This window comes from Rhineura floridana, chromosome 7 (assembly GCF_030035675.1).
Source record: "Rhineura floridana isolate rRhiFlo1 chromosome 7, rRhiFlo1.hap2, whole genome shotgun sequence".
NCBI lineage: Eukaryota > Metazoa > Chordata > Lepidosauria > Squamata > Rhineuridae > Rhineura > Rhineura floridana.
This window is the reverse complement of record NC_084486.1, coordinates 101,762,485-101,896,770: the sequence shown is the minus strand read 5'-3', so window position 1 is coordinate 101,896,770 and position 134,286 is coordinate 101,762,485. Positions and strand designations below refer to the sequence as shown.

The 134,286-nt window shown below is 41.2% G+C and overlaps 3 protein-coding genes across 5 annotated transcripts; 1 reads left to right on the top strand and 2 right to left on the bottom strand.

Moving 5' to 3' along the window:
* Window positions 1-18,421: 18,421 nt before the first annotated feature.
* MRI1 (methylthioribose-1-phosphate isomerase 1) lies at window positions 18,422-30,429 on the bottom strand. 2 transcript variants are annotated; one of them, XM_061636747.1, is made up of 7 exons: window positions 29,573-29,638; window positions 29,213-29,245; window positions 27,481-27,722; window positions 27,225-27,394; window positions 26,781-26,957; window positions 24,994-25,218; window positions 18,422-22,922 (listed from the first exon to the last, which is right to left on the bottom strand). In XM_061636747.1, the coding sequence occupies exons 1-7, from the start codon at window positions 29,627-29,629 to the stop codon at window positions 22,789-22,791; spliced, it is 1,038 nt and encodes a 345-aa protein (XP_061492731.1). In that variant the 5' UTR covers window positions 29,630-29,638; the 3' UTR covers window positions 18,422-22,788. The 2 variants fall into 2 exon arrangements, with proteins under 2 accessions (XP_061492731.1, XP_061492730.1); XM_061636746.1 differs by lacking the exons at window positions 29,213-29,245; window positions 29,573-29,638 and adding an exon at window positions 29,992-30,429.
* Window positions 30,430-46,585: 16,156 nt separating this feature from the next.
* COPB2 (COPI coat complex subunit beta 2) lies at window positions 46,586-68,054 on the top strand. Its single transcript, XM_061636743.1, has 22 exons — window positions 46,586-46,746; window positions 48,461-48,598; window positions 49,070-49,156; window positions 50,409-50,535; window positions 51,795-51,943; window positions 52,747-52,893; window positions 53,140-53,239; window positions 54,637-54,779; window positions 55,101-55,300; window positions 55,472-55,582; window positions 56,320-56,408; window positions 56,604-56,710; window positions 57,043-57,186; window positions 58,003-58,133; window positions 59,221-59,428; window positions 59,697-59,807; window positions 60,561-60,775; window positions 63,699-63,791; window positions 63,872-64,052; window positions 64,161-64,229; window positions 65,519-65,608; window positions 67,724-68,054. The coding sequence occupies exons 1-22, from the start codon at window positions 46,744-46,746 to the stop codon at window positions 67,814-67,816; spliced, it is 2,736 nt and encodes a 911-aa protein (XP_061492727.1). The 5' UTR covers window positions 46,586-46,743; the 3' UTR covers window positions 67,817-68,054.
* Window positions 68,055-68,102: 48 nt separating this feature from the next.
* MRPS22 (mitochondrial ribosomal protein S22) lies at window positions 68,103-79,092 on the bottom strand. 2 transcript variants are annotated; one of them, XM_061636744.1, is made up of 9 exons: window positions 78,713-79,092; window positions 76,416-76,451; window positions 74,659-74,822; window positions 73,682-73,846; window positions 72,496-72,639; window positions 70,421-70,504; window positions 69,979-70,124; window positions 68,826-68,934; window positions 68,103-68,359 (listed from the first exon to the last, which is right to left on the bottom strand). In XM_061636744.1, the coding sequence occupies exons 1-9, from the start codon at window positions 78,840-78,842 to the stop codon at window positions 68,267-68,269; spliced, it is 1,071 nt and encodes a 356-aa protein (XP_061492728.1). In that variant the 5' UTR covers window positions 78,843-79,092; the 3' UTR covers window positions 68,103-68,266. The 2 variants fall into 2 exon arrangements, with proteins under 2 accessions (XP_061492728.1, XP_061492729.1); XM_061636745.1 differs by lacking the exon at window positions 76,416-76,451 and having other exon boundaries at window positions 78,713-79,085.
* Between the last annotated feature and the right edge of the window lie 55,194 nt (window positions 79,093-134,286).

Sequence of the window (134,286 nt, the reverse complement as noted above, 5' to 3'; positions counted from 1 at the left end):
GCTCCATTGCCTCCTTGGCAACCTTTCAGGGGCTGCATACCAGTAGCGGCCTTGAAGGTCATAGACCCTTTTCTGGGAGAAGACTGACCCAAGATCTCTAGTTTGTTTGTTTGTTTTACACAAATTGCCAGCATTGAGGGGAGCAATCCAGATCAGGACGCTGTCATTAGAAAGCTTTAATTCTTTGTCCTCTGCTGTAGTTCTGATCTGAATTTTTGGGGGGGGGGGTTGCCTGTAATTTGCATAGGAAAATATGGTCCCATTTAAATGAATAGGAGGTACTTTCCAATGCAAATTGCAGGTGCAGGCGGGCTGATTGGGACCACCAGGGTGGGAGGGGGTTAAAGCCCCTTGAACCTTGCACATGCTAGGGACTCAGTCCAAATCAGCACCCCCCACACTGGCACATTGCGTAAAAGAAAAATCCCTGTACAATGGCACAGATACATAGCTAACATATTATTTGTGAACAAAATGTCTGTTCCAACCCTTTGCATGTGCTGCAGTGTACGCAGGAGATGATCTACGAGGACTCAGTGAAGCCCTCTTTGTACCCTGTTCTTCCATAACCTGAGTGCATACAATGGCTCTTACCAACAATAGAAAATACATCTCTTGTCTCACATTCATCCAACTGCCTCCATCTTCTCTTTAGAGGCTTGAACACAAGCAATATAGAAATTTGAGAGAAGGCGGGAAGACCTGTACCCCAGAGCAGGAATAACATGTGAATGGGGTTCTGGGGTGAAGGATATAAGGTTGTAAATACACTAGTCAACAGAACAAAGCATTTCCATTAGCCACACCTGGAGGGGGGATGAGTTGATCTGCCTATCAGTTGCAAAATCTCTTTGAAGCTGAATATTTTAAAAAATGCACTCAAGCTGCTCCCACCAGGTTTTACAGTAAAAAGGGGCAGGGTTTGACTAGTGTCATGTGCCCCCATTTTCAGTAGACAGGTGAAGATGCACTGGAACTGGCAGAACTGTTAGTGAGTTTCTACCCTAAGATGTGAACACAGGCCTTCCTAAAAGATGAAGTAAAAGCCGCCCTGAAGCCACATGTGGATGGCCAAGCAGCCATCAGAATGGAAGTAAGAAAAGGGCTATGTTGAACTTTACACCAGTCTGTTCCACATGGGAGTAACAGGATGGGTCAACCTTCATTGGTCAATATACTCCTTTTCTATGCTTTTCAAAGCTGAAACTTTTCTGTTTGATGAGCACTGTAAGAGATGTTCCCCTTCCTTTAATAGCCTAGCAGGAAACTTTCAAACTACTGGACAAACTGACCAGACGTCAACTTGTCTTCCATCCATTACTGATTTTCCAGCAATGCACCACAGAGGAGGAAAGAGCATGTTATAAGACTGGGAACACTTCCAGACTGCTGCTGTTTTCAGGTAGGATTCAATCATATCCTGGCAAATTCAGGCTGCACAATTAGAACTGATTTTGAGATCTTGTACCACCTGCTTCCCCAAAAGAACAAACCTTTTCCAATTAGATGACAGGAAAATGCACTGGAAAATGAGGGATGATGCTTGATGTAATACCATCTAATCTCCCTGCAAACAAATCAGGCTGAATACTCATTAAACAGGCCATCTGGAAGTGACCACACTCTCACTTTCTAAAGAGGTATTGGCCAGACCAAACAAACCTCATCTGTTGTGCCCATTTGAACTGAAAGTGACCCCTAGAATGCACCCTAGAGCCTTCAGCAACAGGTGGGATTTCTTCAGCAGATGGCATGACCAGATGGAGGGAAGAAACAAGTCCTGTATTTTAAAGGGTATTCATGAGAGGTCACCAACATTTTTGGACCAGGGGGTACATTTTGAATTTTAAGAGTATGCTGAGGGCTCAAGTCACAAAATGGCTGCTGTGGTGGGCATGGCATAACACACCATGGCTGCTGTGGAGGGCATGGCATGATTTTTCAACCTCTACCCCTGGACAACCTCATGTTTACCATGTTCTGCTGGTCCTAATTGTGGAGATACAGCAGTGAAAGGCACAAGAACCCAGTTTTTCCCAGTGCCAATCCTAAAGTAAAGTCTAGGCTACCATCCAGTATCCGGGCTGCCTTCAAGTCGATCCCAACTTATGCAGTGACCCTATGAATAGGGTTTTCATGGTAAATGGTATTCAGAGGGGGGTTAACATTGCCTCCCTCTGAGGCTAGTCCTCCCCAACTGGCTAGGGCCTGCTCAGCTTGCCACAGCTGCACAAGCCAGCTCCTTCCTTGTCTGCAACTGCCAGCTAGGGGGCAACTGGGCTCCTTGGGACTATGCAGCTTGCCCACAGCTGCACAGGTGGGTGCTCTTTAGCTAGCCCTTGACACCCAGGAGACACAAGTGGGGATCTGAACTCACAGACTCTGGACTCCCAGCCAGACTCTCCTCCCCACTGTGCTATACCAGCTATTAGGAGGCAAAATATTTTTTTTCAAAGCAGGAGGGCAAAGAAAGGTAGAAAGTAGACAATAGACCCTCTTAACTGACATTATCATTGGCAGTTTTGTGGGCCAGGCTCTCCTCCCCACTGTGCTATCCTGTATCCATTTACCTGGGAGTAAGCTCTATTAGAGAGCCAGTGTGGCGTAGTGGTTAAGGTGTTGGACTATGACCTGGGAGACCAAGGTTTGAATCCCCACTTAGCCATGAAGCTCACTGGGTGACCTTTGGCCAGTCACTGTCTCTCAGCCTCATGAAAACCCTATTCATAGGGTCGCCATAATTCAGAATCGACTTGAAGGCAGTACACACACACAAAAAAGCTCCATTAAACACAAAGAGACTTACTTCTGACATGGACATGCTTACCATTGTAATGTAAGTGGACTATACAGTGAATGCTTAATGACTGCCTGGACATTAACTCCTGCACAAAAGGAGACATACCTAAGCTTCTTTGCAGAGTTTTCACATTTTGCATTTGCCATTTGGAGAAAGGATTCTTAACATATATATTATACCCACATTTATGGTGTAGTAGTATTTTCAGAAAATAACTTCCAGGGAGTACCTAATATCAAATGAACCCACCACACAAAAGATGCATCCTGATTGCTAGGGGGAAAAGGAAGGGCAAACTACAGAGTTTCCAAGAACTACCAGAAAATAAGACAGAAGCAGGAAAAGTATACTAAAAGGGAGGGGGAAACAACAGCTCATTGGGACCCTAGGGACTCCTATAGTCTGCTGTCCAAACAACTCACTTATCAATCATAGCTCTGACTTCACTCATTGGCTAAAAACCACTGACAGGCAAGAGCAGCCAGGCTGGCTCATTTCAGAGAAATTGCTTAGAACAGTTCCTGCACATTTTGTTTCATAACTTTCTGTCTAGGAGGGCTAAAGCAAGAAAGAAAAACAAAGCTCAAAGTCTAGGGTACCTGCTTGGGGGCACCAATGGAGGTCTTTGTGAGCACTATGCAGCAATCCCCAGTATCTGCATCTGTGCTGGAATTGCTTTTTAAGATGTTTTTAAAGTTGTTTTTTTTAAAATATGTTTTTATGAAGGTTTTAATATTTTTAAGATGTTTTGTTTTAATACGTTTAAAGTTTTTTGTTTTTAAGATGTTTTAAAGCACTTTTAGTGTTTTTTGTTTGCCATCCTGGGCTCCTTCTGGGAGGAAGGGTGGGATATAAATTAAATAAATAAATAAATGTATTATCTATCAATTTATATCAATTTTAAACTGCCATGACTGCCCTCTAAGAATCCTCAGAACTATACTTTGGAAAGAGTGCTAAAATTCTCTTTTACAAATCCTGAGATCAAAGTAATTAAAGTTTGGTAAGTGTAAGAGAGCAACTGGAATATCAAGAGGGAGAGGGGGAGAGGGTGAAAGCTGCCGCACTGTAGCCAATATTATGAAACATGATTTGTATTCTGCTCTCTGTGCATCACAGTGGTTTTGTTGTCCTTTGTGTATCAAGAATTGCTGTAAACCACCCAGACAGCTTCGGCTATGGGGCGGTATATAAATGTAATAAATAAGTAAATAAATAAATAAGAATCAGCAAATGGCTTGAGCAGTTAAAATGCAATTACTCTGACCCTACTAAACATGATGCACCCACTGACATGATGCACCCAATTCTGCATACCGCTTACCATGAAAGCCCTATTCATAGGGTCGCCATAAGTCGGAATCGACTTGAAGGCAGTCCCTTTCCATTTTCACCCACTTACTCTAGGGCAGCGGTTCTCAGATTGTGGGGTACCTCTGGCCAATCCACCTTGGGAGTATGGGAAACTTGTTCTGCAACAGGCACTCTGTTTTTGGACCAAGGGCCACATTCACCCTTGGCTAACTCTCTGGGGGCCACATGCCAGATGTGGGTTTATCCACCCCACACACTCTGACTGACACATAAACAAACTGAATACACACAGACACATGTCTCCCTTCCTCAACTGAGCCAAGCAGATCAGCTGAGGAGGAAAGAGTGTTTATCACCCAGCACTATGTCTAGTTTAATCTTTTTTTTTCTTTTTGCAGTTGCTACCAAAATTAGTGAGGTCTTGAAGGAAAAAAGAAAAAAATTGCATCAGAAGTCCCCAAACTGGGATTTAGTCACCCCTGTTCCATAGCGTTTAAAACTGTTTTAAGCTGGTTTTATGGTATATTTGTAAATCACATTGAGAGATACGTAGAAAGCAATTCATAAGTAATTAAATAACAGCAACAATAGCAGCAGCAGCATGGGCCACCATGCACCTTGCAGGAGCTTTCTTTTGTGTGCACTATGCCCCACCACTCCCTCTGCTAAAATTAGGGTACAGTAGTCAAGAAAATGTCTTTTTCAAGTCTAATTGTTAGGCTCAGCCGGCTCAGCCAGGGGTCTGCCATATCCAACTCCCCTCAGCCTGGAGTAAATGCGAATTGGATTGAGCCCTTAGTTTGGCTCCAATAGAAGTCTTTTTTCAAGCCTAAATATTGCGGTGACAGTGTATGCAAGATCTTCATGGAGACTGCAGCTAGGGATGGAAGGTCCCCAGCTTTACTCTCCAGAAAAAGCACCCCAACATTAGGAAGGGGGGGAGAAAAAGCCTAACTGCCGGGTGTGGGAGACTGTGGCTACTATGCATGTATATATGTTTGTAGTTGCAGTGTGTGCAGTATGCTCACAAGTTTCTCTGGTTTGCAAATGTGTGTCTATTCTGAAGCAGTGGGTGCCTTTCTTCCCCACCACCAGCAAGGTTTTGCTTGGATTGAATGACTTCTGGCAGAAGACCCTCACTGATCCATATCGTATTTGTGGTGGAGATGGCTTTCTTATGGTACATCCTTATGCAACAGGTTTAGGAGAATAATCAGAGAGAACAAGAACCTTTCCTCTCCTCAGGCCAATGTTAAGATCCTATTCTACAGATCCATACATGCAGCCACAGGTTCTATGCACACAACTCTGTGCCAGGATATCTGTATCTTCACATATGAAATACATGGGTGGGGCTTGGTTGTAGGGGCAAGAAGGTTGAGAAAGTTTTTAAGAGGGCCACAGTTCAAAAAGTTTGAGAAACACTGCTGTAATACACATTAAGACAGGAAGCAATTTAATTACAATATTTGTTTCTGCTCTAATTGGCAAGTTCACATTTAGCTGTAATGCAGAGAGATTAACAGGATGACAGATGCACTTAAGTTTTTAACGCAGAGTTGGGTCCTCTTCGTCCCTCCCCTGTTTTTACACACACACACACACACACACACACACACACACACACACACACACACACACACCACACACCACACACACAGAGTGACTCTTTTCACATTTAATTTGTGAGTGATTGGACAGGTAGCAATGAGGATGGTTTTTAATTTTGGTCTTCTTGATTACACTTGTTATGCAGATGTGAAGATTAGAAGATGAGGTGGAATCATTTTGTGAAAATGAGATTAAAGGAAAATTAACCAGACATGCATTCTGAGAGCTGCAAAAAAGTGTCAATTATTTCCCCAACTTCCTACTTGCTATAATTAGATCTTGTATTGCACCGCAACTGATTACACTAAGAGACCAACATATCAGGGTGAAGATGATGGAGTAATCAGAAAAGCCATAGAGCTGTATGATGCCACAAAATTATGCCGACTGTATAAGAACCAATTGCTTGCTCAAAGTCCCAGGTTCAACCCCTAGAAACTCCAGTTAAAAAAACAGGTTGCAAGTAATGGGAAAGATTTCCACCTGAGGCCTTGAAAAGCCACTACCAGTCCGAATACTTTTCTTATGTTCAAACACCATCATGATGCATGAGCGTCTGGATGAAACCGGCAAAGATGGAATAATACCATGCATTACAGCATCACCCAATTACTCCCACCTTTTTTTGGAATATGTTGTGCTGTTTATTATTGTTGTTGTTTGTTAGTAGAAGTAGTAACAAATATTTAATAATTTAATTTTAAAACTTTATCTGTAATTTGAACTTGAACCTGTGTTTGCTTATTTCCTCCTTCCTCCCAGTCCATTTTTCTTTTATGTCATGTCTTTTTAGTTTGTAAGCCTGAGGGCAGAGACTGTCTTTTTTCTCTGTGTTTTTTGTTTTTTTTTACTGATTTGTAAGCCACTCTGGGAGCCTGTTGGGAATGAACAGTGAAATAAACCTATTTAAATAATAAAATGTTTAGCTAGTGGCAATAGTACATTGGGTATCATTTGTCCTATTGAAGTGACATGGCCTTATCCAGCTGACTTTCAATCTATATGAACAAGACAAAAGGGAAGGTAGATCAAGGAGTCTGATGACGCTCACGGTAGCTCAGGAAAATGCTTATTTATTGGATAAGAAAGCTTGCTTGGTAGAAGATGGGAGGATAATCTCCAAGCTGTGAGAGACTTCGGGGTGCCAGATAGGGTTGCCAGGCTCAGGGCCTGAGACTGATTCTATATCTTTAGGAGAAGAGAAAGTCAGCCAAGTGCAGGTGTTCTTGCAACATTGTAATAGGAAAAACCACAAGGTGGAATTCTCCCTTTCCCCTGCACAACTTTTAAAGATATGGAAGACCTCTTGGAGGCCGGGCCTGGCAAACAAGAGGTCTTCTGTATCTTTAAAAGTTGTGCAGGGGGAAGGGAGAATCCCACCTTGTGGTTTTTCCCAGTACAGTGTTGCAAGAACCCCTGCACTTGGCTGACTTTCTCTTCTCCTAAAGATACAGGATCAGTCTCAGGCCCTGAACCTGGTAACCCTAGTGCCAGCACATATCTTGGGTTTGGTTCCCCTGGAATGAATGACTGGAGACTGTGATGACTTTGTGATGCATGGTTTTGTTTACATATATATACACTAATAGACAAAAAAACCCTTGCGGTTTCAGAACATACCTATAGCCTACAGTTATTTCTATCAAACTTTAAAAAGCAGGGAAATTGGGCAGCTGTAGTGAATGCACCAGGGAAGCAGGAGACCTGACCTCCTCTCTGAGATATTGTACTGCCCTACAGATTTGTCAAAATGCAATGAACACAAACCATCATGGATTTATAATAAAGAGGATATCTGTAGGGGCCATAATTTATAGTTAGCCATAGCTCTGTTTCACACATGATATGATGGCAAAGTCAGGTTTACAGATCATCTCAGCTCTCTGGCACATGTAAGTGTGTGCCACTACACACAGGTGTAAACAGGCATTTGTTGCATGGAATCTCACGTTTTAGGTAAATGCATACACTATTTCATGTGTACACCCAGGGGTGTAGTTGTCTGGGGTCTCAGAGGGGTCTTAGACCCTTTACTTTTTTGGGAGAAGAGTCCTAGTAGGGTCCCTATGTCTCCAGCATCCTATGAACCAATCAGCATGGAAGGGGAGTATGGTAGTCACTGAGAAGAGTCTTCCAATATGTTTCCTTGTCCTTTCCTGATGATTGGAGCCAGTCAGAGTGAAAGGAGGTGAGTTACCCACTGAGAAGACTTTTAAGTAGCTAGCTCTCTCCCCTTTTATGCTTATGGCTCCTAGGGATGCCTGTGGTTGTGGGAGAAGGTATTAAAGATCTCATTCTCAACCCAGCAGCAAAATAAGGGAGGTGTAGCTGTGAAGGGACCATGCACTTCTAGATTTGCCACTACACTACTGTGTACACCTTTAAATGTGACGCTTGAAGCAGCTTAGCTCTTGGCTGGATTGATTTGGCATCACAACTCCGCCCTGCCACATCTACTTTTCACCTCCTCTCTGCTTCCAAACTCTGCAATATTTCCTCCTAAATGAATTGCTATTGTCTCAAACTGAATGTGGTAAAGACAGAGCCTTTCATCTTCCTTGTTCTTTCTTCTCCTTCCCTCCCCAGTTACATCCACTAATGACATTATTTTCCTCTTTCAAGCACACAAGTATATCTGATTCTTCACATAAAACTCTTCCCTAATCCAGGTTGCTATAATCTTTTGCTGGCTCTTCCTCTTTAGAATCTCCAAAACATACCCGTTCCTTTCTATGTCTAATGCTTAAAATTTTGTTCATAGTTTTCATTCATGCCTATAGTAGTCTAGCTGGAATTCCGTTTCCCACCCATTCTCTCATTCAGAATGCTTCTGTGAGAGGTAAAGCTAGGACTGTGAAAGACCAGCCCAAATTGTAATGCTATTGGAGCACTCATGCACGTCTGCTTTCCATAGTGTTCTAGAGCGGTCATGCTGTTTCATGTTCATTTCTAATCAGTGCATATCCAGTAACTTCATACTGCAGTTCCATAACTTTTTATTTAATATTTATTTCTTTAACAAAGTGTATATGCCACTAGATTGTAAGAAAACCTCAAAGCAGTATACAAGAAACATTGAAATTATCAATAACAGTTAAAAGCAAGTAATTAAAAATATTAACTAGACAATTTAAACAGCAGTAAACTGTTTTTATATTACACATGTTCTAGTTTACTTTGTCCCATTTTTGTTATGCTTTTGTTCCTGTGTTGTGGCATTGGGAAAGAATTGCAGAACAAACTAAAGCAGAATAAACCTACCACTAATGCACTAGTATTGCGTCAAGAACATGTTACAGCATCCACCTGCAATAGAACACCAGTCTGGAGGGGTCCTTAGACTGGGTGAGAGGAATGGATATTCATTCCAACCTTCTTGTTGTTATGTCTGTAGCATTCATTACATCACCAGCTAAATCTCCCTATCAACAGTCTAGCGATACTATTAATAGGAAAGGCAAACAAAACTCCCAAGACAGTGTGTAAGGCAGAGGTAGGGAAAACATCTAGCCTTCTGCATTATTTTATGTAGGCCTCAGCCACCCTGGGCATTTCCTGTACTTTCCTTCTCACATGGCATCATCAGACACATCATCTCAGTGTCCTGTTCTTCCCCCCATTATTGCCTTTATTATCTCCTCCCTGGACCGCCCCAGGAATATAGGAACCTGCCTTATACTGAGTCAGACCCTTGGTCCATCTAGCTTATTATTGTCTACTCTGACTGGCAATGGCTGTCTAGGGTTTCAGGCTCTTGCAAGGATTCTCTTCCAGACCTCTTTGGAGTTGCCAGCGATTGAACCGGGGACCTTCTGATTGCAAGGCAGATGCTCTACCACTGACCTATGGCTGCAACTGCTTCCTCTTCTCACCTGCAAATCTTCCCCTTCATCTGCCTTTCCCATTGGGGTAAACAGGGGTGGGAGAACTGTGTTCCATTAGGAGTTGCTACCTCAAGAGCTCCAGAGCACCTTGAAGCTTCCCCCACCCCATTCTGCTCTTCCATCTGGAAAGACTTTAGGGATGAATAGATGTGTGTGTGTATCGCCACCCTGGGCTCCTACTGGGAGGAAGGCCGGAATAATAATAATAATAATAATAATAATAATGGATGTGTATGTGTGAATGGATGGATGTGTGTTTGTATGTGGATCAATGGATGCATGATGTGAAGGGGTTGCAAGAAAAAGATAAAAATTTAAGATCATCAGTAGCTCACACTCTTTCTTGATTTTTATGATACACAGAGGAAGGCAATGGTAAACCACCTCTGAATACTGCTTACCATGAAAACCCTATTCACAGGGTTGCCATAAGTCAGAATCGACTTGAAGGCAGTCCATTTTCCATGATACACACACAAATACACACACACACATACACACACATATATATACTGGGGAGAGAGAGAAAGAAGGAAGAATTGATGATAGGGATATGCTAGAATTCTGCCCAATTTGGATTTGCTACCGAATTCTTCATTAATTTGCTTATTCTCTATTGTTACAGATCGGATTTTTTGTAGTGATTTTCCACATCTGATTTTCAAAATGGATTTTTTTTAAAAATCCACCTCTAAAATATCAATTTTAGGAAGGATAATTTTATCAATATCTCATTTATCAACATTTCCTTTAAAATATTAATATTCATATCAACATTTTTTGCAAAGAAAAATGGATTAGTAAAAGCAGCAGCTAGTGGATAAAGAATGAACTCGACTCAATAACAACCTGTTAGGTCGACAGAATGCTTTTGAACTGACACCAGCCAACGGATCTTGGAACTGGCATTGGCCAACAGATCTCATCTCTAATTAGCGATGATGACCATAAGAGAGAAACAAAGAAAGCAAGAGTGTGGGGTGGTTCTGGCCCCACCCACTGCTGAGTAAAATATTACCCTGAAGGAATGCAACCCTCAGTGGAGAAAAGGTTCTCCAATCCTGGTATAAGGCTTTCTGACACTTATTTAGTCATTTCCATGTTGTTATATTTTATAGTCCTAATCCATCCTAAAAATTGCCCATTAAAAGACTTTATGAACAACCAGGGTAAACTCTGTCAAGCATGCTGTTCTCAGAAGCCCTGTTTTTGACTGAAGGCAATAAAAAACAAGACATGAAAGTTAAACAGGATCTTTACTGGTTAATCCCATAGTATTGCCTTAGGGGTACTTCTTTTAACCTATGATAGCAATTCAGTATAAAATGTCTTCAGCTGGCTTCAATTTTTTACAGCCAAGGGCTGGTATTTATCCTATCCTATCTATCCTTCTTTCTTAATTGCTCTTTTGTAGCCCGTTTCCATCTTTGTGAAACATGCTAAGGAAGGAGAACAAAATTTTAATCTTTAATCCCTTTGCACACCCTAACTCATCATAAATATTTTTCCTCTTTCACCTGTTTTTCTAAGCAAGTGTAATACTCAGATAAAGCAACTGTAATAACTAAAAGAAGTTTTTTCTTCCCAAGTATATATTATTTTCCCTGAAAAAGCAATAATGATAAAGATTTTCTGGCAATAAAATGCAATGAGAGGGTCGACCTAACATGGGGTTCCATCTCCAGGGCTTTCAGTGCAGTATTCATTTTTGTCTATTTGGATAATACATTAAACATGACTCTTCAGTACATTACCACAGGAAGAAAAGTACTTGGTATCATATTTTTTTCTGTCAGGAAATACAACTTCCTTGGCTGGTCTGGAGAAAAACTGATGCCTGAAAGCCTGAGAAAACTTCATTGTATTTCACTGAATAGTTAGCATGGCAACAAAACAGCCAGGAGTAGCTTTGTAAAAAAAGTGTCATTTCTTGGTTGCTTGGACACAACTCAATGTCAATCTTTAAATGTAAGCCCATATGAATGCAAGCTGAGCAGAAGTTTCTACAGCTTTTGTTGACACAACTAGCCCTTATAGTAACTGAAAATACTGTAAGGTTTAGGGTGGTCTTTGCCAACCTCATCCCTCCAGACGTTTTGGACTGCAACTCCCATCAGTCCCAGCCAGTATGGCTACATTGACTAGGGCTGGTGGGAGTTGTAGTCCAAATCCCTATCCACCCTGTGGTGCTGGCTGGAGGGCATTAGATTGTTAACAACTTGTTCAGGAATTTTCTAGATGTCAAAAAACTGTGAGCATTAAAAATAAGAGACAAAGAGAGCTGTTACTGGTCTGATCCAGAACAAAGAGTACAATAGCTTTTCCCATGCAAGGTATGGATGGTAGAACAGCTTTTCTGCATGAATAGCTTTTCTGCATGGACGATTGCTATGCTATTGGAGGCAGGGGAAGTATGGGATGTTAGTTACTTTATTTTATTTTTAAGGAATCTATCAGTGAAGGGGCCGGGACCAGCCAAATCTATTCCAACTCTGCCTCAGAATCCTCATTTTATGTCAGTAGAATAGGTACAGTCTTCCTCAACCTGATGCCCTCCACATGTTTTGAACTACAACTTCCATGATATTGTACATGGCTCAGTTTTATCTATGATATGCAGTTGTGTTTTGTTTTATCTAGTTTTTAGGGGGAAATAATGCTGTTTGTATTTTTATTGTTTTTATGTAAACCACATAAAGATTTTTATTATATTAAACAGTATAAAAATAAAAAATAAATAAAATAAATATTTGCCCATACCCATTAGTCATGCCAGCTAGGGCTGATGGGAATTGTAGTCCAAAACAGAAAAGGTCCTCAAATGCAAAGATGCATCACTGAACACTAATGTCAGGATCATTCAGACCATGATATTCCCGATCTCTGTGTATGGATGTGAAAGTTGGACAGTGAAAAAAACGATAAGAGAAAAATCAACTCATTGGAAATGTGGTGTTGGAGGAGAGCTTTGCGCATACCATGGACTGCGAAAAAGACTAATAACTGGATGTTAGACCAGAACTATCACTAGCAGCTAAAATGATGAAACTGAGGTTATCATATGTTGGGCACATAATGAGAAGATGTGATTCACTAGAAAAGACAATAATGTTGGGAAAAACAGAAGGGAGTAGAAAAAGAGGAAGGCCAAACAAAGATGGATTGATCCCATAAAGGAAGCCACAGACCTGAACTTACAAGATATGAACAGGGTGGCTTATAACAGATGCTACTGGTGGTCGCTGATTCATAGGGTCACCATAAGTCATAATCGACTTGAAGGCATATAACAACCACCACCAATGAGTAGGACACATGCTTTATATTATACCACATACACTAGTGGTGGGGAAACGTTGGCCCCCTAGATGTTGCTGAACTATAACTCCCATGAGTCCAAGCAAACACAGCCAATTGCCAGGGATGATGGGGGTTGTAGCTCAGTAACATCTGGGAGGGCCCAATGCTCCTCACACCAGACACACACCCAAACAAAATGATACTGGAACATAAGAAGCCGCCATCAGAACAATTATCCATCTAGCTCAGAATTGTCTATACTGACAGCAGCGGCTCTCCAGAGTTTGAGACAGGAAATCTTTCCCATTCCCATTTGAAGATGCCAGGGATTGATCCTGGGACCTTCTGCATGCAAAGCAGATACTCTGCCACTGAGCTACTGAAGTAGCATGGGCAAGTGGTCCTGGATCTCCTCTACATGTCCACACACAGTGAAATAAATAGATAACAGCTCTCGGCTTCAGGTAGTCACATCTCACAAGTTGGAAAGTGAAAAAAAAACAGACAATAGATGGAGGGTACAGAGCTACCCCCCCCGATTCACTTCCCAGGATTTGTAATACGTGCATAAGGCTTTAGTTGTGTCTCTTCCTGATTTTGCCTGCTTCCCATAAAGATGCCTACATCTGTTGTCCCCCTCAAGTAACACAGACATTAAAGACTGTACCCACAGACAAAGGCTTTTGTTCTCTTAGCTAATGATCTTGATTTAAAAAGGATAGAAGTTCTTGTCATTCAAAATGAAAGAAATACAGGTTAATGAACCCTGGCTCCTTCAATTCCTGATTACAGCATAGACTGTAGTTAACCTCTAAGCACTGATTACAGGTGCATCTCATGTGCAGAGAGGATTTTTTTCTTTAATTATTTGAAATTCACTCCTCTTATTAATCATGTTCGATTTAGAACAATTGAAGGCAAGATAATTTGGCATTCACCTACGCTACCCAGGAGATGAGATGGACAAGCCATCTTTAAAAAAGAAAAAGGAAAAAGGAAAAGAGGATAGTTGAACTTTCACTATAAATTATTAAAGTAATGTTATATTCTAAAAGATGTGCTAAATATTCATTAGCTTAACATCTTTGCTAATATGAGCATACAGTTGTCATCTACGCAATAAATGCCAGGAAATGCAAAGGTCAGCTAATTCAAGAGTGCTATTGCAGAGAAGATTCTAGAAGGTGTACAGAAAATTATTCAACCAAGCTAATATTCAAATGTCCCAAAGCATTTTGGGTTAACAAGCCTTACTTGGGGGGAATACGATACATCAGTTGTAGCTACATAAAAGAGCATTCAGGTAGGAATTACTGCCTCAGATTCAAACTGACTCTTTTAATTCAAGGGTGTACAACAGGGGTGAGGAGGTGGGTCTGCCCAGCCAGCCAGATCCTTATCTCCACCCCTTCCTCTCAGTGGGCCAACTCTAACAGGTGATGAGACCACCCCCACCTGTCAATTACAACCTGCAGTGCACAAGCTCTTGTTAAGATCCCAAGATTCTCTGGCTTTTTAAAAAATGAAGACAGTATCTTTATAAACATATGTCTATGAATTTTTTTAAATGGCCTGTTTCTAACACTGCAGCTTTATCTACACAAGACTTCCATGTACACGGCAGAACTCAGTCTGCCTCTCCTTTTCCCTCCAGCCCCGTGCATGGCTTCAAATCAGCTCCAGAGGCTTGGGGGAGCATCTGGAGCAGATACCATGGTTGTGTGACAGAAGAAGAGGAACTGAAAATTCCATTGTGTACGTGGAGTTACACTGAATACAACCGTTATGATGGCAGAAGTTTGGAATGTAATTTGAAGGGCTTCATCTCTCCTGCCACTTAAGGTGTTGAAAGAAAAAACATGTGGCTAGTTTAGGATTATTAGGAATCTAATATACGTTTTCCCACTTTGTATTTCGATGGTGGGGTATAATTGATTGAATTTGATACATAGCTTCATGTCTCAGATGTTTTGAAGATGGATTTACATAGACAAGAGAGAAAGATCTAGACATTTTAGAACTGAAAGATACAATGTTGTTTAGGATCATAGTTATTAGCAAGCACATGCAGTTTTAAGTTTCTGAAAGCTGAGGCTTAGGAAGTATCCACTCTAAGTAGCTAATAAGATACAATATATTATATAAAAATGCAGCCTTTATTCTAATTAACTGTAAATGTGATCACTGATAAAGTTCCTTTTTAAAAGAAAAGAAAAATAAGAAGTGGCATTAATATAATGCATTCTGGCCGCATGGTTTTAAAACTCCATGTTAAATGTTTAAAAAAGGTTTTTGTAGACAAAGTACAATAAGAAAAATGAATAGTATATTTGGACTTGCTGAATTAATTAGAAGGCTTACAAGTGAATACAATAAAATTAAAGCTTGCTGAGGTTTTCAGCCTGCTCCTGATGAAATCATTTTAAAATAGTGTACACAGAGTATATCTGCCATCTAGTGCTAGAATGCATGTATTTTTAGTGTATAGACAAAAAGTGCAAAACAGGTACTATATCTCTAAAATGGTGCCTTGGTTGTGTGACTCTGATCACACAAATACAAAAAATGTGGTTTCTTTGGCCACACACTGTATCACAAATTGAGGTTACACTAAAATACTTTAATGCTTAATTATAGTGCAGGGGCAACAATTTAAAATTTAGTTTGTATGCATGCACAGAAGCACACCAATATTTGAGTCTTTACTTTCAAATGCTTTCAGCAATGTATGAGAAGTCTATGATACATGAATGCTTGGTACAATACAAGTAACCACTGGGGTTAAGGTTTGGGTGTGAAAATTCTGCCCACCATTGAATTGAGTCACACTCGTTATACCCATGAAGGCAGACAGAACAAATAAAATGCTGAAGACCAAGGTTGTAATAGAGGACATTGAGAAAATGCCTCTCTTTAAGTAAGGAATTGGACATCTGTAACCCTGCAGATGTTGTTGGACTACAATCCCATCACTCTTGACTATTGATTATGCTGGCTGGGGCTGATGGGAACTGGAGTGCAATGACTTCTGTGGAGCCACGGGTTCCCCATCTCTGCTTTAAATTATCATGACTCCATCCCAGTAAAGTACAACTTGTCTCGGATTCTTTCCACCCTCCTATGCTTTTAACTTGATCCTATATGCATCTTTAAGAGCTCTTATTAAATTCAACTTGATTGACTTTTGAGTAAGTTGGCACAGGATTTGTAGCCTTAGTTTTAGCTCTGAATGGAACTGAATTAGTATTTTTTTAAAGTGTCATTGACCTATATATTTTTATCTATTGACTAGTATTTACTCATTCCCTCTCGACCCTTGCCCTTCTTAGCTTATTAAAGCTTGCTGAGGGGGTTTGACCGAGTGGATCCAGAGTGTGGTCAATGGCTCATTGCAGGAGGGAGCGGTTCCAACCGCCTTGAATGAGGTGGTGATCTAACCACTCCTGAAAAAGCCCACCCTGGACCCATTGGTTTGTGACAACTACCAACAGGTTGCAAATACCTTTTTTTAGGGAAGATGATTAAGAGGGTTGTGGCACAGCAATTGCAAGTACTTTTGGGTGAAACAGATTATCTTGTCCCATCCCAGTCTGGATTCAGGCCTGGTTATGGGACTGAATCGGCCATGGTTGCCCTGATGGATGACCTTTATCGAGAGAAGGACAGGGGGAGTGCAACCATGTTATTATTATTTGATCTCTCAGCGGCTTTTGATACCATTGACCATGGTAACCCTCTGGGCCGACTTGGTGAGCTGGGTATTGGAGGCACTGTTTTACAGTGGTTCCGATCCTATCTCCAGGGTCGCTCTCAGAGAATAGCATTGGGTGACTGTCTTTCAGCCCCCTGGCAGTTGTGCGGTGGGGTGCCTCAGGGTACCATCTTGTCCCCAATGCTGTTTAACATCTATATGAAGCCCTTGGGAGCGGTCATCAGGAGATTTGAGATGAGGTGTCAGCAGTATGCTGATGATACCCAGCTCTATTTCTCTGTAACATCTGAATCGGGAGAGGCCGTGCAAGCCCTGGACTGGTGCCTGGACTCGGTGGTGGGCTGGATGAGGGCCAATAAACTAAGTCTGAATCCTAGAAAGATGGAGGCACTGTGGGTTGGTGGTTCCCAAGTTCAGATGATTGGTTGGTTGCCTGCTTTGGATGGGGTCGTACTCCCTCTGAAAGAGCAGGTTCGTAGTCTGGGGTGCTGCTGGACCCATCTTTGTCGCTAGAGGCCCAAGTGACCTCCATGGCTAGGAGTGCCTTTTACCAGATTCAGCTGATAAGACAGCTGCGGCCGTTTCTGTACCGGGATAGCCTGACCACTGTTGTCCACGCACTGGTAACCTCCAGGCTGCATTACTGTAATGCGCTCTATGTGGGGTTGCCCTTGAGGTTGGTCCAGAAGTTGCAACTGGTGCAAAATGCGGCAGCGAGACTGCTCACTGGGGCAGGGTATCGCCAACATGTCACCCTACTGCTGAAAGAATTTCACTGGCTGCCCATTTACTACCGGGCCAAGTTCAAGGTTCAAGTTCTGGTGTACAAAGCTTAGGACCAGGATACCTGAAAGACCGTCTTATCCCTTATCCCCAGTCAATCACTGCGCTCTGCAGGTGAGGGCTTCCTGCAGATACCATCTTATCAGGAGGTCCGTTCTGCACAATATAGGAAACGGACCTTCCCTGTGGAATTTGCTCCCCTTACGTATTAGGCAGGCACCATCTCTGTTATCTTTGCGGTGCCTATTGAAGACTTTTCTCTTTCAACAAGACTTTTAAGTTAATTAATTAATTAATTAGCTTTGATTAGATTTATTATTCGCCCATCTGGCTGTCTCCCAACTGGCTGGTTGTCCAGCCACTCTGGGCGATGTACAGAATAAAAACATACAAATACATTAAAACATTAAAATCTCAACAATATAAAAAACCTAAACCTAAATTAAGACCTATCCCAGTCTGCGTCTGTGTTGGAATTGCTTTTAATATATTTTTTTAAAACATTTTTTCCCTAAACAATATGTTTTTTTAACCCTTTTTATTTAAGATGTTTTTAAAGCTTTTTTAGAGAATGTTTTTAAAGTTGTTTTGTTTTAATGTATTTTAAGATCTGTTTTTATAATGTTTTAAAGTGTTTTTACTGCTTTTTGTTTGCTGCCCTGGGCTCCTGTTGGGAGGAATGGTGGGATATAAATTAAATAATAAATAAAATAAATAATAACAGTGTTCCGGATTGTGGCTATATTCTATGAACATACAAAAAGATTGTCAGAGCTCAGGCCATTCAATGCCCATGCTCCCAGTCCCCATCATATCTCACCTTTTGCCGGAGCCTAGCTACTACTGTGGCCCTTATTTTCATGTACACCACCAAACAATAATTTCTTGATATGAGGCTTATTATTTATTTCTAAGTATTTATAAACTGCTCGTCATGGAGTATTTCAATCTTAGAGCAGGCAACAATGAAATAAAATAATAAAAATGTACAAAAATATACAAAAATTACAGAAGCCATCAAAACAAGTCTAGTAAATGACAAACAAATTAACACCTCCATTATAAAACAAACAAAGCTAAACTGTGGTAGGGACAACATTTAGAATTTGCAGGTTAATTAAATACCTGGCTAGAGGAAATGGGACATATAATCAACTAAAATAACCAAATGGCCTTAGCAACAGTTCCCACTCCATTTTTCACTTGGGGCAGCCCACTCAATCCCCCTCACTCTCACACACAAAGAAGACCCCACTCTGTGCCACCAAACTCTCACTCTGTGGTTTTTGGGCCACTTAACATCTTTCAACCCCATTGTCCAACAAGGGGATCTCTTGGTCACTTAACATGGTCTCTAGTTTCTCTGGATGAAATCTGTTTGTCACAAGTGAACACGCAACCCCAGCCCCCCCCCCTTTTGAAAAATACATTATTATTATTATTATTAAACAAAAATATAAAAACCATTACAGGTAATTACAAGTGTAAACAAATGCTGGGAATGACCATGTTACATCGTAAAAGCATGTCTCGATCAAAACTCATGTGCCATTTGCTTTTCTTTTGAAAAGAAAAATTGGGTTTTGTGAGCAATAGCTGGAATAAAATATCAATTTTTAAAAAATCATTTGCTTGTGAACTGGAAGGTACACATATAGCAGCATGCACATAACAAAGCAGTAACAATAGATTGAATGTAGGCTGTGCCATCATTCATTGCAGTGAGTAAATTACTTGTTAACCTGCTCTTGGCAAAGAGTCACACATGGTTATACCAACATCTGCACTGTGTAATGAAAATATTCTGTGATTGCTGGGTGATTGCTAATTGTTTGACCCACAATACAGTTGAAATGCCAGGTGTATTTAAAAAAAAGAAAGAACAATAACTGGTTTTAACCTTTCCAACAAGACCATTAAATAGGCATTACAACTTCTGGAGAAAGAAATTATTTTTAAAACACCCACTATTACCCTACACTGCTGACAGAGCTACTTTCCACCTGAAGGAACTGTGCCAAAATCGATGCTTAATATAAGGCATGCCTAATGAGAAATCTTGTGGATTATAGTCACACACTGGGTTTTCTAAAAGCTTCTCTTGACAGGCTATTTAAATTACCCTGACCTTAAAGCAAATTTTCACATTAGGACTTTTCATGAACACAGTGCATCAAGAGTCCATCTGTGAGTTGGTGAAACAAAAATCATTAGACTCAGTTGAATGCAACTCAGCTACACAGATCAGGTTGTTATAGCCGATTTGATCACTAGCTGTGTAACAGTCATAATACACATTCGTAAATCTTCAGATCCAGTTCATTTAATTGATGAAACAATTTTTAAAAAGTAAGGCCAGTTCCATAGCTGCTGCAAATGGTGGTCAATCAAGCCAACTTAACCTCATGGAGGCAATTTTCCCAGGGGATAAATGGTGATTCCTTTGACCCTTATTTTTGTGCTACTTTTTGTTATGAATTTAAAATATAGATTATAAAGTCCCGCCTGGCCAAGTGAAACATTTTAAAGAAATGGATTATGCCCAAAGGATAGGAAAAGACGCGGAGCCAAATTAGATGCGATGACATTCACACAATTAGCATTTCCATGAACAGCTTTTTAAAAAGTAAATTGCAGGGGTCCAGATCTGAATCAGGATGCTGGCATGGAGGGGGGGGATTTAACCCTTTGCACACAAACACCCACCCCACACCGGAGCTCCTGTTCTAGATTGGATCCTCCTTACTTGTTATTTGCATTGAGGTGGGGAGGGTTCCAATTGAGACTTTTTTCTCAGTGCAGACAGCAAGCAAGGGGGTCCCAATCCTGGAGGGACCACAGCAGGGGTAAAAGGATTAAAGCCCCTCCCCATTCTCCATGTCACAGTCTCTACCCAAACTGAACTCCATCATGCCTGCAATTTACTAATTGTTAACTGGGTGCGATACGGCATACCTAGTTTGGCCCTAAAATAGAGTTGCTATCCACACACAAATCCTTCTTTTCTGTCTGAAAGGTGTTGATATTTTTTCTGGCATAAAGCTGAGAGATGATGGCTTGAAACTAGCATGACAGAGGTGTGTTTTGGATCCCTCTTGCCACTGTACTATCCTAACTCCAGAACAAAGAATCTCCTGACAAGCAAATTTATTTATGCTGCTGTTTGTATGTCTGGATCCATTAAAAGTGAGCAGACCTATGGAACAGCATTCTCTAATCTTCCATGGAAAATTTTGGAATACGAAGAGCTAGCAGCTGAACAGTTATTAGATAGCTTTGTAGGAATTTACAATGTGTTTTATGGCATTTTATAGCTTTCCTGTATCATATATATTGGTCAAATATGCCTTATCTGAAAGTAAGTGCCACTGAAAGACTTTAAGGAAACATTTGTTAAATTAAGATCAGGAAGGAATTATCAAACATAGCCATTCTGAAGCCTTAGCAGTCAATAATACTAATACTAATACCCATTTAAATCAGTGTGTAATTTTGAGGGGAAGAAAATGTTTTGACATAGCAAAATTACTTGCAAAACTAAAAATAAAATAAATATTTAACCAAAGGATCATATGCCCTAGAAGGGATATACACTACAAAACACAAAACCTATTCTGAACAAATAATTCAAGACGTGCATGTTCCCTGTAGTTACTCTGTAGTGATTTCACTCCAATTAGCAAATGAGGGTGGACAGCTACCTTTCTCATGCCCTGCTTGTGAACTTTCCAGGGTTAGCTGCCTGGCTACGCTTGAAGGCAAAGTCTAGAGATTTAGTCTGATCCAGAAAAGCAAGTCTTATATTCTTACTATGTACTACAGAAGGTACTGGCAGACAATACAATTTTCAACCCACACTTTCATCTCTTCCTACTCCAGGCTTCTCCCATTATTTTATTGGCATTTATATGCTGCCTTCTAGGCCAAAGCCCTCCAGCAATAATTCTTATACATGATTAAAAACATAAAATGCAACTTAAATATTCTGTATTGCATTTTAAAAAAACAAAAAACTAAAGCATCAGTTTAAAAGCATTACATACCCCAGGCCAGAAAGCCAGATGAACAGTGCAATTCTATATGTCTACTCAGGAGTAAGCCCCATTAAGTTCAATAGAACTTTTTGCTATGTCTGTAGGACTGCAGCCAAAAAACGTTTTAAAAAGGATAGGGAATCTCAGGCCCGGGAGTCAAATGGAACCATCCAGGCCACTGTATCTGGCCCTTGGAACTTTCCCCAGGCCATAATCCTCACTGGCTTGCTTTGCACCCCAAGTGCTTTTGCCTGGCTGAAATGTGTCCTTGATCTTAGATACTATCACTTGGAGGATAGATACAAATGAACATCTGTAGAAACTAGCCTACTATACAAAGTTGCTCCATTCACTTTTGCATCTGGCGCCACCCACCACTGGCATGTGGCCCTCAGAAGGTTGCCCAGAAAGGAATGCGGCTCTTGAGCTGAAAAATGGTCCCCCAGCCTGGAGTTAAAATTACCACAACAGTTTTAACAATCAAATTCAAAGCCCAGCATCTTCACTCAAAGCAGATCCAAACAAAAAGATTTCCAAGGGCTGTTAAAAAGCCAGTAAAAGATGGAGCCAGGTCCAATTGTATCCCTGGGGAGGGAATTTTCACAAACATAAGGCTACTCCCCAAAACATCCTAGTGCCACCAATCTAACGGAACAATAGTAGAAAGCAGGATTCATACAAATTCACATTACGTCAAAGGAAGTCTATTTTAGTATGGCACATTGTGAAGCAAAAAAGGGAATATGTAAAAGCCAGAAAGCAGCTAGCTCCAATTCAAGAGACAAGCTCGCACAAGAATTAATTTGCTTTTGTGCAAGTAAGACCATCGCAGCTTTCTTTCAAAGGAGCTTAAGAATACTCAAGGATGTAAGTTCTGCCGTAAGGGTGCAGGGAGATGTGAAAGAAGACTCAAATTCTTCGCTGCTGCTCCTGAAGAACAGGAACATCCCTCTTGACTGCAGCAGAAGGGATCTAAAGAGCCACAAATTGCTAAGGAGCCAGATCATCATCGTATATTATTTATAAAGTACCTAAAGATCCATGCACTATACAGTGACTGAATAAAAACAAGAACAACATTCTCTGATCTAGATCTCAGTTCCACACCATAAGACACACAGAGTATGTTCTCATTGCAAACACACACACACACACACACACACACACACACACACACAGAGGTTTGAGGAAAAGGTAGAGTGTTTACTATGTAAAAATATAAAGGCAGAGAGTTGGGTTAGAAATATATCCCACCAAGCTCAAATGCTGATCTCTGTAATGTAAGAGATTCAAAGTCTGGCTGATTTGTATTCTTGTCCAGGAATCCAGAAACAGCTTAGCTCAACATGTTCATACTTTCTTCACTGCCTGTGTCAGCACTGCTTGAAGTTCAGCAGGAGCACAGACACCAAATTCAGTGACAATGCCACCAGTTATCAAATCATGAGGGGTGACATCAAAGGCTGGGTTCCAAACACCAATGGCTAGGAAGAAGAAAGAATACATAATCGGTCCAAAAATACTATAAATATCGCCCAACTCCTCCACTCTTTATTTCTGTGTTTCATGGTCTTACTTTTCCAAAGAGGAGACACATCTCAGGAAGACACACATATAACAGTTCTGGGAGTGCATGTGCTCCAACAATTGGACAGCAATTGCAAGTACTCTTGGATGAAACAGATTATCTTGACCCGTTCCAATCTCGGATCAGGCCTCGTTATGGGACTGAATTGGCCTTGGTCGCCCTGATGGATGACCTTTATCGGGAGAAGGACAGGGGAGTGCAACCCTGGCTTTTGATACCATTGACCATGGTATCCTTCTGGGCCACCTTGGTGAGATGGATATTGGAGGAACTGTTTTAGAGTGGTTCCGATCCTATCTCCAAGGTCGTTTTCAGAGAACAGCATTGGGTGATTGTCTTTTGGCCCCCTGGCAGTTGTGCTGTGGGGTGCCACAGGGTACCATCTTGTCCCCAATGCTGTTTAACATCTATATGAAGCCCTTTGGAGCGGTCATCAGGAGATTTAGGGCAAGGTGTCAGCAGTAGACTGACGATACTCAGCTCTATTTCTCTATAACATTTGAATTAAGAACATAAGAACATAAGAACATAAGAAGAGCCTGCTGGATCAGGCCAGTGGCCCATCTAGTCCAGCATCCTGTTCTCACAGTGGCCAACCAGGTGCCTGGGGGAAGCCCGCAAGCAGAATTGGGAGAGGCCGTGCAATCTCTGGACAGCTGCCTGGACTCGGTGGTGGGCTGAATGAGGACCAGTAAACTGAGTCTGAATCCTAGCACGATGGAGACACTGTGGGTTTGTGGTTCCCAAGTTCAGATAATTGGTCAGTTGCCTGCTTTGGATGGGGCTGTGCTCCCTCGCCAACATGTCACCCTGCTGCTGAAAGAATTGCACTGTCTACCAATTAGCTACCAGACTAAGTTCAAGGTTCTAGTCTTGGTGTACAAAGCCCTATACAGCTTGGGACCAGGATACCTGAAAGACTGTCTTATCCCTTATATACCCAGTCGATCACTGCACTCTGCAGGTGAGGGCCTCCTGCAGATACCATGGTATCAGGAGGTCCGTTCCACACCTTAGGAAACAGACCTTTAGTGTAGTGGCACCTACCCTTTGGAATTTCTTCCCCATAAATATTAGGCAGGTGCCATCTCTGTTATCTTTTCGGCACCTACTGAAGACCTTCCTCTTTCAACAAGGCTTTTAAGTAGAGACCTTATCCCAGTCTGCGTCTGTGTTGGAATTGCTTTTTAATATGTTTTAAACCTTTTTTAAAAAAGATGTTTTTAAAGCTTTTTTAAAAAATGTTTTTAAAGATTTTTTAAAATATATTTTAAAGTCTGTTTTAATGATGTTTTAAAGTGTTTTTAGTGCTTTTGTTTATCGCCCTGGGCTCTTACTGGGAGGAAGACGGGATATAAATCAAATAAACAAACAAACAAACAAACCACTTGGGAATATATCATCCCTAGATACTTAAAGGAAACTCGAAGCATTCTGGGGATATCAGATTGAAGGCAAGCAGTAAAAATCTTCAGAGCAGAGATGAAAAAGCTTATGCTTTCCTGCTCCTGGAGCAAAGGACTAGGGATAGTCTCAGTTAAAGTGAAGTATAGTGTTAGATACCTTTTCCCCAGAGTGGCATTACATCTCCCTAAGGCAGGGCTGGGGAACTTATGGCCTTCCCAGTGTTATTGGACTCCAATTCCCAACAGCCCCAGTCACTTTGGCTGACGGTCAAGAATGATGGGGGTTGTAGTCCAACCTCTGGAGGGCCACAGGTTGCCCATCATTGGCCTAAGATAAGTAGCTGACTGCTTCCATGCTATTCAACAACACTCGATTCTGAAATACCCAAAGATATTTAAATCTTTGAGACATGAAGTCTTATGCTTATGAAGGCTTACTGTAAATGCTGGAGACAAATGGACAATGGAGCCTAGTGTGTCAGCCTGTTAACTAGAATTGAAGGTGTTAATGTTTAATTTACAACCCATTTCTTTGCACACATCCTTGCCATGCTTTGGTACCTGGTGCTGCAACCCGCACACCATTGATGTCAGTCAGCTCCTGGCTTGGCCGCTCCTCAATAATTATTTGTCCACCATGTTCCAAGCTCAGGTCACATGAGGTGCTGGGTGCTGCCACATAGAAGGGAATCCCATGGTGCTTTGCAGCAATAGCCAGCTGATAGGTACCCACTTTGTTGGCAGTGTCTCCATTGGCAACAACTCTGTCTGCTCCCACAAAGACAGCTAGGGTAGAGGAGGAGGAGGAGAAGAATTACCGAAGCTAGGACACAGTTCTTGGGTCATACATCTGTCAAAGCCAGATTATCCATAATGCTGAGTAAACCACAAAGAGAGCCAAACAGAGAGCCCTGCTATGCTGTTAAGCATTTTGTAGAAATTTCCCAGGGTATGGGCACTCTTTCTTATGCTTGGTTCCTTTTGAAATTTCCCCAAAATTCAGAACATGGTACATGCACCCCCATCGCAGGATGTATGAAGCACTTCTGATATTCATAATTTGTGGCAAGTTTAGAATTGGAAGACAGGTGGCAGAGAAAGCATGACTTGTTGGATAGGTATGTTCAGTCAATGAATACAGTTCTGCTAAAGACCCCACGTTTTTTAATCCAACAGTGAATTGCAGAGGCAGACAAGCAGCAAGCTGTTAGTACTGGTGCAGCATTTATTTACTTATTACATTTATAACCTGCCTCTCCAGCAAGGAAGATGATTTCTCCTCCACTGTCCTCCCAATTTTATCCTCACAACAACCCTGTGAGGTAGGTTAAGCTGAGAAAGTGATTGGCCCAAGACCAACCAGAGAGCCAGTGTTGTGTAGTAGTTAAGGTGTTGAACTACGACCTGGGAGATCAGGGTTCGAATCTCCACATTGCCTTGAAGCTCACTGGGTGGCCTTGGGCCAGTCACTGCCTCTCAGCCTCAGAGAAAGGCAATAGTAACCCCCCTTTGAACACCGCTTACCATGAAAACCCTATTCATAGGGTTGCCCATAAGTCGGAATCGACTTGAAGGCAGTCCATTTCATTTTTTTCAAGACCAACCAGTGAACTTTATGGCAAAGTGAGTATTGGACCTGGGTCTCTGACTCAGACACTCTAACAGGTATACGACATTGGTTGCTGTTCATTTTGTGAAAAAAATTCTCCCAGTTTTTTCTTCGTGTTCAAGAGATGCTGAACTATGCTAGTGTTATCAACAGGAGTTCAGATGATGAAACAACCTGTAGCCCAATTGCTACATGTTTGTATATTAGGTCCCTTGCTAGACTAAAATGCAACACCAAGAGCCAAACTAGACACCATTCATGCAATTAATAACTACATCTTAAATGGTTTTTAAAAATAAATTGCAGGCGTGAGAGGGAGGGGGGATGATTAAGATCAGGTCTTAGTGTTGGAGGAGTGTAATAGGTAGGCTTTTTTATGCCTTTGTCCCCCTCACTGCAGTCCCAAACCAGATCAAGCTCCCAGTGCCTTATTTTTGCATCACGGGAAAGCTCCCATTTGCTCCAATGGGAGCTACCCCTACTAATGCAAACAGCAGGCAGTCCCTCCTCCAGATTCATATCAGGACACCAGCAGGGAGGCAGAACCCTCAATATGACGGTCCTGACCTATATTGGACCCCATGTGCCTGAAATTTACTTTTTAAAAGCAATTCACACAATTATTGCACCAATACTGTTGTGTCTAGTTTGGCCCTAAATTGTTAACATCAGACAGAAGTTAGACCAGTATGGGAACAGGTTAGCAGCCAAGCAGAAAGAGAAGCACACAAACACTCACCTGATATCTTTTTCTCTTTCATGGCCACAGCTGCCATGCTGTCAGTAATGAGCGTGGCAGGGATTTGCTCATACACTAATTCGTAAGCAGTCAGCCGGGCTCCCTGATTGTACGGCCTTGTCTCTGTGCAGTAGACACGCTCCAAACGACCCATGGTGTGCAAGGAGCGAATAACACCTGCCAAACAGCACCATAAATATTGACAATATTGAGTTAAAACACGGAGGAGCTCTCACGCCATATACAATCTTGTGTTTTCAGAAGCACAGCTAGGATTCTTAGCCCCTTCCTTTGTTTAAAAGGGGAGGAATACTGGGGCACCAGAGAAAAGTACGATAGGCTGGGGAGGGGGAGCAGAACTCCTGGGAAGGGTGCTCAGCGGTTGGAGATATTTTGTACTTCAGTTTGAGCATTGCGCCTTGAATACATGGAAATGTCACTTACCGAGTGCAGTACCATAGCCAGCGGTGGCCAGTGAGCCCGTGTTGCAGTGGGTCAAGACAGTCACGTTGCCTTGCCCTACTTGCTGCAGGAGATGGCACGCCCCATGTTCCCCGATACTTCTGTTGTCTTTCAGGTCTTTATCCAGCATGGCTTCTGCCCAGCTGATCACACTGCGATGAGAGGTTACACTGACTTGCATGTTCTTGACTATAAAGGTTGGGGGCAGGAAGAGAAGGGGAAGTTGTGGGGCCCTCACCTTTCTCGCAAACTCTCGGCAGTTGTCCCTTCGCGCTTGGCCTCCTGGCAGACAAAGTGGCCCAAGTCCTGAGCTGCCCGGGCCATGTTGACTGCAGTAGGCCGGGCGCTCACTAGGTAGCACAGGGAGTCTAACACAAACTTTTCAAGGTTGCTCACCGTCTGTTCTACGTTTCCTTTAGCATACAGCTCCACTGCCAAACTCAGGCAGCCTACAATGGCAATGGCTGGAGCACCCCGCACCTACGAGAAAGGAGACTTGTATAAGCACCACACTGCATAGGAAATGAGGAGCTGACCACCATTAAGGCAAATTCTACATATGTAGGGGTTTTTACTCAATGCACAATGGAAGAGATGTTAACCCTTTTCTGGTGCCTGCTTGTTTTGCATAGGAATCACCTTTGTGTCTAAAGCTTTAAGAGGATAAAAACTGCTATAGATATATATCCAACACAGATACTGTTGTGTGGAGAAGATACCTAGTAAGTAAGTGCTCCAGAAAGGACAAGCGTTGAGGGGCTGCAGGTCTGCTATGCAGCAGGTGAGACCAGCAGGTTTGTTTTTTGTTTTCTTTAAAGGCCGTGGTGCCATGGATGGCAAGAAAGATAGGGATTGCTGCCACAGAAATGGCAAGCTGGTACCATCAGAAATAAAATAGATACAATCTTATTCCATGCCGGAGGTCATACACAGGCTTCTGTTGGAGCTCTCTGGATTCTTCTGCTTTATATAAAAGTAGCTAACTTCTAAAGAGATGTGACAGAACTCAAGCCTTCAAGGCATAACAAGAGGGACAGTTTGCACTTAGTTAAGTGACAATGATGTGAAAATGTACACTACAAAAACCCAGATAATATTTCTCTCCTTGTGTTAGAGCAGTTCATAGAACAATCTGTAGATCAGGGGTACGGAACCTGTGTCCTCCAGATGTTGCTAGGCTATAATTCTTATTGTATCTGGCCATCGACCATTTTGGCTGGGACTGATGGGATATGGGAGTCCAACATCTGGAGGGCCACAAGTTTCCCATCACTGCTGTAGATCAAAGACTAGGTTTTGACATTCTAATCTGGCACCCAATGGCTGCATTTGATTGACATGAATAAAAGTGGAAAGTAGGTACAAAAGGTTACTCAGGGCAGCATGTCCTTCTTCTGCATTGTTCAGACACAAGTTAAAGATGAACCCTATTCCTGTCCATTCCTCACTGCAATTTGCCCCTCAGGGCTAATTATGGCCTGCCTCCTTACAGATGACTGAAAACCATTTCCTCTTGGAGGTGGTTCCATGTAGCATGTGTGAAGTTCAAAAGCTTTGCACCTCTGTTCTAAATACATATGGCTTCTCCACACCAGCACTTAAAAGAGGCATGGAATGCTGCATACATTTGAACCAATGCACTGAATTAGTGTGAGAATTTTTATGTTACTCAACACAGAATGTGCCATAGGGAAGTGGTTTTTAGTGGTGTCATATGGGAAATTGAGGAGTAAAGCGGTTAAAGAACACGGGTAATATTTAGCTGAGTTAAATCTTCTAAATCACATAGGGTCATTCTTTCTGAACTGTTTCACTTCAGACACTTGATGGGGGGAAATAACATGTTTTAAATGCTCTCCCTTGTATTTTCTTTCTTTCTTAACTGCTTGGCATGCTAGTTTTCCTATACACAAAGAATAAGTTATTAAACAAGAGCTACATTAGGCAATTTTGCTGATCTTGTTACTCACCTCTGTGCATTTGCTAAACTGATGGAACTCTTCCTGTGAGCAGGAATGACAAACACTAGTCTTCCTGTTGCTTTAAAAGTAAATACAGTTCTACCACATGATAAACCTCATTTATCTAAATAAACCTAAATAAATAAATAAAAATTCCCTCCTACCAGTAATGTTTTACCTTCCCCCCAATCCAGGTTATATGCTTTCTCTTCTACCCTTAGATCCTACGCCTGGCAGCCTTTTCTTTGTCAGGTATCCTTTAACAGCATAATTTAGACTAAGCACACAGCTGTACCACCCAGGCCCCAGCCTGACATTCAAAAGTGATTGCTTCCTTATCATTGCTTCTCCATGTTGTAAAGGCTTCACCTGTTGAATTGCTGCATATCGTGCAGCTGTTAAATGTACAGGACCGTTGCCAGACATTCACACCAGACATTTATTCCACTTTAAACAGTCATGGCTTCCCCCAAAGAATCATGGGAAGTATAGTTTGTTAAGGGTGCTGAGAGTTGTCAGGAGACCCCTATTCTCCCCACAGAGCTACAGTTTGCCATAGTGGTTTAACAGTCATTTCCTCTTCCCAGAAAACAGAGAACTGTAGCTCTGTGAGTGGAACACGAGTCTCCTAACAGCTTTCAGCACCCATTACAAACTACACTTCCCAGGATTCTTTGGGGGAAACCATGACTGTTTAAAGTGTAATAATAGTGGAATAAATGTCTGATGATTTTCCAGTCACTACATCGCTTTTATCCTGCAGCGCTTTCCCGTCGCCGTGACAGCACCTTCATGGCCCGGATAGCTTCCCCGCCCTGGTTAACGCTGCCGATTTCCTCGTAGAGGCTTTGGTGAGGCAGCAGAAGCTGGTTGAGGATTTGCAGGCATCCCCTGCTGTAGCGGATCGCTTCTAACTCCATTGCCACCTCCGAGATTGGAACGCACAAGGCGGAACAAGAAGGAAAGAAAGAACGGTCCACGTGGTTATATCTGCCATTTGCCAAGAAACTGTGCTGGGTCCTAGAAGAAGCTGTATTCAAGCCCCAACAAATAACGAGGACTGCCGAACCAAAAATCTCCACTAGGACGAAAGAAGTTCTTTCTTTTTGTGTCCCATTATTTGCAGTCGGAAATCCATCATTATCGGATACTTTGGAACAAAAATGATTCTTATACTAATATTTCAGAGTGATAACCCAAAAGTCACCCCACATCTATGAAAGGTGGCGATCTGCTAGGATTGCAGCAAGATTTCAGCTTTTGGCCAGATTTAATTCCAGGGTTGCTGCCCTCTGAATGCAACCCTGGGTGCTTCTAGGCGGGGGCTTTGTATTGCAAATGGTTCTTCAGATCCAGTTTTTGTGCGCATGACTGGCACCTTAGCTGTTCTACACATTCTTTTTTTCAGTCACCGATGTGGATTTGCTGTCCACACCAGTAGGCGGAACTTGATGGAATGTCACTGTGCTGCTAGCTCGATCATCCCCCCCCCGCCCCCTCCACTTTCTATTATCGTTTTCCAGTGTCGGTATGATGAGAACAGGTTTTTTTGTACCTGTGCTGTACACTTAATAAAAAAAATAATCGGAAGTGTGCAAGAGTAAATGTTACCAACCCTTACTACATCTTTCAAAATAGGCAAAATGGAGGGTTATGGGGGTGTTTTTTGAGGGGTGGGCAATATCCATTTCCGCTTGGCAGTTTGTTTGTTTTTAAAATTAATAGGGAGGTCTTGTGCAAAAGTGGTATTCAGCTATATCGATCTGCTGTTTAATTTGATGGGGGGGAAGAGTGGGTGGCAATGCATAAAATAATTAAAATTACACTGTAGGCAGGGCAGGATTTATGTACAAGCTCAACAAGCTACAGCTTAGGGCCTCACATTAGAAAGAAAGAAGGAAAGGGGAAAAGAAACATTTACAATATTGCCACCGGGAAACAATAAACGTCATACAAAATGAAGATAATTTTTGGTAGGTATTGAATATAATTGTTGCAGCTCGCTTGCTGACAACAGTAAACAGTAAACAATTGTATAGAATGTCATACACATGCAGCCTTTTGGATTCTTGCAGAAAACAGCCTGCATGTTATATATTATAACCTTATATTGTTTAATTGTGTTATGTGTTTGACAAACTCCTAAATAAAGAATGTGTACACATATAACTTGTATTTTTAATACCTATATTACATGACTATCAAATTCCGTTTAATTGTACAGCCTGTCTTTTGCATTTAACATTTTTATTATTTGTTGAAGAGGGAAGGGCCTCACTCATGTTATAGCTTAGGGCCACAACAAATTTAAATCCAGCCCTGACTGTAGGGCGTTGTAACCATTAATAGCACATGCATGCATTCTCCCCACCCAAAAAACTACAGCAGCAATGAAATACTGAAATCCTAATGTGCAAGGCTTCCTAATCATCATCAACATCATCATCATCATCTTGATTAATGTACTGTGACTACAATCTCTGAAGTAATCCCTCACATATATTGCATGGAGATACTGAGAGAACAGTTCTTCTGAACTTGGTTGTTGAGATTTGGACACTCCTTCAACATCTGGCAGTTGATGGAATTAGGTGTGGAAATAGGCATGCTTAATGCTGTTTGGGTTACTAGAAACAAAATGTCTAGGTTGTGCTGAGGTGACACGCAAATGGAAGTAGGAGTGTACCATCTCAGATGTTATTCAAAAGGAATGTCAAAGCACAGTACCTCTGCACATGCAGAAAGCCTTTCCACTGAGTGCAGCAAAGTTGTTAAAAAAATTAAAAAGATTTAAACACCAGAGCTTGGAAGATTACTTTTAAAAAGTAATACATTACAGTTACAGTTACATGGCCCCCAAAAGTAGTAATTACCGTTACAATTACAATTGCTCTGAAAGTAACTGATTACTTTACTTTTCCTCCAAAGTAATCACTACAATTACATTTCAATTACTTTTTTTAAAAAGCCTACAAGGTGCTGACTTTGGCTGCTGCACATCTAAGTAGCCTAAAACAACATTAAAAAAAATAAACAAACACATACAGAGGTAGTAGAATAATTATTTTTATTCATAAGATAGCAATGGTGGTCTCTCCGCTGGTAAGGGTGGTGGGGAGGGAGGCAGAGGCCACTACTCAGATCTTTGCCCGTCAAACCAAGTGCACACACCCCCCTCAGCCAGCAAGCATAATCTCTCTCACTTAACCACCTCCCGGACCCTGCCCTGCCACCAACTAAGGGATACTCACTCAAGCAAACATTTTCCCCTGAGATGCAAAAAAGTTAAAATATTGCAAATGCAGCACAGTAGCCAGAGAGGGTGGTGGAGGCCACTTTGTGTGCCAAGTGCAAACACAGTGTTCTCTCTCTGTCTCTCTGTCTCTCACACACAAACATGTTGTCATCTTTCACCTCCACAGTTCTTTATCTCCATTCTGCTGCTGCCTCCTTCTCCTCCTTTATCCATGTTCTTGACCTCCGGATCCTTTTTCCCTTCACCACCACTATCTGTTTTTTTAAATAATTGTTTTCTCCACTCCACCCTGTCTCACTCTCCGCCTCCTCCCTCGTCGCCTCCTACCCATCCACAGAGCATGAGGAAAAAGCAACACTGCACAGAAGCCCAGTTTGAGGCACATGATTTTCATCCACAAATCAGAGGAGCAGAAGACTTCCCTTGCTCCCCCCCCCCAAGTAATGCCCAAAAGTAATTCTGGAAATGTTACAATTACTCCATAAAAGTAGTAAAATTACTCAGAGTTCTATTACAATCAAAATGTAAAGGAATTACCCACTCGTTAATCAAAAAAGTAATGAATTACCAAGCTCTGTTAAACACACAATGTTTCTGAACATATTGCTAAGAACTAAACAAGATGGGGGGAATCAGTTATCCCATGCACAGCAGCAGTGTGGTATGACGGAATGACGACCAGACTACAATTAGGGAGAGTTGAGTTTGAAACCTGGCTCAGTCAGCCACCGTTTTTCAGCCTAACCTACCTCAGAAGATTGTTGTGACGATAAGATTGATGAGGAAAAACCACCAGTGGGGAAGAAGGGTGAGACTAAAATATAATAAGTTAATACAAATTGAGCATTCATGTTCATTAGTCTGTAATTTATTGAGATGTTGCAAACTGAGTGCCTTGTTAAGAGATGCATCATTTGCAGATATGCTGAAATAAAACTGCGTAAATAGTTTCTGCCAAAGAGAATGCAGACGTTTGGGACTCTGCAGAACATTTTATTGCTTCCAAAATAGCAGGTATATGCATCTTACAGTGTAGTCCTTTGCATGTTTACTTGGAAATACATCTCCACTGTGTTCAATGCGGCTTACTCCCTAGTACTGTATTATGTTTACAATTGCAGCCTTAACACAGGACATTGTTAGGTCAAAAATGTTTCCCAACAAGAGCATGCATGTGTCACACAAATCTGTCTAGTCAAGCTGAAAACTGCTGCACACACATATAATGGTGGCTCATGTGAAATTAATCACAGTGAGGCCAAGCAGACCCAGGCATTAATCATGGGTAACAGAATAGGAGTCTTGCAATGTGTATCTATTTTTTCTGTGGAATGTTGGATGTATGTGGCTGCATATTTCCCTGCCTTTCTGCTGATAACATTGCTTTGATACATCTCTAGACATTGCCAGAGGCTATTTTCCTACATAAATATGTTGTCTTGTAAATAATTCATAGTAAAATATGTGTCTTTTAACATGTGATGTTTTGCTTGTTTCAAGCATTGAAAGCAAAACATCATATGTTATTTGTTGTTGTTATGTGCCTTCAAGTCGATTACGACTTATGGCGACCCTATGAATCCATGACCTCCAAGAGCATTTGTCATGAACCAGATCTTGTAAGTTCACATCATCATATGTTAAAAGACACATACTTTACCATGAATTATTTACAAGACAACAATCCCAAAAGTAGAAGGATACAACTTCTGTTCAAATGAAGCAAGGGATAAAACCGATACAGTCAGTGACTTGTAGCACTGTTGTATACGTTTCTTCTTTCAGTTTCTCTCATTTTTTGTAAAAGATGCCTGTGGTCTAATTATACTTAACTTGTTAGCAGGACTCAGGAGTGGGGGAGGGAGGTTAGCAAGGCCAGCATCAGGGGTTGGTATGGTTGGGCAGCTGCTGTGGCCCACACGCTAGCAGGGGCCCCCACAACTAACCACCAGACTGCCAGCTGCTGTTCCTTTTGACATTGCTTTTTGCTTGTCTACCCTCTCGCTGTGGCCTAGAGGGAGAGTGATGGGAGCAAGGAAAAGGAGCAGTAGCTATCGCTGCCTACTCACGCACTTGCTTTTTCAACCCCAGGCACTGGAGGGAACTGCACCCAGAGACCGATATTTATTTATTATTATTTATTTATTACATTTATATACCGCCCCATAGCTGAAGCTCTCTGGGCGTGTAGTGTAGTGATGCCCACCAACTTGGATGGCTTTAAAAGAGAATTAGACAAATCCATGGAGGATAAGGCTGTCAATAACTACCAGCCATGATGGTTATGTTATATACCCAGTTGATTACTGCACTCTGCAGGTGAGGCTTCCTGCAGATAACATCTCATCAGGAGGTTCACTCCACACAACATAGGAAACAGACCTTTAGTGTAGTGGCACCTACCCTTTGGAATTCTCTCCCCAAATATTAGACAGGTCCCATCTCTGTTATCTTTTCGGCACTATTGAAGACCTTTCTCTTCCAACAAGCCTTTTAAGTAGAGGCCGTATCCCAGTCTGCATCTGTGCTGGAACTGATTTTTAAGATGTTATTTTTTAAAAAGATATTTTGTTTTAATATATTTTAAAGCCTTGTGTTTTTAAGATGTTTTAAAGCACTCTTAGTGTTTTTGTTTGCTGCCCTGGTCTTCTGGGAGGAAGGGCCGGATATGCATTTAATAAATAAATAAATAATGTTCTTCCTCCACTGCCAGAGGCAGTATACCTCTGAATTCCACTTGGCAGGAATCATAAGTGGAGAGAGTGTGGTTGCACTCAGTTCTTGTTTGTGGGCTTCCATGGACAACTGGTTGGCCACTGTGAGAACAGGATGGTGGACTAGATGGGCCTTTGGCCTGATCCGGCAGAGCTCTTTTATGTTCTCAGTGAGTGAGTGGTGGTGAGGAAAGAACTGGGGATTAGGACACCGCCCTGAGAGCTTTCTGCTATAGGGCGGTCTAGAAATGTAATTAAATAAATAAATAAATAAATAAGAGCCTGGCAAAAAGGAGGAAGAGGATTAATAAGGCTGATTCTTGTTTGTTCTGGGACCTATAAATTCTCTCAGGAGTCCTGTATTCTGCCCAGTGTTTGTAGCACTAAACTGGGGTGGGGGGAGGAGGAGTATCTCCTAGCAATAGGGTTCAAACTGTGTACCTCAGCAGAAGGCATGCTTGCTCACCTTTGTCAATTTTCCCTTTTGGTGTGCAGCCAGAGGGGTGTGTGCTTAGTTTGTGCGGGATGGTGTGGCCATATTTATAAGGGCTCCTGCTGGGAGGAAGGGCGGGGTATAAATCTAATACATAAATAAATTAAATAAATATAAACCCGGCTAGTACTCCACATGAAGGGGCATCCTAGAAAAAACACCAATCCCCTTTCTATTATTCAAGGCTTCCACAGCAGATGTGAAGGAGCACCTCAGCAGGCAAATTGGCTTTGAAAGATTCTAAAGGCACAGCCTAACCTCCCGTTCTCCACCTACAGGGCTTTGGAGAGTGGCAGAGCCGCCATTGCATCCACAGTGCTGCTGCTCAGGGAGACTGAGGACGAAGATGGTGGTGGAACAGTATGATCAGGTCCAGTTCAGTGAGACCAGCTTGGGATCCAATGGATCCCATGCTGGCTCATGTCCTCACCTTCTCCGCCTCTGAACGCCCCATTTTAGGGCCTTCCACTGACTACTGCTGGCAGGCACGCCTATCTGTCCTCATTTTTGGAGGCAGAAGGGGGAGTGCCGCACTGACAGAGTGATGCTTGTATCACTCCATAGGCAATGGCTGACGGGGAAGCTGACTTGGCCAGGAGAGCCGGGTAGAGGGACACCTCTGCCTAATCTATCCTCCACCTCAGCCTGGCATAAGGAGTGAGGGTTGGATTGCTCTGCAAGTTAGGATGTTTGGAAACCACTGTGCTAAAGTATCCCAGGCATTTAGCATTATAGTTACTTATCTGGAATGTGTCACGCATACTGATCCTGCTAGTTCTTATTTTTCCATATGGACCTTGTGGTACGTACACATGGTTTGGCACAAGTACACATGGTTTGGCACAAGATGAATCAGGCATCCTGAGTCAATGCTTGGTGTGATAGGGAATCATTCTGTTAGTTTCACTGAAATGATAAGGAGTTGTATCTAGGTATATAGATACATTTAGGGTCAATATTGTCAGTTATCTCTAAGCTAAGAAAACTGGGCAGATCCTGTGGAAGTGGTGCACAGATTCTCACTATAGCACAATTGCTATTGCCTTCTAGGTTTTTAAAACCTGCTCTTCCAAACTGTTTCCAATTTGCTTGTTGCTTCATTGCATCTACTAAATCACAGTATTATTGGTTAATAATAGAATATGCAAAGCCCTACCATTACGGAGCAGTTTCATATCATTTTTCATTTTTATACTTTCTAAAACTCAATTCAAGTGTCAAAATCTAATTACTGCAACTTGAAGCGTATACTGCTTGATTACAGATAAAATAAACTGCTCTTTTATTTTTTAATAACCAAAATTCTTATTAATACAGCAGCTCAGTTGGTTTGGTGGTGATTTTGATGGAAGCATATGTTACAATCCCCAAGTAACTTATTGAAGTATTTCTAGGATAGCGTCGTCTTGTTCAGTGTGATTTCATTTAGTCGTAATGGTCTCAAAGATCTAATGGATATCTGTCTTGGGAATGATTTTAGAAGTCTGTAGCCATAATTTCAAGCAAGCTTATTTTACAATTGTTTTCACATTAGCCCTTGTTCACAAGACCAAACAGGGGATACTGAATGCGTGTGCACATTTGGAGTTGTTAGACCGAGATGGCAGGATGGGGCTGTCTCAATTTTCTACCGGCCCAACGCATGTGTCGGGACATACTCTTGATTTGATCTTCGCCACTGGACATGGAGATGGTGATCTGGCGGTGGGGTGTTTTTCATCTACCCCATTGTCATGGACAGATCACCGCTTGCTGAGATTTAGACTTACAGCGGCTCTTTCCCTCTGCAAAGGTGGAGGATCTATTAAATTGATCCACTCCCGGAGCCGGATGGATCCCGCAGGTTTTCAGAGGGCTCTGGGAGATTTTCCGGCTGATAGGACTGGTGCTCCTGTCGAGGCCCTGGTCGCACTGTGGAATACGGAAATGACCCGGGCTATTGACACGATCGCTCCCGCACGCCCCCTCCACTGTAGAGCTCATACAGCTCCATGGTATACCCCGGAGCTGAGAGCGATGAAACATGAGAGGAGGAGGCTGGAGTGCAGATGGAGGAAAACTCCCAGTGGATACAATCATGCCTTGGTAAGTGCCACCAATAAGTTGTATACAAAAGCGGTAAGGACAGCAAAGAAGCTTTATTTTGCTGCCTCTATTAGATCATTCCTATGCCGCCCAGCGGAGCTTTTTAAAGTCGTGCGTGGGCTCTTACACTCTGGCCCCCACGATACTACGGAAACATCGGAAGCCCGCTGCAACGAAATTGCTGGACACTTTCAAAATAAGATCGCATGTATCCGCAGGGATCTTGACTCCGATGTTGCGACAGATGAATCCATTGAAGTGTCCGGAGCACGGCCTTGTCCTTCATTATTGGATGAGTTTCAGTTGGTGCAGCTCGAGGAAGTGGACAAGGTGCTTGGAATGGTTCGGGCAACCACGTCTGTTCTGGATCCTTGCCCATCTTGGCTAGTGAAAGCTAGCAGGGCTGGGACCACCGGTTGGGCCAAGGAAGTGGTTAATGCCTCCTTGAGGGAGGGAGTAGTCCCTGGTAGCCTCAAGGAGGCAGTAGTGAGACCTCTTTTAAAGAAACCCTCCTTGGACCCAGATAACTTGAACAACTATAGACCGGTGGCGAATGTCCCTTTCTTGGGCAAGGTTTTGGAACAGGTGGTTGCCGGCCAGCTCCAGGCGCTCTTGGATGAAACCGATTATCTAGATCCGTTTCAATCCGGTTTTAGGCCCGGTTTTGGCACCGAAACAGCCTTGGTCGCCCTGTATGATGACCTTTGTCGGGAGAGGGACAGGGGGAGTGTGACTCTGTTGATTCTCCTTGATCTCTCAGCGGCGTTTGATACCATCGACCATGGTATCCTTCTGGGGAGATTCGCGGAGTTGGGTGTCGGGGGCACTGCTTGGCAGTGGTTCCGCTCCTACTTCGCGGACCGTCACCAGAAGGTAGTGCTTGGGGAACATCACTCGACACCATGGACTCTCCATTGTGGAGTCCCTCAGGGGTCGGTTTTGTCCCCCATGCTTTTCAACATCTACATGCAGCCGCTGGGTGCGGTCATCAGGAGTTTTGGAGTGCGTTGCCATCAATATGCTGATGACACGCAGCTCTATTTCTCCTTTTCATCTTCTTCAGGTGAGTCTGTTGATGTGCTGAACCATTGCCTGACCGCGATAATGGACTGGATGAGAGCTAATAAACTGAGACTCAATCCAGACAAGACCGAGACACTGCTGGTGAACGCCTTCCCTGCTCAGATGGTGGATGTTCACCCTGTTCTGGATGGGGTTACACTCCCCCTGAAAGAACAGGTACGTAGTTTGGGGGTTCTTTTCGATTCTTCCTTGTCTCTCGAGGCCCAAGTGGCCTCGGTGGCACGGAATGCATTTTACCATCTTCGTCTGGTAGCCCAACTACGCCCCTATCTGGACAGGGACGACCTCGCCTCCGTTGTTCATGCTCTGGTAACTTCAAGATTGGATTACTGTAATGCGCTCTACATAGGGCTGCCCTTGAAGACAGTTCGGAAGCTTCAGCTGGTGCAGAACGCGGCTGCCAGACTATTGACGAGGACCAGTCGGTCTTCGCATATAACACCTATTCTGGCGCGTCTGCACTGGCTCCCTATTTGCTTCCGGGCGAGATTCAAGGTGCTGGTTTTGACCTATAAAGCCTTACACGGCGTGGGACCTCAATACCTTGTGGAACGCCTCTCTCGCTATGAACCTATCCGTTCACTTCGTTCAGAATCTAAGGCCCTCCTCCGGGTACCAGCTCATCGGGAAGCCCGGAGGGTGGTTACTAGATCTAGGGCCTTTTCTTTGGTGGCCCCTGAGTTGTGGAACAGCTCCCCGAAGAGGTACGCCTGGCGCCTACACTTCTATCTTTCCGGCACCAGGTAAAGACCTTTTTATGCTCCCAGGCATTTTAATCTTTTAATTTTCTTAATCTTTCTACTTTTAACATGTATCCTTCTTAATTTGTGTTGTATTTCGTTTTTGTTGTGCTTTCTGTTGTTTGTTTGTACATGTTTTTGTGATTTTTTACTATGATATATTGTATTTTATCTTGTTTGTTCACCGCCCTGAGAGCTATTCTGCTAAGGGCGGTATATAAATTGAAATAATAAATAAATAAAATAAAAGAGCACTTGAATGCATACACAGAGTATGTACATAGACTCTGTGCAGAAGAGGCAATGAATGGGTGGAGAAGAGGGCAGGTTCTGCTGCCATAATCCTGCTCACCCCTTCCACATGTCCCTTGTTTGGTTGTATGAAGACTTGGCAGGAAGATCAAATGTGCTCAAAATTCCACAAGGAAAGGGGTCATACCTCATGCAGAAGGTCACAGTTTCACTCTGGAGCAGGAAAAGTTTGGAAATTTGGAGAGTTACTGTCAGTCAGAATAGACTGTAAAGGCCTAAGTAGACCAATGGCTTCACTCAGTATAAGGCAGTTTGCTATGTAAAAATGGGTTTTCACGAACAAACATTTAAGCAGATACAAATCAACATATTAGAAACACTGGTTGTTTTTCTCTGGCGTTTGCTTTCTTTAATTCCCTGCTGTTCTGCAAGCTGCCATGCTGCCCTTTGGCAAATGATAATGACTGCCTTGATGTAACACATTGTCCATGCTATATTCCACCACCTCCCACACTTAAAGTCCAAATGCTTATCATCGAGTGTCATTAAGGACAGACAGCAGGAACCAACTCAGGAAAGTATATCAGTGATAACTAATTATTCTTTTGTTCTGGAATAACACAATGCATCTAACAATTCTAGACTTTATTGTTTCCTGGGCACTTGCTTCACAGGTTCAGCCAGGCAATGGGATAGCTTAGCAGATGGATAAGGCAATACATGGCCTGTCACATCTAGATCACTAGCTTAAATTCAGCGCAGATTTCGATGATCTGAAAGCAGTTACCATCTGTTCAATAAGGGTTAATGAAGTGGATTAATATCCTTTCAGACCAGGCCTCTTGAAGGACATATGCCACTGAACCCAACATCGCAGTTAGCTGAAAATCATGTCATGGAGGCCAATAACTAAACAGCTCTGTAAAATGAAGAAGGCATTCGGGTCAGACAATTATGACCGGAGCAAATGAAGTTGGCATGGCAAATACACATGTTGTATCTGAAACTGATTTATTTTTGGGGCAGTGGCAGAAAAGACAAATAAAAACAAAATGCTTATGTGTTCATCATGTGTATGAGCCAGCATAAAACATCTACCATGAGCCAATTCAAAGCCTCCAACAAGGACCAACTTAAAATCTGCTAAATCAGGGGTGGCAAACCTGTGGTGTTCTAGATGATGTTGAACTCCACCTCCCATCAGTCCAGCCAGCATGCCAATAGTCAGGGATGATGGGAGTTGTCACCCAGTAACATCTAGAAGGCCACAGGTTCCCAGTTCCTGCTTCTCTCTAGCGGCACAATATTTGAAATAGTCCCATTGAAGTAATTGGAATAAATCAGTTGCAACTAACTTAAGATTCATTGTTTTCACTGGGAATAGTATCACAACTATTTTTTAGCTAGAGTTCATTCACTATGGACACTTATTCCTGAGTAAACATGCAGAGGATTGGACTGCATCATTATTTGAAACAGTGGGCTATCTTGCAATTATTGTTAATACTCCTTCACTCATTGCCAACCCTGATCCTGAACATTTTATTGCTATTTCCCCCCCTGACATCTTCAACTTTCTATTGCCCAAATGCTCTCAACATTCTCTAGAAGTCACTCAGCATTGTTCCTTGATGGCTTGTTTTGGATTTTTAAAGAAGTTATACTTTCTAATGACAGTATTCTTGTTCAGGGTTCCAATCTGCCAACTCTTCCTTCAGCAGGCCATTCTACCTCCTACCTCACTTTCCTGTTTTTCTTTTCCAACTGACACTCAACATTCTGTAGTGACTGACTGACCAAGCTCAGTCCTCATCAGGCTGTATTTTTTTGGGGGGGAGGGGTTGGCTTAATTTGTGTCAGCACAGACCATCTGAGTTATCTATTATTGTATTGGTTTTAATAAAAGCTGCCCTGGAATATCGGTTGCACTCCTAAAATGAAATATCTTAAGTCACAGCTTCTGTACCTATAAAAGCACAATTATAGGCTGCACTCTGGCTTTATATAAACCAGATTGGGAGTGAAACGGCTGTCTATATTCAGACCAATATGGTACTTATTTCAATTTATGAAACACTTCCTCTTTACCAATACAAACATATATAAAACAATTTGATATATAAAAACAATTTCAAATCTAATACAGATAAAGACTAGGATGAAAACTCCCACTTAAAAGTTTGTTGAGAAAGGAAGGATTTCAACAGGTGCCAAAAAGACAATTACAGGGAGGGATGCTTTCTTATATTGCTATCTAAAAATCCCAACAGAGTGTTAATTTCATTGAAGTGAATGTACTACCAGTTATTAGCTAATCTGTACTTTGAATGATTGCCTTTTCCAACTATTCAAGTAAAGAGCTACTCTCCACCATGTAGAAAGTCTGTCTTGTGTTGGGCAGAGCAATCCTACATTGAGGAAGCTGGTGTAACTTAAGATGGCTGAAATTATGCCAGCTTAAAGTATGCCAGGTCCGAACGCCATTCAGGAGCCCTTGGAAGTGGAAAAGCTGGCTCAGCCGGCAGCCTTTTTCCTGGCTTAACTTATGCCAGGCCTGGTGGTCACATGACTGAGCTGAATGGATGTAGGATACCTTGGTCCTGCCCCTGCCACACCCCCAGAATGCCCCCTTTTTGGGGATTTATGCCAGCTGGTCTTGTCTGAGCCGGCTGAGCTAGGAGAAGTGGGGGTTTGCTGGCTGAGCTGCAGCTGAACCAGGATGAGAGATTTACACCAATGTAGCCTGGCTAAGCCAGGACCTAGCTGGCTCAGCCAAAGATCTACCATATCGTAACTCTCCTTGAAAATGAAATGGACTGCCTTCAAGTTGATTCCGACTTATGGTGACCCTATGAATAGGATTTCCATGGTAAGCAGTATTCAGAGGGGGTTTACCATTGCCTTCCTCTGAGGCGGAGAGGCAGTGACTGGCCAGCGTAAATACCTATAGGACTGCACCCTAATACAGTCCCAACATTTTTTATTAGAATGTGTAAATTATATTTATCCTACAGATTAAGATACCAAAAATACATAATTTTGCAATAGCTTTCTTTAAAGTTGATACAAGGGGAGGATGCTGAAGATGATAAAAAAATAGCTTCTTACAGGGATACCAGCACCATAACTTTTCATTTCACCATTAATTTACACAGTCTTCATTAACAGGAGTAGGGAACCACAGGCCTCTATTCACTCTCGGGGTTCTTTGTTCCCAGGCAACACACCTCAGTAGCCTTGCTCTGCACCTTCTTTTAGAGGTCGGGCAGAGAGTGAGAGAGTGAGAGAGAGAGTGTAGAAACCTCTAACTTTCACATGGATGAAATGTAGCCTATTATACAAAGACAAGAGTCACATCATTCCTCTGTCTGCTTTTGCCTCTGGTTCCTCTCACCACAGGTGTGTGGCCCTTGGAAGTTTCCTTATGAGGGAATGTAGCCTCGGGCTGTAAAAGATTCCCCACCCTTTTCTAGATCCCTTTGTTGTCTTAGTACGAATAATTGAAATATATTAATTTTACGTTTCTTAAATCAGTTAAAAGCAAGGTACAACTTGAGCTTTTCCTTTATTCATTTTAAGGCTTAATTTATTTTGACTCCAGTACCATCCACTGTATATCATGTTTTGGAATCTTATTACACCAGGGGTTGCCTGGCAGTTGCCTTCCTTGGTGCTGACAGTATCTCTCCCCCGCCCCCCTGAAATTAGGCTTGAAAGAAGCATTCTGTGGTAGCCAATAGAGTAGGTTTTTCTGTGTATATCTTGACCCTGATAGCTTCTTCAGTTTGTAAATGTGCCCACACGTCCAACAAGGTTGGTGATCTGTTGCACTGTACTTTTCCATCAGTCATGAAGCCACCCCCCACCTCCCCAGCAGTGGAAAAAAGGAAGAAACCTTTACCTTTTGCATATTAGATGTGAAAGCTTAAGGAGTTTTAACCATCTCTTGCCACCTTTCTGCCAGAGTGTGTGTGTGTGTGTGAGAGAGAGAGAGAGCCTGTTCACTTCTAGATGTCCTGTTTATTCATCCTGCTTTGTTTCCACAAAGTTTGAAGGTAGGACAGACATTTATTTATTGAGTAGTCATTCTGATTTGTTTGCAGGGAGGTTATACAATGTTGCATCAAACAAGTGTTATCCCACACTTTCCAGTTCATTTTTGCGTCACTTTTCTTATCGCAAAATATCTTTTTTCTGGGTGGTGGTGTGGGAACAGGTTTGTTGCAGAAGAGTGCCAAATCAACAGTAACCTGAATCTGCTAATATGTGATTGAATCTCACCTGAAAATAGTGAATCTGGAAGTGCCCTGCATGTGTGTCAGAAGAACATAAATGAAACTTTGGTGGGCTGGGATCAGAAGACACCCTTGAGAAAGAGAAACTAACACCCTGGGGTTTCTGAAGAAATTTAAACCATTTGTTTCCATTTCTTCAAACTTTTGTTCATACAAAACTGCAACTGAAAATTACAAATTATAACTGTAGCAAAATTGTTACAAAAAAAGAATGAAGATATTAAGGACAGTACAGTGCACACCGAGATGTTTTATTCAGAAGATTCTTCCTCACAAAGACTGATTCTTTATAAGAACTCTAAGAAGTACTGTATAATATGTGCCTGTGTTCTGTTTCTATTCAATTTTATTAACTGTTTTTTGCCTCCAGTTGAATACCATATGTCCAACATGTACCCACTAGCTATGTTTGGATTACCATTTAGACAGACAACTATTACTTTAAAAATACTCTGCTCATTACTGTTTTCAGGCATGCTTGTTTCTGCAGAGTCCTTTGTGAATTATCCCAAATTCAAGGTCATTTAGATGACTGGAACTAACTTAAGTTGCAAAGTAATCATACAACTATACCCTAAGACTTTCCAAAGACATACTTGAAATATATCTCTTCAGCCAAGCTCAGAATTTGGGTACTATTATTCTCCTTCTCCTTCTCCTCCTCCTCTTCCAGTGAAGATGGCCCAACTTCACAACAACCCTTTGAGGTGGGTCAAGCTGAGGGAAAATGAATGCCCAAAGTCACACAGTGATGGCTAAGCAAAAGGAGACAAGGATTGTTTTTACTATTCTTCTTTATGATTTCTGCAGCTCCTAGGAAACAGAATGTTACACCAAGCTAAGGCTGCAATCCAATACATAGTTACCTGGGAGTAAGTCCCATTGAACCCAATAAAGCTTACATATGAGTAGACATGTATTGCATTGCAGCCTATGTCTTCTAAGGTTGCAATCCCATACCCACCACCCCTTACCTGGGAATAAGCCCCAGTGAGCTCAGTGAAGCTTACTTCTGAACAGAAGCATACAGGATTGCGATATAAGCAGTTAGAATTGTAACAGGGTGTGTGATTTCCCCCTCCCCCATAGCTTTGTATTTACAAAAACTACAAATCCCAGCCGTCATAGACTCCACTTTTTCCAAATCAAACATTTGACTACATATCCCAACATGCCCTGCGGTTTTTAAAAAAAGGCTCTTTAGATCCGTAAATAACAGAGCTTGGAAAAGTTACTTTTTTGAACTACAACTCCCATCAGCCCCAGCCAGCATGGCCACTAGATTGGGCTGATGGGAGTTGTAGTTCAAAAAAAGTAACTTTTCCAAGCGAAACCGAACAGTGAGATTCTTAATTTCCTTTGTTTGGAAAGCAGACTTTCTGGTAACGCCATTTTCTTCCCGAATTAAAAGTTGGCGTGTCTTGTTTACTACCTCCGCATTTCAGAAGGGACTGAGGCTGATGTGCAACAGCTGTATTAGAAAGGCTTTGTATTGCCTACTCGGCCTTTAGCGGTGAAATATACAGTTTTCCATTGCCATACAGCAGAGGACACACACATCATAAAGTTGCATGGTACTGTAGAGGATATACTGTCCAATACATTGGCTGTACTACATAGAATTTATATAATTTCAAGGTAACTGATTTGGATATGAATGTCTCGCGTTTCTAGGGCTTGTCTAGTATACACATTTACTTGTGAGTAGATTCCATTGAACTCATCACAGCCGTGTTGAAAACAGCAAAAGATTCGCAACAGAAGGCGTATATCTCAGGTAGAGCCAGAGCTTGGCAAAGTTACTTTTTGAACTACAACTCCCATCAGCCCAATCCAGTGGCCATGCTGGCTGGGGCTGATGGGAGTTGTAGTTCAAAAAAGTAACTTTTCCAAGCTCTGGGTAGAGCAAAGGTAAATTAATGCTGCCACTCGAAACATGCTGTATATTGAACTCGGCGGGGCTTACCTCTGCGAAGATATGCATAGGATTATACTGCAAGACTGTAAATGAGACTCACTTTTGAGTAAACATGCATAGGATTGCGCTGTAAGGGTTCAGTCCTAAACTCACTTTGTAGCGACTTACGACACAATCCTGTACACGTCTACTCAGAATTAAGTACCGTTGAGGGCAAATGGATTTATTCCCGGGCAAGTAGGTATAGGATTGCAATCTAAATGTGCAACCGGCCAGTATTCCTACTTCTCTGGCAGCAAACCGTTTTAAACTCAGTGAGACACCCCTTCCGCGTGGATATGATTCGGAGTGAGCCACCTGCTTGTGTCAGATTGTCCACACCCTGCCAGGGCTCGACTGAACGCAGGAATGCCGTGCTTTACCCATTCGAACGGTGTCAAATCGACAGTCCAAAGAAAATGGGAAGGGAAGCGGGTACGTAAATAGCTATTTTCCTTTTGCTATCTCTATGAAGAGTTTATTTTGCTTCACACATTGGTCCAGATAAACAAGACTGGGCGGAAGAACTCGCCCCCGATGTTCTCGCGTTGTCTTCAAGCTCTCGCGGGAACGATCGGAGTCGGAAGCTCCACGTCGGTGAATTGGACAGTGAGCGAACCCGGGAGAGTTGGGCGGCTGCAGCCCGGACTGCATGACCCAAAGCCATGGTGAGTTGGGGGGCAGCTCGGAGCCCCAAAGGCCGGAGGGCGGGTGTTTCTTCGATGGAGAGGGAATCCTTCGCCACGGCCAGCGGATCGGGGAGGAGCAGGCGTTGCTACAAGAAAGGAGAGGCCTGTCAGGGATACGGAGGGGCGAAGGGTAGATGGGCAGGGTGCTCTCTCTTCTGCCACAGTGTCGAAGCATGGCTGAATCCTCTTCTCCACCGCTGTTCTTCCAATCGGTTGTTGCCTTTGTTTAAACGACAGAGATTTTCCATCCTTGAAAGCTGTACAACAGGCGGAAGGCAAAGTGTTGCCCAGCATGGAGATGCGGTGACAGGAGAAGCTTTACCTATTGATTTCTGCCTGCTTTGCAGGAGAAGGACGGATGCTTGAAAAAATGGCAACCGTACTTTTCACGTTTCAGTTGCTTTATCTGAAGGGTAGGGAACATTTCGTCCTCCAGATACTGCTGAATTGTAATTCCCATCAGCATCAGCAAATATGGATAATGGCCAGGAATGATGGGAGCTCTAGTTCAGCAACATGTGAAGGGCCAAAGGTTGCCCATACCTGCTTTACCTGTACCAACCTTTCTGAATATTCAGTGTTGTGCACCACAAAAGTGACAGGTTGAGGGCTTGCAGTTATCCCCTTTTTGAGCCCATGAATGTGCTAGGCTCTCTCTGCGGGTACAAGCCTTCATATATTTACAGATAGGATCTGAACTGGTCGTGACTAACCCAGAAAGAGATGGAGTTATGGTGGATAGCTCAGTGAAGACATCTACTCAATATGCTGCTGTAAAAAGGGCAAATTCTCCTGGCCAACACTGTTAACTGCTTGCCCATTCTTATCTGGAAATGTGTAAAAGCCAGGGGTGTCCTGCAACAACTGCTTTAATTCACACTCTAAACAGCCTGTGTACACATGTTAAGCCGAAAACTGTGTGTGATATGGATAGTAGCTTGGTGGTCAGGCATGTGGTTAGGGGGTTAGCACAACTGTATCATGGTTGTAGTATTGGCTCAGTATCTGTGGAAATGGAAATGTTGTCTGAAACAGCCTTTCCCAATCTGTGGCCCTTCAGATGTTGAACTGCAACTCCCATCAACCCATGCTGGCTGGAGCTGATGGAAGTTGTAGCTGAAAACATCTGGAGCATGCCAGGTTGGGAATGGCTGGTCTTAAAAGTAGGCTTGCACAGTTCTTGATGTTCTGAATATATAAATAGATTTTGATATTGTTATATGCTTTCAAGTTAATTATGACTTACGCTGTGAATCAGCAACCTCCAATAGGATCTGTTATAAAAACCCCTGTTCAGATTGTAAGTTCAGGTCTGTGGCTTCCTTTATGGAATCCATCCAACTCTTGTTTGGTCTTCCTCTTTTTCTACTCCCTTTGGTTTTTCCCAGCATTGTATAAATAGATATCAGTGTATAAATAGATTATATGTATCCAAGATAGTGTGAGAACTGTTCAATTCAGCAGCAGCAGCAGTAGTAGTATGGGTTGGGCCTAGACCAAATTAATGGGCCATTCCAGAGAACAAGCCTTAAAGGAATAAATAAATGGGTTCATTGAGGGCAGGCTAGTGTATACCACTTTCATAAATATGAGTGGTTGTTTGGTTCCAATCCATTTTTCTTAAAGTGTAAATGTCTTTAAACAGCTATTTTATGTGTTTGAAACAGTCTCATTATATTCTTTTGCTGTTTAGCCCCTCCGACTTGACATAAAGCGTAAGCTAACAGCTCGATCTGATCGAGTGAAGAGTGTGGACTTGCATCCAACAGAGCCATGGATGTTGGCTAGTCTTTACAATGGTAGTGTCTGTGTCTGGAACCATGAAACACAGGTGAGGTGTGATATAAAATACGTTATGTCAAAAGTTGTAAAAGGATTATTGGTATTAGTGCCCAATTAGATGCGACGGGGAGGTCTTTGATCAGGATTTATTTAAACCTTTGTAGCAGTCACAAGGTCCCCTGAATCAGGTTAGAACAGTAGTGTGGAATCAGATGGAGACCTTTCTCCTCTCAGGGTGTGTGTATTTCTTTTCCTAAGAATGTTAAGTTTTAACAGTTTATGAAACATTAGAAACATTTTATCTAACTTGTTTACATTCCTAGAATATTGTACATTAAGTTTTAACTGTTTTTCAGACTGTATTTTAAATTCCTGTAGCCTACCCTGGGACCTACTGGTGAAGGGCAGGCAATAAATAAATAAATAAAAGTTCTGGCAGTTGTAAAATAGCCATCTAAGATATTTTAAAAGCCATTTCACACGAATAAAAGTTAACATAAAGTCTAAACTTTATTTTCAGACATTGGTGAAGACCTTTGAAGTATGTGACCTGCCAGTGAGAGCATCTAAGTTTGTGGCAAGAAAAAACTGGGTGGTTACAGGAGCAGTAAGTTAACTTTTTTCCACCAAGTATGTTTGTGTTTCGTTGCTTATATTAGGATCTCGAAGCCACAAATCATTTAAAGGTTTTCTTCTTGAAAACCTTCTGTAGTATATTTATGAGGTAATTTCAAGTTTAATTACAGATGCAAATTCTGGGCTCAGGTTATGGCCTCTGTGTACTTGGGTGTTTTACATCTACAGATAGATTTCCTTTCATTAAACTGTCAACCTGCTTTTTTATGTCTAGGCTGAGATTGGTTGAGGATTTTAATATGCCGTTTACTCTGTGGTGCAGGGTGCTATGCTAGCAAAAATGGAGGTAAAACTACAGCCCATTAGAGAAAATACAAAGTCATGCTAAAGAGTCCGGTTTGTTTTATTTTTTAAAATGTATAACCCTGTATAAAGGCAGGTTTTTAAAAATTCAGTTTTAAAAATAAAGTTTGTAAAAATTCATATCAGTTCAAACAACCCAGAGAAAATAAAACAATGCAAGATCAAAACCAATACAGCAACAATGACAGGGGAAAAAATCCACAGTGCAGGAAGAAAAAATAAATACTTAGAAACAACCTCAGCTAGTTCCAAAAGTCAGGTTTTTACTGGGCATCTCGAGGCATACGGTACTGGGACTAAGAGATCCTCTCATGGGGAGGGTATTCTACAGTGTTGGCACCTCACTAAGGTGTTAGATTTCAGGTAGATTACCACCAGTTGCTGAGGCCATCCAGAGTTGAACAGTATGCCAGTGGGGTATATATTCAGGAAGGGAGTCTTTTAAGTACTTAGTTCCCCAAGCTGTTTAGGGCTTTATGGGTAAAAACCAGCACCTTGAATTGATCACAGATTTGAATAGTCACCCAGTGCAGATCATATAAAGCTATAGTGATGTGCTGTTAAATGTCCAGACTCACTCTACACTTTTTCTCTTTACTTGTTTTATTTTACTTCTTAATGAAAATGTTAGAAACACACTAATTTTTCTCTAAAAAAATTGGACACTATGGGTTGTGTGAGTGGAACTCTGCTCATGCAATGGGGCTCCTCCTTCACCTCTCCTTGCGCACCCCCAAAATCTGCCCTAGAGGGTCTGCCAACCCTCTGGAGCAGGTTTTGAGGGTGTGCAGGGGATAGGAGGGGGAAGTCTGTTGCATGAGTGGAACAGCGATGTTGGATACAACCCTTTCTTTGAACATGGAAGTTCAGTGCTCTTTTATAGAGCTGCTGATTTTTATTGCGTTTTCTTTCTTCTGTAGGATGACATGCAAATTCGGGTTTTCAACTACAACACTTTGGAAAGGGTTCACATGTTTGAAGCACACTCAGATTATATTCGCTGCATTGCTGTGCATCCTACACAACCTTTCATTCTAACTAGCAGTGGTAAGAGTTCAATTTTGTTACTAAATTTTGTTTTTATGAGTTCCTTCTTGGCAGCCTGTTTATAATTTTGTAAGAAAATGAGCTCTGTATTATCTTGAAGTAGTAGCACACTGTGCTGCCTGAGGAACTTAATACCACATTGGTGCAGAATCCTAGTAGAAGCTGTGCAACAGGGGTGGCTCTCCAGATGTTGCTGAACTATAATTAGGCAGCCATTGTCCATGGTAGTTCCAGGTGATGGGAGTTATAGTTCTGCAATATCTAGAGGGCCACAGGTTAGCCACCCTAGATTCAGAGTTAGATTATTATTAGCTGGGATATTGCCTCATAACCTTCCTTCCCATTTATGCTCTTCAATATCTTCAGTGTTCCAGTGCTTTATTTGCATTATATGCCAGTCCCATTTTAACATAAACCCTATTGCATAATCTAGTATCACCAAAGTCAATATAACTATTAACATGTTATATTCTTAACTTATATTCAGTTAGTCATTTCACTCTGGAGTGGATATAGTTAAAAAAACTTCAAAGAACTTAAATGCCTGCTACTGCTGATGATAATAATACAGGGATGGGAAACCTTGTGGCCCTCTATGTACTGGTTGGCTTCAACTCCCATCATCCTCACCTAGCATGGCCAAAGATCAGAGATGATGGGAGTTGTGCTTCCATCTGGAGAGCCACAGGTTCCTCATCCCAGGTTTATAAAGAACATTCCATATAAATATTTGATTAAAAATAAAACTCTTAACCTTTCCAAATTCTACCAGCAGCAGCAACTCAAGATCTGGCAGACAGACAGTAAGTGCTTGCCTGTGGCACATCTGCATGTAATTCAATGGTTTTTGGGGAGAGGAGGGGTCTTAGTTCTGAACCTTCTTGGGGAGGGTAGGCAGGATCAGAGAGGAACATCCTCTGCCCAGTTACATCTAGGGAAAACAGGAAGGGAGAGTTATCAGAGCAATGGTGCTTAGGCATGATGCCATCCAGCTGGCATAATTTTTGTTAAAGGAGCAAGTGGGACTGCAAATTCTATTCAGTAGAATGGGTAGTCTTTTGAAAAGTGGCTTTGTCAAGGTAAGCTTTTCAGCTATACTGTACAGGAGTCTTCAGGCTAGATGTTCAGGGAAAGAAAAGAAAAGCCTGGTTGCTACATTTTGTTTTCTTTCATGTAACCAACAAAGATACAATGTTTATGAAATGCATAATAGGAGTTATTGAAACTCTTGCACTGATTATACTTTTTATTTCTCGTAGATGACATGCTTATTAAGCTATGGGACTGGGATAAAAAATGGTCCTGTTCTCAAGTGTTTGAAGGGCACACTCATTATGTAATGCAGATTGTCATAAATCCCAAGGACAATAACCAGTTTGCTAGTGCCTCTTTGGACAGGACAATCAAGGTAGAGTCATTTCTTGAAAATCAGAATTCCGAATTTGAAGAGAAATACTCTTTTTACGTTACAGATGCTTAACATCGACTGAAACTACAGCTTATGCTATCTAATACTTTGGGCATCTTTTTATCTGCACAAACATTTATCCAACGTAAGAATTGGGGAACATGCTACAGTTGCAGTGTAGTTTCTGCCAAAAATATTGTGATCCCTGGGTATAACATTTTGATCTGCTTACTATATAGATAATTGTCATGACACTAGAGAATGTTCATTCACACTAGTGGCAGCTAGGAGCATTGAATGGGGCTGTGGAGACTCAGAGTGATAGATGGATGGGACAGAGATCTGTTGCTTTCGATGGCATCCCGATACTTTGGTGGCATCCCCTGGGAAAGTGTAGATTGGCCTTAAAAGAGAATACATTGTGGAACGTTTGCTGCTATATAGCAATGTGCATGAATTACGTAGACCTTGTGTTAGCATATTCCTAAACAGTTCTTTGGGCCTTTCTAAAGATATATGGAAAGCTGAAGAAATCACACATTTCATACAACTCTGCAATGTGATTCCTAGGCCAGCATATGGATGATTCCCTTCCGCTTGATTTTTCTTATGAAGATTTGGGGAGAAAATCTGCGTTAGGTTTAACTTAGGTGAAGGCTTAGAATCCAGTGTTGTCTTTATTCTCTGTACTAAACTCATCAAGTTAGCCAATGGTGTTATGTGAAATTTGAAAAAGGTTTCCAGATTATATGTTGACTTTTAAAGACCCAGTAGCAAGTAGAATCAATTTTGGATTCTGGCAGGTGTGGCAGCTTGGTTCTTCTTCACCCAACTTCACTTTGGAAGGCCATGAGAAAGGTGTAAATTGTATTGATTACTACAGTGGAGGTGATAAGCCGTACCTAATTTCAGGAGCAGATGACCGCCTTGTAAAGATCTGGGACTATCAGGTATGTTGTGATCTGCTCTTCGTAAAACATTTTTGGATAATATTAAATAGGCAAACAGTTAATGTGGAGGCTTTGAAAACCAGTTATATGGATTTTATTGTCATTGACCATATTCATTTGAAGATTATTATCTGAGAAGTTTTGTTTAGGTAAATGTGCTTTGTAATTGCCATCCTATTTTATAGTTATCATTATGTTCAGTGCTATCAGGTCTTTATATCCACATTTTGATTTTCTTTCTTTCAGAATAAAACCTGTGTGCAAACTCTGGAGGGTCATGCACAAAATGTGTCTTGTGTTAGTTTCCACCCTGAGCTTCCCATCATCATTACTGGCTCTGAAGATGGTAACTGAATTTTCTTGATCATTTGTAAACCATGGGTGATATGCAACATTAATCTGCGTTAGTTATCACCCCATGAAACTATTACTCCATTATTTTTAGATTGCCAGTTTATTTTCCTGTGGTGATTTTCCAGTAGCAATTTAACTTCTCTTGATAGTTTAATGAAAGCATTTTTACTGCTTTCAGATACTTACAAACTACTCAGACTTAACTTTAGTTAAGACCTACTTCTGTCACAGTTTGTCAAGGAAGGTAGCATAATAGAACACGAGTGTAGACTTGTTGATACGTTTCTCTGTGAACTATTTTCCTTTCATAGCTCTTTTACTGAAGGAGCATTGTAAACAAAAATAAAATGTGCATAGGAAGGAGAATGTGTTGAGCTTTACTGTGCACACAGCCTACATCTAGTCAACATAAACCATTTAAAAAAAAATCAACTATTTTTTTTTAATTCTGAAGAAGATAGACCTGGCTATAGTCATTCATGCCATGATAACAGCCACTCTAATGTACTTTTGTGTGGAACTAGCTTGAAAAATATACAGAAACTTCAGCTGGTTCAAAATCCAGCAGCTAGATTTCTTATTGGGGCTATATTAACTATGATATTAGTCCTAATCAGGCATTTGTAATTCATTTAAATACACAGATGGGCGTGGGGGTGGCGGGAATATGTGTGTGAATGCTTCTTGCGAATTTTAGAAGCCTGATTTTCCATAGTTCTAAAACATGCAGGGAACCTCCACAAGTACAGGAAGCTCCAGAAGGTGACTCCCCAGCTCATAAAGGGTAACGAAAATGGGGAGAGGTGGTGGAGCTAGCATGCTCACAGCCTCCTACCCAATGTGTTTACACAGATTATAAACACCTGGAGTGGGCTATTGTGCCAGTTTTATTGGTGGTTTGTTTGTTTCTGGGTCCAGTTCAAAGTGCTTATGCTCTCCTGCTGTGTTTGCCTGCCTTCTGAAGTGAGGCAGGTGAGCACAAGAGAGAGAGCGCCTTTTCAGCTGTGGTGCCATGCGTATGGAATTCCCTCCCAGGTGATACTACCTAGCCCAGTCACTGCTTGCTTTTCTGTGGACAATGGAAATGTAGATCCTCAGGAAAAGCTTTTGATTGTTGATGCTTTTGTTCTGTTTTTTTATTATTATTATACTGCTGCTTTTAGGTAGTTGAACCATTTATGCATTTGTTGCGTTTTGTTTTATTGTTTTATTCTTTGTCCTATATGTAACCCAACTTGGGAAAGTAAAAAATGTGAAACAGTGTATCACTAATAATGATTGGGGGTTGGTTTTTTCCCTTTGAAGTATTTGAGTAATACTGACAGCAATAACTGCAAAGGACAGATTAAAGTAAAGTATTTTCTTTCCCTCCTGTTCTGCTCTACATAGGAACGGTTCGGATCTGGCATTCCAGCACGTACCGTCTGGAAAGTACTCTGAACTACGGCATGGAACGGGTGTGGTGTGTGGCAAGCCTGAGAGGATCAAATAACGTGGCTCTGGGATATGATGAAGGTAGCATCATTGTTAAGGTATGCATCTTGGAAAATATTAAACTGTGTTGTACATTCACTAGTTGAATCATTATTTGGCATATCTTTATTAAATAATTGAAAAAATTATTAAGTAAAGATATGCCAAATGATAACTCCCATCAGCCTCAGCCAGGACGGCTAAAGGTCAGGGATGATGATAGTTGCGAGACCAATGACATTTGGCTTACTCCTCCAGTACTGCATTGGAGACTTACCTGTTTGCTGGTAATGTCAAAGATTTTTAAGCCAATCAGCATATTAGATACTTGGGATGTTGTATAGTCACTTCTACTTTTGTTGTGGTTCCTTCCTTGCTAGCTGGGCCGGGAAGAGCCAGCCATGTCAATGGATTCTAATGGAAAGATTATTTGGGCTAAGCACTCAGAAATTCAACAGGCTAACCTGAAAGCAATGGGGGATACTGAAATCAAAGATGGAGAAAGACTGCCTCTTGCTGTGAAAGACATGGGCAGCTGTGAAATATATCCTCAGACCATTCAGCACAATCCTAACGGGCGGTAAGAGATTTCTTTTTCCAAAGAGAAATGTCTAAACCCTCTTATTAATTTTAAATTCTCTTTAAGGCTAGATGCATCGATTGTGTATCTTTCTGGTAATGCTTTTCTAAGTCTTACACACAAGCCTTTCTTGCATACTTTACCATTCATTTTGTTTCTGCTACCTTCCAGGTTTGTAGTAGTGTGTGGGGATGGCGAATATATAATTTACACAGCTATGGCACTGAGAAACAAGAGTTTTGGTTCTGCTCAGGAGTTTGCTTGGGCGCATGATTCTTCAGAGTAAGTAGATGTAGCCTTGTGCTTTGTTTAACATTATGGCACTTAGTTTTGGACTGAACAGCAATCCTCAAGTGACTATTCAGTTACCTCTTTGGACACGGTGGGAGTTGTTCTGAAGTAGTATTTTGAAGCTTACTTGTATGCTGTAAAGCTCTGACTCATTCCACACATTCAGTTTTCGTAGGTTAGTACACGTGCAGAACTGTATACCCTTCCTTAAATGAAAGAGGCTCAAACGCACAGTTCTCTCCCATGGCCATACTTGTGTATTGAAATGTGTACACAGGTATGACTGCTGGGGAGATCTTTGCCTTTCGTCTTGGGGGTGTGGGTGGGGAGTATGCAGATACAAGAAGAAAATTAGAATATGCGAGTCATTCCTAAAGGCTTGATTTGTTTGATCAGATGGCACTGTTTAACTTTTCAGTATTTTTTTTTAAAAAACTTCAATATGAAAAGTTTAATATTCAGCAGTTTTTGTAATGGCTGCATTACAGTTCAATTTATGGCCTAGTTTAAGGCAGGCAGATGTGGCCCATGGGCTCAATCCAGTCAATTTAAGTCTCGCTCCATCTATCCTTTTGCATCCTTCTTGGAATAACTGCTATATAAGACTGTGGGAAAACATTGGCAAGCTGTATACAGTCAGTTCTCCTAATGTTGCCTGCTCCTGGCCTTGTTTGTTAATCTTGATGAATAAGAGCTTTGTTCTACTGAATAATTTTGTTTATGTGCAGGTATGCAATCAGGGAAAGCAACAGCAGCGTCAAGATATTTAAAAACTTCAAAGAGAAGAAATCCTTTAAACCCGACTTTGGAGCAGAAGGCACGTTGCACACTTTATGCTTCCTTAGTTGATTTAAACATTATCTAGAAAAGTCCTAGGGTGGTATTTAATGCTGGTCTTACTTAGACCCATTGAAGAGTAGACTAACTTGGGTCCATTAATTCTAATGGGTCTACTTTGATTAAGGGTTAGTTGAATACGAACCCTAATTTCTTCTGTTTCTGTCCACTGCAGGTATCTATGGCGGTTTCTTACTTGGTGTCCGATCTGTCAATGGCTTGGCCTTTTATGACTGGGAGAATACAGAATTGATACGCAGAATTGAAATCCAGCCCAAACATGTGAGTTCTGCTCCAACTACATTCTCCTGACTAAAGCTCATCTTGCAAGGCCAGCTGGCATTAATGTTGATACTTTTGGGGAGGAAAGAAGAATATTTTAAATAGCCTTAACCAAAACTAATGAGTGGTATTCAGTGCTAATCCTACTCAGAGTAGACCCATTGAAATTAATAGACATGGCTAACTTAGGTTCATTAATTGTAATGGATCTGCTCTGAGTAGGAGTTAGAATACAACCCAATGTGTTTTCTTTCTCTTGGTGCTGCAGTAGGCTTAATTTTTCTTCTTATTGCAGCTCAAACTTTAAAGGTTATCCCATTGTTTTGATGTAGATTTTCTGGTCTGACTCTGGTGAACTTGTCTGCATAGCCACCGAAGAATCATTCTTCATTCTGAAATATCTTTCTGAGAAAGTTGCTGCAGCCCAGGAGACACATGAGGGTGTTACTGAAGATGGCATTGAAGATGCCTTTGAGGTAGCTTCACTTAATGATTAATAGGCAATTGAAATCTGATTGTGTTTTTTAAACATTTATAGTCCTGTCACACAGCAGACTGTGTTTCTCTCAGAGACAGATCGTGGAAATCCAAGATGGATTAACTTGGAAAATTAGCTGTTGTGCTTCTCTTCCTTCCTAAAGAAATCAAAGCAGTGTACAATAAAAACTGTAAAAAATAAAATAATGGACAGTATAACATAGCAACAGCCAAAATACCTGGGAGGCCTCGAAAGCCTAATTTAAAAAGAAGAGTTTTAACTGCTCTTCTAAACGTAAGCAGATATGTCTGAATCTCATATCTGTCTAGGTTTGTATAGGGCAGGGCTGGGGAACCTGACTCCAACACCCATTATCCCTTACCATTGACTGTGCTGACTAAGGCCGATGGGAGTTGGGAGTCCAGCAACCTTTGGAGGTCCATAGGTTCCCCAGCCCTGGTACAGAACATTTTGCTGACAACAAAGTGAATAAACCATACATGTGTGTATTTTACAGTAGCATTCAGCTATTTTGTACAAATAATACCATATGTAACTTCTTATGCCATATCCTGGTTTAAGGGAATTCTAGTGCATTTTTTATTGTGTTAGTTTCATCACTGTTGCAGTGGAACAGTTTTGGTAGATTAATATTTTAAGCTGAGCCTTCATTTATATGGAACCCTTCATCACCAAGCCCATGGAATCACCCACTTAGGTTTCCATATGACAAAACTCCTTTGAGGGATCCAGTCCCCTTGAATATTCAATAAGCAAAACTGTACTAAATCTAACACCTTTATGCCTCCTCCAGGTCCTGGGTGAAATTCAAGAGATTGTAAAAACGGGATTGTGGGTAGGCGACTGTTTTATTTATACCAGTTCTGTGAACAGACTGAACTACTATGTTGGAGGAGAAATTGTCACCATTGCACATTTGGACCGGTGAGCATCCAGTTGTTCGTCAGATATAATTCTAATTGATATTAAATTATTGTTAATAAGTGCAGCCAGTCCTCCATCTTTGATAGTTCAGGGCATATTGAGCAGAATTCATGATGCAAAGAGTAATTACTGTGCCAGAGAAAGGAAGGAATGTGGTCCTTTAAGAAGGTGCTATTTCAAGTGCCCCATCTGATTGTGGGATGCTCCAGTGGCACAGCTTTTGTGTTGCTCACACAACTCGTCTCCTGTAGAGTTCCTTGCCTTTCAGGTAAGGCACTAAACCAGGTATGGGGGGACCTTTGGCCCTTCAGATGTTGCTGAACTCCAACTCCCATCAGCCCCAGCAAGCAAGGCCAGTGGCAGGGATGATGGGAGTTGCAGTTCAGCACCATTTGGAGGGCAAAAGATTCCCCGCACAAGCACTAAGCCTTCAATCCCTTCCTCTCCCAGCCACAAATTTTCTCTCCAGTGTGTTATTTACTTAGGAAAATGGAAGAGTTTCAGAATTCTGTGGCTAAAATAATGCTCCTCTGAGGGGGCGGTCTGGAGTTTCTGTGCCTCAACATACTTAGCGCTTGATAGAGCCTCATTAGCATATGAGATTTCTTTAAGTGAATAATAATTTCCTGATACTTCAGAGCACATCTCTAACCACTGTGATGTTGATGGCTGGGAGTGGGGGGTGCATGTTAGGATACCATGTAAGTGTCTCTCCACTGGCTAACAGGAGTACTGCTGGCGGTAAGACCCTAGCAGTGCCCAGCTAGCGGTTACCCAAAGGCAGTAACAAGCGGAACCCCCCAGAACAGGGTAGGGTGCCAACATCTTTGGATTAACTGAATCCTAGAGCTCCCTTGCTACACCAGCCTGGAGTTGATGTGCTAAATGTTCTAAGACCTTCTTACCACAATCTTCTGCTGTGGCCAGTGTGAGTCCGCAGACCTTGGGATGTGGCGGTGGATTCGCTGTTTTGCTCTTTTCTGCTCCATATTTGGATTGCTCTGGCAGATGATTTCTCAGACTGAAATTATTATAATGAATGCGCTATCTCTGCCCCCCCCCATATACCTTTTCCCTTTCCTTACAGGACAATGTATTTACTTGGGTATATCCCCAAAGACAACAGACTTTACCTTGGTGACAAAGAATTAAACATAGTGAGTTACTCCTTGCTAGTCTCAGTACTAGAGTATCAGACTGCAGTGATGAGAAGAGACTTCAGCATGGCTGACAAAGTTCTTCCCACAATTCCAAAGGAGCAGAGGACCAGAGTTGCTCACTTCCTTGAGAAGCAGGTGAAAACATTTGTCGCATTCTACCAGACAAATCCTTGGTTAATAAATATAGATTAGCGTAGAGGCATTATAAATGACTACAAATTTAATTTAGTCGGGCTTGACATATCTATTAGGCGCTTAAATGCTCTTGAATAAAATATGAATAAACATGGGTTATTTTGGCCCAGATAAAAAGGGATATGTACCTGTGCTTCAGATGTTGTTTCTATGGTTTACTAAGGAAACTTCACTAATGTCTGTTTTTTTAAAAAAAAAAATTGTTCAGGGCTTCAAACAGCAAGCACTCGCCGTGTCTACTGATCCTGAACATCGCTTTGAGCTTGCTCTTCAGCTTGGTGAACTTAAGATTGCATACCAACTTGCAGTGGAAGCAGAGGTATGTTAGCTTCATTTTAAAAAACACAGGAGGAATTCAGAATTAAGAATGTTAAGATGCAGAAGAATAGTCTCTTATGAAATGAATGGATACACAGAGTGGATGGAACTGGTTATTGTCAGGGTTGAACTGAATTTAAGGGAATCTGTGCAAGATATTGATTGCCCACTGAGGTTCTAGATTTTTGTATTGTTCCAGATTTTTGTATTGTTGGCCCAAGTTATATTGTTTTGTGCTTTGCATGATCTCTGGTCCTTACTGATAAATGAAGAGCAAGATAACCCTTCCCAGATTTTGACAGCAGCGTTATTCTAGTGGCACTTTTATAATTCTTTTCTGTACCTTGAGAATCTGTCAGTTGCTCTTTTGATGTCTCAAAGGTGGTCAATGTGTCTGGGATGGTCTCAAGAGCTGGCCAGATTCACAGAATTCTTAGTTTACAGATCATAATAAGAAAAAAGGAGGGTGATCTGGTCAATGACAAGCTTTCTGTAAGTCAACCAAACTTTGCTTTTTTTTTTTTTACAAGAGGCATATCCATAGTTCCTGGAATGTGAAAATAGTGTCATTAGGTATTTTCTCCTTAAGCATGATGTTGTGCTTTGAATAAAATATTCAGTGCAGGAAGGAAACTATAGACGAGAAATCCGAGATAAAAAATCCTGACTGGTCTTAATTTAGTTTGAGTAGTCTTCAGAACAATTTCAAACATGGCTGATGCATAAAAGGCAGTATTACTCTCTGTTGATACAGTCTGAGCAGAAGTGGAAGCAGCTGGCCGAGCTTGCCATCAGTAGATGCCAGTTTGGCCTTGCACAAGAGTGCCTGCACCATGCACAAGACTATGGTGGCTTACTGCTTTTGGCCACAGCTTCAGGAAATACCAACATGGTGAACAAACTTGCTGAAGGAGCCGAAAAAGACGGGAAGAACAATGTAGCATTTATGAGCTACTTCCTGCAAGGAAAGTAAGTAGCAAATAATACTTCATATACAGTAAGGGTGGCTAACCCCAGAGGTTTTTACATCCCCCCCCCAAAAGGTACACTTTTTAATGATGATGATGATTTTGTCTATGTGGTGTTCCTGCTGTTGCATCTGTTTTTTTTTCTACAGAGAACTACTCCAAAATTGGTTTTAGTTCTACTGTTCCATATTTACAGTGCTTTCTAGACCACTCAGCCATAGTCAGCTTTTTATGCTGCTGCTGGCTCAGACAGCTGTGTTGCGATGACTGACAAGAGATCCGATCTTTGATTATCATTCTCCAGAGCAGCCAAAGGTTTCACAGCTGATATGAAGAAGCCAGGAATGAAGAACAGTAGGGAGTAGGCAGTTTAAGAAGTTATCGGTGAACACCTTGGACAGAGAAAGGGATAGAAAGCAAGGACATGATTGAGGTTTTGAAAAGGGTGGGGGGAGGGAGAAAAAGGAGGTGGAATTGGGAAGAGAAGACATTGCAATCCATTAATTATGAGGGAGTCAGCGATGGAAAAGATTGTAATTTAGACTATGACATAAATGGATGTGGAAAAAGGTGTGGATGGAAGGGAATTAATTTGGTGCTGTGACTGACCATATTATATATTTATATGTGCAGTGAGTGCATATGTGTGCACAAGTAAAGTGTAGCATGAGTAACACACACACTGGCCTGTGGCCTGCAGAGGGGTGGCCAACTTTGATGCGGCCAAAAATGGTTAGCCACCTCTGATGTATGGTGCGAATTTAATAATAAAAAATGTGGAAAGCAATTCCTGTTTTAAATTTGGTAGTATCCTTATAGCAACTTGAATAACTTAGGCCAGGGTACCTTAGGTACCGCCCGAACCTTTTCCTCTTTTCCCAGGCATTTTAATATATTTTAGTATATTTATAACTCTCTGGTATACTAAATTAATTGTGTAATAAGTTTTTAGCTTTGAGAATTGTTATTATGTGTGTGGTAATTATTATGTGATTTTATCTTATTGTATTTTTATGTTTATGTTGTTCACCGCCCAGAGAGCCGTTGGCTGTGGGCGGTATAGAAACTGAATAAAATAATAATAATAATAATAATAATAATAATAATAATAATAATAATAATAATAATAATATCCCAGCTTGATCACTGAAATCATCTGCAGGAGCAGCCTTGGTCATCCCTCAAGTTGGCAAGGCTCATTTGACATTGACACAAAATTGAACCTTCTGTGTTACAGCCCAGTTCTCTGGGATGCTCTGCCAACCAAGATTCAGCAGGCACCTTCTGTTTTAACCTTTAAACACATGCTGAAAACCTTTCTGTTCTGCCAGGCTTATGCAGGCAGTTAAGAAGATGTCTCTTTCTGATAGTTGACCTTGTTTTTACTGTATTTTTAATGGTTTTTATTTATTATAAAACTGTTTTTTTAAAAAATGAAATAGCAGTATAGAAATATCATTTATTATCCTCCCTTCACCCAAAGGTCCCAGGGCAGGTTACAACAATTTTAAAATATGACATTAAAAACAATTTAAAACTACCTTTAGTTAAAAGTAAATAAATAAATTTCAAGCAATCAGATGTGTGCCAATATGTTCAAGTTTTGGCTCAAATATGGGTTTCTTTCACCCTACCCCCAATTTTTTTTTTTAATTTAATTTCTATACCGCCCAAAGCCAAAAGGCTCTCTGGGCGGTGTACATAAGAGTAAAACAGCAACATAAAATAAAATAAAAAAATTTGTTTTCCAGATAACTTGTCTTGAGGGTGCATATGAACTAGTGAGGTTTAGACTAGGGTTCTAATGTTCAGTTCATTGTAGCCAGTTTTAAACTTAATAGGGGCACTTTTAAATTGGGCAGTAGATTTTTTTTAAAAAAATTATAAAAACTGCAGATAGCAAGGACTATTTTAATAGAGATGTTCCCCTTTTCTCTTATACAATGTTTGCTACAACACATGTGCATCTTATAAAAGAAAGCTGGTAATACTTTTTGCTTCATATCAGTTGTTTATATACATTTGGAAAGTTAATCAAATAAAATTCATAGAATGAATTGACCAAAATTTATTTAATTCGGTGACAGCCTTAGTTCTTATCAGTCCAGATGGTATCTCTTTTGGAATCTGTAGCCAGTCATAGCCAAGTAAGTTAGGAATCTGGAAAGGTGAAGTAGTAAAATTAACTAGGTGGTGTAAAGCAGAAGCTGTTTTCAGGCTTTTGCCTGAACAAGGATAATGGATAAACTGGAGATGGGGGCAGAAGCATGCATGCAGGCCACACTCCTAATATCTCCACATACCGCTTTTCACACTTGCAGTTAGATTCTTGCTTATCTTACAATATTGTAAGCCTGCAGACAGGATTCAACTTGTTTCAATTTATGTATAGGGATCAAACTGATTGTAGGCACTTTAAAAAAATTGAGTTGCTCAATAGTCTGTGAGGCAGAACCTCTTCCTGTATACCCAAGTGCTATCTCTTTTGGTTGGGGCAGATTTGTTGCAACTTGTGGGGAATCTCTAAAGGATGCAGTAGGGGTATTAATGACATTTCGCACATCGTTTATGGCACAACTGTATACCACACAGAAGCCAGGGGAGACCTTCTGTCACAGTAGCACCGAAAGCTGCTTGCAGTGCCAGTATAGGAGAACAACCTGTTTCCTCTAACAGATGGTAGCATCTTCATGCCTGATCTTTTGTAGTCACTTCAGAAACGGTGTGGCTTGATAGGATCAGGTCATGAAACACTGATTAGCCTTCAAAACTCCTGCAGGTTTGCAATTAGCATTATCCTGTTGTCACATCTGCATTATACTCTAGTCATGCTACAGACATTTTAAAGTGGTCTTTTTTTTGCTTTTGCCATATTAACCAAACCTAAGGAAACAAAAGTGACTCTCTCAAATGTATCATTGTAGGCTTGACAGTTGTCTTGAACTGTTGATTAAAACTGGACGCTTACCGGAAGCTGCTTTCTTAGCACGAACATATTTGCCAAGCCAAGTTTCAAGGTAAAGTGTGAGTGTGTATTTAGTAAAAATATGTTGTTTCTATCCAAACTGCTTGCAATGACCATCTGTTCCATTGACAGGGTTGTAAAACTGTGGAGAGAAAATCTCTCCAAAATCAATCAGAAAGCTGCTGAATCCCTGGCTGATCCTACAGAATATGAAAATTTGTTTCCTGGATTAAAAGAAGCTTTTGTTGCTGAAGAGTACATCAAGACAACACAAACTGCTTTGCGGCCAGCCAGTGAATATCCTCTAGTCACTGTAAGTAGATGCAAGTTGTGAGCAACTTCATATGCACTCTGGCAGACAATTGAAAGATCTTTAGGGTTGGCAGGAGGCCTTACATGATATTATCTCTCTCTTTGGTAGCCAAATGAAGAGAGAAATATACTGGAAGAAGCGAAAGTTTTCACACCACAAAGAAGGGAGACGTTGCAGGTCAGTGTTAATGAAATTCTGGAATAATACTTGTCTCCAGTGTATGTTCGGAATCCTTACTTTCACAATGTAGGCTGTCTTTTTATGGATAGTCTAAAAACAAAAACTGAGCCAGATGGATTGGTTGTCCTCTTCAAATTTGAGATTTAATTAGCTCTGTAATTGTGTTGTTTTCATACCATGTTAGCTTAATATAGAAACTGTTTTGTATGGCATTGTGTAAGGGAATTCTTATCGGCACTTTAGGTTCATGCAGTTAACTCTGTTGCTATCAGCTTTCCTGATTTCTTTGTCTAAATAAACCAGCTGCCTACCTGAACATTGCTGCATTTCTTCTCTTCAGAATTGCTTTCATCACTGAGCAGGGGCTCTAAAATTCTGACATAGTCATATTTTCATTATTTATCACTTTCTATGGCACCATCCACATAGATGGGACTTCGCAAAGTATAAGAACATTATTTATTTACTCCTTTTGAGAGTAAGGAAGGGCGGGTACTTAGTACTTAGAGTACTAAGATAAATGTGAGCAACCACACATACATTCAAGGTTTGCTTCAGTTGGTGAAGAAGACCAAGGGCTGAAGGATACAGGTGGGTTTGGAGAAAATTTGGAATGGAGGTAGTGCTTAGGTGTTCCTGGAAGACTTTTCAGGCAGGAGACAGGCCCGGTTCACATGCCATATTAAACAATGGTTTCTTGAAATGAGACTGCTCAGGCTTGAATGCTGTCCTCCAGCGCCTAAAGGAAGATCAACGTTTTTGGCCACAATTTTGAACAAACTGCAGTTCTCCATTACGTCCCATTATGCATGGCTGTGGTTTGTTCTGACCAAAATTAGTTTAACAAGCCAGGATCTGATACCACAGTTTTGAGATCCTGATGTGTTAATTGTAGTTAGAACAAAGCTGTGCATATTTAAATGTAACCAGAAGTTTTGAACTTTTCATTCCCTCTTAAGGAAGAAGAATTCGTGGGCAAGACAAGTAGCTCACTGTGGCATGTTTTTGTCACAACTAAATTTATTTGGTTTGACATCTGAACGGTGTCATTTAGGAGAGGAAGGCTGATAGGAAAAGTTAGAGGAGCAAAGCCTTAATGAAATCAGAATAAAATGGTGCACATTGTCTCTCCATAAGCTATTTTCTCTCAAACTTTATGTTATGTAGGACTAATATTACTTAATTGCTGAATCCATTTTTTGGGTTACCCAACCAAAAATGAGATTCAGTTTTTCCTTACACAAGCCCCATCAAATATTTTAAAGTCTTTCCTTTTTCATCATAAGGAGTCAGAGGAGGAAGAACTAGTTCCTAAGCCTGTGATAGTGCCTCTGGTTGCAGAGAAGGACCCAGTTGAAACATTAAAAGATGAAAAGGTAAAGTGCACCAAATGGTGATCCTCAGGTTGGGAAGGCTCTAATCCTAGGAGCAATCCATATTTCTAGTTTCAAGTTGTTGGTAGTTTGAAATTGGAGCTATTCTATAAGCTACACAGAATGAGATACGAGTAAATTGGTAGATGTTTTGGCTCTACTGCTTCAGATTCCAGATTGGCAATCACATTTTTTAAATCCCCCTTCTGTGTAATAAACTAGCACATTAGATAGAAAAGCTTGGTGTGGCTGTTTTTCTAATGTACTAACTTATTGAAGGCAGATAGTTTTTGGGAGTGGGACAGTGCAGAATTCTACCATTTCATCCTCATTCTCCATAATGCATATAACTCAGTGACAAGCTAGCTCTGTGTTGACTTCTTCACAGCCACCCCATCATTTTCTCATGTTGCATCTTTCTTGTGAAATATTCCCCTTGAGGTCAAATTTATATATGAGATCCCAGCAGAATAATTAAGAACTTTCTTCAAAGTGTGACTAAATGTGAATCTGACCTCTTACATGCACATTTTAGGAAAGATTAGCATATAAACGTTGCCTTAGTAGTAGCTTGACATTTTTGATCAGTACAGACTGTATATTCTCATTGCATGCTTTTGGCTACAATCAGATTTCAGTTAGGGTGAATGTTTTAACCTTGATACATGCAGCTCACTTGGAATGTATGTGTTAAAACCTGCTGAACTCTTTATCTCCCACTCCCCAACCCCCCCGTCTATTTATATACTATGATGAAATTGAGCTGTAAAACTAAATGTTCCACAACTGTGTTTTTGTACTCAGTGTGCAAGATAGTTTTGATATCCAACGTTAGTCATATCCAGAGTAGATCCATTGAAATCAATGGACTTAAGTCATACTCAAGAGTATGACTTGTGTTGGATATTGCCCCTTATCAGCTGAAGTCATAGTTTTCAAAATTAAACCAGTCACGTGAAAAGCTTGAAGGCTGCCATTCAGATTGTTAGGTTTTGGTCATTTCAGGCAGAATCCAGTATCACACATGTGGATTTCTAGTCATGCAACAGGACTTATCTTTCTCTCCTCACTGAAGCCCTCCACCAGATCTGCTCCAGACAGCCCCCCCCCCAAAAAGATTTTGAGTATCTGTAGGAGAGGAAGATGAAGTCACATTTAATGAGTGAAAGTCAGCTCTGCTCACATGTAGACACAACCCTTTGATTAAAGTAGTTCTATAAGCATGTGTATTCTACTTCTCAAGGGAGTAAATCATGATTAAATAAACAGCAACTGATAGCCATTTCATTGAGAGAGTCAACCGCTTTTGAAGATGTTCTGTGTTTAAGATGTTTTTAGTGCTTTATCATCTATTTCCTGCCCTGAGCTCCCTTTAGAAGAGCAGTAGATAAACAATAAATATTAATAATAAAAAACTGGACAGCTTAGTGGCTACTCCTGCAGAACATAGGATATCTTAAATAAAATCTATCCACCAAAGTCATAGAATTGTAGAGTTGGAAGGGGCCTTTAAGGCCATCAAGTCCCACTTGTAAGCTAGTTTTAAACTTGCCACTGATTCAGTGTACTGTACATTTCCTCATTCTATTGCCATTGTAAACTTTGTATTTATTTTAGATACTAATTAAAATAAGTACACTCCATTATGTTGCCTCTAAAACTGCTTTTAACACTGTTCACATAGTGTTAATGGCCCAGTTCAGATGTGCATTCTAGGCTTCATCATCCATTATTTATAAAGTCAGAAACAAGTGCTGGGCTATGTGTTCCTCATCCCATTTCTTGCATGCCAACCTCAACATACAGTTTCTGATTTAGTTTAAACCAGAGTTGTCTATTATACCTAAAATGGGGGGCTCTGGTTTAATGTCAGTTAACAAACTGGGATAATAAGTCTGGCATGTGATCTATGAAGCCACAACAGATATATGGCCAGTAGAATGGTGGTAGCAGGATAGTTCATTCTGAGAGCTGCAATTGGAGCATTGCATCTTGCAGAAATAAAATGGCTGCAGAGACAGATGACTTTTCTCCAAATAAACTATTACCTCTCTAGGGATGGTAGAAGAAACTGGCTTACTAAATACTAGGCATCTAACTATCTACTTCCTGCCACAGGCATTATTGGAGCTGGATGAAGACTTGGATAACTTAGACCTGGAGGACATTGATACTACCGATATTAATTTGGATGAAGAGATGTCCGACTGAATATTTTTAATGACCAAATTTCTTACAAATTTCATTTCCCTAAACTTATTTAGTGCAGTCTTCATGGTGAAAAGAAGCTTGATTTTATACGAAGGCTGGATCGAGTAAGTAGGCATCAATCTGTAAAGTGCATTGAAATACCCCTTCTCTTTCTGTTGTGTAGATCTCCTTAGAGATACATTTGCAAGCTCTTGTCACATGAAGATCACATCTTCTAATAAATGTCTTTTACAAACTAGCTTATCTTTTAATGTTTTTATTACTAAGCATTGTACCCCAAAAGCTACTTGGTTAACAGAAACCTTTATTTCACAAATTCTCTAACAGGCTAACTGTGCTTTAGGAAAGGCAAGTAATGCAGCATAGCAAAACAAATTTTTATTTCAAGTTCTATGTACATTTTACCCCAGCCTCCCACACACAGACATATTAAATAGATCGATCAATTCTTTACGAAGCTGCAGACCTAGGCAAAGTTGCTTGATAAGCCTGAAGTGCAAGTTCAATGTATCCAGCTCTCTTTGTTTCTGTCTTCATAAAAGTCTGTAGAAAAATTAAGATAATTGTGTAACCTGCACACTTCTGATCATCTTAGTAGGTTGGGCTCTACCATGCAACCTTAAAATACTCAAACTATTCCAGTGTTGTAACTTTACCACCTATATCCCTAATGATAATCCAAAGCCCTACAGGAATCAACCCATTAAGGGAGTTCTTGGACAGTAAACAAAGCTAAATTCAGCTATATAAAATGTTATTCTTTTAGTGAACTTCTATGAACAAATTGTTTCTGCTTAAACAATTACAGCAAATGTGTACAATGTTTCTTTGTTCCAAAGCTTTTTAAAAAAGCAAATAAGGAAAATCACTGTGAAATGTACCCATCATAAAAAACCGGTGCAGAACCAGTAGTGCTTTCACAAGATACTTATGTAAAGGATTTGTATGGCACATAACTGCAAGGTGTTCTTCAACCTTTTTTACATTCAGAAGCAGAAAACTAGTATACCTTAATTAAATCTAGTCCTTGAATATCTTGGTCCTGTGCTTCTCTTGCTGATTGGCAATCAGGATGGAGAATGTGATACAGGGTGACTAAACTTACAGCATCCTCGAGCCTGAGAAACAACAGTTAAACAAAACAATAGTTTTTCTAGAAACTTTCACATTACTACTCTATGCATTAATCTAGAAGTAGCTTGCTAATTCATTACCAAAAGAACTAAGTTTTGTTTCAGATTTGAGGAAATACTAATGAACGTAAGACACTACTATCAGCAAATCTCTTCATATTCAAGAGATGGATTTTTAACCTACTGAATTCATTCAGATCCAAGCTTCACCATTGCTGCATGTATAGGTAGAACAATTCAGTTCCTCCGTTTAGATTCAGACCCACATCAGAGCGCTAGCCACTGCAACAATGGTCATTGCACTTGTGGGGTTCTACTCACCAGTGCGTGAATAGACATCATTCCAATACTGCAATGACTTTGTTGGATAGAACACCAGATCTTTTCCCAGGTACAAGGTTTTCCACATCAAATGATCACTTCATACTACTATATTATATTATTCACTCACTTATTCTTAAAACAAATGAGCTCCTTTGTCTACCAGATTTTCATGTACCAGCTATAGTGGGAACATCAGATAACCCATACAACTTGCACATTTTTGTAGTTGTACATGCACAACATATGATTCACCCCCTTCTATCTCGAATTGCCTCCCAACACTGCGAAGGTTTAATGCCATTCGGCAGCTACATAGAGTATTTGAGAAGTCATTAAGTTTAAAGAAGCTGACTCCAAAGGACTGCAACTTCAGTTAAAATCAGGTAACAGGAAAGTCTACTCTGATACCTTATCCTAACAATCTACAGACATTAATTGCTACCTAGGCCTAATCTATTATTAATGACAAGAAACACTTATTAACAAGTGTCTCATGACAAGATTCTTCAAAGTTTGTTATCAGTCTTTTTTAAGAGCCCAACCCAACAAAAGCCAACTAGTGAATTGAGCTTAAGCACATTAACTTGCAAGGAGTACAACCTTAATCTCATTGCATAAAGTGGTTAAATATGAACAGTTTAATTATATTGCCATGGGAAACAACCTTGTACACAAGCAATGTTTAGCTCAATAAACAGCACTTACAAATCTCTTTGAATCATGTCTATAAGCAATCCATCTATCATCTTTCTATTTACAAGGTACCACACCATCCCTCCAAAGTGTCTTGTTGAACGCAACACATCATATTTTCCTTGTTTATCAATATCATCGTATGTCTGGTGATGAACCTGTCCGGAAGTTGAAACATAACAATGCTTAAACAGATACATACACAATGGTCTTGTCGAGGCAAGGACTGTAAATAGTGATGTCAAAAGAATAACAACTCAGTAGCACCTGCAACTGAGGATAAGGTTTGGGCAGTCCATGAAAGCTTACGCTCTAATACATTTGTTTAGTCTTTAACGTGCCAAAAGGTTCTGTGCGCCTGTTGCCACAAAAACATGACTACCACTCTGGAAACAAGATTCAAGTTTCACCTGACACACACACACACACACACCCCGTAATGTTGGCAACTCACTCTGATATAGTCTGATGAATCTGGCTCGAACTGTACAAGGCAGTGATTAAGGAGATCTTCATGGCGGTCCTGAAGAAACACAGTCTAAAACAATTGTAACACAAGAATGAAATAAACAAAATGTAGCATCCTACATCAACTCAGAGCCAACAGAATAGTCCTGTTCTAAACAGCAGCAATATGATCGAGAATGCCCTGCAGATAGCTGTCAGGAAAACGTATGGGGCCAGTTCTGTAATAGGATTTTATGAAGACAAGTTGTTCAAATTAGAATACGTGAACTGTTAAGATTTTTTTAAAGCTGACCTTAAGTGTTTTTCTTTATTCTAATTAGATTTTAGTACACATTGCCATCTCTACGATTTAGCATCTTGAAGGATAGGTAATTATTTATTAATATTATTATTTTATTCATTTATATCCCACCTTTTCCCCAGAACAGGGACTCAAGGTGGCTTACAAAAATTAAAACAATTACAGTTTAAAACCTACAGAAGTTATAATTAAAATGTAATTAAACTAACCATTTATTAAACCATTTAAAACATAGCCATAAAAAAACACAAATCAGAAAAACAGCACCTATATTATAGTTCCCAAAAGTCTGTGGGAACCTTCACCTGCCAACAGAACAGCAGCAGGGAGGAAGCTCGTCTAATCTCCATGGGAAGGGAGTTCCAAAGCCTGGGGGCAACCACCAAGAAGGCTCTTTCCCGTGTTCCCACCAGATGTGCATGTGAGGATGGTGGGACTGAGAAGGGTCTCCCCTAACAATCTCAAAGCTCAGATAGGCTCATATGGGTAGATGGCATCCTTCAAGTACAGGGTCCCTTATGTGGAAAAAAAAAGTTTTTAAATAAACGAGCAATCTCTTGCAAGGGTGTGCTGGGAGGGGGCACTTCCCCCTCCTAGAATTCTAAATGTAATGGTGGGTGGAGTGGGTTGCCAATGATCTGTAGTAACTATTAATAGCCTTTGCCCCACCCCCGCAAAAACTAAACATTTCTGCAGACACTTCTGACCTCTTGCTGTTGGAGAACAAGCCACCTTTAATATTTTCTTATTTAGTATTTTGACTTTGGGGGATAGGGACTAAGAAGAAGCTGATGCATCTATGTATCAAAGGCCCTTAGGTACTCCCAAATCCTACAACAGGCCTGCACAACTTGTGATCCACCTAGCTGAACATTGTTCTGCCAGATGTTCAACAGCTCCTTATTGGGAATCCCAGCCATGTAGCATAAACTGCTGTATTGAGTCTTGATGTCCCCCATACAGGGTTAATGGGCTTCATCTGGCATGTGCAGATTTATCTGAAAGTTTCTGCTCATAATCAGCTCCAGTGATTTCTTAGGGGCCAACATTTGATCTGGGATGAAAGCCTGAGTTAGTTAATTGCAAAAAGTAGTTTATTAGACATAAAGAGTTCATTTCAATTACACTGGAAAGCAAGCAAACCACCCCTGCTTTTCTCTCCCACTGCTATTCTACCTGAGGGCTATCACTCTTTCAGTGTGCAGTACTTTGGACCAAGGTGCTGTTTCCTTATGATGAAAGGCACAGCACATTAAGAAGACCAATTTGTGCAGTCAATTCCCAGCTTGCTAAAGCACTAATGTTGTAGCCAGGAATGAATGTCAAAGCCTGCACGCCATCCTTGCCCATCCTGGTTTAATTAAACTGCAGTTAACTGTAAATGACCAAAATGGGGAATGGTGGTTTCATATCAATTTCTTTACTAAGATCTTAACTCAGCTTCAAACTATCACTGAACTAGTTTTGGATCACAGTTAACTGAAGTTTAATTCAACTGAGGTGAAAATGCTAAGAAAGGGAGGAAGGTAGAAGGCAGGTGAAGAGGAAGCATGTGGTTTAGCAAGTTGGGAACTTAGTGACTGAATTGGGATAAGCTAGAGAAGCCAGAGGCAGGATACTGGTAGTCATAAAGGTAGCTGAGACAATGCCAAGGAGAGCAGAGGATGCAGCAGACTCTTGGTAGGTTAAATGTATGGGTCTCCTATTGCTCACATGAGTAAGACTAATGGCTTTGCACAAGGCCTAATACTAGCTTTTACCTTAAGGTTTTCATCTTTAAATACAGGAGGAGGAATAATTTTACGCCCTTCTCTTGGGAAGTAGATTTGTATCATTCTGTCCCGTTCCTCCCAAGTGGCCTTGCGCAATGTTCCATTTGTTTCTCGAACAACAATGAAGCGCTCCTGACATGGAAAAGAGAGGTAAGCTACAGTCATAGTCGCCTATTCCATTAATTTCAAGTAGTATAGGGAATAGTACAAATTTTAAAAGGATAATTGTTTCTTATTTGAAACAGCTATTTGAAAAGGTATTAAGGCTTCTACTTAGCAGATTATAGAGCACTGTTGTTCTGGAGCTAACCTGAAGCTGATGTTACTGCAGCTTGGAAAGGGTGTAAAGATCACAAAGCCAGAAGCATGGGAATTGCCTTCCTAGCTCAGTAATGTTATTCTAGCTCTGTTCCCTCAACAATAATCTGCCAAACATCTAAAAAGCTCACAAGCTGGGCAGGACACAAGAGACTGCCAGACTATTTATCCGTTGCACATGGTGTATCAGCCTCAGAAGTTTAATATTTCCATTATACCCAATAGCTATTTATTGGCCTATCCTGCATGAATTTGTCTAATCCATGTTAAAGCTATCTATACCAGAGAACTTATAGCAATGAATTCTACAAGTTAATTAAGTGTAAACTTAATTCCCATAGAAAGAATATAGTAAACGTGACAGGGCATCCAAAAAAGAAAGATTCAAGCATGGGAAGCATCTTGAGGAACAAGTGGGATCAGATAGAGCACAAGTTCTGAAACTGTGGTCCACAATCTCCACTGAAGTGGCACTTGGAAAGGTTGACCATTACTGTACTTCAAAATACAAATGCAGGATGAATGCTGAATCTGATCTGAGAATAAAGCTGATGACCATTGCACTCTACTTCACTGACCTTTGCTCACAAAAACAGGCACATCTATCCTATTAAAATAAGTTACGTGTTTTGATTTGTAGAACAAAAAGTTTATGATATGAACTGCTAAAAACCTAGCAATTTTCAAGTAATCCATTGGGGGGGAATAAATATTTGAGAACCACTGAATGCACCGTGCCACAACATGCCATGAGCAAAAGCCCTCTGTGTCTGAGAAAGGTAGAGATGGATATGCAAAGTGTGTAAAACAGCACTAAAGTTCAGTGCTATTTTTGCAAGGTGTCTAGCAGACTCACACGGTGTGGGGTACTGTATGTTATGTCAGTAAATACATATTTATAAGGTTCAATCCCATCCAGAATCTTGTCTTCTGCTAACACATCATTGATTGGTTCCCGCTCACTCAATACAGGAGGCATTTTGAGCCTCTCTTTAGCCTTCTCAACAGCAGCTTGCGTAGCCTAAAAAAAAAAGAATTAATTGCACAGAAAAGAATATTGGAGAACAACTTAATAACAATGTATAAATACTGGAATCAGCAGCATGTGGAGTGGGGGAGAGAGAAACTGATACTAATCAATTGCAACATTTGAAAAGACACTGATCAATTGCTATAAAATCATTTCAAAGACACATAAATGATGACAATTAAACCAAAAGGTTGCAGGTATTTGCTTATGTGCTACCATAATTTTTATAACAAATTTATTTGCTCTTACTGCATTGGAAAATCATCTAACATTTGACAATTGTTCAAAATGCAAGAGTGATAAATGGAAGGTTGCACACATTTTAGATAATCTGGACCTTCTGTTACTGATCTGCGTTCATGGAAATACTTATTTAGATGCTCGGAATATTAAAGCGTTGTGACCAAATCTGTAGGTAAAGATAAGACTGAAGGAAAAGATATGACTGAATTTCATCAGTTTTCATGTATTCAACTGCCATCTGAAAAATACGAAACTCACTGATTCGATGTTCATGCTCATTATTACTATTGGATAAGAAAGACATTTCTCAATGTGTTTGATGTGGTCCTTGTATTGCTTTAAATGCCTCTACTTAAACAATTTAAATTATTTTAAAACATTTTTTACTAAGCTATATTAGGTGTGGCATGGTAGAGTGGCAGCTTCAAATAAATAAATAATTGTTTTGAATACCTGTGTTGGCTAAATTTTATGGACCAGGGCCACAACAAACAAATCAAAAGCAACCAGAAGTGTCTTCTATTTGTATCTTAAACTAAAAAAAAAAATTGGGGATTTACCTCCTCCAGCTGCAATTCTGTCATAAGCTTGTACGTTGGTGGTTTAAGTTCCTGTTTTATCGGTTTAAAAACCTTCTGCAAATTCAGTCCTGTCATCTGGCAGAGCAAGTTCTGAACTTTTTCATCCATAAAGCAAGGCTTTGGAATGCCAGATTTCTTCTCCTCTGAAAAACAACAAGTTAGACTAGCAGGAAAGCTAGAAAACAACTCAAATATTTCTTTTAATTTTTTAAAGAGATTTTAACAGTAGTAGTAAGATAGCTGTAGCCATACTCATATTTACCTAAGAGTATGCCACATTAAACACAATGGGATTAACTTCTGAGTAAACATGCAGAGGATTGCACTGTTGGGTGCTTCACAAAAGACTTAGGCTGCAATCTTAACCCCTGGTTTGCAACAGCAGGGATTAATGGAGGGGTGCAGCCAGTCTCAGATCTACAGCCCTGCCACTCATGCGAGCCAGGGTAGAAGATGAAGGGTGCAGGAAAGAATGTCCCATCATTGCACCACCTCCCAGGCTGGTACAGCAAAGACACCTGGATCAGGCCCACTGTTGACAGAAACAGCTCAAGACCCAGCAGATCTGTGCCAGTCAAGCCCCATAAAGAAATGCTTTTGCCTACCCATCACTTTTTGGATGGTACATGGGAGTATTCCTCACCAGTGGATCTCCCACACCAGTAGCAGAGATGGGCAGGGCTGGGCAGAGGGGCATCTCCACCCCATCCAAACCCCTTCAACATGGTGGATCAGGGTTTTGATTGCTTGGCCTGACAGCCATCTTGAACCCTAAGGAGTAAGCCTCGTGGGACTCTTACTTCTGCATAAACATGCTTAGATTTCTCCTGCTTTGACAAAGTTTCTATCCAAAGGACTAACAATGCAAAAGAAAACCAGGTTAAAGATGGAGAAGGGGAAAGACAAGTTGGGAGAAACTTTCAGAAGTAGTTTCGATTATTCAGGGACAAGGAAACAACAGATGAAATCCCTCACCAGCTCAGTCAGACCACAAACATACGCTGGATAATGGACCGGAGCAAGGAATTTCAGAAGAAAATCACCCTGTGCTTTATAGATTACGGCAAAGCCTTTGACTGTGTACATCATGAAAAATGACTGTGTAGATCATAAAAGAAATGGGGGTGCCAGCATCTGATTGTCTACTGTAAGGACAGAATATGGAGAAACCAATTGGTTCCCCACTGGAAAGTGTGTGAGATAGGGGTGTATTTTATCACACTATTTGTTTAATCTATACGCAGAACATATCGTACGGAAAGTGGGATTGGACCAAGATGAAGAAGGTGTGAAAATTGGAGGAAGAAATATAAATAATTTAAGATATGCAGACAATACCATACTACTAGTAAAAACCAGTAATGATTTGAAACGAATGCTGATGAAAGTTAAAGAGGAAAGCACAAAAGCAGGACTACAGCTGAATGTCAAGAAGACTAAAGTAATGACAACAGAAGATTCATGTAACTTTAAAGTTGACAACGAGGACATTGAACTTGTAAAGGATTATCAATACCTTAGCATAGTCATTAACCAAAATGGAGACAACAGTCAAGAAATCAGAAGAAGGCTAGGACAGGGGACGGCAGCTGTGAGAGAACTAGAAAAGGTCCTCAAATGCAAAGATGTATCACTGCACACTGAAATCAGGATCATTCAGACCATGGTATTCCGGATCTCTATGTATGGATGTGAAAGCTGGACAGTGAAAAAAGCGGGTAAGAGAAAAATCTTACTGTGGTACTGAAGGACAGCTTTGTGCATACCATGGACTGCAAAAAAGACAAAGAGTTGGGTGTTAGAACAAATTAAACAAATTAAACCAGAACTATCACTAGAAGCTAAAATGATGAAATGGAGGTTATCATACGTTGGATGCATAATGAGAACATGATTCACTAGAAAAGCCAATAGAGCTGGGAAAAATAGAAGGAAGTAGAAAATGAGGAAGGCCAAACAAGTGATGGATTGATTCCATAAAAGAAGCCACAAACCTGAACTTACAAGATCTGAACAGGGTGGTTCATGACAGATGCTATTGGAGGTTGCTGATTCATAGGGTCGCCAGCTTCAGCTGGTAAGATAGCTGTGGCCGTTTCTGGACCTGGATAGCCTGACCACTGTTATCCACACACTGGTAACCTCCAGGCTGCATTACTGTAATGCGCTCCATGTGGGGCTGCCCTTGAGGTTGGTCCGGAAGCTGCAGCTGGTGCAATATTTATTTATTTATTTATTTCATTTTTAAACCGCCCATAGCGAATAGCTCTCTGGGCGGTGAACAAAACAAGATTAAAATACAATATTACAATAAAATTACAATAAAATCAGCAACAAGTTAAACGAAAAAAAAAAAATTAAATGAGCAAGACTGCTCATTGGGGCAGGGTATCGCCAACATGTCACCCCGCTACTGAAAGAATTGCACTGGCTTCCCATTTGCTACCGGGCCAAGTTCAAGGTTCTAGTTTTGGTGTACAAAGCCCTATACAGCTCGGGACCAGGATACCTGAAAGACAGTCTTATCCGTTATATACCCAGTCAATAACTGAGCTCTGCAGGTGAGGGCCTCTTGCAGATACCATCATATCAGGAGGTCCATTCTGCACTATATAGGAAACAGACCTTTAGTGTGGTGGCACCTACCCTGTGGAATTCCCTCCCTTTGAATATTAGCCAGGCACCATTTCTGCTATCTTTTTGGCGCCTTTTGAAGACTTTTCTGTTTCAACAAGCCTTTTAAGTTGAGACCTATCCCAGTCTGCGTCTGTGTTAGAATTGCTTGTTAATATTTTTTTAATAATATTTTAACCCTTTTTAAAAGATGTTTTTAAAGCTTTTTTAAAAAAATGTTTTTAACTTTGTTTTATTTTAATGTATCTTAAGGTCTGTTTTTGTGATGTTTTAAAGTGTTTTTAGCATTTCTGTTTGCCGCCCTGGGTTCCTGGTGGGAGGAAGGGCGGGATAGAAATCAAATAATAAATAAATAAATAAAGTCATAATCGACTTGAAGGCACACAATAACAAAAAATAAAACAGTACCTCACATATTTTATTATATTAGGAAACTTTTCAATGTATTTTAGGCACCAGCTTAAGCAACATTGTTTTATTTATCAAAGCCCACACCTTCTTTTGCTGCTGCTCTTCTGAATTTTATCTGTATATGATATTTTTAGTTTGATTTTTAAAAAATCCAAAAAAGTAAACCACACTGTGTTGATGCATAGGTTATGCAAGCAAAGAGTTCCAGGTTCAAGCCACATCCATATTCAACCTCCACCCCTCGCCATGAAGCTGACTAGGTGGCCTTGGACCCGTCGCTATCTCTCAATCTCACTTCGCTCAGCAGCTAAGGCCCTCCTCCGGGTACCAACACATCAGGAAGCCCGGAGGACAGTTACACGATCTAGGGCCTTTTCTGTAGTGGCCCCTGAATTGTGGAATAGCCTCCCCGAAGAAATACGCCTGGCGCCTACGCTGCTATCTTTTCGGCGCCAGGTTAAGACCTGGCTATGCTCCCAGGCATTTTAATGTGTTTACTTTTATATTTCTGTGGTTTCTGTTTGTGTTTATTATTGTTCAGCTGTTTTTATTATGATATTTTGTATTTTAATCCTTTTGTACACCGCCCAGAGAGCTATTCGCTATGGGCGGTTTAAAAATGAAACAAATAAATAAATAAAATAAATCTAGCCTACCTCACAGGTTTCTTGTGAGCATAACAACCCTGTTGGGAGAGGGATGCCTCCTTGAGGTTAGAGGAAAGGTGGAATAAAAATGTATTAAATAAACAAAACTCTTTTTATGCAAGTCGCCTTGATCACCAACCAAATATAAATATTTCCAATGAATATGCTTCTCAGTGGAGCAGGGAAAGCCGAAGGACGGGAACCGGCGTCCGCTCCGATCCCTCAGCGGGGAAGCTCCAGCATAACACGCTGTCCGCCCCTCTTCGTAACGGCAGGAGGCTACCCACAACCAAGAGGCGGCCCTTTCCCGCGCACTAACACCGTCAGCTCAAACGACTCACCCTGCTCCGGGCCGTGGCAAAGCCCCCGCCATCCCCATGCGCTTCTGCGTCCATGCGGACACCTCAAAATCAGAGAAGCCGCAGTGCTCCTCCCGCCCAGGAGGCACGCCGATACTCCAAGCGCAGCCATTGTATAGTGACCCGGAATGGTTCCTTCACCTACTTCCAGCTCATCACGCAGGGTGTCCTGGGAAACGTAGTCTGGAAGGACAGTTTGGTTCCTCGCCTCTACGCTCCGACGTTGCCGCCGCTATGCTGACGCCGGAGCAGAAGGAGCGTCTCTCTTTACTGCCGTAGTGATATGGTGCTTGAGGTTTGGGGATAGTTACTTGTCGTGCTTCAAGTTGCCCTCTCCCGTCTGCAGAGCTTCGTTTGCAAGCAGAAGCAACATCGGAACAGATGGGAGGTGTCAGAAAAAACCTCCCGAGATCTAAAAGATAAAGCTTGAGCTTGTTGACCCGTTGTGGTTTAGTCTGATTTATTACAATTGTAGATCACGGTAGTACACGTGCTTCCACTCCGTAACAAACCTGTGAAGTGGTTTAGGGTAGTTTACGAGCTAGTAACTGTCCCAAGATTATCTATGGTCGAGTGGGGTTTTAAACCTGAGTCTTTCCAGTTCTAGTCTTAACACCCTAACCTCTACCCCACCATGAAGCTGAAGCAATCTTGGGGTTTTTTCACATCTTATATGGTGATGAATCTCGCTGTGTTGCAGACTAACTTTGATTGGGATATGTGGCTGATAGGGTTGCCACTGTTGATCCTGTATCTTTAGGAGAAGAGAAAGTCAGCCAAGTGCAGGGGTACTTGCAACATTGTAACGAGAAAAACCACAAGGTAGAATTCTCTCTTCCCCCTGCACAACTTTTAAAGATACAGAAGACCTCTTGGGGGGCAAACTTTAATTTTGTCTGTCTGAATCTTCCAACATTCTGCTCTGTTGAATGTTCGTGAATTCTAGTGTAATGAGAGAGGGAGAACATTCCTTTCTGGGCAGCCTTTCAAGGGCCACATGCCAGTGGTGGGCAGGTCTAGAGGCAAAAGTGGGCAGATCACAGGTAAATTTTATCTTTGTTCAGTAGGCTGGTTTCTTCACATACACTCTCTCTATTCTCCATTTGGACAAGAGGCATTTCCAGAGTTCAAGCAGGGCCGGATTATCTATTAGGCTTAGTAGGCTGAAGCCTAGGGGCCCGGAGCTCTTGGGGGCATGTGGGGCACTGGCCTGAGGACCCCTGGAGCTACAGGGGGCCCTCCACTCTCCATCCGAGATCTGTGGAAGCAACCGCGGACCGCCATCCCCCCGCTTTACCTACCTTTCCATTTTTTCCAGCTCGCAGATTTGCCATCAATAAAGATGGCGGCTGAGGTTTCCTTAAGGGGCTGAAGCCTCTGCCACCATGTTGGCTGATGGCACGCATGCGTGCTACACGCGCATGTTGCTGCCATCAACAAAGATAGCGGCAGAGGCTTCAGCTCCTTAGGGAAACCTCAGCCGCCATCTTGATTTATGGCAAACCTGTGCGCGCTGCAAAACACAACGGAAAGGTAGGTGAAGTATGGGGATAGGGGGCCCCAAACACCAATCAGCGTAGGGGCCCTCCTCAGCTTAATCCGGCCCTGAGTTCAAGGACACCTTCCATCTGGGAAAAAAGCTTGCTGTTCTGCTTCAGGCAGCAAAATACCTTGGGCCAACTTTGGCACTAGGGGGGAAAGGTTAAGAAGTCTCTCTTCTCTCCACCCTTTCAAGCTGTCTTCCATTTCACATTTTTGCCTCAGAGTCAGTATTGTGCTTGTACGTGCCTATGCATGTCCCTATGTATGTCCCCAAACAAATTACAATTCATTCAGATTCTGTCCTTGCAGGCGTGGCCCTCACACTGGCACTTCTACATGAGTAAGTGTACACTTTTAAAACGTAGTCCTGGATAATTTGTAAGCATCTTGCTTGGGCTCTAAGGACATTCGCCTAAGGACATTTTGTTACTGTAAACCACTCTTAGCAAGGCTGCTTTGAGACCTCCTCCTCCTTTCTTGGCCCACTGGTGATATTGCTGTGTAATCTGATGTAATGTTTTATATGTAGTATATATAATATGTAGTGACACTCATGGATTTTAGACTCTTAGTATGTGCTGCTCACAGAGGGTGGTTCAAACTCTGACATGTTCTGCCTCCAGTGTTGGAGGCAGAACACCTCTGAGTACCAGTTTCTGGTAATTACAGATCGAGAGAGCTTTGTTGTGCTCAGATCATTCTTATGGCATCTGGTTGGCCACTGTGAGGAGGCTGGACTAGATGGCCTTTGGCCTGATCTAGCAGGCTCTTATGTTCCAAGTGGGAAGGATCAAACTGAATCTACACTTTTAGTTTATGTGTATATCAAGAATTAAAACAAGCAAGCCTCTAAAGTGTCTTCTATAGCAACAACAGTTAATCAACAGCCTTTGCTGGCACTTCCAGACTGTTGTTATTTTTGGGTGGGATTCAATCACAAACTAGCAAATCAGGTTAAACATTGACAATTGATCTGAAGGTCTTGTGCAATAAACCCACTTGCTAAAAAGATCAGACTTTTGCAATAAGGAAACTGATGAGGAACTGCACTGAAAGGTGTAGGTTAACGCTTGATACATCATCTCACCTCACAAACAAATCAGAATGAATGTTCAATAACTAGCCAATGCCATCTAACCTTCCAGCAAACAAATCCAGATGAATGCGCAATAAACAGGTAATCTGGACTCTGGAAGCACCCATGGTTTTTTACATTTTCATCCTATAGTTATGTTCTCTGAGGTATCAGCTCATCGAGTCAAGGGCTGAGATTTCAACATTTGGAACAGCAAAAGCCATTAGCTCTCCGCTGGATGGCTATAGAAGAGATGTGCTACACAAGGGTCTTTATCGTATTCCAGTAATTCCCAGGCTGTGTTCCTTGACAGACCTGCTCATTAGTTGTGAGAAATGAATAAATAAAGACTCAAATACCCAGTCATAGGTCACTTCCAGACAACCTATATATGGAATATTTGTCCTGATTTGTTTTCACAAAGTGTCCATGAAGGTTGGACAACACTGGCTGTTTATCAAATAAAAATTCAGTTTATAATAGTTGTGTATTTACTGCCAGGCAGGGGAAGAGGGGTTTGCAGACTTTCCTACTTCAGATGCCAACATAATTTTGACTGGTCTTGGTTCCTATGGCTATGCCCCTTGACTGGAGAGGAGGGCATCATGTGCTGCTGTACCTCAGGCAACAAAATGCCTTGGGCCAGACCTGAGTACAGCCCTCCCTCAAGCCTCCTTTGGACTAGGAGAGGAATGGGGAACCTGTTATTTAATCCCATCGCCTCAGCACATGGTCAGTGTCCAACAACATCTGGAGGGCCACAGTTTCCCCATCACTGTACTAGGAACACCCTACAACAGACTTGCATTAAATTTTATTTGTTTAACAAAATTTATATACCACTTGATTGTAGAAAACCTCTAAGCTGTTTGCAAAAAAAAATTAAAATTATGAATAAAACTGTTAAAAACAAGTAATTAAAACAGATTAAAGCAGCAATACACTAAAAAGATTAAAACACATCAACATCTATGTGTCTGGATAGGCTTGCCTAAACAAAAATTTTTAAGCAGGTGCCAAAAGGAATACAGCAAAGGTGCCTGTCTGATGCCAATACACAGGGAGTTCCAAAGAGTAGGTGCTGCCACATTAAAGAATGATTTACAATTGCAGAACAAGTATTATGTGGCACCTGTAACAATACCAGAATTAAAGGTTTTGTCTGGGAGCTGTAACTCTTTTAATAAACCTTTTACATTCCCTACATCTTTGTGGATTTTTTATGTGGACCCTGAATCAGTAGTCAAGGTTTGATAGACAACCTTGGCTACTGATTCAGGGTCCACAGAAGTTTGGGAAACGTTGCTTTAGGCTTTCAGAGGTTCCTTTCCAGAACTCTTAATTCTTAAATCTGGTTAACTTAGGGATGGGGGAAAACTGAATTCAGTTTCCAGTTAAAAGCAAACCGACCTAATTTGCACTTCCCAAACAATATTTATTTATTTAGCATATTTGTATGCCGCTTTCCATCACCAGGTGACCTCAAAGCGGCTTCCATAGCAAGAACAAGACAATATAATAAAAACAATTCAGAACATAATAATAATTTTAAAAACTACAACAGTATCAATAAATAACACCACAAAATATCACAAACCAAAAATATGCAAACCAAAACACAACCATGCTTTGAAATTTGCACTTCTCTGAATGTTGCAGTGCAGCTCTCCAGCCATATAATGTGCCCCAAAGTTCACATGCTAGGGTAAATGTGCATATTAGGGCATATACTGCTGAAAATAACATACAAAAATGCCTTATATTAGCCCAAATTGCATACAAAAGTATGTATGTTAGGAAAAATGTGCACTAAAATACTGATGGATTTTCATGAGAACTTTTTTTAAAAAAAAACCATTGCAAGCTGATGTAGAAGTGTAGGGACCTGAAGATAAGACTGAGCTCCTGGGAGGAAGGACAGGATATAAATGTAATAAATAAATAATAAATGAAAATGAGAAACTGAAATGGATAGATTCATCCATCCCTAACTTATACACCTGTGAGTGGGCAGGATGAAGAGAAAGTCAGCTGCTGATGGAGTGCTCAAAAGGCCTGCATGTTGGGAGACTTGGAGGCTGCACGCTTCTTGGCAGCAGTGTCACGGTTAAACTCTGCTGAGGCCTTTTGGCAACACTGCAGAACTTTTTTTTTTTTTTAAAAAGGGAAATGGAGAGGGGCTTGTTTTTCCACTTTTGATGCACAGCTTTTCTAGAGGGAGAGCTATTCCCTATTAGGGAATTGGGAAGCTATTTGGCCACATGCCTAAAAGCCACTCCAGCCTGATATGTGTGTCTGGATGGCAACCCAGAGTTCACTTTAATTCACAAAAGTGCTTGAGAAAACAATAGAATTTATTACGTTAGATCCAGGCGCTGTTAAAATCATTTTCATTTTGTACTTGAGTGGGAACAGCTGCTGGGAAGATTAGCTTTGCCAGCATGTGAGATAAAGTTAATTCTATATATTTTTATATAATAGATCAAGGTATATTTCAGTCATAGGACTTCTGAAAGGACGTGCATTTCAATCATGTAGGTAGATTCCACACTGCAGGCACTTTCGGAGACATGAAATTAGTCTGTGATGGACATAGGACTGATGGGCATAAAAGTATATTATTATTGTTATTGTTTTAATTATCATCATTTCAATTTTTATCCTGCCCTTCCTCCCGAAGGAGCTCAAGGCAGCAAACATATGAATTAAAAAGCATTTAAAAACCTGTTAAAAAGTCTAAAAAACAGTTAAAAACATTCTCTCAGCTAGTGATCCCAAGGTTGACAGGAACAGTGTCTCTCAATCATAACATGCCTGGATAAACAGTTTTAAAATTCCTCCTGAAAGTCAATAATGAGGGAGACAAATGCACCTCACCAGGGAGGGCATCCCACAAACAGGGAACTGCCATTGAAAAAGCCCTGACGTGGATCAATGCCAACCTCCAGTGGTGGCACCTCCAAGAAGACCTCACTTTCCAAATTGTGGGATCTGAGATGGCTGACACTGGAGAAGATGGTCTTTCAGGTACTTTGGTCCCAAGCTTTTTAGGGCTTTATATATTAGTACCAACATACTTTGAATTGGACCCAGTAAGTCACTGGCAGGCAAAGGTATGTGTGAACATATATAGTGGGCAGGAAATCATGCATGCCATCAGCACCTGCCATCCTTGGGCAGCTGGCAGGACCTTCTACAGAAGCCATCTCTGACCCCATCCTCATTTTTCCCCTGACCCAGCACTGAGCAGTCCCAAGCACTTATATCCACTATTTAACTCCCTGCCATGTCCCCAACTTAGTGTCATTCTCAGGCAGCATTGTGGAACCTCCTGCCCTAGAGCCAGATGCACCTCCTCTCCTGTTTAATTTCAAATTGCCCCCAAGCATTTCCAAGGACTCATCACCACTGTGGAAGCAGCCAACAGGAGCAGCAAAATGGAGAAAGGACAGGCAGGGGACTCTTACCAAGTGTAATGTATATTTTATTTTTTATGTAAAGCACTTAGATGATTTTACAAGTGGTGTACAAATTGTTAAATAAATATCCTGTCTGGTCAACCAGTTCAGCATATGATTCACTCTACAACTGCCCTATGACATGACTAAACTTGGAACTATTTGGGATGAACTTCAGCCCCATTCACAGATGACTCAAGTGTCATACCGCAGGGGTTCCCAAACTGTGGTCTGTGGACCATCAGTGGTCCGTGAGTTTCATTCAAGTGGTCCACGGCATGTCTGTGGATTTCTGGTTAAAAATCCATCATATTAAATATTTATATTGATTCTACGGAATTCAAATTGTAATTCAATAAAATACAATATACAAGAAATAAAAGTAGCAATGAAAATACCATTAAGAACCATCCAGCATCTAGAACAGTGCATTACAATTGCTACAACAGGCAGAAAAATCATTAAGTGGTCTGCCAAGACCCTCAGCAATTTTCAGGTGATTGGTGGGGGGAAAGGTTTGGGCACCACTGTTGTAGAGAATGGGGTCTTACTGGGGAAATACGGGTGAGATAAACAAAAGGGCACAATCCAGCTGAAACCTAGGACTAGAGAGCAGGAATGAGGCTCCAATCCTATAAGCACTTCCTGGGAAAGGTCCCACTTCTCTCAGCTGCATTTATTTTTAGTAAACATGCATAGGATTTCACTGTTAAAGTTAAACATGTGTGTGACTCTGCCACTGAAATTGATGGTATATAAATAAAAGTAATAAACTTTGGCTGGATTGTGCCCAAAATTCCATCTGGTGTTTATGAGGAAAGAGATTGGCCCACATAAATTAGCCATAGAATCACAGTTCATGCCATTGCTTGTCATACAGAAATTAGTGTTTGTTTGTTTATTTTCAGAAAAGACAGTTGTATGCTGGCACTTGTGTGGATTTTTCTTTTCCCTAAATGGATGTTCTAACCTGGGCTAAAATCCACTTCTACTTCTCTATAATCATTTTTTCAACAGGATATACTTTTTACCAAGGAGATGGGGTAGGTGCTCAAGTAAAAGAGATGGCATTTAGAAAAGCTACAGCCTCATCAAATCAGTAAATTGTATTCATTTAGGCTGTAAAATACTACTTTAATTGCCTGCTATTTTGATATTCTTTGTTGTTGTTGTTATGTGCCTTCAAGTTGATTACAACTTATGGAGACCCTATGAATCAGTGACCTTCAAGAGCATCTGTCATGAACCACCCTGTTTCAGATCTTGTAAGTTCAGGTCTGTGGCTTCCTTTATGGAATCAATCCATCTCTTGTTTGGCCTTCCTCTTTTTCTACTCCATCCTGTTTTTCCCAGCATTATTGTCTTTTCTAGTGAATCATGTATTCTCATTATGTGTCCAAAGTATGATAATCTCAGTTTCATCATTTTAGCTGCTAGTGACAGTTCTGGTTTAATTTGTTCTAACATCCAATTATTTGTCTTTTTCGCAGCCCATGGTATGCGCAAAGCTCTCCTCCAGCACCACATTTCAAGTGAGTTGATTTTTCTCTTATCCGCCTTTTTCACTGTCCAACTTTCACATCCATACATAGAAATCGGGAATACCGTGGTCTGAATGATCCTGACTTTGGTGTTCAGTGATACATCTTTGCATCTGAGGACCTTTTCTAGTTCTCTCACATCTGCCCTCCCCAGTCCTAGCCTTCTTCTGATTTCTTGACATATAGTTTTTCATTAACCACTGATGGAGGTACAATACATTGCTTGAATTTGATTTGGCTTGGCAGATTTGAAATGTTGTAGGAACATAATATAGACAGGGGCAGCAATGTGGGTTTTCCAAAACATTTTGATCTGGAAAATTTCTCCAAATGTTCCCCATTTACAACTGGAAATTTTCTGACGTCCTAGAATGGGATGGGGAACCTTTGGCCCTCCAGAAGTTGCTGAACTTCAACTCCCATCAGCCTTAGCAAGCATGATAAGGTGCCAGGGATGATGAGGTTGTAGTTCAGCAACCTGGAGGTCTAAAGGCTTCCCACCCCTGTCCTAGAGCATGCTTATTTTATGTTTTAATGAGTAATTAAAGCAAAAAAACTTTCAAACTGCTGAGCTTGCTGAGTATTGTATTTGCAATTGGTAGATGTTCATTGATACTGATGAACTTATGAAGCTGAAAAATTGCACTAGAAAAAATCACTAGCAAAAAATCTGCTCCACATCACTGGATAGAGGAGAATCAATGAGTCCAGCATCCTACTTTGGGGAAGAGTGCTACAAACACACAGACAGATTCTTGTCCAATGTGGAGAGTTCCAAGGAACTCCCTTAACAGCCTATTCTATTGCTGTGCTGATGCGGCAGTTAAACTTTTTTGAACGTTTGACTTCAGCCTACACACTTTCTGTCTTGTTCTATCCTTAGTGGAGAGGAACAAATTGTTTCCCTCATCAAATGTTCTTTTACTTAAGATTTATATGCCACCTATTGCAATCTATCTCAAGGTGGTATACAAATTAAATTAAAATGATAAAACAATAAAACAGTAAAATCGCAGTAATATAATTATAGTCCCCCTCTAGGATGCACACCTTAACATGGTGAGGGGGTTTCAGAGTGTTGAAGAAGCTGAGAGCAATGCCATCCGGAGTCTAGACCAAGAGGCTAGACTCCTAGCAGGGGCACCCAAGGCAGAATGGTCAAAGCTGAGACACCAGACTAAGATGCATCCAGACTCAGAGGAAGGCAATGGTAAACTACCTCTGAATACCTCTTACCATGAAAACCCTATGAACAGAATATCCAAAATGCAACACGAGATAGTGCTGGAAGATGAGACCCCCAGGTCAGATGGCACTCAGAGAGCTACTGGGGAAGAAAAAAGGACAAGTACGAGTAGCGCTGTTTCTAATGACGCAGCTGGGCAAAGTCGAAAGGAAGCCCAGAGGCTGATGTGCACAGATGTGAAAGGAGAGCTCAGAGTTGTACAATGCACACAATAGGAACATGGAATGTGAGAAGCATGAACCAGAGAAAGTTAGAAATTGTCCAGCAAGAAATGGACCCTATCAGCATTACAATACTTGGCATGAGTGAATTAAAATGGATGGGAATAGGACATTTTCAATCAGGCAGCTACAAAATATTTTATGCAAGAAATGAGAAATTAAGAAGAAATGGGGTTGCTTTAATAGTGAGAAGTGATGTAGCAAAAACAATTAAGAGCTATAATGCAAGGTCTGAGCGAGTGATATCAATGAGATTTAACGGGAAACCTATTAACCTCCGTCCCCCTGACGGAGCAGGTTGGTAGTTTGGGGGTTCTCCTAGAACCATCTCTGTCACTTGAGGCTCAGGTAGCCTCGGTGGCACGAAGTGCCTTCTCTCAACTTCGGTTGGTGGCCCAGCTACGCCCCTATCTGGACAAGGATAGTCTGGCTTCAGTTGTCCATGCTCTGGTAACCTCCAACTTAGAGTACTGCAATGCGCTCTATGTGGGGCTGCCTTTGAAGACAGTTCAGAAACTGCAGCTTGTGGAAAATGCAGTGGCCAGATTGGTAACAGGGACCAGACAGTTCGAACATATAAAACCGATTCTGGCCTGCTTACATTGGCTGCCTATATGTTTCTGAGCCTGATTCAAGGTGCTGGTTTTAACCTATAAAGCCTTACATAGCTTGGGACCACAATACCTGATGAAATGCCTCTCCCAACACGAACCCAACTGTACACTACACTCAACATCAAAGATCCTCCTCCGGGTGCCTCCTCCAAGGGAAGCTGGGAGTCTGGCAACAAGGGAGAGGGCCTTCTCAGTGGTGGCCCCCAAATTATGGAATGATCTCCCTGATGAAGTTTGACTGGCGCCAACATTGTTATCTTTTCTGTGTGACTTTCCATTTCTCCCAGGCATTCTAACAGCATGTGTTGAGCTCTGACCCCAGGTCTTTTTAAACTTGTTTATCTGTGCTTCATGGTTTTAAACTTGTATGGTTTTTAAAATTATATATTTGTTTTAATGTTCAGTGTTTTTAATTTTTGTAAACCGCCCAGAGAGCTTTGGCTACGGGGCTGTATATAAATGTAATAAATAAATAACATAACTATCATCCAAGTCTACGCTCCAACGGCAAATGCAGAAGAAGAGGAATTGGAGAGATTTTACAGTTGACAATGAGGACATTGAACTTGTCAAGGATTATTAATACCTTGGCACAGTCATTAACCAAAATGGAGACAATAGTCAAGAAATCAGAAGAAGGCTAGGACTGGCGAGGACAGCTATGAGAGAACTAGAAAAGGTCCTCAAATGCAAAGATGTATCACTGCACACTGAAGTCAGGATCATTCATACCATGGTATTCCCGATCTCTATGTATGGATGTGAAAGTTGGACAGTGGAAAAAGTGGATAAGAAAAAAATCAACTCATTTGAAATGTGGTGTTGGAGGAGAGCTTTGCGCATACTATGGACTGTGAAAAAGACAAATAATTGGATGTTAGAACAAATTAAACCAGAACTATCACTAGAAGCTAAAATGATGAAACTGGGGTTATCATAGTTTGTACACATAATGAGAAGACATGATTCACTAGAAAAGATGACAATGCTGGGGAAAACAGAAGGGAATAGAAAAAGAGGAAGACCAAACAAGAGATAGATTGATTTCATAAAGGAAACTAGAGACCTGAACTTACAAGATGTGAACAGGATGGTTCATGACAGATGCTACTGGAGGTTGCTGGTTCACAGGGTTGCCATAAGTTCTAATCGATTTGAAGGCACATCACAAACAACAAATTCAGAACCAGCATGATGGCCAGTGCTCTCTTGTAATGGTAATACATAGGCAATAATGGGAGGGGAGTTAGGGTCAACGTACCCAATTCTGCCTGCCTTTTCTCCTATGTTTTGCCTTTCAGCCTTTTTGCCCTCCTGTAACTGTCCTTATCTTTTCCAGTTGGATCACAACCTTGTTAAATGGTGATGTCCAAACTCACACAGGCCTCCAAGCATAATTTTAAAAGTTCCACGCTGAGATGAAAGCATGGGAAAAGCATACAGGCAGTATGTAGCCAGCCAATCAGTTCAATAGCCAGATAGGCAAAGGGAACCTTCTTTGTTATTCATCATAAACCGCATCCAATTCATCTGGGCAGCATATTACTGCAGATCCCTTCTGAGACTATTTTGATATCATGTGAATTCACCAACCATGTAGGAACACATTAAGATGGTAATCAAGTGTTATCCACGCCCCAGTGATTGCTCTCCTAATGATCTAGATCAATTTCAGGTTAGGCTGGTTTGAGAACCATAGTGTGAGTAGAGACATCTTTTCCAAAGAAGAACGCCAGGGGGCACTGTTGTCCATTATGTGATGCATATGACCTACAGTAGCATTCATTCCATATCCTGCAAAATTTTCAAAAACATACATTTCTTCTGAAAAATTGTGTGTTTTTATTGTGAAAGACAGTCACGGATCTGCCCAGCTTTTTTTCTCCAAAAATCTTTTGGTGCCTTGTAGACTTTTTTCTTCTTCTTTGTTAGAGTTTTATTGAAGGTCCCATTTCATTTATGTGTTAGAGCAGAGTGAGTTCAACATGTGCTTTCCTTTTGTCTAAAAAAAGCCTAGATAGTTGCTAGATATACAGTGTTGGAGGAGATGAATTTTGTAGTCCCTGATATCATCAGAACATTCTTTAGACAACAGGAAGGAATGAAATGACGTGTGCTGCCATGCCCCTTTTAATGACCCCTTTACACAGTTCTGGAGCTTTAAAACAAAAACATACTGAGAGAAATATAAAAATTTGAAGTGAAGATAGAGAAGTATAGGGGCAAATGTCATTTATCATTGTCAGAGCAAAGAAAAATTGAAGATAATTGGATGCATTAGTGCCACTAATGGTACAATCCTAAACACACTTATCTAGAAGTAAATCCCACTGAAACCAATGGAACTGACTTGCCTAGATATAAAAGCACATTGTAGTATTTTTCAATTTTAACAGCGACTTAATAATATTATTTGATTTTATGATATGAAATTGATTTCACGTGTCTGAAAATGATGTGAACTGCTGTTCAACAGCTAGAGGGCACTCATACCTTTTTAAATTTTATGTTCTCTCTTCCTCTCTACATCCTCCTTCTCCTCCTCTCTCTCTCTCTCTCTCTCTCTCTCTCTCACACACACACACACACACACACAATGGCAAGGGTAGAACAGTACTCATTTTATCACCTAATTTTCAGTTTCAAATATATGCATCCCGTTTCCTAGCAACTGTTTATTGAAGCAGTTCCTCTTTTTGAAAAGAAGCACAGAAGCAAATAATGTACAGGACAGTGCACTGGGTCCTAAAATGTCATGCAAACTGAATGCAGATACAAACACTCTAGGAACTTCTAGAGACACACACACTGATGGTGCATTTCTGCAAATATTTAGATATCATATTAAAACTACATAGAAAAGATCACTGGAAGCCAGAGCAATGAAGTACTAGTAGTGTTTTTGTTTCATCTGGGAAACATGAAACGGAAATGGCATACTATACGAACTGTGAAAGGCTAAGAAATATTTTGTTCTATAAGCTTTCGTAGAATAGCATCTGCTTTGTCAGGTCCACAACAACATAATTTCACATTCCATTCCAGCTGGAAAGCACTGAACCCATGAATCCCTTTTAAGATCTCTGTGGCAGTGACTAATTTAGTCTGTCCTTTTCATCAACTATGATGTCTTGAATAGGATCTTAGTTATCAAATTTCTCCCTGATGCACAGCTATTAAAATAGCAGGATCTCCTTTGAGTCAGGTCTTAGCTATGGGAATAGGATTTGCACCTTTCATAATACCTAACGTTGAAAAATGTGAATGCAACAAACACATCTACCATACAGGCTCACTTGTCAAAGGCTTTGAATGAGAAGCCTGACTTTGCCATCATACAGTGTGTGAAATGGATCACAGTTGTGTCTACATGCTAGAGATGGAGAAATTTGATCCAGTTCACATTTAAATGAGCATCTGCTTCATTTGCACTTTCCAAAACAATATGCGAATTGAAACACAGCCATCATTCAAAATTCACACTTCTCTGAATTTTTCAATGCACCCAAGGAATGTGTACAAAACTACATATACTAGGGTAAAGTGCGTATTAAAATGCATATATTAGTGAAAATATCATACAAAATTTTTCAATGCACCCAAGGAATGTGTACAAAACTACATATACTAGGGTAAAGTGTGTATTAAAATGCATATATTAGTGAAAATATCATACAAAATGCATTATATTTTTAAAAACTGTCTTGCAAAACCATGTATATTAGGAGAAATTCACACTAAAATGCTGATGAATTTTCATGAAGACTATAGAAAACAACAACTGGCAAACGGATGTGGAAATGTAGAGAACTGAACTTAAGGTTGGAACAATGAGAAAGAAGAGAAGCCAAAATGGACAAGTTTGCTATCCCTACTGGAAGCTACAGTTTCTGAAAGTGCAACGAAGGCAATGTTTTGGCCATAGTGGCACAGGAGAGCAATGGAAAAGGTATGGATAAGTTATAATGAAGCAAGAAATGCCAAGCCTTTCCATTATCCCATGTCTGTGCTAATGCCCCTTTTGGTCTTGCTTTGCCATAATTAGCAACAAATATGGAGAATCTAGTTGAAAAGGAAGCAGGGGAAGAGTCAGCTGCCATGAAAGAGCTTCCAACAAGTGCCATTTAGACTGGACTTTCTCTTGGCTGCTGAGGTATTTTTTCAATGGCTCTATACCACCATCCCAATTGTTTTATACCCTAGGAACAGCCAAGGCTGGCCCTTCCATTAGGCAGAGTGAAGTGACATCTTCACATTTCTCCCTTTTCCTTCTTTGTGACAGCTGTTTCATAGGTGGCTTACTCCATAAACCAGCCTTCGCCAACCTGGTGCCCTCCAGAAGTTGCAGGACTACAACTCCTATCAGCCCCAGCCAGTTGTGCTGACTAAGACTGATGGGAGTTGTAAAACAACTACATCTGGAGGGCACCAGATTGGCAAAGGTTGCCATAAATTATAACATTTTTGGTGCCTCACTCTTATTTTAGGTGCCATAAAACAAATTGTTAGTTATTTTGATATATTATTATGGTATTTTTTACTGCCAGAGAGGGGGAGAGATGCCTGTAGGATTTTGCCTTGGGCCATGGCTTGAATTTCCATTATAAGTGAACACTGATGTTGCAGAATGTTCATGTGGGGATCATGGTCCAAACTTCTAGTCAAATAACCTCACAGATATTTACTGAGGAATGTACGCATGATGTTGGAAGCCTTTTTTCTGATGGTTCATATATGGATACCAGCTAGTTAGTTACACAAGTCAAAACTGTATTAATGTATCACTGTAACCAGGCTTTAAGATAGCCTTTTGCCATCCTGGTGTCTTCCAGAGGTTTTGGACTACAGCTCCCATCAGCCCCAGCCTTACTTATGCCAGCTGTGCCACAGGTGACTCTCCATAAACAATTCATATTCTGTTGCCTCACATAATGTACTGTTCCTTGGCGTTCGTTATATTGGGTTTTGTAGAAGCAAAGCTGTTGTATTTGCTCTACATTGTTTGGATACTTTTCCCATCAACCTACCCAAAAATGGGAGAGGGAATAAGTGGAGTAAAATAATGGGTGGTATTCAATGCTAGTCCTACTCAGAGTAGACCCACTGAAGTTAATGGGCATGACTAATTGACGTTCATTCATTTCAGTGGGCCTACTCTGAGTAGGGTTCAATATAAGTAAATGCATAAAACTCCCCAGTGCCACTCATTTTATGGGAGTCCTCTCAAGTTGTGGGTGAACAGGTAAGAGAAGTAGCAGCCAGTGGTGTGCCAAGGGTGGGGCTGCGTTGCTGACCTGTCTTCCCAATGTCCCATGTTGCTGCCAGTTGCCAGAGGGAGAGGGAGTGCAAGCAGCAGGGAGGCTGGCATGGTGCGGGCGCATTGATGTGAGTGTTGGATTGGCTCCCCTCTGCTTTGCCTTTTCCCCTCTCTGTAACCAGTGGTGACATACAGTATTGAGAAGCCAGGTCAGCAACACAGCTCCACCTGAGCCACCACACTGGCTGCTACAGGGCAAGGGTCCCCTTGGGACCCAGCAAGACTTTTCAGAGATCATGTGAGGGCCTCCTTACATCCTGCGACACCCCTATCATTTGACAGAGTGAAGTAGCCACCTTGGGCAACAGTTGCAAGAGAATGGCAGTCAGATGCTGGACAACAGAGCTGCATGTACCTCAGGGCTAGTACCTCCTAAGCTAGCCTCCTGCCCTCAGGTGTGCTGGAAGACATTACCTCATATCCAGTGTTGATTCAGCTGCCAGTAAGGTTGGCTTCGGTATTGGAAACTGAGGCAGCAGCATCTTGTCCTTTGCCTCAGGCTGGGATCAGCAAACCTGTCTATTTCCGTTTCTCTCCATTTCTCATATTTCCACTTTTAAGTTCTGTTCTCCATATTTCTACACAGTTTGTAATTTTTTTTTAAAAAGTCCTCATGAAAATCCATCAGCCATTTTAGTGTGAATTTCTCTTAAGAGACTTGTTTTTATGTGAACTTTTGCCAAATATACAAATTTTTGTAAATCAATCTACCCTAATACAAAGCAATTTTTATATTATTGTTTCTAATATATGCACACGTCACCCAACTATATACATTTTTGTGCACATTCCTTGGCTGGAGAACTTCATGGCAAAAGTCAGACAATTACAAATTTTGAAGGTTGCCTATCGTTCTGCGTGTTGTTTCAGGAAGTATGAATTGCCTTTAAATGTGAAGTGAATTGAATTTGTTCCCCATCCCTAGCCTCAGGTAGCAAAATTTCCTGGCTCGTCCTTGTTTACATCCCTATACTTCATTAATGTCTAGCTGGTAATTTAAATTCAAAAGATGTTCTGAACTAAAGTGCTAGTAAAGGCCCTGAAGCCTGTGCATTCTTTCTTTAAGATATATTGAAATTGATTGTCTTCTAATAGTAAAAATGCATCAGACAGTTTTCTCTTGCAAAGGGATGAGTGAATGGGCAGCCAACCTTCTTCAGAGAAATAAGAAATCCTGAGTAGTGGCAGCTGGATTTCCTTTACATGAACTAAAATTCCAAGCTCAGTTCAGTATGGTGCATGTCTGCAGAGTGAACAATGAACATCAGGCAGTTGTAGTAAATTTAGACTTGTAGTTTATGGTAGTCACACAAAGCCCACTCATAGCCATGTCCCCACACAGCCATGCCCCCTTGTAACATTATACAACCATTTGGGCACAGCTTATGAGTTTTAGGAGTAAACTCAAGTACGGAAATTCCTGACCATAACCTCTGGTGTTGGCTGCACCACACCCATCCACTTTTATGCATATTCATTTGCATTTCACCTAACCATACAATACATATATTAAAGTCTGAAACACCTCTCTCTCTCTCACTCCCCACCGACTCCCCCTCTTTCTCTCCCACCCTTGAATGTATTTTTTCTCTCCCTCCTTCCTCTCCCCTACTACTCCTGGCTTTAGGCTGGAACAAAACCACATATCTTTCTCCTCCTGTTTTTTGCTGCTGGATTAAAATTCTTGTAACAAACAAATGAGAGGCTGGGCAGCAGAGAAACAGGAAAAGCCCCCCCTTTGGCCCCATCAGTTCTCCTTCCCCTGCCTCATTTTCCACTTTCCCTTGCTTGTTTACTCTCCGTTGTTGTCTCCATACTCATCCTTCCCCCATGCGCCTTCTCCTACAACAACATATGTCCTTATGAGCCAATCAGCATGAACAAGGAGTGTGTTAGCAACTGAGAAGAGTCTTCTCATTGGCTGACTTGCCTCTTTTCACTCTGATTGGCTCCAATCAGCAGGAAAGGACATAGGGTCATTGGGCCCCTGCTTCCAAAAAGGTAAGGGGTCTAAGACCCCCCAAGACCCTGGAGGATTACACCCCTGCATATAGCTATATGTGCATTCTGAGATGTGATGCCAGTCCTATGCATGTTTAATCAGATGTATGTCCCAGTGTTTCTGATAAGGCTTTCTCTAAAGTAAGTGGGCATAGGATTTCAATTTGTTACTTGGATTCCTAGCTTTCACCCCCTTTTTTGATAAAAAATGTTGAATGCACTTTTTAAATTTATTCTATCTCAACATGGCAAAGAGCCCCAGATGATGTGGAAAGTGCAGTTAGGATGTGTGTGGTCATAGCTGAAGGTCTTAGCAGTGAGTACTCAGTAAAATATTCTTGGAATGGAAAATAAAATTAAATGAATGTTAAATCAAACCAGTGTACACATCAGCGGCTGCTCTAGAAAGGATCTCTGATGACAATGAATCAATTTGAAAAGATAATAAATGAATCTCATAAGGAAGTTAAAGTGCAATCTACTGAACAAATAAGGGGAAATTATTTATCTTAAGTAAATCCCATTGAGTTAATTCTTAGTCCCATGTTAGTGTAAGACTGGAGTTCCATATACAGGATTGTATTCATCTTACTTTTACTCAGAGTAGATCCACTGAAATGAATGAATCTAAGTTAGTCAGGGCCATTAATTTCAGTGGGTCTACTTTTAGTGAAAGTTAGTTGAATACAACCCAAAGTTTGTCTTTCTCTATTACACAACTGCCATTGTACCCCCACCATTCCTCCAAGATACTCATGATGGCATAACTGTGTGAAGTAGACTACTAGTCTCTGAAAAGCCTAGGAAAACAGAAAAGTTTTTGCCTGGCATCTAAATGATAATAGCTGATAATAACTGATAGAGTCAAGGTTACGTAATATAAAACGGAGGAATGGGCAACTGTAAGAGCTTTGAACAAACAATGGTTTGCCTGAAGTGTGGTAGATAGTGACAGGAGAGAGCGCCTTTTCTATGGTGGCCTCCCCAAAGAGAACAAACTGGAAACCTCATTTGCTATCATTTAGGCACCAGGCAAAATCACTTCTGTTCTCCTAGGCTTTAGAGAAATGCTAATAGAAATGTTTTATTATGTATTAATTTATTAAATTTATATCCTGCCCTTCCTCCTAGTAGGAAGAGCTTGTCCACACCAAATTTTGCTGTGTTTGCAGCTGTTTGCACTCCCATTTAATTTGTGTAGTCCACATGATGTTGCCCTCAAACACCAATCTCAATGCTTCCCCTCTATAAATTCAGGGATAATATGATAAGCTAGGGAAAATTGGGCTCCAAACCGTTCCATTCAGGGTCAGAGAAAATTTGTTTGTTTTGGGGTGGGTGGGTCAATCATCATTTTCTGATATCCCCTTTCTACTCCCACTACTTCCTCCATGCTTCATATATCTTTTGATATGCACAAAAGCAGAAAACTGCACAAGCAAACCATATTAAAAAATTCTACACCAGATGGTGTATATATAACATCTCTCAGATTTGCACAAAAACTCCAGAAAACTGCACAAGGAAATTTACAGCTGCCTGACTGTGTGCTTTTGCACCCTTCCTGGATGGGGAAAAATGTTTTAAAAATAAGATGTGCACACAGCTATGCCCTGTTGGTAAGCAGCAGAATAGAATTAAGGAATTAAAAGGTGGGGAGAATTGCAACAGGGAACACCTAGTGGTATGGATGGGAAAGACCATAGATGGCACCTAATATACATATTTAAATATGTGTGTGGGAGTGTCTAATTTGAGTGGAGGGAAATGGATTAACAGCTAAATCAAGCTCAAATGTGGACAAGCCCTTAGTTTGCGTATTTAAACAGGCTTTGCTGCTTTAATTTGTTGTTTTAATTTGCTGTGTTATCATGTATGTTTTACATTATTCATATTCTTTCATTAAATTTACTCTTTTGTTTCTAACTACGCTGTTAGCTGCCTTGGGAACATTCATTTATGTTGAATTTGTGTGAAATAAACTATATAAACAAATAAATACATCCAGCTAAGGATCTAATACAGGAGTTCTTACACTTTTTAATCCCAGGACCCACTTGAGAAGGCTAAACATTACTGAGACCCATGTCACACAGTGGTGGTGCAAGGGTGCTGGTAACAAAAAACTATGTCAAATGGAAATGGAGATTGGCAAAATCAGTTGTCAATTACTGACATAATTTTCTACTGATATCTAACGCCTCTTTGGAAAAGGCTAAATTCAATGGGTTGTTTTCAACTAACTTTTACTGAGAAAAGACCCATCGAAATTAATGGGCCTAAATTAGCCATGACCGTTAATTTCAGTTGGTTTATTCTGAGTAATGTTTAGTTGAATACAACACTTTGCCACAGCAATTTGCTTGTGGTAGGGAGTTCCATATTTCAGTTTTCCTCAGCTAAGTACAGAGGAAACCATTCATCCTGATTTGCTTGCAAAAAGCTTATACAGAGCTGAGATTAAGTCCATTGTTATTGATTCGTTTGTGTGATGTTTATACATCTTCCTGTTGCTCATTTGTCCATTCCACATTTTTCAATGCATGTCCCCATCACTTTGCTAACCTCAAAAACAGTTTAATTTAAAAGTGGATCTGTTGCAATAGGACAGAATGCTTGAATCTACTTTAATTACACAAACCTGAATTTCTGGTATGTACTTGAATCCCCCCTGCAAAATAGTAACCATCTGGAGACACCCATAGATAATGATCTATGCACATATATTAGATGTAACATTGTTTCCTTCACATTGATCCAACAAGGCTGTATATGTATCCTGTGTTGCAGATTCTGCACAGAGCAGGGGGTTAGACTAGATGGCATCCATTGTCTCTTCCAACTCTATGGCCACATTTGCACCATGCATTTAAAGTACTATTATACCACTTTAACTATCATAGCTCCTCCCACAAAAATAATGGGAATTGTAGTTTGTTAAGGGTGCTAAGAATTGTTAGAAGACCCCTATTGCTCTCATAGAGCTATAATTCCCAAGTAGTTTAACAAGCAGTCCTTCTTCCCAGGAGACTCTGAGAACTGTAGTTCTGTGAAGTGGCCCCTGATTCTAATTTTCTGTTTTGTTACAAGAGGATAATGGTACACAAAGATAATGACACAGTTATGGCCCAGACTGTTTCTAATTTGTGGACATACTTTAAAAAAAATCCAGGCAAAATTCTGTGATGAACCTCAAGCTTTACTATGTGGATATCAATTCAGAAGAAAATTTATGCCTACAGTTTGTATGATGGTGACTTCACCAAATAAAAAACGACAATGAGACAGATATCTCTTTTTGCACTTTTCATGTGCAAATATTTGTTTTTTTTACCCCAGTCCAGTTCTGCACCCTGTGCTCCATCGGCATGTGTTCCACTATGTGCATGAAGCACTTAGATGCCTTCATTCATTTTAATGATGGGAGTGCATCTGCATACACAAAGGAACATGTTCGTGGGGTGCTTTCTTCCATTTGAAATGAATGGAACAGCCCTTGAATATAAAGAAGGTCATAAGAAATCACTGGGTTGAAGCATCTATTTTGCCTGTTCTTATAAAAATGCAGTGGAGGCCACCGTTAAGGTGTGACAAGATTGCTACATACAAAGCACTCATATGTAGAAAACAGCATGCAGACCTGAGAGTCAGTGTGAAGACAAAAACAACAAAGAGTGCTGTGCCACCTTAAAAACTAAGTAATTTTATTACAGCATAAGCTTTCATGGACCAGAGTCTATCATCAGATGCATGAAGTGTAATTCTCAGTAGACAGACATATATGCACATGGGTGTAAGGGGACAAAATGTAGAACTTGTGTTAGATGGCAATGGAATCCAATGGTCCGTGATAACTTAATTACAGCATGAATGTATGCAAAACAAGCACAGTGACCCTTCATGACAGCAGAAGATAGCAGACATTTTAGGTCTGGTGAAAATGGTTTGACCACACAGTCTTCAGCTGAGAATAAAATCTTCTGGAATGTAGCAAAAGTTGGTCAGCTGATTTTATTGCTTAAGTATTCATAATATTGCAATATAACATGTAAAATGTATAGAGACCAAAGGAAACAAGCAGAATCATTTTTTAAATTATGTTTTATGTTCAAACCACTTCAGCTACACTTTAGAATAGTCTGTCTGTTTAAATCCTTCGGTCACTATGTGGAATTATTGGAAATGTACAGGCCCAGGGTGACCACATGGAATCATCAGGTCCCTGCCAAGGGCAATGACCTGACAGTCCTACTGATAATGCTTGCCCTGCCCTGCCCTGCCCTGATTTTTTTTCACCATTGCTCAGTGCTGGACCACCACAAGGCCACCATTTAAATTTCCCCCAATGTTCTGGAATTATGCTTCACCAGGGACATTTTGGGAAATTAAAATAGCGCACTCTGATCACAACAGCCTCTACCTTTAAATCCTTAAATACATAGGGGGAGACCAATACTGTATATGCTGAGAGCCCTCTCAAGCCTCAATCCAGCCCTGGAGGTGTGCCTTTCATTCCATATACATGTATTGAAACCCATGTGGGTTACCCACTTCATCCTAAACAGAAGTGTTTTCATGCAGGAATTTGGTCAAAATTGAAGAGATCCTTATTGTCATATTACAAAGGAACTTAAATGAGAGAGACAGTGAATTACCAAAGACTATTTGTGGCCAATTATCATTTTGCATTAGAATATGAATGCCTGAGTTAGTACTAAATGCATACGATTCTCATCAAGTGGTGTGGATATGTAAAATTTGGTGCATGTTTCTTTAAATACTTGGAAGTAGTGCTCCAGAAAGGATTGGGCCCCTAGTTCTGAACATTTTGAAGGGACATGCATCAAATTTTATTCATGTGTGCCCTTTGCACTTGATGAGTGGATTGTGTATTTTGTACTTGGGTATCTATGCCGGAGTGCAAAGTGTAAATTGAGAATCAGATTACACACACACACGCACGCACGCACGCACGCATGCACGCACGCACACACACACACACACACACACTTCTGAATATTTTAAAGAAACATGCACCAAGTTTTACACATATGTGCCCTTCACATTTATCTGTTTTGTACTTTGTGTCTGTACAACAGTACAAAATGTGAAGTGAGAACTAGCTCTTAGCGAGTTCATGAGACCAGGCCTCCACTAAGTTTCCAGGACCACACTAACTTTCCAGCTTGCCTGCATGTCTTTAACTATTGCTTACAATATCCACAAAGGGCATTAAGGGGGAATATACACAGTGCACCTGTGTATCATTTTTACATCTCTCTGTGACTTACACTTTTCCATTTCTTTTGATGCAAACATTTTTTTCATTAGATGTCATTTTCCCTGTTTATTAAATTATACCTTATCACTGTAACTTTTTTTTAAAAAAAATAAAAAGTAAGAATAAGACTTCCTAAAGGGATTTTTGGAGGGAGTGTCGGGAGCTAGCTTTCAACTCAAGCACAAGACAGATGCTTGGCAGAATGAAAGCTACAAAGTCTTTGTCAATAGCCATGGGAATTGAAAAGCATTCCAAAGATTTGATCTATGCAAGTGTTCAGCCTGTTCCAGGTAGTTTGACCATGTCATCTAGATGTCACATCGCAGGTCACATCTCTTCAGGAGAGACATTTGGGGTCAACACCCAGGTCTTGGTTTGGCTGTGAACTTTTGAAGCAGCCTCTGGGGCACATGAGTGGTTAGCCTTCTGCTAGCTTGTCATTTCCTTGTGCATTTCATTTCCCCGAAAGTCAACTTTGATTAGAGAGAGTTTCATCTAAGTTTGAAAATGGTCCTGGAGATCTGGTGGAGATTAATGCAGAATATATTTTTATAGTTGTCAGGTCATAGCAAAAAACACACCCCAAAACCCAGCTTGGTCATCTGCCAGCATAGTACCTACTGCACAGCAAAATTTATTGCTGTAAAAACTTGCCTAATTCAGCAGCAGCACAATATTTAGGGCCATCATTTTCCTCTGCTTGCATACAATGGATGTCTTTGCTTAAACCTGATCAGTCTAATGCAATTAAAAGGTTACACTGAATATAGTATACTCTTAAAGCTACTTCACTTGCTGTATCATATCATTCAGTCAGCTAGTTGGATGTTCAGACATTTTCATGAGTTATGTTGAGAACAGGTTGTTGCTGAATTTAAATTCGCTTGGAATATGATCCAGCCCTTTAGGTCTTACTGATTTTACTAGGAAAATTAACTGATTATCAGTGAGAGAGTTAAACACATACTTAGTTCTGTACTAGCAAATTCAGAAGAGCTGGTCTTTGGCTGAATTGTGTCCTTGTTTGTAAACTGAATGAAGGAGCCAAACTGATCGAAATGTACATAGGATTTTAAAGTAGTTCTGTTTTATTTCCTCTCCTCTCCCACCCATTTTCCTTCTGTGTCATGCCTTTTTAAATTGTAAACCTGAGGGCAGAAACTGTCCTTTTGTATAGTTTGCTCACTATTTTATGACATTTTGGCTGGTCATAACAACGGGATTTGGGCATTTTTCAAAACAAAAGTGGCAGTTTAAACCCTTAGCCACCCATGCTACTGTAACCTACCTCTTCCTCTGCTTAGCTTATTTGGTGGACTTCTCTTTGAGAAAAAAACATATTTATTTGGCATGCAGAGAATTGGCAAAGAGAACTCATGCTGTGAAAGAAGAGGTGGTACTTCATCCCTGGCTGTCTCTGCTCCACTAGAACACTGTTCCCCACTACTGCATATTCTTGCAGTTCCCTCTTTAAAATAGCCTAAAAGTTCAAATCATGTACCAAATATATATGTGGTTTAAATTTGGATTTGTGATACTGAAGTCAACAGAAAGGTAGAAGGGGGGGAGAAAGCGGGGAAGAATCATATTTCTGAAATCTGCCACATCACATGCAAGCTTTTACCTAATCTGTTTTACACTGTAGGTTATATATATGATGGTATATTAGGTCACAGACATTGCTCAGTTACTTGCCAAATATCTCCTTCCTATGATATCTTCCTATGAGAGATTCTTATCTTCAAATTCTCATCTCCATGCCCTTTCATGGATTTCAGGGTAAGGTAGGGATGGGGGAGAGATTTAAAACCAAATCAATCACATTCACATTCGAAGCCAAATCAGCCACATTTGCCCTTTCTGAAACAAGATAAGATCAGAAACACGGCTATCCTTCGAAATTCACACATATCCAATTTTTGCAATGCAGTTCTCCAACCAAATGATGTTTACAAAAATGAATATATATTAGGGGAAAGTGTGCATAAAAAGGAATATGCGAGTGCAAATAACATACAAAAATGCACTATATTAGGAGAAACTGATTGGGGGGAAAGTGTACATTAGTCAAAATTACATACAAAATGTGTTTATTAGGAGAAATTTGCTGTAAAATGCTGAAGAATTTTGCTTTTTTTAAAAAAAAAAACCAAACTGCTGCAAAAATGTGGAGAACTGATTTAAGATTGGAAAAATGAGAAATGGGGAGAACCGAAATTGACAGGTCATTCCATCCCTAGTGTGAGGTGATGAGTGCAACAGAAGGAGGAACAAGTTTCAGCAAGGTCCAAAGTAAGGGCATTGTTGATTTTATTTTCTTTACAGATAGAAAGATAGATAGATAGATAAAGGCTCAAGCATTGTCATCTGCACATTATAAACAGATGCTTTCTAAGCAACAATATTTGTGTCTTTGGCATGCATACAGACCAGTTCCAATTAATAATAATAATTGGATTTCTTACCTGCCCTTTATCATATGGTGAATTAGTTAAATTTTCTTTATTAATAACAACAGAATTACAATGACAGAGAACGTTTGTTTATAAGAAGTGGAATCACTGATCTAACAAGAAAGCTAGGATTTTTCAAGTTAGTTCAAATAATAGGAATTCATTTATTTCAAGACATTTTACTTTTTATAGCATCCAAATTGGACTTGCTTACACTATTTCTTTTTAATTATGATTCTTTATTATGATATTTGTCTAGCATTAACTGGAAGTTCCCCAAAGCTTCTGCTAGCTTTAGTTGCTGAACTAGGCTGTTGTTATTTAGATTAGCTTAATTTAATGACATGGTTGGCTGGTGGGACTGAGGATCACAATTGCTCCTTTTCATGCAGCTAATTCAACAAATGTTTTGCTAACACTGATTAGAGTTGAAACCTGCCTTTGTGGCTACTTCAGGATTGTATATACAGTATTTCCTTTCGGGATAGGTATAAAGGCTGACTACAAAGTTCAGAATGCAGAGTACAAGGCAAAACCTGTACTGGCATAATAGGGTAATCAAATCATCTAAAGGAGGTACACAACAATCAATTTTAGAAATATAGTATTTGTGTGGGTGTGTGAGGGGGAAACCCCAGTTTATATGACTGAAATACACCAAAATAGCTTCTTTCAACCTGATGCCTCCAGATGTTTTGGACTAGAACTTCCATTAGTCCTAGCCACCACGGCTAATGGTCAGAGATTATTTTGGAGGGTATTAAGTTGATGAAAACTGCTCTGCTAGATGGTGTCAATAGCATTTTAGAATGGAACTGAGTGATCAGTGGGTTGTGGTAAAGTAGCTAGCTCCGCTCTACAAGTTAAACTACTGGTTTGTGAGGAAAACATAGCAAAGTGCCTTCTTGTGGGTTTCTTTCAGCATTGCTGCCCCTTCTGGTGGCTTACCTGCTGGAGGTGGGCAGCTATGCTACAGTCTCTTATTTATTTTAAATAAATATCTACAATGCCCCCTGTAGCATGCTGATGTCAGCGGTGGGCTCTGCTAGGGTCCTGGCAACTGCTCAAGAATGCCAACTACTGATGCTGACCTTTGACTGCTAACACCAGTATAACTTTAAATTCATTTTTAACACCAGCAGCCTATTAAAGTTTTTTTTAGTAGACATAGTTATATGGAAGCAGCTTGATCAACAGGGTTTAACAGGAAGCTTATAGCCACCACTTATACTGTAGATACTAGAGCTGAATTCTCTAAGACACCTGACTGAAGCACGAAGAAACAGTCCCTCCAAATATATAGGTAAGTTCTGGCCTACAAAAGTTTATGCCACAGGAGTGTTTGCATTTTCTGCAACAGGCTTGTCTTGTCTTTGGTGCTATGCTCTTGCTTACAGCGTTCTTCCTTTGCTGGGAGCATTTAAGCCAATAAGCAGCCTAAATGGATTAGTATCAGGATGCAGTATATCACTGGTTAACAGTTAACTTCTTAATGGGTATCGTATCATTTTCAAATAAGCAAGAACCGGAGGGCCTGCAAGACGAACTTGTTTCTGCGCAAGGCTAGCAAAGGGATGGAGGGAAAATTTGATTCTGTTTGTAATTTAATGGGAAATGACCTAATTTAAACTCCATGAACCAGTACACAGACCAAAAACACAATTATCCTTCAAAATTTGCAGTTCCCTGAATTTTGCAATGCAGTTCTCCAAATGCATGTACAAAAATGTGTACGTTAGGTGTAAATACCATACAAAAATGCATTATAAAGAAATGTCTTGCAAAAATGTGTATATGAGTCAATGCAGCATTCAAAAATGTGTGTATAAGGAGAAATTTTATGTTGGGCACCATCCTGATGTTTTGCGAGAGTGTGGTATATAAATACTTTTATAAATAAATGTGCACTAAAATGCTGATGAACTTTCAGCATTTTTAATAAAATATATTCACAAACTGCTGTGGAATGAAAACTGAATTTAAGGTTGGAACAAGGAGAATCTGAAATTGACAGATTTGTCTATCCCTAGTGAACAGCAAAGGAGATTTTGGCAGAGGCCTCACTCCAGTCTGCCAGTGTTGTCATGGCAGCTGATGTGCATGAGGGGAAAACTTTGAAGGCTGATGCAGCAGCAGATGTGTTTTAAAGCATGCATCAGCCCTAATCCATCCCTCACAGAGGAGTGGGATGCCATCCCAAAGCAGACCTAAAATTGCTTCTTTTCCAGCAAATGTAAGTCAGTTTGGCCTAACTTTGGAATGTTCCCATCCATTTGGTCATCCCCAGGGCCTGTCCCAATTGTATATAAGGCAGAGGGCAGACCCAATGCAGAGAACATGGGTGGGGAAATTTTCTCACCCTGGGGGCCACATTCCCTTTTGGGTAACTTTCTGAGGGCCCCATGCTAGTGGTGGGTGGAGCCAGAGGCAAAAGTGGACCAAGCTACAAATGTAAATTTTACCTTTGTACAGTAGCCTAGTTTCTACACACATTCATACACCCCTCTCTATCAGCCAGTAAGTTACGCTAGAGGCTGTGTCACAGTTTAAGGACACATTTGAGCCAGGCAAAAACATTTGCATGTGAAGAAGGGCCACTGAGGTGTATGGCCTGGAGAGAGGCAATATGGGCTGGGGAGAGCTCCAAGGGGAGAGACATAGAGGCCTGGGGGGTACATTGGGCTCTCAGGCCTGAGGTTTCCCATTCCTGGTTCCAAATAGAAGGGGAATGTGGGTGAGGGAAACTTGGCATTCTCCATGCCCACTGCTTGATATATACCATAGCCACTCTTTTTCTTCTAGATCACAAATTACACATGATGCTGAACATGTCATTTGAAGTCCTGATCCACAGTCCTAATCTATATTTCCTATACCTTCTCCTCCACTAGTAAAAATAAAAGAGGCAAATGCATGTCATTGGAAGTTGCATTTGCCTCTTTTATTGTTACTAGTGGAGGGGAAGGTATAGGAAATATGGATCAGGACTGTAGTGTGTGGGTTAGTGGGTCCATTTTCTCAGCCATGTTAGGTCCAGGAGGGAAGCTCCTGTTAGTTTCCATGAGAGCTTTCCTCCCGTGAATAGCAGCAGCTTTGGCAGCAAGACAAATTTCATTTGGGTTGTGGCAATGAAGGAACATACGGCTGCCATATCCCAAGTCAGACCATTGGCCTATCTAGCTTAGGCTGCATTGAGACAGCTGTTTATTCCATTTTTCTGACATTTCCTTACCTGGTAATTTCCACATTTTATTTGATCTTTCACATGACATAAAAGCCATGTCTAGAAATCTAGTCAAATCTAGTGGAAGTTTAGCACTCATTTCCATGTTAATTGATTCTAGAAAAAAAATCATATGCAACCCATTAACCCAGAAAATCATGGGAGTAAAGTGACAAAATTTGGGGCCGTATACCAGCATACAGTTCTTTCCTGCCATTTTCATAGGGGAATCATGGGGGAACAGAAGTGCACATGTGTGGAAAGGTTGGGGGAGTCACAACTTGTCCAATGATGCTTATTGCTGTGTCACACCATGCTCGCTGGTGTGAATAAAATTTAGCACAACATGGTGGTATATTGGTCAAAAAGCCATAGTTCCATAATGCAAAAGATACTGCAGTGTGAAAGGAATGTTAGAAATTAGGACAGAAGCACTACTGTTATAATCAGTAAAACTAATGCAATAAACCCTGAGTCTGAATGCATCCTTATTATTGTTTATACCAGTCTTCCCCATCTTGGTGTCCACCAGATATTTTGAATTACAACTTCCGTCAGCTTTAGTCAGCATGGCTAATGGTGATGGGAGTTGTAGTCCAACAGCATCTGAAGGGCACCAGCTTGAGGAAGACTGCCTTAATTACCTGAACCCCCACATAGAAACCGTGGAACAGAAATATTTACTTCTGAAAACCAGGCTCTATCATCTATAAATAGTTGTATGCAATTGTTGCTTTTCTCATGGCTGTGACAGCAGATGTGGCTCCATATTCATATCATGTCCACATGCCATTCATCAGCTGAGGATCTCACTGTGTTATTGAAATCTGGATGTGTACTGCAATAGATTGTGGATAGGGATGGAAGGATTTTTTCAGTTTTGGCTCATATACTGCATTTTTGTATGTTATTTTCACTGATATATTCATTTTTGTGCACAATTTCCTGTAATATATGCATTTTTGTAAACATTGTTTGGCCATATTGTTGGCCATATTGTTTCAGAAAGTGTGAGTTTGATAGATCTGACTTTAAATGAGGACTGAATTGAATTCCTTCCCCATCCCTAATTGTGGAACTGCATCCAGTCTGCATGCCCCAGTTCCTCATCCAACAAGGTAATCTGCACATGGAACTGTAATTCTGCTGTGGGGTTCCATTGGTGGATTCTTATATCCTGCCCTTCCTCTCATGATAGCCCAGGATGGCATACAACCAAGGCATAGCATTAAAAGTTAAAACACAGTACAAAGTACAGCACAGAACGGTGGAGTCACGAATAATCAGCGCTGCAATATGAAAACATGTTCTTTCCATTTTAATTCTTCTTTGAAGGTCAGCCTTAATTTTAAAAATTAGTTATGCTGCCTTTAATTGAGTTTTGTCTTTATGTAAATACATGATTGAGTGGTAGTTTCATCATGTGCATTGCCATATGGAGGTTCTTTGGATGCTCACTTGACTCTTTCTAAAGCTCATTTATTTTTGTTTTATACATGGTGCTCTACACTGCTCATGCAATGCACACTTCTGAAAAGTGACTCAGAAACACCAAACAAATAGCAAATCACTGAGAGATATATAACACCACTGAAAGAGGAGCACTGCATTTTAGCAGTCTACGGCCTAGGCTACCCTTTTCAATGATTCAATTCAAGCACAACCTATGGACTCTACAGATCTGTCATCTATCCAGGTGTGCAAACGGAAGAGGACATCCCTCTCCATATAAAAATGGCTGCTGAAGTCCCTGCACACAATCTGCATCCAGTCACAATTTTTCTCAAGTTTGTGTCTCAGAATGTGTCTGTTCAGAATCTCTAAACTCATCTTTAAAGCACTTCCATTTGAACTGAAAATGTTCAACATAAGATCTTTCTAAAGGGAAATGTTATGCATAACATCTTACCAATTTCTCCTTTAAAAGTTCTTTGTGGCAAACTGCCTGAGATCCAGATGTGAGCATGCACACCCCATCTACACATGCAAATAGACTAAATCTTCCCCACCCCCACCCCCATTGTAGATAGCCAAAGAGGACACAACTTGGAATAGAATCCCTTTCCACATTTTTTTAACCTACCACATGCAATATTATATGGCACAATGTTAGGCATACAAAACCTGTGCAACTGTATTATACCCAACATATGCAGATATTTTACATTAACCGCTCACATTGAATCCATGGATAACTGTTGCTTTTTTGCCAATGCCTCCGTTCTGTCAATATTTTCCTAATATAAATGACATTCTGTGGAGGTATTTGGTATGAATCATTTCATAATTGGCCAAGCTAAAACAATAGATTTAACAGTGCCCCTTTAGTTTCAGCGGCAAATGTTGATTTTATTTATTTATTTAACATATGCAGCTTTCTGGGACCTACAATATTGATGCTTGCCCCCAATATTTGTTAGTTCTTAAAGGATCAGTCCTCTTTGAATCAGTACCCACAGTTAATGCAAACAGTGTGTGCTGCTGAGACAGTTTCAGGATGGTGCCACAAGGACACTTTTTGGGGTGGGAGAGAGAGGAAACCTGACTGACATTATGATTTGTTTTATGATAATCAACGATATCTACAGAGTCAGCCCTTCAAAGATAGGGCTGTGTGGCAGATCCTTTAAAGATACTTTGCCTCTAGGTTTAAGCTTTAATCGTTTGCATTCTGTGTTGCTCAATTTGCTCTCATATGTTTCTCCTTTAGATAACATTACTTTTACAAATTCCAGTCTAAGTTGGATTGGTAAGACTCAGAGGGTCTTTATGGTATTTCTTAAATAACAGATCTAGGGATGGACAAATATGTCAATTTAATTTCTCTCAAATTCTCTTTTTTCCAGTTTTAAATTTGGCTATCCACATTTCCACATTTTTCAAAAAAACCTCCTCAAGAATTTTCATCATAAGAACATAAGAAGAGCCTGCTGGATCAGGCCAGTGGCCCATCTAGTCCAACATCCTATTCTCACAGTGGCCTACCACATGCCTCTGGGAAGTCCACAAGCAGGACCTGAGCACAAGAGCATTCTCCCCTTCTGTGGTTTCCAGCAACTGGTATTCAGCAGCATACTGCCTCTGACAGTGGAGGTAGAACATAACCATCCTACACCCACATATCTGAGAGGAGGCCCCATTGAACTCAATGGGATATTTCTGATAGAGAGAGAGCTGTGAATAGATGTAGAAACTTGTTTCTTTCTGTAATTTTGCCTACTAGGGTGTACGCTGTTGCTTGCAGCTGCTTGGGAGGGTCCTTTAAACACAATTCCATGCTTGGATTTGGATAGTGTGGGGAAACGTTTCCTCTGACATAGCTTCTTAGCGCCTATCAGTTTCCCAAGGCTGGTTTCTTCCCACACTTGCAGATCTTGCAGCCTCTGTCATTTGAAGATAACCAGATTGTTAATCCACACCTGCACACAGGGACACCAACAGCAACATTCTCTTTTTGACCATTTCATCTTTCTAAAAACTTCTTACCATCTTTTTAAAAGCTTTGTTTTTAAAAAAAATCACCTGGGCATTTAAAAATACTTTTTCTGTCTTAAGTATTTTAAACTCTCTGACTTTGATTTGTGTTTTTTTCTGCTGGTTGTTTTGTATGTATTGTTTGTTATTTTATCTGTTGCTTTACTTTTTCTAAATCACCTTGAAGTAATGGATCAAAGGCAACATTTAAATGTTTTAAATAAATAATTGTGTATGTTATGGTATAACTTTATTATTTCATCTGCATCACCCCAAATCTCATGAATATTTTTTTTTCAAAAAAAACACAAAACATTGGGTGCTTACCCTTGACTACAGATGCCTTCAATCCAATCTTGATCTAATATTTTTGGCAATCATTTGTGGCTTGAATTTATTCTACCGTTCAGCAACCCCTTTCTTTATTTAGTACATTTCTGAGCTGAAGAAACCAAATCTCAATAGCAGTTTGTCATAAAGAAGATGTTCATACCACTTACAATAAGGCAGGGTCCCAGAATCTCGGCCAAAAGGCAAAATGCAACCCTTCAGGCCTCTCTGTCTGGCCCTGGGATTGTCCTGAGGCCACACCCCCTCCCAGCCACACCCTCTTGCCCCAGACCACATCCCTCACTGGCCTTGCTTTACATCCTTCTTGATTTCCCCCCTCCAATTAATAATAATAATAATAATAATTTAATTTTTAGGCCGCCTATCTGGCTGAAGCCACTCTGATATTGCCTCTTGCTTGCCTGAATGGAGGACAGAGAGGGGTGTGTGAGTGCATGTAGACATTGGCCTATTGTACAAAGGTGACATTATATTCATTTCTTTACCCACTTTTGCCTCTGGCCAAACCCACCACTGGCATATGTGGTCTACCCAGAAGGGAATGTGGCCATCAGACTGAAAAAGCTTCTCCACCACTGCAATATAGGGTCCAATCCCCTCACACATTGACAAAACATCTGAGTGGATTGCAAGCTTGTGCTGTATAAAGCCACCTCCTGTCACCGGCATGCATACTGACCATATTTCCCAGCTAGCTATGTCCCCACCAACCATGTATTCCCAGCCTCATCAAGGGGACCTATGAGCATACAGATGTATACACATAGAGGCCATCCATGTGAGGCAGAGAAATCGTGAACACACAAGGGAGGCTTTTCCAGTTCTGTTACATCCTTTCAATAAGTGGGTTGGCCGGAATATAGTTCTTCAGAAAAATGCTATAGATTAAGTTTGGGGAACTGTTGGCCCTCCAGATCTTGCTTAACTCAACTCCCATCAGCCCCAGCAAGCATGGCCAATGACCAGGGATGATGGGAGTTGTAGTTCAGCAACATCTGGATGGCCAAAGGTTCCCCACATGTGCTGTAGAATGAATGGAATTCCTCTACTGATTTTATTCAGTGTAATTTCTTTGGTACTTTTGCCGCTGCTATTCTAATTAGTCTCAGATTTGCTTTGACTTTTGACATTTGATACTGTATTGCACTGATATTTTTGTATTTTTATTGTGGATCATTCGATTCTGAGATTTCTTTGCTTGGAGCCAATGAAGTGGAATGGGTAGGGTGCTGGGACTGGGCATGGAATAAGAAGCTTCAAAGCCCTCCTCAACTATGAAGCTCATTAGATGGCATTAGGCAAATCACTGCCTCTCAGCCTAACCTACCATATAGGGTTGTTGTGCAGATGAAATGAGTTGACCCTGAACTCCTTGGAAGAAGGGTGGAATACAAATATGACAAATATGTAGTAACAAATAAAAGGCATACATGTAAGATTTGGATGTCGTTCAAATTTCCAGTACTAAGTTTGAGGCCTGCAAGTGAAGACTAAGCAGCAGTTGGGGGAGATCTGGAAGGAATGGTATGTTAGAGAGCATTTAGCTCTGAAGTAGCACTGTCAAAAACGTCCTTGCTAACAGCTGGAAGCACCTGGAACATCCCTTTTCTTTTCACACATTATTAAAGTGCTCATTTTTGTATTTTTTAATTGGCACAGCTGGGAGTCATTCCACCCTTTTTATTTCCAAAAATATACTTAACTCAAGAGAATATTTCAGGCATGGGCATACGAATTAAGTGCAGGCATAGTTTTGTACACTTCTCTAAAAGTGTGAAAAGTTTTTTTGTTTTTTTAAAATATTGTAAATACCAGAAAGCAGAATCACGTGTCTCCAATCAATGCAAAAAAGAAATAGAGAGAAAAGAGAAAAGGAAAGGAAGAGGTTGAGTAATACACTCTGCCGTCTTCATGCATGTGCCCTGTTGGTATCCAGATGCATTCTTGGAGTTTTGCAGGAAACGCTGGGTGGCATTGATTGACTATAACAAAAGGGCTTTCACTCAATGAAATAAGCAGCAGTTAAAACATTGTTATGATATGCTCGTTTAGAAGGTACCACACAAAATAAGCACTCTCAATAAGTACCTGACAGATCGTTTCTCCCAATACCAGCCATTCTGTGTCTTGAGATCAGCTCAGAAGGCCTGGCCTTCTCACTGATGACTATGGAACCCCTACCCTTGAAAATATAATTATCCCTCTCATTACTGGTCTTCAGACACCAGCTAAAATTGATTTATTCCCCTAGGCCTTTGGGAATTAACTGCTCAGAGATCCAGTAGGTAAGGTTGTGTTTTCAATTTTAAACGGTTTGATGAATTTAATCTGAGTAGCTTTAATGATATCAGGGGTCACCAACCCATCACCCACAGGGCTTCAGTGGTACTCCCAGCAGGTAGCCCAATCTCTGAGCTTTCATTTTGTAAAAAAGCAAGCCCCTAGTCCTACCAGAAAGACAGTTATAGGGCAAAATGTGCAAACCACCTTCTAAGTGATTTATGTGAAATGAACCAGCCTAACTACTCCTGCCTCTGTATTATCAGCCAATGAATGAAATCAGAGCTTTGATTGGTAAGAGAGTTGTTTGGGCACCATGCAATAGGAGTCCCTGGGGTATTTAGAGCACTTTTCCTGCTTCTGTCTTTCTTTCTAGTCATTGGAATCTCCATAGTTTGCCCTTCCTGTTTGCCTAGCAACCAGGATACATCTTATCATTGCTGGATTCTCCTGAGATCAGGTAGTGCCTAGAAATTATTTTCTGAAACTATTACTACACAATAAGTGTGGATGAATGTTAAAGAATCCCCCCACTCCAAAAAGGCAAATGTTGAAAACTTTCCAAAGAAGCTTAGGCATGTCTTCTGCTTTGCAGGAGCTAAAGACCAGGGATTCATTAAAAATTCATTGTATAGTTACAGTACAATGATATACATGTCTGCTCAGATGTAAGTCTCTTTGTGTTTAATGGGGCTTATTTCCAGGTAAGTGGGTACAGGATGGCAGCCTAGGTTTTGGTTTAGGGTTGGTATTGGGGGAAAACAGGATTCTTGTAATTTTAATAGTTGTGTGGCAGGCAAAAATTCAACAAGTTAAGTCTGTTCTAGTATGGAAATACAATAATGGGGAAGCTTCCCATGACTACTCTCTAATTTTGGCTAATGCCACACCCCCATGGCAGCCATTTTGTCATATACTATGCTGCTATCTCAGCTGTGTTGTGACTGGTGCCCCCAGCACTGTCTCAAAATTTGAAATGGGTCCTCTGGTTCAGAAAGGTTGGCTGAATTGTATTGTGCACCACTCCGGGCTCCCAAATGGGGGGGAAAGCAACATAAAAATAAAATAAATACAATATCATACTGTGCAGTAAATCATGTTGCCCGTTTCTGTGGTCTTTTTCACATATTAAAGCTGTACATATTACATGTGCTTATTGTGTGTGCATGTGTTGTATATATTATGTATGTGTGTGTGTGTGTGTATTATTATCTCTATTTCTGACATTCAGCCTGTGGGCTCCATTGCATATGTATTCAAAACCCATGCACAAGGGGGGAAATTAGCAGCTTGGGGGCACCCTAGAGCTTGCTGAGGAAGTACAAACAATATTTAGAAAAAAACCCGGGGGGGATTCCCCCCCCCGAAAAAAAACCCCAATCCAATAAGGACTGACCTCATGGAATGCTAACTGAATCTTAGAGGGAAATGAAAAACTGGGAGGAGGGTGAGAACAGAATGGGCTGGGATGGAGTGGAGGGCTGTAATTCTGTATTCTACACATCACCTTTACAGGTGGGCAAGTCTATCAATTTCGGTTTCTAATTTTTCCATTCTTAAATTCAGTTCTCCACATTACCACATGGCATTTTTTAAAAAAAGTCCTCATGAATATTCACCAGCATTTCCATGCCAATTTCTCCTGATATACACGTTTGTATGCAGGGCTTCTGCCGGGTGTGACTGGGCCCTTGGGCACTAGCCTGTACTGGACCCACAGCTCCATAAGGCCAAACATCCCTGCTTGTGCAAGAAACCCACCCACATCACCTACCTCTTGTGTCAGTGCATCCACATGTGTTGCACACTCTATGCATATGCCTGCCATCACCCAAGATGGCAACGGAGGCATCAGTCCCTTAATGATGTCCCTGCCGCCATCTTGGGTGATGGCAGACCTGCCCTCACAACACGTGGGGAGTTTGCACTGATGAGACAGGTAGGTGGGGAGGTGGGCTTATTTAAGCCCTGTGCTGCCTGTATGGGGGGGGGGGGTTCATAGGGGGGTCCATGGGATTTTCCACTTTAGAATCCACAGCAGTGTCAGGTCGCTGAGTCCTGCAACCTGGTGCTGCCACAGTTGATGCTGCCGTGGATTGCTGAGTGGGAGCTTCAGTGTTCCATTCTAAGGAGGGCTCGTAAGAGCCTCAGGGGCCCTTGCCTAGGGCCCAACCTGGTCATCCACTGGTACCAGCCCTGTTTGTATACAGTTTTGCCCAATATGAACATTTTTTGCAAAGCAGTGTTCCCATAAAATGATGGTTTATCTTATTTTCACTAATAAGTGCATTTTTATGGGCACTTTACCCTAGTATATCCATTTTTGTACATGTTTCTTGGCTGGAGAATGGCACTACAAAATTTGGAGAAGTGTGAATTTTGAAGATTGACTCTTTTTTGTTCCTCATATTATTTCAAAAAGTGTGATTTTGGTAGGTTTGCATTTAAATATAAACTGAATTGAATTTCTCCATCTCTACTCCCAATTGAGCCAAGGGTTGTACTGTACAGACAAAGGCAAACTTATCACAATAGGTACAAGCTGTCAGTTTCCAGGAAGGAGCTGCTTCGATTTCAGCAGTCTGTTATCCACCTGGATGACCAATTTTGCTGGACAGAATTTTGCAGGTACGGCACCAGCAAGGGAGGGGGGGAGTTTTTGTTAGCAGTGCACTAATGCTGAAGTGTAATATTTTTAAAAAATGTTTTGTACTACCAACAACTTACTTTCATAGGAGTCAAGTACCATCTGTTTAACTCCCTCTTTACCGCTTCCATCCATCTCAGATCTCCTGCAAACTATAGGAGTTATTTTCCTTACTTGTCCCCATAAAAGAGCTAAGAGAAGACCATATTAAATAGTCACCAGAAACCAATGACCCCATTGGCAAAGTAGGTAGCAAAGTCCCTCAAAGTTATCTGGAACTGGATCACCCAGTGAGTGTTTAGGTGCACCTGGGTGTTCAGAAGATAGATTGACTTGACTGGGGCACAAGAAGACAGGGATTATTGCAAAGATAATGATCCAACTATGGTAATGATGTCATTATGACACTCCCAATTATTGCAGCACTTCTTTCCAAGTTCTACCGAATAATAATAATAATAATAATAATAATAATAATAATAATAATAATAATAATTGGACAAGTAAGTATTTGGCATTGACATATTGTTGTAAAGGATGCCCCAAAATGCTAAAATGCTGAACTAGACCTGAAGAGAGGAGGGCCATAGCTCAGTAGCAGAGCAACTGGTTTGCAAGCAGAAGGTTCAAGGTTCAATTCCTGGCATCTCCAGGTAGGGATGGAGATATCCCCTAAAACCTTGAAGAGACACTGTCAGCCAACACAGACAATACTGAACTAGATGGACGGATGGTGTGCCTCAATATAAGACAGAATCCTATGTGTCTGATTCTTGGTGAGCCTAGCTTTTGAGGTAGGGGGTAGGTGTTGCCCCTCTAAAACATTTCTCGGATTACTTTAGCCCTATTCTCACCTTCAGATCTATGGGTCCAAGCAGGGCTGGCACCAAAGGGCTCCTCCTTAGGGTGGGAGGGTAGCGCGCCTGTTCCACGATCCACAGCAGTGTTGACACCCAACCCTACTGAAGATCACAGATAGCGAGCACCCCGCACCCCCAAACAGACCATGTGGGCCTCTGACGCCCATCCGCACACCTCATCTACCTCTCCAGTTGCCATGAATGCTGTGCGTGCTGGGCGCACATCATCCAAGATGGTGGCGGATTTATTTATTTATTAAATTTATTAGTCGCCCATCTGGCTGGCTGCCCAGCCATTCTGGGCGACGTACAAAATAAAAACATACAAATATATTAAAACATTAAAAATCTCAACAATAATAATAAAACCTAACCCACCCCAAAAGCCTGCCTGAAGAGCCAGGTCTTCAAGGCCCGGCGGAAGCTCATCATAGAGGGGGCATGGCGGAGATCATTTGGGAGGGAATTCCACAAAGTGGGGGCTACAATTGAAAAAGCCCTCTCCCTAGTCCTCACCAGTCTAGCTGTTTTAACTGGTGGGATAGAGAGAAGGCCTTTTGAGGCTGATCTTGTTGAGCGGCATCCCTGATGATGTTGGAGGCACTCCTTCAGACAGACTGGGCCGAAACCGTATAGGGTTTTATAGGTCAGAACCAACACCTTGAACTGGGCCCAGAAAACAACCGGTAACCAGTGCAACTCCTTCAGCACTGGAGTGATGTGATCTCGCCAGCAGCTGCCTTTAATCAGGCGGGCCGCCGCATTCTGTACCAGTTGCAGCTTCTTGACCGTTTTCAAGGGTAACCCCACGTAGAACGCATTACAGTAGTCCAGGCGAGAGGAGATCAGGGCATGTACCACCGATGGGAGCAGATGGTTGGGAAGGTAGGGGCGAAGCCTCCGTATCAGATGGAGTTGATACAGTGCCGCCCAGCTCACAGCTGAGACCTGAGCCTCCATGGACAGTTGGGAGTCAAGAATGACCCCCAGGCTGCAGACCTGGTCCTTCAGGGGCAATTGTACCCCATTGAGCACCAGGTCAACATCTCCCAACCTTCCCTTGTCTCCCACAAAACAGTACCTCGGTTTTGTCAGGGTTCAGCTTCAGCTTATACCTTCCCATCCAGCCACTCACCCACTCCAGGCACTTGGATAGGGTTTCTACAGCCAACCTCTGTGAAGATTTGATTGAGAGATAGAGCGGCGTGTCATCCGCATACTGGTGACACTGCAGCCCAAATCTTCTGATGATAGCCCCCAGAGGCTTTATATAGATGTTGAACAGCATCGGGGAGAGAATAGAGCCCTGTGGCACCCCACAAGTGAGAGGCCAAGGATCCGAAACCTCATCCCCCAATGCCACTCTCTGGTACCTACCAGAGAGGAAGGAACGGAACCACTGCAATATAGTGCCCCCTATGCCTAACCTCTTCAGGTGGTTCTGAAGGATACCGTGGTCAACGGTATCAAAAGCCACTGAGAGATCCAGAAGGACAAGGAAGGTGCATTCACCCCATCCAACGGCCTCCTCATATCATCCACCAAGGCGACCAAGGCCGTTTCAGTCCCATGTCCAGGCCTGAAGCCTGATTGAAATGGATCCAGATAATCCGCTTCCTCCAAATGCACTTGCAACTGCTTCGCCACCACCCGCTCAACCGCCTTGCCCAGGAATGGCAGATTTGAGACTGGGTGAAAGTTGTTCAGAACTTGGGGATCCAAGGAGGGCTTCTTTATAATTGGTTTTATTACTGCCTCCTTGAGAGCTGATGGCATTACTCCCTCTTCCAGGGACGTATTTGCCACCATCTTGATCCCCTCGCCCAGTCTGTCCTTGCAGCTCATAATGAGCCACGACGGGCAAGGGTCGAGTAAGCAAGTGGTTGGCTTTAAGGTTGAAAGCACCTTGTCCACTTCATCAGAGGGAAGAAGCTGGAACCGATCGCACACCACCGGAGCACCACTGGTCGCCTCTGGCTCGCTCACTGTGTCCACAGCGCACGGAATAGCACTCTTAATACGATCGATTTTCTCCATAAAGTGCTTTGCAAACTCATCACAGGAGGCCTTAGCATGTTCCATCGGTTCCAGGGCAACTGGGCCGACCAGGCTCCGGACCACTTGGAACAGCCTCCTGGGACAGCACTCTGTGGACGCAATAGAGGCAGCATAAAAATCCTTTTTTGCTGCCCTCATCGCCACATGGTAGGCTGCCGCAGCCGCTCTAACCCATGTCTGATCGCCGTCAGAGCGAGATTTCCGCCACCTGTGCTCTAGCCGTCTCACCTCCTGTCTCAGAGTTCGCAACTGTGGAGTATACCATGGTGCTGTCTGAGCTCTATTCAGGGGGAGAGGGTGTTTCGGAGCCACCCAGTCTAATGCCCCGGTGATTGCAGCATTCCACCCCGCCACCAGGGTCTCAACCGAGTGCCCATGTGCATGCTCCAAAGAATCCCCAAGCGCATTCAGGAACCCATCTGGATCCATCAGACGTCTGGGGCGGACCATCCTAATGGGTCCTCCACCCCCACTTCTCTGTGTCTCTAGATTGCTGGTCTGTCTTATAGATTTCAGTGGGAGCCTTTAAGAATTGAATCAATGTAGAGAGGAGCCCCACCCTTCTAAGTCTACATAGACCCACCCTGGGTTTTGTTACTTGGTGTTGTGTTATGTTATGGTTTATTTCTAGGCCGCCTTTTGGCCAGAAAGGTCCCCAAGGCAGCTTACACACAAACAGAAAAATACAATACAAAATACAAATAAAAACAACACAATTTACAAAAATTCAGGCCAACAAAATCCTAGCATTTCTAAAAAGCAACAAAGGCTAAACAGTTGTGCTAGCATGTGATTGATAAAAAGGGATCACAGGACAAAACTGTGCTTTCTCAACTCCAAATTATGACTGAATACATGGCAGTCAGGCAACATCACACCTTCTGGCTCCTAACCTGGCTGCCATGCATCATTGGTCCTACCCTCACCTTCAGATGTTCTGCAGAAGTTACAAAAGCAGCTTTTACATATGTATATGCATCGGCTATTCCACATTATTTTTTAAAATAAAATCTTATTTGAAAAACATCCTAGACCACTAAATATTAGAAAATGTCTAAATGTCATACAAATATACAGTAAAACAAAACAAAAAAATAAAATCAGTGAAAACATCATAAAAAACAATAAGATACAACATCAGAAAAATACGGAGGTACAAAATCCAACCTTAAGGGTCAGGAAGGGTCTGAGGAAAACCATATGTTTTCAAGAGGTGCCAAAAGCAGACAGCTCTTGGCACCTCACAAATTGCAGAGGGATGGGCATTCTGAACTACAAAGGCAACCACGCAGAACACCCACTTCTGAGTCACAACCCTACAATAATCTATAGGGTATGGTGACACCAGTATGGTTTCCCCTGATGACCTAAGTGGTGAAACAAGTCTATACAGGGGATCATGTAGAAGAACATCATATACTACAGCACATTTCACATCTTTTGCTAAATAAATGGAGGTAGAAGGATGGGGCCAACAGGCATGATCCAACTCCCCTCCCAGCATGTTCAGTACATGCCTGTACTAAATTCATGAAAACAGGTTACGAACGTAAGAATAGCCTACTGGATCAGTAATGGCCCATCTAGTCTAGCATCCTGTTCTCACAGTGGCCAACCAGTTGCACATGGAAATCCTGCAAGCAGGACTTGAGTGCAAAGAGCACTCTCCTCTCCTGCAGTTTCCAGCAACTTGTATTTGGAAGCATACTGCCTCTGTCTTTGGAATTGATTTTTTATATAGAAAGATACTCAGCCATATATATATATAAATAAGCCAAAAGTTATGGAAATAGTGCACAATAAAATAAAATACAAAGATAACAAAGTCAGTAAACCAAGACCCTGTCCAAATGACTTACCATCATCACCACCAAAAGCAACAACAAGGGGTGAGGTGTCAGCAGTACATTGACTATACCCAGCTCTGTTTCTCTGTAACATCTGAATTGGGAGAGGCCGTGCAAGCCCTGGATCGGTGCCTGGACTCGGTGGTGGGCTGAATGAGGGCCAATAAACTGAGTCTGAGTCTGAGTCCTAGCAAGAAAGAGGCGCTGTGGGTTGGTGGTTCCTGAGTTCAGATAATTGGTCAGTTGCCTGCTTTGGATGGGGTCGTACTCCCTCTGAAAGAGCAAGCCCATAGTCTGGGGGTGTTCCTCGATTCATCTTTGTTGCTAGAGGCCCAGGTGACCTCAGTGGCTAGGAGTGCCTTTTACCAGTTTTGGCTGGCAAAACTGCTGCGGCTGTTTCTGGACTGGGATAGACAGCTGTCCATGCACTGGTAACCTCCAGGCTGGATTACTGTAATGTGCACTATGTGGGGCTGCCCTTGGGGTTGGCCCAGAAGCTGCAACTGGTGCATAATGCGGTGGTGCAACTGCTCACCAGGGCAGGGTATCGCCAACATGTCACCCTGCTGCTGAAAGAATTGCACTGGCTGCCCATTAGCTACCAGGCTAAAGTTCAACCTTCTGGTTCTGGTGTCCAAAGCCCTATACAGCTTGGGACCAGGATACCTGAAAGATTGTATTACCCATTATATAACCAAGTTGATCACTGGACTCTGCAGGTGAGGGCCTCCTGCAGATACCATGTTGTCAGGAGATCTGTCCCACACAACATAGGAAGTGGACCTTTAGTTAGTGGCATCTACCCTTTAGAATTCCCTCCACTTAAATATTAGACAGGCGCCATCTCTGTTAGCTTTTTGGTGCCTCCTGAAGTCCTTCCTCTTTCACCAAGTCTTTTAAACAGAGACTTTATCCAAGTCTGTGTCCGTGTTGGATTTGCTTTTTAAGTTGTTTTTAAAGCTTTTTTTTAAAAAAAGATCTTTTTAAAGTGGTTTTGTTTTAACATTTTTTAAAAGAAGTTTGGTTTTAATATATTTTAAAGTCTGTTTTTATGATGTTTCAGAGTGTTTTTAGTGGGTTTTCCCACACACACCCTGGGCTCTCACTGGGACAAGGGTGGGATATAAATAAATAAATAAATAAATAAATAAATAAATAAATAAAAACCAAATACACACCTCCATGCTTATATGGTAGCATTCTAGAAGTGATAGCAATTCATGTCATGTCTACCATAGTCACTGCTGTGTTCTTTCTACTGTTTAAGGCTTTCCCTGAAGTGTGACTCAGTCATTGACGGAATGTTAATCATACATCTTGTAGGATTGCTTCCATTGTTTTAGAACTTGTATTTTTTATATTGTATCCTATTTTTATCTTGTTACATACTGCTTTAATGGCTTCAGGATGTGAAGCAATGTATAAATTTGTATAATAATAATAATAATAATAATGCCTACCTTGCATGGGGGAAAACCACTGCTTTGCATAGAGTTCATGTAGAGTTGGTTAAATAAAACTTGCGCTTCCCATTTCTGGCAAAGGTTTTGGACATTTTAAAGGGCTTGATAAACAGCAGCAATAGCCTCACCTCCCACACATTAAAGCTTCATCAACGACATTATGTGAAAAGCAGAAAAAGCTGGCAACACAGCAAAGCAAAGGGTAAGGTGTTCCTTGGATGGGTCAAGGTGCTCTAAGTTCCTCTTTCTGCACTGAAATAACAGCAGTTTTTCTGGCAAGAGAACATCTCTAATCTCTGTCTATTCCGAAGAGGCACATCTGTTCACAGTTATGGGTCAGTGCCCATACAGGAAGTGTAATGTTCTGCACACAGAAAATAGACTCTGGATTAAGGAGATACAGAAAAGCTTTTACAATAAAATATTCCTTAAGTGGACTGGATGATAAAACAAATCCAGCTAAGATCCATAAAAGAGTTAAAGACTTCCAATTTGATAAACATCTAGAAGAAGGCTCAGGCAGTGGGAGCCTCATCCAGTTTCTGTTTTCTACAGTGTTCTGCTGTTTAAGCATTAATTGGATCCAATCATGACTGAAAAGAGTGAACCATAGAAGCTGAGGAATTGGTTCAGATATACCTCCTGGGAATGGAGGTGCTCAGCTATATTCCCACTATCTCTTTGGCCATTGTTGGTCAAAGGTTATGGTCTGAAGGCACATGAGGACACCACCTTGCTGATTATAAGCAGGTTTGGGTCTGGTCAGTGCTTGGATGGGAGACTGCCTGGGAACCACATGTGTGCTCCTTTGTGTTCTGTGATGAAAGAAAGGTGGGGTATAAATGTTAAGAAACAATAAATAGATAGAGTCAATTTCCCCCCCAACGCTATTTATTCTGCCTGGTGATGTAGTGGTAAATTTTGAAGGGCAGGACCTCATCATGACAGCCCCCATAATGACACTCTCAAGGAGATTCCAAAAATGCAGGCAGCTGTGTTGATCTATCTATCTATCTATCTATCTATCTATCTATCTATCTATCTATCTATCTATCTATCTATCTATCTATCTATCTATCTATCTACACCCCCCAAAGAGCAGAAGCATATAGCATACTGCTATATTATGATATGCAGTTGGGATCCTGTGCATAGGTACTTGAGAATAAGCTAGGTTGAATCCAGTGGTGCTTGCTTCTGACTATATAGGTTCACTTCGTAAAACACATTGAGTTTTAACAAAAATTCTTCAGCCAGCTGAAATGCAACCTTTGGAAGGAAGGATGGGATATAGATTTAAGAAATAACAACTTTAGCATTAGAAATGCAAACAAACTTGCAAAGAAGCATTTCTATTTAAACTACTAGAATGAAGTAGGAATCTCATGAAAGAAAAGGAAAGTAATATCTAGCCTCTGCTTGATTTTCTTCATTCTCTGATTTCCTCTGCGGTAATCTATCACATCGTAAAACCGGAAAGTCTCATTTGCTTGTTCGAGCAATGTGAGTTTGTCAGTTACTCCATCACTCTGGCAGTGTCAGATGATGTCATTACTCATGCTCTGAAAAGAAGTGGTTCTTCCCTACATTCCCCCTACATTATGCCACTGCATTCTAACTCTTCCTTCTTGTCTAAGATCTAGAATCAGAAGTTTTAAACTGAAATGAAAATGAGCATACTGGTCAATGTGGGTTTACTAAAGGATTGCAGCAAGAGGTGGTTTAAACTATGAGTAAGAGTACCCTTCAACTCACAAAAATGTTTTACCTTAAATGTCCTGTTATAATCTGCTTTGGGAAAGGCCTGCTGACAGTTGATAGTTCTCAACATATTCTTCCATTGTTTCCAACTAGGGTTGCCAGGTCCATGGCCTGAGACTGATCCTGTATCTTTAGGAGAAGAGAAGGTCAGCCAAGTGCAGGTGTTCTTGCAACTCTGTAATGGGAAAAAACACAAGGTGGAATTCTCCCTCCCCGCTCCACAACTTTTAAAGATATAGAAGACCTCTTGGAGACTGGGCCTGGCAACCAAGAGGTCTTCTGTATCTTTAAAAGTTGTGCAAGGGGAAGCGAGAATCCCACCTTGTGTGTTTTCCCATTACAGAGTTGCAAGAACACCTGCACTTGGCTGACTTTCTCTTCTCCTAAAGATACAGGATCAGTCTCAGGCCAAGAACCTGGCAACCCTATTTCCAACATATACTATTGTATCATGTCTCTCAGGAGGCCCCAACCTCTATCTGATCACTGTAATGGCTGGATTGGGGAAATGAGGATAAGGCTGTTGCAGAAGGATATGGGACATGGGTTATAAGTACAATCATATGTATCTTTGTTGAGAAAAATGGGAAAAGTTGATGGGAGTGATAGGCTGAGGAGTCAGACTATTGCTGGAAGGAAGGACACAGGCAGGCCAGTGTCAGTAGTCAGCTAGATTGGACACTGACTGAGGGTCCGAGAAGGCTCAGAAGGGCCTCTCACCAGACTGACACAGCTGTGCTGCCTTAACATCCTCCTTACTGGGCAGCTGTTGAAACATTGGGCAGGTGTCAGAACCACTTCTGAATGGGAGCCAAGAGCAGCTCCCATCTGCTATGACCTCCATGGAGGGGAAACAAACTTGGCTTTCCCTCAGAAGTGACACCATTGCCCACTCAGTGCTAAAACTGTATATCACTTAACTGTACATTTTTGAAATATTAAGTAGTGTATTAATCATTTTAAATAAACAAATGGCTGCCCAGAGGCCTAATGAGGAGCATGCTGCTGCCACCATGGTGGCAGGAAAAAGTGCAACAACATTGAGTGGTGTGTGTGTGTGTGTGTGTGTGTGTGAGAGAGAGAGAGAGAGAGAGAGAGAGAGAGAGAGAGAGAGAGAGTATGTGTGTGTATGAGTGAGTGTGCATGTGTGCACTCAGGGTCATTGTTGGCATTGTGCCAAGGACGCCTTGAAGTCTGGTGCCAGCCCTAGTCACAGGCTGCTTACCCCTAGTTTAGAACACTTATGCCTCCACATTCCTCCAGCAGGGAACTCAAGACAATGTACAGGGTTCCTAAGTAAGCACACATCCAGGCTCTGACCAGCTCCAGTTCTGCTCAGCTTCACCAGGTGGCTGTGTCAGACAGATGTTTTTCAAACCAGAAAAGGTGAAATGTAATTTTAAACTCACCTTCCTTTCTCTGAACTGCACCTTTGAAGTTTTGACAAAGTTTGTGCTAAACATACACTCATTTTATGTCTTTACTCAGCCTGTTTGCAAAAAGCACTAGCATGAAAATGTGTATGAGTGTGTGTGTTTCTGAGCGATAGATGAATGCTGGAAACTAACCCAACTGCATTAGTAACAAGACTTTTTTCCTCATGACAATAAGCATAAGAACATCCAAAATGATGCAACTTGAGATAAACAATGAAGTTTGCCAAGAAACTCATTTTTAGCCTAAATCGGCTCTGTTGAATTAAGTGAACATTCAAAGCCAGACATCACTTAAATCAATGAAATTTTTTATTACTTATTTCAGTGAAATCAGCTTTGACTGGCAAATCAAGGGCAATGAAACTTTATTAATTTGAGTAAACGGATTGGCCTCCCTAACAAATTACTGTCCATGAGATATTCATACCTGTTTCTCCCTTATTCCTACATGCTAATCAAATACAGCCTATAAAACAGTTTGCTGCTCTGAATATGTGAGGGAAAATACAACCAAGTATTGATCACTATTCTGGCTGCTCACCATAACTTTCTTACAACCGTCTCATTAACTTTCATAGGGATATTTGAAAGTAAATAGACTATGGGTTGTGCTCTTTGGAACAAAAAAGTCAAATAGAAAGACAGGAATAGATCTATTAACTTGGCTAAACTTCCTTTTATGTTGATTTTATATTGCATAAAAAGAATCCCAAATGTTACCTGGAAACCGAGATGTAAAATATACGTTGACTCAAAAGGTGTTTGCTTAGAAGTAAATCCCATTGGTTTCAATGGAATTCATTTCTAAGAAAGTATGATTGGATTGCAGCCTTAATTCATAATTTACCTACATTGAAATGAGAGATGGTGAAGTGTACCTAAGTTCAATGTGGCTCTTCTAGGAACATAAGTGCTTCCCCAAAAAAATCTTTGGTCCATGGTTAATAATTTTGTCTCTGACCAACTGCTTTTCACCCTAACAACGCACTTGCAAACTGTTAAACCACTTCATTTTAAGGAGATTTTACACTACAGATGCAGGTGTGAATCTTAATCAGTTGAGGCAATTAACAGCTATCTCTGCAGATGCAAAAAAGCCAATTGGAGAACCAACTGTACTGGGAATGCCCTTGTTACCGATAACTTGGTACAAGCATGTTTATGTCTAGCGTTTACTCCCCTGTAACATCCCCCTGGAGAATTCTTTCAAAGTTCTGACATTTGGAGATGAGGAATATACAAACTAATCAAACCATGAAATTACTTTGTGTTAACTAACATGCTGCTTCAGAGAGGGAAGACAATGGTGAGGGGCAGAAAAGAGGACAAAGCTCTTTTCCTGCCCCTTTAATAGTTGTGTAAAAGAGGGAATTTCAGCAGGGTATTCTCCCTCTTCTATGTAACTAGCAAGACAGCAGCCCATGCCTCTTTTTGCATCTTTCCACCCTACCTGGAAGCAACAAAACTGGAAGATCTGTTGGGCCCTCACAAACTGCACAGGCAGGTGGGACAAGCAAGGAGGAACAATCAGATCCAGATCAGCATGGTGTGGCATTATCTCACTTTGAACACCCAAATGTTTGACTTCTCATTTTGAAATTAGGTCCCACTGATTTCACTGGAACTAACAGTTGGAGCAAGCCATAGGGGAGAAATCTGATTCAGTTCACATTTAAAGGCAAACCTACCTAATTTGCACTTTCTGAAACAATGCATATACTATTTATTTATTATTTGGTTTATATCCCATTCTTCCTCCCAGCAGGAGACCAGCGGCAAACAAAAGCACTAAAATCACTTTAAAATATCATAAAACAAACTTTAAAATGCATTAAAACAAAATATTTTTAAAAACATTTTTAAAAGCTTTGAAGACATCTTAAAAAAGGCTAAAAACTTTATTTTATTTTAAAAGGTTTAAAAAAATATTAAAAAGCAATTCCAGCACAGATGCAGACTGGGATAAGGTCTTAACTTAAAAGGCTTGGTGAAAGAGGAAGGACTTCAATAGGTGCCGAAAAGATAACAGAGGTGGTACGTGTCTAATATTTAAGGGGAGGGAATTCCACAAGGTAGGTGCTGCCACACTAAAGGTCTGTTTCCTATGTTGTGCAGAATGGACCTCCTGATAAGATGGTATCTGCAGGAGGCCCTCACCTGCAGAGTGCAGTGATCGACTGAGTATATAAGGGATAAGGCGGTCCTTCAGGTATCCTGGTCCCAAGCTGTATAGGGCTTTGAACACCAAAATTAGAACCTTGAATTTGGCCTGGTAGCAAACAGCCAGTGCAGTTCTTTCAGCAGCGGGGTGACATGTTGACGATACCCTGCCCCAATGAGCAGTCTCGCCACCACATTTTCCACAAGCTGCAGCTTCTGGACCAACCTCAAGGGCAGCCCCACATAGAGCGCCTTACAGTAATGCAGCCTGGAGGTTACCAGTGCATGGACAACAGCGGTCAGGTTATCCTGGTCAAGAAACGGCCACAGCTGTCTTACCATCTGAAACTGATAAAAGGCACTCCTAGCCACTGAGGTCACCTGGGCCTCTAGCGACAAAGATGGATCCAGGAGCACCCCCAGACTATGGACCTGCTCTTTCAGAGGGAGTTTGACCTCATCCAAAGCAGGCAATTGACTAATTATCTGAACTCAGGAACCACCAACCCACAGCGCCTCCGTCTTGCTAGGATTCAGACTCGGTTTATTAGCCCTCATCCAGCCCACCACCGAGTCCAGGCAGTGATCCAGGGCTTGCACAGCCTCTCCCGATTCAGATGTTACAGAGAAATAGAGCTGGATATCATCAGCATACTGCTGACACCTTGTCCCAAATCTCCTGATGACCGCTCCCAAAGGCTTCATATAGATGTTAAACAGCATGCGGGACAAGGTGGTACCCTGCAGCACCCCACCGCACAACTGCCAGGGGGCTGAAAGACAATCACCCAATGCTATTCTCTGAAAATGACCTTGGAGATAGGATCGGAACCACTCTAAAACAGTGCCTCCAATACCCATCTCACCAAGTTGGCCCAGAAGGATACCATGGTCAATGGTATCAAAAGCTGCTGAGAGATCAAGAGTAACATGGTCGCACTCACCCTGTCCTTCTCCCGATAAATGTCATCCATCAGGGCAACCAAGGCCAATTCAGTCCCATAACCAGGCCTGAACCCAGACTGGAATGGGTCAAGATAATCTGTTTAATCCTACAGTACTTGCAATTGCTGTGCCACAACCCTCTCAGTCATATACTAGGGCAGCCTTTCCCAACCAGTGTGCCTCCAGATGTTGTTGGACCACAACTCCCATCAGCCTCAGCCAGCATTGCCAATGGTCAGGGAAGATGGGAGTTGTGGTCCAACAACATCTGGAGGCACACTGGTTGGGAAAGGCTGTACTAGGGTTAAGTGTGCACAAAAATGAATGAAAATAACATGCATTGTATTGGGGAAAATATTGATATTAGGCAAAACTGCATACAAAAATGTTATATTAGGAAAAATTCACACTAAATGCTGATGAATTCTTCAGAGGACTTTTTTTTAAAAAATCCACAAACTGATGCAGAAATGTGGAGGACTGAATTTATGACTGGAAGAATGAGAAACCGGAAGAATCTGAAACTGACAAATTTGCACATCCTTAGTTGGAGTACACACTTCATTTGCCATGGATATGTCACGGAATATAGCCTTGCAATAATGAATTGACCTTGTCCTAGCTGTAATGTGTAAAACTGCTTGGTATGTGAATTGCTGCTGTTATATTGGGAATCTCTACACCCTTGCACTCCATTTCTGGTGGCTGCAGGCATGGGGAGTCATAATGTGATGGTGGACATCTACATGGTAAGTAGCTCTAAATGCTGCAGGCTAGGATAGGAATCGCTGTTTTCACTGGCGTCCCCACAGCCATGTGAAAGTGTGGTTTAAGACTTCAGTATAAAACTAGGCCTGTCTGGTGAAGAAAAAAAGTACAATTAACTTCAGAAGAGCTTTAAGTGCAACCTAAGTGTATTTAGATTGGGGTCTTAATTATTTGTCAAGTCTGTGTTTTTCAATAAGGGAGGAAAACTTAAAGTTCTAACCACATGCGGTCATTAAAGATCCCATGGTACTTTTTACAAGCATAAGCGTGTTAACCCTGATGTCCTGGTTGAAGTCCAACGTATCTAATTATATCCTCCTAATATTAATTCTCCCTGTAGTTTCAGCTGGTTATGATATTCATTGTTTCCTGTCCTAGACTGCTGAAGTGTGGCTGCTCTTTCTCTCTCTCTCTCTCTCTCTTTGTCTAGCAGCATGTGAATAAAATGTTCCAGAAATGGTGATACAGATACTAGGGTGGAGAAAAAGAAGTCATAAACCCACAAACCAATAATATTTTACTTGAAAGTAAGCCCCACTGAGTCCAATGGGCCTTACGCCTACATTTGTGTGTACATGGGAGTGCAGTCTTGGAGCTTGGAGGATTGCGGCCTTCTCTCTTCTGTGGCATTACTAAATGTTCAGATAAGTAGTTTCAAGGTAGCACTCAGAGGTTTTGAGTGATTTCTTGGCACCTCTGTGACCTGATCTGAATTAAATTTACAGCTGTAATTAGCATACAGCGAGCACATATTTCTGTTCTCTAATAGGCTATGTTGACATTTTCACATGATTAGGATTGTTTACTGAACGTTGGGAGATTTAGGATGGACAAAAGAAAGTACTTCTTTACACAGCACTTAGATGAGACTATGGAATAAGCTATCTCAAGATGGCCATAAACTTGGATGGTTTTAAAAGGAGATTAAACAAACTCATGGAGGATAAGGTTATGAATGGCTAGTAACGATGGCTTTGTACTACTTCCAGTATCTGAGATGGCATGCCTCTGAATACCAGTTGCTGAGGAATACAAGCAGGGAATGTGCTGTTGTGCTCATTACCTGCTTGTGGGCTTCCCATAGGCATCTGGTTGGCCACTGTGAAATGGCTGGATAGGTGCTTGATAGATGGTTTATCCCAGCAGGATATGTTCTTGTAGCAAATAGTTGTGCCTCATTCAAATATATAACCAGTAGACACTGACTGAAAATGCAAGGAAGCATTTGCTCTGTATTTACTATGATTGTATGGTTTATAGAATTGCATACTAAGCACAGGTAATAATTAAATAGGCAGCAAATATTAAAAATACTGATGTGAACTAATCAACTAATTCAGAATAGCATATTGCCTCAAAATCCACAAGACAAAATTATTTGAAGTGATTGCTGAATCAAAAGTTGATTGTAAGCAGGGCCAGTGCCAGAAGGTAGCCAGGTCTGGCACTTGCTGAGGGCCCCTGGGCTTGAGGGGCTCCTGAAGGGCCCCTCCTTAGGGTGGTTGCATAGCACTCTCTTCTGTGATCTGCGGCAGCATTGGCTCCCAACCCTGCTGCAGATGGCAGAGAGGAAGCTCCCAGGCATCCCCTACTACCATGCAGGCCCGCAACACCTGCATGCATGCCGCACTTACCTTTCCCTTGAAGTAAATGCTGGCTGCACTGCAGGCACATGCCTGCCATCAACCAAGATGGTGGCCAAGGCTTCCTTAAGGGGCTGATGCCTCCACAGCCATCTTAGTTTTCTGCAGCATCCTCAGGGTCTGTGATAGGGACCATACTTCAGTAGTAGAGTGCATGCTTTGTATGCAGATGGTCCCCAGGTTCAATCCTCGGCATATCCAGCTGACAGGATTTTGGGCAGCAGGTGTTAGAAATGACTCTCCCTGAGAGCTCATAGACAGCCATGGCCAGTCAGAGTAGACAACGTTGGACAAATACTCTAGCCTGGTATGTTCCATTGCGTCTTCTGCAGAACTATAAAAAGAATTACTTTTTGAATTTATGGCTGAGGTACTTAGTTTAAATATTCTCATGGTATGTAGTGTCATTGTGTCAGGGGATTCCCCCCCCCACTTCCAAATAGCACACACAAATCTCTAGATTGTGGATTAGCAATGAAGGGCCCCTAGTCAAATCCAATGGCCCAGCAGGAACTCATCCTTATTTTGCTATCCCAGAAGCAAGAGAAATATATGAAGGGCCTGGAGGCTGTGAAGATGGGACTCTCTGGCAGTCCACTTTGGCTCCCCACCCTCCCTCTCCCACCTTAAAACTTAAGTTGGGGAAGTTGATGACCATCTAAATAATGTAGGTGTTGAGGGTTCAGACACTGATCACAGTGGAATTGGAATTGTACCCCTGAAGTCTTGCAACATTTCATAAATTGATCCCACACGGAAGACAAATATAATAGGTCACTGAAGAAATACAATTTCCAGGAAAAGCCATTCATTCAGAGCACAGTCTGGTTATCTAATCTGTATTGCCATTTTGTATATCAGTTTAGTTTTATAAGATTTTAAATTATATTGATGAAATGTTTATGTATATTTTCCTGTACTTTATGTTTTCTAAGGTTGTTGCTACAAAGCAGAGATTATGATATACAAAACCAGCTTTTCTTAAAAATGGGGAATATTCTCCTGGATTTTATGCTTTGTAAGGTTGTTGCTGGGAATCAGGGATGATGTTGCAGATACTTACGCTGAATATCAGCTTTCCGTAGAAATTGAACATCTTGGCAATCAGTATATTATTCATTCCAAGGACTGCAAATAACCAGCCGAATACCAGCAAATATGAAAACAAATCACTAAAAAAATTGCATTCCATTGTATTCCCAAGTAAAACATGAGCAGCTTCCAAATTTTCCCAGTCTTTTATGAATTTAAGAACCCGAGCCCTAGACCTGCATAAATGATAAAAACACAGTTGATAGATGTGATCAGACATCCCATCAGAATTGTTGTGAGCCCTGCTTTGTTCTTATAGATTGGTCTAATAAGAACCAATATGGAATGATTATCGCTCTTGGAGCAGATATCTGAACACACAATGTGGTTCTCTCTGCCAATTACCCATACTAGATTTTATCCCAGTGTTGGGGTCTTAGGGTTCCCTCCAGGCTCTCACTATTTTCTTGGGGTATTCAATCACATACTGGCAAATTTAGGTTTGCACAATTAAACTGGATTAAAACCAGAGCTTGGAAAAGTTACTTTTTTGAACTACAACCCCCATCAGCCCCAGCCAGCGCATGCTGGCTGGGGCTGATGGGAGTTGTAGTTCAAAAAAGTAACTTTTCCAAGCTCTGAAAAACTAAGAAAGGGGGAGAAATTAGGTTCATTTTGCATTTTAATTTAATAATAAATAATTTTAATGTGAACCTAATTCACACTTCCTAAACAAAACATGAACCAAAGCACAGCTATCCTTGGAAATCCACATTTCTCCAAATTTTATGATGCAGTTCTCCAACCAAATGTGTACAAAAAGTGTATAATGGGGGAAATTGTTCATAAAGTCCATATGTGAATGAAAATAACACATAAATGGATTATATTAGAGAAAATTGCTTACAAAAATGTGTATATGAGGCAAATGTGAATACAGAGATGTATCAGGAGAAATATGCACTAAAATGCGGATGAAAATTCTTGAAGACTTAAAAAAAAACTATTAACAAACTGATGCAGAAATGTCAAGACCAAACTTTAGACTGGAAAAATGAGAAACTGAGAGAAATGACAGATTTATCAGGCCCTTATTAAACTACTTTAGCTTCTTGCACAATAACCCCCCCCTTTTAAAATACTTTTTGTAGTAAGGAAAGTGACAGGAAAATGCGCTAGAAAGTGTGGAATAACAGTCAATTGATGGGAAATTGCACAATCTCTGAACAAAGCAACTGGGATGAATGCTCAATAAACAGGTCATCTGTAGATGCCGTAGGTCTGATGAATCACCCACTGAGGAAGTTAGAAGATATGTGAAGCTGTACTGTAGATTCAGTGAAGCCTCACATATGGGATCTATGTAAGTATGAGCCAGATAAAAGAACTTCCTAGAGCTTTTGGAACTTTTACCTTTAACTTTTTTTTCTTTTCTTTTTTAGTGCTAAGTGCCCCTGTTGAGGGCTGGCATGAAAGCCTGATAGGTTTAGTTTATTTTTCTCTGCCATGGAATGAAGAGATTTGTTCTCTCTCACCTTTTGGAACTGGAGTAGTTTTTTAAAATTTCTTCATCCTATTAGTCACTTCCCTCCAGTTTTTGGACAGTGTCTTCATCCTCCAGCTGAGCGAAAGTGGAAAAAATATCTTCAGAATTTATGGCACAGCACAGACTGTTTCTTTAAAAAGTGTGCTGAGCACATACGCTCCAACAACACAGTTTTACCACGACAGTCCATATATTCTAGTCTATATCCCTAGTAAATCACTTTCGCTATTTTGTCCTTAGTTTTGCCTTTTGGAAACGTCTTGTTAAAATTTTGTTACAGAGAGTTCTGTAGAGTTCAGTCAGGTCCCTTCCCATAGAGTCTGTAGAAATTAAGTCTGAGTGAGCATATCATCTCCTGCATGTGCACGAACATTAAAGCACCATGCAGGGCACAGCCTGTGATTTCATGTATTATAGCTCCTAAAGAATATTTTTAACTGTTGACAACCTATTGTATGACAGTTACGTCTTTGTAGTGCATCTTGAACAAACTCTCTTTGAGCATTTAAAATGCAGAGTAAATGTACAGCCAATGGAAGACAACTTTCAGCCATGTGTAGTCTGGGACAGATGTCCAGAGCTCCATTCTGCAGAATGAACAGGAGGGCCTCCAAATGATGCAGGACTGGCTTACCACATTTGAAAGTAAAGAAATACCCATTGCCACTGAAAAAGGCATTCCAGTAAGATCGTTGTGCCCAGAGTCCAAGATCCTTCTCCATCATTGATTGTGCCTGACTTCTCTGGATAATGCTCTGCAGCCCAAGAGTTTTCCAGGAAGGCTAGAATGGTATGAGGATCCAATTTGGAAGTTACCCTCCAAGGCTGGGAGGATGTCTACAACAGAGATGGTGTCACTCAAACCATCTATGGAGTTTCTTCTATGGAATCAGGTCTGAAGGGCTTTAGAAACAAGGGATGCAAACATTTTTCCCATTCAAGATTGGGAAATCTGCTTCTTAAGATTTTCCAGTTTTGAAAGCCTAAGTTGAAAACACTGCAAAGCTTGATGGCAGTAAGAAAAGGATGTTGTATATAAGAACTGGGGGGAAATTTTGATTCAGTTTGCATTTAAAGGTGAGCCTGCCTAATTCACATTTTCCAAAACAATACCCAAACCATATTACAGTCATCCTATGAAATTTACAGTTCTCCAAATTTTGCAGTGCAATTCTCCAAGCAAGTAATGTGTACAAAAATGCATATAGTAGGGTAAAGTATGCATGTATTCATGCAAATAACATACAAAAATGGATTTTATTAAGAAAACTCACTTTCCTTATGTATATGAGGCAAAATTGCATTCAGAAGTA

What these genes read in the sequence shown, in the direction of transcription:
- MRI1 (XM_061636746.1), bottom strand. Translation starts at nt 30,123, where the DNA reads ATGGAGTTAGAAGCGATCCGCTACAGCAGGGGATGCCTGCAAATCCTC. An exon ending in GCCGAGAGTTTGCGAGAAAG is followed by an intron (nt 27,395 to 27,480) that starts GTGAGGGCCCCA and finishes CTCTCATCGCAG; the next exon opens with TGTGATCAGCTGGGCAGAAG. An exon ending in TGGCTATGGTACTGCACTCG is followed by an intron (nt 26,958 to 27,224) that starts GTAAGTGACATT and finishes GCTGTTTGGCAG; the next exon opens with GTGTTATTCGCTCCTTGCAC.
- COPB2 (XM_061636743.1), top strand. An exon ending in TTGCCAAGCCAAGTTTCAAG is followed by an intron (nt 63,792 to 63,871) that starts GTAAAGTGTGAG and finishes TTCCATTGACAG; the next exon opens with GGTTGTAAAACTGTGGAGAG. An exon ending in AAACATTAAAAGATGAAAAG is followed by an intron (nt 65,609 to 67,723) that starts GTAAAGTGCACC and finishes TTCCTGCCACAG; the next exon opens with GCATTATTGGAGCTGGATGA.
- MRPS22 (XM_061636744.1), bottom strand. Translation starts at nt 78,842, where the DNA reads ATGGCTGCGCTTGGAGTATCGGCGTGCCTCCTGGGCGGGAGGAGCACT. An exon ending in TTGCCACGGCCCGGAGCAGG is followed by an intron (nt 76,452 to 78,712) that starts GTGAGTCGTTTG and finishes TCTTTTTTGCAG; the next exon opens with TCCATGGTATGCACAAAGCT. An exon ending in TTAAAGATGAAAACCTTAAG is followed by an intron (nt 70,505 to 72,495) that starts GTAAAAGCTAGT and finishes CAATTGTTTTAG; the next exon opens with ACTGTGTTTCTTCAGGACCG.